The sequence below is a fragment of the Rhinolophus ferrumequinum genome, chromosome 12 (genome assembly GCF_004115265.2).
Source record: "Rhinolophus ferrumequinum isolate MPI-CBG mRhiFer1 chromosome 12, mRhiFer1_v1.p, whole genome shotgun sequence".
Taxonomy (NCBI): domain Eukaryota; kingdom Metazoa; phylum Chordata; class Mammalia; order Chiroptera; family Rhinolophidae; genus Rhinolophus; species Rhinolophus ferrumequinum.
Window position 1 is genome coordinate 6,035,739 of NC_046295.1, and position 127,291 is coordinate 6,163,029.

Sequence of the window (127,291 nt, forward strand, 5' to 3'; positions counted from 1 at the left end):
ACCATACTGGTAGTAAGCAATATAGCAATTTACATACCAAGGCTAATGAAATGCTCCTCAATTTTGGGGGGAAATGTATATAATCCAAAAGTTGGTGTGGATGGGTAAGCAGTAGAAACAGGTATCTACTATGTAGCATCACTATTCATTAGCGCAGTGGTTTCCACATTTCCACAATCCACAGCAAGAAAAATAGTTTGTATTTCTAAATAGTACTTGTGGGGACAGAGTCCCAGAGAGTAGTTTCCAGGCTCTCGGCCTCATGTGGAAAGGTGCTGGCTCAGGTACTAGATGGCCATCAGCTGTAACCAGTTAGCCATTGGCCACTGATACAACTGCCGTGGCTAAGCTAGCAAGCACGGATTGCAGTTAGCAAGGGGTTGGTTAATTGGCAGAGAAGCGGATGGCAGATTGCGGATCGTGTGGATCCTACTTCCTGTGTCTCGCCCAGACGCCACTATTACTGGGGTGCAAGAAGACCCCTTGTTGGGGTACTGGCGGGTGTTTGCTTTTGTCTCGACCAGCCGCCATCGAGAACATAATGGTATGAATGACCTATCTATGGCTCCATTATTGTTCCTTTCTGGCCTCACCATATCCTATGTTCTTGTGCGGGGGCGGGACCAGAGACTCCACATGACACCCCTGCATTACAGTACTCATACATGTCTATACATAATACAATAAATATTGTTCACAAATAACCACTAACCCTTACTCTTATTTTCTTTTATTATACACAATAAATTGATTTTATGATCCACAGATCGTTCTCAGCCTGCAGTTTAGAAAACACCTGATTATAGCAAACTTTGGAAACTAGTATCTAACAGCTGAGAAGAGGCAATGTTAGTTAAGCAAGCTTTCAGAAACACAGAACACAATCCATATATTAGAATTTACAGATTATGAGGATCCACAGAAATGTCCATTAAGAAATAAGGTTAAGTAAAAACACTAACACTCAACCCTTTCACTGTGTTAACTGATTTCAAGTTTTTTTCTCCAAAATGTGCCCCAAATCCACAAATAATTACAGTATTTATATTTTTAATACTTAAGTTACATTTTATTAAAATAAATGATTACTTTAAAGTATAAAAATTCCCTATTGTTACTCATTTTTGAAAAACACAGAAATATAGAAAAATGTACATCTGATTTCCTAAACTTCCTTTCTGGAACACTGACAACATTTTTTAGTCTGAGCTTGTGGGGTAAAGTTGAATGCCACACTCAGCGACATGGAAATATCATTCGACTACAGTCAAACGTTGCAGCGAAAAGTGTTAAAAACCCTGTAACTCATACAGACCACGACTATATAATGCTTGGCGACTGAGAGGGGGGAAAAAAAAAAAAAAAGAGTGGGATAATTAGCTACTGTATTTTCCGTTCTTGAGATTTCCCTCTATAGTTAAAGTGTACTGCAGAATCAGAGATCTGGTTTGAATCCGGGCTTATGTATAGGAAGTCAGTCTTTAGACACATCATGTAATTTCTGGGCCTTTATTATTTTAACTTATAAAAATCAGTCAAATTTTACAGGACCGTTAAGAGGAAATAAAAATGAAATACAAAAAGCACCAAGTACAACGCCAAGTGCAGAGTAGATGTTCATTATCTTGTAACTACAACCATCAATATTAGATTTTTAATGAAAACATTCTTAGACAAGATACTAGCCAAACCTACCTGAATTTGATCTTTCAGACAATTCTTTATTCACATACTACCTCAATATGTAGTTTAATCCGCCTATTAAAAATCACAATTGAATTTGGACAAAATGTGTTAAGAAACCGATTTCAGCTCAAGAGAGCAGTACAGGAAAGGAGGTAAGGGTAATGGCTTTGGGGTCAAGCAGTTCTTAGTGGATGCATTCTTTGGGCAAGTGACATTACCTCCTTGAGGTCTAGTTCTCTCATCTCCAATTGGGGAAACTGTAACAGGCATACCTCATGGGGTTGTTTTGGAGATTGGGAACACACTTTAATGATCCAGAAGTACCCTAAAATGGTAATTATCTTTCTTAATTAAATCAACTTGAGAAACTAATATAGTAATTCTACCTTCCCAGATATACTTGTGACAGTCACAAATAATTATCTTTAATTTAAAATGTGCTGTGTCGACTTAGAATGTGCTGTGAAGAGACAAATCAACTCACTAATCGTGAATAAACTTGTCTGTCAATACCTGTATTTATACCAAGGTTCCATAACTAACACATTCACTCCGTAACATTCACATTTTAAAATCCACCTATATTTTAATAAATGTTTAACATACTTGTATAACCAGCACCTTAAAGTCACGGTTCTTAACCTGCAGCCATTGTGGGCTCCAGTAATCCCCAGAAATTGTATACCCAGTACAATTTTTCTGCAGGAGTCCCAGCTTTTATTACATTTGCGAAGAAGTCTGATCAAAAGAAAGTTAAGTGTCATGGTCCTATAAACACATTTGAATATACATTCTGAAGACTACATATAATGAAAATATGTCAATTTCACCTTTGCATTTGTCCATTTTATTAAAGTGGTGCTTTAGCTTCTAAATTCTTAAAATATGCTAAACCAACAGTCCAGAAGCAGGTACACATTACTTTCCAACTGCTTAATACTTATTAAGAGTTTGAGCTTCTGAGCTAAAATGTTATTCCAGAAGTCTGAACTGCCTACCTTTTACATGAATTTACATACTTCTATAAACAAAGTAGCTCAGAAAGATTTTTAAAAACCTTTATTCACAGGCCATCTTATGGTTGTGTAAATTTCATTTTTTTGCCAAACTTCCATACAAATAACATGAACTATTTCTTTTAGTCTCATCATTTAGTTTCACTTGCTGATAATCAAATACAAATCAAAATTAGAATATTGGCTATTTTATAATAGATTTCCTTCCATTGCAAATATTCAGCTGAATATTAATGAAAATTACTTATCTGATGATGCTGGCTGAATATTAAAACATTATTGATCAAACTCTCCAATAGTATTTTGATTCCTTTGACAGAGCGTAACACCGTATTTTTAACAATGGATCAGTCCATCAGTGTAAGTTGACTTGTGAAATTGACATGAAGTTTTTAGATACAATTTTCACTAATAAAAGTAAACATAATTCTGATCTAAGATCTCCATTTCACATTCAACCAAATATTGCACTAAACCTGAGATTCATGTTAAGTTTTAAATAACTAAGTAGGCCATATTTTCCAAAAGGACCATTTCTTTTTATTTGCTCTTAGACTTACAGCAGGTACATTAGACTCTCTTGATTACATGAAATTATCTAAATTCTGAAACCTTTAATAAAACAGGTAAGTAATGTCAAGTCAACTCCCAGTATTCCTTTGTAAATTTTCAAATGAGTGCTAATTTGGGGCCAACTTCCCTGCTAGGACATGCATTCTATACTATCTGTGTATACCTAAGAAAAGTAAAGTCTGCTACAAACCATACAAAGCACACAAGTAATTAGGGTTAAGGTAAAGTATTCCACTTGGCTGGTTTGTTCTGCATCAATGGTCCTCATTTACATGTCATCATTTCTTAATCCTTTAAAATCTGCCTTCCTATCCTTCATTATACCAATTATGTTCCCAGGTTGGTGTTGGGGGGGGGTGAAATCACTGCATAATCTAAACCACCCCCCAAAGCCAAGAAACGGTAAGTTCTAGTTATTAAATCTAGATTACAGTTTGCTGTAATTAACTATATATCCATAGTAGACAATTCAGACTACACTGTACAAGAGTGAATTCACTAAGAAAAATGTTCCCTCCTATGCATTAATCATGTAACTGATCAAATAAAAACTGAGGGGGTGGGGAGCTCAGAAGTAAACAGTGATATAACTTCATGACAATGAATACTAACACAAAGCAGAAAAGGATGACCAATTAACAGAAAATGCTCCCAAATCAGACTCATCATGAATAGCTGACATTATAAAACAAATCCTCTAATATCTCTTAAAATACTCCGAGAGAAGCAAAAACACCTCAAAGTGTAGTTGTCAGCTACTGCAGAATATTTAAATCTTAGACATAGAAAGAGCCTAAGAAATCACTTGATGCAATTTCCTCGTTTGTGATCAGGCTGTGGAGAGGGAACATTTTTGACTAATACGAAACTGCAAAGGCTCATCTACAAAAAGTTAATTTCTGAAAAGAAGCTACACAATCCACTAGAATTGCGTTTCTGTTGGGTAGCCATTAGCTACACGTAACTATTGAGCATGGAAAATTCGACTAACCCAAAGTGAGATGTGCTGCACCTGTAAATACACTCTAGCTTTCAAAGACTTAGTATCAAAAAAAAAAAAAAAAAAAGTAATGGCTCTCATTTTACCTGGCTATTTAATGAAGTCCCCTCTCAATTGTACAATACTTAGAACACATACACAGGCAAAGAGCATGCAGTGACCAGGCCTCCTTTACTTCAGCTGAGGTCACATGAGGCAATGTTGACAACTCACTACTGGGGATCCGGATTCTTCTATTCTTATCTAGACATGGAAAAATTATTGACAATTAATATTCTGGGGTGAAGAAGATCCTTTACTGCCTAAACAAAAGCTTCTCAGACTATTAAAATATTAAGTGATTAAAATGCATGCTGGTCATTGATGGCAAATGAATTTTCCCCAATTCCTGAAAGCTAAGGAACATGTTCCACTGAATATAAACCCAACAGATGTGCTTTTTAAAGACTCCTGGAGAAGACCAATGCTATCAATGAAAAATATATCCTTTAGGAAGACTGTTTTTCAAACTTTTGACAGCCTCAGAGAAAGCTATTTTGCAGGAATATACATGCCTCTAGCTAAATCAACTAATATTTTCTATTCTATTTTTTAATTCTGATCACCACTCAACTAAACTGATGTAACGACCCAGTAAGTCAGGACCCACAATTTGAAATACTGGTTTAGGTCTCTTAATATTGAGCAATTCCCACTACTAGTAACACCATTACTATATTCTCTTTTGAAAGAAAAGGTACACAAATACTACTGTGCTGACTCTAAACCAAGAAACTCTAGTTAATGCTAACAGGAATAAAATGCCCATAAAGAGTAAACATTAGAGATCAACTTATATAATATTGTTCTCTTCATTCTATTAAGTCTGAATTCAGTAATTTGCAAACTTTTTAAATGAGACTTGCAAAATTCTTGCATCTCTCAAATTTAAGTGAAGAAGGGGAGGACCCACAGCCTGTTTCAAAATAAAGAAAAATATTTTCTAGCCGTCACTGCAAAATATGCAAAAAATTAAATATTTTTTTACATTAACTGCAATTGTCTGTACTTTAGTGATACATTTTAATATGCTATTTAATAACATAGAAGAGGTCAAGACATTTGTCTACTCTCAAAAAGTTCCAAAGCTTCACAACAATTACTTTTAGCAACTATATATAATAAATTAAACACTCTTACAAAACCCAAAGTAACTTACAAGTTTACACTTCCTTAACTACACATACTCCCTGGATATACTGTAAATGAACATGACTGCCATACAGCAGAAAAACCTGGATATAAAAAATTTTCTAAAACACATACAAACTTAGACTTTAACAGATTTTTTTAATACTATTGCATGACTTTCAGGCCAATAAAATAAATGTAGGGGACTGCTAAATGAGGTTTGTACTTAGGAAATGAGTGCCAAGAAGGCAACATTTATCAGTAAAGTCTAAAAAAGTAAACTCATCCAGTCTCCTGATTTTCTTCAAGAATTTAACACTCACTGTGCCCAATGCCTTCGTCCCATTTGCCAACTCTCGTAAATGAGCAATCTATTAAAATACATACCCTCACCTCGGACACACAAGGCAGGGGACCAGGCCCTACTGTAAAAGTTGGATAGACTGAAGGCCATTACTGGCCAAGGACATAAAGGTTACACATTCCTCACACCGGAGGCCACCGAGGACGTGTATCCGCCAGCCAGTTTCCAGAGTGTGCAGCCCCAAGTCAGGGCTGGGGCCGCTGGCGGTGGCCCAGGTAGCCAGGCACGAGCCCGTCCCCCGGGATCCCACTTCCTCCCTCCCGTCCGCCTGCCTTCCCTGCCAAGGACGGCGGCCGGTTGGCCGAGGCTGACCCGGCCGCACAGTTGCTCAGGGACCCAGGCTGGGATCCACCGATCGGATTAACAGCAGGGAGCCAACCCAGGGCCGCCCTCCCCGCCCCCGCACTTCCCACCTTTCCTCCCGCACCCCAGCCCCCAAAGCCAAGGTCTCCCCGGCCCACAAACTTGATGGCGGAACTGACGTCAGGGGAACCTGGCATGGCCCGCAGCCAGTCACGCCACAGCGGGAGGTGGCATCGGCCAATTGGCAACGCCCGGGGGCGGGACTTCCCCCGCCCAAGTTTGATTGAAGCGGGGGGAGGGGCGGGGTGAAGAATGTGAAGAATGACCCCTCCCCCAGGTCCGAGGCGCTGGGCGGGAAGCAGAGGGGGTTGGGACCGACCGCGCCACGCGGCGCCCATCCCCCACCCGCGACGCCGCCACCCACGGCATCCTCGAGGCCCGCCCGCGCCGGCCTCCAGGCCTCCGCCGGCAGGTTCGCAGAACTCCCCCTCGCTCATAGACCCCGGAGGTCCAAGGGAAGGAAAATGGCGACAGGCCCGCGTGCGCCGTCCCTCTACCGTACCCACCTCGGGTTCGCAAAGAAGGCCGCCGCCCGCCGCCGCCGTCCGCGGAGACGACCCGGCCCTCCCGCCCTCCGCCGCCCGCCGTCGCCCGGGAGCCGCGCGCGAGGACCCGGATAGAAGCGCGGGCGGGCGGGCCACGGCGGCCTGAGGGAAAGCAGCGCGGGCGCCGGGAGGCCGAGGCAGGGGCGGGCAGCGCGTGAACCCATTGGCCAGGCCGTCTGACTGACGTGCGCCTTGCCCTTTCGCCTCAGCCTAGTCGGGCTTGCCCAGACCTCACTGGACGGTGGTACTGGTCCCGCCCTGCGCTGGGCGGTCCCCGCAGGCGGGGCTCGGGGGTCCGCCCACCCTGCCCGCTTTCGGTTTTCTATTGGACGGCCGGGAGAGTGGCGGGGCGCCCTTCCACCCCCACACGTGATAGAGGGACGTTGTCACGTGGCTGCCGAGAGCGCGCTAGGCGGCTGTGCGCTGGTTCCTATCTTGGGCTTTGGGCTTGTCCCCTGTGGGTCCTCCCCACCCCCGCGCGGGTGTGAGGGTAGGTCTGCGGAGTACCCATCTGTAGGTGAGGCAGTCGTGTCAGCCGCCTGTCTCAAGTTTTGGATATTCTTCAAACGCTTTTCAAAGCAATGTTTAATTTTCCTATTTTAAAATTAACCTAAAGCATAGTTCCAGCCATGGCCGTTACGACTTTCCCAAACTAGGACCCCGGAGAGTCTTGATTAGGTTACTTTTCAGGTCTGTGTCTCCTTGGGGCTCGGTGTTTTTACTAACTCACTGTAACTTTGTGCACAAGATTTTTAAAAGAGTAAGATCATTTGCATCCTCATGGGTAATGTTTATAACAGCATTTACAGTGTAGCCGGTGCGTTTACATTTATGATCTCGCTGGTATTAGTACCTAAGTACAATAAATGCCAGAGGAGCTAGGAAGGTGCAGAGCAGAGCTTATCTTGTGGGCTGAAATGAACAAGAAACTAAAGGCGAGAAAAACTTGTGCTTGGGCCTGAAAGGTGGGCAGGATTTAGGGAGGACTTTAAAGTTAAAAGACACATGACAAACGGGAAAAAAATTTTTTGTAAAAGTATGTAAATGACAAAACATTAAAATGTCTAGTGGTTAAGAGCAAAGATCTGAAACCAGACTGCTAAGTTTGAATCCCAGTTCTTCCTCTTCCTGACTACACAACTATACAACACTGGGCAAATTGCTTATTCTTTCTGTGCCTCTGGCTCTTCATCTGTAAAATGGGTATTATAGAACTGTTGTAAAGATTAAACATTGCAAGTATGTACTTAGAACAGTGCTTGGGGCACATAAGCACTACATAAGTTTGTTAATATACTATCCTTAATATATGAAGGGTTTTTTTTCAAATAAGTAGGAAAAAAGTGAACGTAGACAAAGGATATGACCTGGCAATTCACAAAAGAAACAAAAATGGCCAATAAATGTGAAACTATATTAGTCCTCATAAGTAGTAATCAAACAAATGCAGATCACAGCCATCTCACGGTTCTGTGATAAGTCATCACTTAAACATGCCATGAAGAACTATGATGGTGATGTAGACCTATATTTATCAATATGGGCAGATTGTCTGGGTTATATTGGTAGGTGTGAAATAAAGTTGCTTACAAAGTAATGCGTATGACATGACTCCATAAATCTTAACAACAGGTAGCTCTGCAATTACTCATGGTCTTTGCCTTTAAACATTTCTGGGTTCTTAGTGTTACAATATATCCCTTTAGTTTAGAAGTATGTGTAAATCTGGAATCCTGCATTGGTGCCCTAAAAGAGGGCAGCTGCAAGGGCTCTTGACCCAAGAGCCGCAGCAAGGGGCTTTCTAACTGGGTCTAACTGGCCTCTCCTTCTCCTGCTCATTTCTATCCATCTACCTACCCTATCATTAGCAGTGAGTATTGTTTTCTTAATCAGGAAAATTATAAAGTAAAAGCTATGCCAGAAACAGTTAATTGCTCTCCAATAAGCATTTTCTCCTTTAGTAAACAGAAACTTGGTTTTTAGGAGACAGCAGAACTAGAGTGCCCTTGGATGTAGCCATTTGACTAAGTTCTGGCTGCAGAAATGTAAGCAGGAGGATGGGTAGGGTTTCTGGCTTCTGCCCTACAAGAGGAGGGCTTGCTCTTTCTCTGCCCCTTCCTTATTTCCAGTTGCCTGGGTGGGATAGGGTATAGTGTAGAGACATAGGGAACGAACCACAGTCCCCTGATGGCATCATAGGGCATCCTCCAACTGAGGCTTGAACTTTAAGTGAGAGAGATATGACTGATCTAATTTAAGCCCCTGAAATTTGGGGATACTTCCACAGGAAGCTAGCCTGATAAGGCGGGCATGCCCACACAGTGTGCTCTCCTGCATGTAGTCTCTTAGAGGATAGAGAGGGCATTGTGTGGAAAGAGCACACAGCTTTTGGAATAGAGCGAACATGGGTGAAAGTCCCAGCTCCTGTTTCCCAGGAGGCACCCTGGGGCAGAGACCTCATGTTCAGTTAGATCATAGTAGAGAAGTGATTTGGAATGCTGAGTGAGGAACAGAACCTGGTTGTCATTAATGAGCATTATTTATAGTGATGGCAAAAGGCAGGAAGAGCATATATTTGAATCCTTAGTTGGGACCAAGTGGAACCAATAATCCTTAGGTTCAAGTCCAAGCTTATCCAGTGGTCTGGCCTCAGCCTCCCTCTCTACTCCCCATGTCTGCGGTGGTACAGCTCCAACCACTCACTACGCAGACCTCCTGGAGTGCTTGTCCCCATCTTCGCCTGACCCGTCCTGATCATTCAGATGGCACTTAAACCTGGCTTACTCAAAAAGACCTTTCCTGACCACCCTGCCTAACCACCCCCATCACAATTTCACCACTCTATTTTTATACCTTCAGCATTTTAGCACTCTCTGAACCCATCTTGCTTCATTGTTTTCTCCCCAAGGGAGCAAGAACCTTGTCTGTGTTTTCACAGCTGTATCTCCATCTCCTAGAATGGGGCCTGCTACAGACAGTAGGTACTCAATAAACACCTCTTGAAGTGTGAAATTAAAAGCCAAGAGGCTCTGGCAGTTTTCAGTGGGGGCTGAGCTCAAAGGACACTAATGTGTGGAGAGGCTACAAGCAGGAGTCCAGGTCGTGAGGGTCATGACCAGCAGATGGTATGAAAAAGCAGAGGGAGCAGCAGCTGGCTGGGCCAGGCAATGGAGATGCTGAGCTCTGAGAAGAACTACAAACTCCCTGGGTGAAGTTCCCAGGGTAGCCAAGCCCCAAAGGATCCCAGGGGTCTAGTGTCCCTGAGGCCAGACCATCTCAGACCCCACTTCTTGTCCACACCTTTCTACAGGCAGCCTCAGGACAGAACCCTACCTCCACCTTCATTTTCCTGCAGCCTAAACAACCTAAGTAAAGCAAACACACTCCTGGCAACTCCATCCCCAGGTGACACGGGTTCTTTGTGAGGAACGCTCAGCACGAGGTGCTGGCCCGAGATGAACAGTTTGTCTCTCAGTCTCTCTGCTCTTCACAGCTCAGACTCCCCGCCTGAATCCTGGGTCCCCAATACAGTGGGCCTGAGTCTCAGCTCAAAGCACGGGGGACATGTAGACCAGGAATGCCGCCCACATCTCGCCCTCTCTGCCTGCCTACAACTCCAGGGGCCTCCTGCTTTCCTGTGTACCTGCTGGCAAGTGCTGCCCCTGAGGAGTCACCGGGAAGGAGGGAGGCCCAGGCATTGCAAACACCCTCCAGCACGGCTGGGATGGAGCAGGCAGTTATATTGTCCTCTACCCGAGGTGGCAAACTGGAAATGGCCTGGACTTTCCATCTGGTTCACAGAAGTGCTTTGTTATGCCCATGCAATGTTTTAAATCTATTTTTAATTAGTTGACAGCTTTCAAAAGAATCAAAACATTTAACATTTAAAACTGTGGATTTCTTGCTTTTCTCAAAAAAAGTAGAATCTCTGGCTACACTCAGCCTACGTTCCAACAGGACAATATTTTCTTTATGCACAGCATGGCCTCTGCTATTTGTCACAGCCCTCCTCTTCCCCAGCCTCTTCATGCTTATGAAGAGCTTGGCTTCTGTGCTCATCTGAGTTTGTGTCCTCACTGCCTCCTCTTTGGGGCCCTCCCTGCTCCTTGGGCCGGTGGTTTTGATGTAGGCCAAGCCGAGACCTTTCCTGGGAATGTATTAAACAGGAACTGGGAGAAGAGAACCCCTTAGCTTCAGACCCCAAGCTGTAATGACAGGGGAGAAGAGGTCATTCTTCAGGAAAGAAGCCAAACAATCATTGAGATACAGATAAAAGAGAGAAGGGAGCTTCTGACAGCAACTGAGTCTGGATACTGCCACGCTTGAGACCACACTACCCTTTTCCTGGTGCTTTTCAGAAGTCCCTCTCCTTCTTTTCCAGCAGAGCAGGGTAGAGTTTTTGTCACCTGCAACCTGTCACGACTGAAAATGAGGTAGCTGGAGGGAGGAGGGACTTGAAAATGACATTTGTAATCTATGTTGCTAACTGTGTAATTTTGGACAAACCATTGATCTCCTCAGTTTCTTCATCTGTATAACGGGGACTCTATTGTTTACCTCCTAAGAGGGAATGGGGTCCCCATAATGTCATTTATGTTAAACATTCCATGCAATGCTACTAATTGCTTACCAATAGGTGTTACTAAGGATTCCATAACCCTTATTGAATTTTATGGTAGATATTTACTAAAAACTGGTGAGCTGGAATTAAGAAAAGTGAACTCCTTCCTGAAGAATGGCAGGATTTTTTAAAGAGATATTTCCAGGCCTGTACTCTGGGGTAAGCAGGAAGAAGCCTGGCCTCCAGTCAGATGGACTTGGATTTGCATTAGGTCTATCCTTTCAAAGACTGTGTAATCTTGGTCTAGTGATTTAAATTCTCAGACCCCGAGTTTGCTCCTATCAAGTGGAAATAATAATTCTCTCACCTCCTTCAGTTATTTTGAGAATGGAATTAAATCATTAATATAAAGAATGCTTAGTAGTGTATACTAAGCATTCAACAAATTGTAGTTATTATTGCGATGGGAAAAAAAAAAGCCTTGAGGAGAGCTAGCCACAGGCTTCATTTCTGGGGAGTCATTGCTATTGTGATTTCTAGTATCTGAGGCTCAATTGAGCTAAAAGTGCACCATAGGTCATCAGAGCACAAAGCTGTTCTGTTCAGTTGTGCCAAGAACTCACCTTCTGCACCACCCACTCCACCAGCCAAGCCAGCAGCCCCCCAACATTCAAAGTCTCATATGTGAGCTTCAAGCAACAAGCTTTTTAAGCACATTCCTGTTTACAAAAAGAAAAGAAAAAGGAAGAAAAAAGCTTTGGACAATTAATTAATCCTCAACATGAGACTCTGAAGAGAGAAACCACAATATGGAAAGAAATTTTTTCTTTTAAAAGGTGAAATCTAGCAACTTTGTAGTTGCTAAGTTGTGTACTGCATTATACAGTTGATTCCCTAGGACCAACCTCACTTCTTTGTGCAGAAGACTCATGGGTAGAGGAAGGAGAGGAGGGCTAAGACAGATTCCGGGGAAGCTTTGCCTCTGCATTTGGTTTTGTCACCGAACCTGACACTACCTTGCACAAAATATCCTCCAGCGCTTGTTGGGACAGATGGCCTCCCATGGCAGAGCCCACCTGGCAGTCCTCATGGAGCCTGACCGAGCCGGCCAGCACTTGGTTAGTGTCAGGGAGGACGGAGGCAGTGATGTCCATTCCTTTAATGAATTCTTGAAAATAGTGCCTGATGGAAACAGTGTCCTTGGAGGGGACCTGGGGGGCCACACTACCCTCCATGAGTCTTCCCATCTCTGCCTTGAGCCTCTTGTGCTCATGGAGGAACTGTACTGTGTTGCTGTGATGCTGCAGGAGCACCTTCATCTGCTGGTGAAGCTGTCAGGGGCCTTCCAACCGGAATTTCTCCAGTTAGGAGGCATGCTCAAGCTCCAGCTGCCTTTTCAGGGTGGCAGTCTGGCATTTGATGCTGCTAAGCAGACTGCCTCCAATGGCGTTGATCATGGCCTACACGTCAGTAGCACTGGTGGAGAGGTTCCCTAGGAGCTTCTCCATGTCCTGTGGAGGCAGCCTGAACATTTCCTTAGCAAGGCCCTGTGGAGGGCAGGCCCAGACCCCTGGTTCATGGTGTTGCCTCAGCCTCCCTTTCTCTGCTTAACCAGGGATGCCTAAGGGTGGCGGGCACTGCTTATTGCCTGCCCAGTACCCATTTTTCACCTCTTTCCTACCTAAGGAACCCTGACTTTTCAGGCCACTAATATGGACAGCTAAAAATACTACGTTTGTTTCCTGCTTCCTTAGCAGTTAGGGGTGCCAGGCGTGCCACAGAAGCAGAAGTGGGAGTTGTTGGGTGGGGCTTATGGGAAAGCGGCTTGAAAGTGGGCAGATGCCTCTGGGACAAGCCTTGCTCTTTGTCTTTCCCTTTCCTTCCCCCAGGACCTGAGGTCGATGCCCACATGGAGCAGCCACCTCATGACTGTGACGAGCACACCAAACATTGCTGAGAGAAGAGGAGCTTGTGGGGCTGCCGAGCTGGCCAGCCTTGCCTCCCTACCTCTGGACATTTCATTAAGTAAAAAACAGAACTCCTAACTTTTTTAAGCCACTGCTCATGGGTTTCTATCACAATCAAATGCAGATCCTTACTGAAAGAATAGCCAAACATGGAAAGAATTACCCAAATAATTTTGAGGGGAATGAAATCTCAGATCCACCCGTTGTGATAGTTCTAGAAAGTCTAGATCTTGCACTCTGGACTGTCCACAGCCTACGGCTTCCCTGTCTGGTCGTCTTGTGAGTCTCCAGGTCATCCTGTAAATCTCAGCTCCAGCATCACCTCTATGATCAGCTCTTCCCTCCTGGGAGGCACCCAATGTAGGGGAAATCTTGGTTGACGAGGTCAGGCAGATGCCGGGATGATCGTGGCTGTTATAGCTGAATAGTCCTGCGTCTCAGATTCCTGCCTTGTGAAAGGGGCCTGTGGGTTCTGAGGAGGACTGATGACATGGTGACTGGGCAGTGGCCGTGCCCAGCACCAGCCCAGGCACACAGCAGGCACTGAGCAAATTGGTCTTGTCTTCGCGGACACCTCCTCCCCTGCAGGCAACAAAAGGATCTTCCATTTTACATGCTTTCACAGGTCTTGGATATGTCACCATCATTTACAACATACAGAAACTTTCTAGCATTTATCACCATGAGTTGCCTGCCCAGTATGTGCCTCGGTGTCTTGTTTGACCCACTAGACTAATCTTCTTGAGGATAACAACAATAAACCAAACAGACATAATCAATATACAACAGAATCTCAGGGGACTGACAAGTGTTCTAAAGAAAGACAAAGGAAGACAGAGCAGAGTCTGGGTAGTGGGTGAGGGCTGGGGAGGGAGGCGGCTCTTTGTTCCGGGTGGTCTTGGAAGGTATCTAAGAGAAGCATGTCTGAGAAGCAGTTGGGAGGCGATGAGGCTGACAGACTGAGTCCAGCTCAGAGTGTGAGGCAAGGAGAGCAGAGAGATGGACAGGGCCAGGCAGTAGGTTTATTCACAGCACAATAGACTCCCCTTCACCCCCCACTGCAATTGGCGATTTTGAACAAGGGAATGGCATGATCTAAAACATCAAACCATCACTCTGGCTATTAGTGGGGTAGAGTGAGCAGGAGAGCCCGTGTGGGAGCCACTAGAGTGTCCAGGCCAGAGGTGATGAAAGTGACCAGGAGAGATGGCGGTGGGGGGGTTCTGGAGGTGCATGGAGAGGACGTATCTGATGAGGAAAGAGGTGACACCATGACGCCTGAGCAATCATGGGGTGTGGTCCTGAGGAGAAGATTGAGAAGAACAGGTGTGGGGGGAAGCGGGAATTCCATTCTGCCTAGGTTAGGCTGGACGCAGGTTTATCGTTTTCATCAAGTCTGGAAATTTTGGCCATTATTTCTTAAAATACTTTTTCTGCCCACACCCCACCCCCAACCCTATCCCTTCCTTCAGAGACTGCAGTTAACCATATACTGGAACACTTGAAGTTGTTCCACATTTGCTAATGCTGTTTTTTAATAAAATTCTTATTCCTCTGTTTCATTTTGTATAGTTTCTATTGCTATGCCTTCAAGATCACAAAGCTTTTCTTCTCCACGTCTAACCTGCTGTGCATCCCATCCAGGGTATTTTTCATGACATTGTAGTTTTCATCTCTAGAATCTTTTTTATATCTTCCATGCCTCTAACTTTTTGAAATATGGAATACAATTATAATATTTTTTAATATCTTTGTCTGCTAATTCAAACATCTATCTCAATTCTGATTTGATTTTATTGATTGATTATTGCTTTCATTATGGGCCACATTTTTCTGCCTCTTTGCCTGCCTGCTAATCTTTGGATATCAGACAAGGTGAATTTTACCTTGTTGGATGTTGATATTTTTGTATTTCTATAAATCTTATTCTGGGATACAGTTAAGTTACTTGGAAAGAGTTTGATCCTTTCAGTTTTTGTTTTCATTATTTGTTACATGGGTCTGCTGGGGCTAAGACTTCCCGAGTACTCAACCCAGTGTCCCGTGATTTATGAGTTTTTCCAGTCTTGTTAGTGGGAATAGACATGTTTCCCAGTCCTGTATGAGCTCAAGCATGGTTCCTTCAGTCCTTGACAAAATGAATCCAGAAATTAATTCCTAAAACCTTTACTGCAGGAGGGAAAAGTCATGAAATGAAGAAAACAGGCCATAGAAACTAAGACACACCTCACTTATTCATCTTTTAGGAGGGTAAATGATATGGCTATTAACCTACTATGTTTGGAAGCCCTTAAAGTGTTAAGAATTCTTCCATTTCTCAAGGTGCACATGTCAAAATTTGACATGTTTCAGGAGACACTCAAGGACAGTCAGTCTCTAAAGCGTGCAACACAATTTCTTCCTTAAGCACTGCCTTGTCGGCCTAGTGGCCTGAAGAGAAAACCATCTGAACTCCGAACATTGCCCTTCCGTGGAAAGCCCATGGCCATGTGAGCAATACCTATCTGTCCCGCACCACACTTTCAGATTTCTGCAGCACCAGCTGAATGTCCTCAGCAGAGCTCGCTTTCCTCTGCATAGGCATCAGAAATCCTGGCCACCTGGTGAGACTTGTGGTCTTCAAAGAGCTTGCACATTCCACATATTGGTTCTTCGTCACTTATGTGTATCTGATTGACAACAGGAAAGTCAGTGACACTTGTTCTCTCCTTGTTCCAGCCTTGTGCACCCAGGACCTGCCATACCCCACACCAGTGACATTCCAAGTATATTTTTAAGCAGGTATCAAAAGTCACTTTCACAGGAGGCTCTGGCATGGAGAGGACAGAGTGGGAGTAGCACTAGGATGCTCGAATGGTGATCTAGCAAAAGCATACATAGCACACTTGGTATTTCATGGAATCCTCACAACCACACTTTTGATATTGTGCGGACAGAGCCCCAAAAAGCAGTTTCCAGGCTCTCGGCCTCACATAGAAAGGTGCTGGCTCAGGTAGTAAATGGCCATCGACTGTGATCAAATGGCCATCAGCTGTGGTTAGTTGGCCGTCAGCTGTAACCAGTGAGCCATTGGGTACTAATATAACTGCCATGGCTAGGCTAGTAGAAAATGGGGGCTAGCAAGAAGATGGTGGCTGAGCCTGCAAGTGGAGCAGTGAGGGTTGCAAACAGTGTGGCTCCTGCTTCCTGTGTCTCCAACCCAGCCGCCAGCAAGAGTATAGTAGTATGACTCCCCTACCTATGGCTCCGTGGGTGTTCTTTTTTGGCCTCACCATGTCCTGCGTTCTTGTGCAGGGAGCGGGACCAGAGACCCCGCAGGCCGCCCCGCACGACACCCTGCATGACACATGGCGTAGACGGCAGGGTCCTCCACACGACAGATATAGACAATTTTGTCCAAGAAAGCTGAGAAGGCTCCAAGATGTAACTTGCCCAAGGACACACTGCCAGGAAGGGGCAGCACTGGGATTGGAAGATGGGGGTTTTCTGACTACGAAATCAGACTCTTTCACTTTGCCAAGCTGCCAGCTCATAGGACGGAATACTGCGATGGATGTAACATGTCTGGTGAAGTGCCTGGTGCTCAGCAGACATTTCAACATGGTAGCTATTGATAATATCATAAGAACCTCGACAAAGTGGAGCCCATTACAGACTCAAGATAAGCTGCGCTCATTTTAGGTGGAAGGGATACAAGAGAAGCCCTCACTGCCCTGACAGCCCCTCTCTTTTCCCACTCAGCTAATGGGGAATAAACTCTCACATCTCAGAAAGGGAGGTACTGCTGAGGATGAGACAGAACCACTGAGAATTTGTGGCAAATGAAACCAATTTTTAAAGGCAGAGTCCAAACAGGAATGCTAAATCATATCCTGTTCCTTTGAATCCTCTTACTAGCTTGAGCTGGCATGTCCCCAGCAGGCCACTATGTCCTGGCAGGCAGAGGCAATCATACAGCCTCGATAAAGGGTTTGTAGGACATATTACATGAAAAACTCATGCTAAAGATTGAACATTGAATCATGCTCAGCTCTCCAAACTCTTCATTCCTAATATGCATGCAAGAACCAACAGAAGAAATGGAGGATTTGCTGTTCTGTTTTACCCTTCCCTACCTCTTTGGGATGTTCAAGGGTAACGAAATTCTCAGAAATCAGAATATGATGCTACTTCACTGTAACTATGTGAGCCCCTCTATCTGGTCCCTTAAATCCTGCTATGGGCTGCATGGCTGAATACCACACACACATGCACACACATGCCTATGCACATAGACACCTATCCCTGAGCTCCATCACAGAGAAGGACATCTACATGGGTATGTGCATTGATTTGGAAAGCAATCCTCTACTTATTTCTTAGCAAATATCTGGTTTCAGTTCTAAGGTTGCTGAGTAATTGGGCAGATTGGAAGGCTAAGCAACAATAAAATACGTAAAATAAAACATAACTGAATACCAGAATCATGATTTCTCCATGCTTTTCATACATTTCAGCAAGCTGGTTTCGCTCCTTGGTATGAAGTGTCTCAAGTTCTTTAAACTTTTCCAGTATGTTTTCAGTCAGGATGTTCCTCTGCAGCCCATTTTTTCCCCCTTTTCCTCAAATAAATGACCTAAAACACAGAGATGGCATGAGCTGGTGGCAAATTCCCATCACCGTTATGACATGGTCAAGGAGAAAGGATGAGACCCCTTCCTTCCTGTACACATAAATGCCATCGAGGGGTGGGGGAAGAAAGCATATCACCCACTGAATGAGTGCTGACAGTACTTTCAAAAGAAGTGACTGTGAAAGTCTCCTCACCCTTGCAAAATAACTCCCCTCATTCCGCAGCACTCCCACCTGGGCTAGTATGTGCAGGTTACCACCGTCTGCAAAGACAACCATCACACACTCCAACATAAGAAACTGCCTCCTTCCCCCATGAGTCTGGGTTAGCTTGCTGCTCTCCCGTGGAAGCTCAGTCCAGTGGAAAGACACACACTCAAAAATGACTGTGCAGTTGGATGTGCAGAGGAACACAGAGAAGGAAGAAATAAGTCTCCTTGGGATGACGAGGACATCAAGGCTGGCCTCTCAAGAAAAGACACCTGATCTAGGCACTGAAGACCGAAGTGTATTAACCACATTTTTTATTTACTGGGTTCTGATGCTGTGGCATCTGGGGCTTTGCAGACGAGGAGGGATGGCCACTTCCATGCTAGCCAATTCCTAGACAGAGAAAAGGACCCACCTGGAAGGGCATCTTTTATATGTAAACTGACTCATCAAAGCCCAGGTCCCTACCATCTTCTTTTTATATGCTATTCACTTATTCACCTGCCCTAGTCACCCTAGGGCCAGGTACCATACAGCTAGGGACAGCACTGCCCCTCCCCCGTGCCCCAGAGCCAGCTGAGCAAATTATTCCAACTGGCCAATCCTAAGCCTGCTTGTCCTGCCTTGCCTATTCCTTCTTGCAGAAACCACAGTAAAGGCTCTTGCCCACATTTCCCCTCCTCTTCTGCCTCCTGAACCACACTGTTGCTTCTCCATGTCACTGCCTCCCCATGATATGACATGTCCCCTCCTCTTGGGAACTGTAACCTGCAATCTATCTTTCAATGGCCATCGTCTCTTGATCTGTTGGCCCTACCATACCTGAATAATAATAAAATGTACATTTCAAAACACAAGTAAAAACACAAGACCAGATGCCACCTGAGTTACCATCACAGTCCACCCATTTGGCAACAGCCTTAAAATTCATTTGTTTAACAAACTTTTATTAAGCACCTACTATGTTGGAAATAGGATAGTGAACAGGACAAACATACTTGGCCTTGCTCTCAGGGGCTTATGCCCTATTGAGGGAAATAGATGCCGAACAACTGATATACTCATTCCACCCGGGGATCTCCAACCAGACAATGAATCTAAACCCTCTTGGACCCAGTCGTCTTTTCCTGTTATGACACTTTGGGGTCAGGATGAGTAAGTAAGTTCGTTACTTGCTGTGTGGAGAGGTCATATGGTAATTGTTCAAGCCCAGGAGCCTGAATGAAAAGATTCAAGTTCCAGCTTTGTGAACTGGAAACTATCCAAGTATCTATTAAGAGGAGAATGGATAAGTAAGTAGGTGTGTGTGTGTACACGTGTGCACGCACGTATGTGTGTGTGTGTGTACTTATATGCGTATGTGTGCATGTGTATGTATGAGGTCTGACAATTAAGTTCCCGAACTCATCCTGGAAAAAGTGCTACAGACCTCATTGCTGAATATCACTATGGTCACCTTCAAAGTACTCCCCTTAAGAAGCTATGCACCCATGCCAGCTGGAGTGGCCATCAGAGCTGTCATCGTATTACCCTTGATGTCCTGAATGTCATCAAAATGTCTTCCTTTCAATATTTTCTTTATCTTTGGGTAAAGAAAGAAGTAATTGGGGGCTAGATCAGGTGAGTAGGATGTTCCAATACAGTTATTTGTTTACTGGCTAAAAACTCCCTCACACACAGTGGCCTGTGAGCTGGTATATTGTCGTGATGCAAGAGCCATGAATTGTTGGTGAACAATTCAGGTCGTTTTTGCCTAACTTTTTCATGTAGGGCCTTTTCAGCACTTCCAAATAGTAAACCTGCTGAACTGTTTGTCCAGTTGGTACAAATTCATAATGAATAATCCCTCTATATCAAAAGAGGTTAGCAAAATCATTTTGCCTCTTGATTTGGACTGACGAAAATTTTGGTTATGGAGAATTGGCTAACTTTCATTGTGCACTTTGACACTTTGTTTCAGGGTCACATTGGTACACCCATGTTTCATCACCAGTGATAACAGGGCCCAAAACATTGTCTTGTCTCTCCAAAAGGTCTTGGCAAACGTTGACTCTTCTTTGCTTTTGTTTATCCGTGAGCTCCTTCAAGACCATTTTTGCACACACCTTTCTCATGCCAAAATTTTCAGTTAAGATTTTCCTGTTTCCCTGTCAATGTTTACTTGGTCTGCTATGCTTCTCACAGTCAGCCAATGATTTTGACACATAATTCGATGAATTTTTGCAATGTTTTCATCAGTTTTGCTCACTACTGGTCACCCTGATCTCTCTTCATCGGTGACGCGTTGTCTCCCCTCAGGAAAACATTTAATCCATTTGTACACTGCCGTTTTCTTCATGGCATTATTCCCACAAACTTGGACTAACATGTCCCTGATTTCACTTCCATTCTTGCCAAGTTTAACAAGAAATTTAATGTTTGTTTGTTGCTCTATTCAAGATCAGACATTCTTGTCACAGCACACAAAAATATGCAACAACAATAATGAACGCCACTCAGCAAGACACTGCCACATGTCGACATGAACACAGCCGTGAGACACTGATACACCAAGGTTATGAAACCTTACTGAGCTGTTTGTACAGTGCTGCCAGTGTAAACGCATGGTGGCAAGTTCGCGAACTTAATCGTCATACCTCATATGTGTGCATGTTTTTGTGTGTGCGTGTACAGTGGAATACCACAGCACTGTAAAGATGAACTATCAGTGCACACAACAGCATGAATGAATCTCAGAGAAATTATGTCAGGGGAAGAAGCTAAAGAAACTAGTCATAAACAATATATATGTCATGTGGGGGACTCTGCTCGCTGCACCATGTGTCGTGTGGGGCGGCCTGCGGGGTCTCTGGTCCCGCTCCTCACATAAGAACGCAGGACATGGTGAGGCCAAAAAGGAGCACCCACGGAGCCATAGGTAGGGGAGTCATACCACTATACTCTTGCTGGCGGCTGGGTTGGAGAAACAGGAAACAGGAGCCACACAATTCTCAACCCTCACTGCGCCGCTTGCAGGCTCAGCCACCATCTTCTTGCTAGCTCCCCCTTTTTTTCTGCTAGCCTAGCCACAGCAGTTATATTCATGGCTAATGGCTCACTGGTTACAGCTGACGGCCAACTAGCCACAGCTGATGGCCATTTGATCACAGTCGATGGCCATTTACTACCTGAGCCAGCACCTTTCTATGTGAGGCCGAGAGCCTAGAAACTGCTTTTTGGGGCTCTGTCCCCACAATGGACCTAGAGAATGTTATGCTAAGTGAAATAAGTCAGACTGAGAAAGACAAATACCATATGATCTCACTTATATGTGGAATATAAAAAGCAGAATAAACAAGCAAACAAAACAGAAATAGACTCAGAGATATACAGGAAAAAAACTGAGTGTCGATAGACAGTAGGGAGGTGGGGATGGGAGAGAAGATAAAGGGATTAGAAAGTACAAATTAGTAATCACAATATGGCCACGGGGATGTGAAATATTCTGTATGCAGAATATAATCAATAATGTTGTAAAGATTGTGTAGGATGCCAGACGGGTACTGGACTTATTAGGGGGATCACTTCATAGACTGTGTACATGCCTGATGTGGAGACAGAGTCCCAGAGAACAGTTTCCAGGCTCTCAGCCTCACGTGGAAAGGTGCTGGCTCGGCCAGCTGTAATCAGATGGCCATCCGCTGTGGCTGGGCGGCCATCAGCTGTTACCGGTTAGCCATTAGCCACTAATATAACTGCCGTGGCTACTCTGGGGGGTTGGTTGGCAGAGAAGTGGACTGAGGATTGCAGCTAGCAAGTAGGGGTTTGTTGGTTGGCAGGGTGTGGGGACAGAGCCAGGAGAGTAGTTTCTAGGCTCTCAGCCTCACGTGGAAAGGTACTGGCTCGGGTAGTAGATGGTCATCAGCTGTGACTAGTTGGCCATCAGCTGTTACCGGTTAGCCATTAGCCACCGATATAACTACTGTGGCTAAGCTAGCAAGCACAGATTATGGATTACGGATTTCAGAAAGGCGAATTGATGTTAGCAAGTGAGGTTGGTTGGCAGAGAAGCGGACATCGGGTTGCTGATAGTGTGGCTCCTGCTTCCTGTGTCTCCAACCCAGACGCCGGCGAGACTATAGTGGTATGACTCCCCTATCTATGGCTCCGTGGGTATCCTTTTTGGCCTCACCATATCCTGCGTTCTTGTATGGGGATCGGGAGCTAAAACCCTGCATTTCACCTGACCACTGCACTGTGCACTTGAAACTGATGTATAATAATATTGAATGTCAACTATATATGTATATATGTGTATATATATGTATATTAGATTTTTTACCCCCATGGAATGTGGAGTACAGCATAGGGAATTTGTCAATGGTATTGTAACAGCTATACACGATGTCAGAAGGGTAGTAGATTGGGGAAGGTATCACTTTGTGAAGGGTGTAAATGTCTAACTATTACAGTGTTTTGTACACCCGAAACTAATTTTAAAAAAAGTGCCTACTTAAGCTTTCAGGGAGGTCCCCTAATGCAAGCAGGTTTAGATTTAGAGATATTTTACTAGTAATCCACGTAATAAATGTTAGCATATCTTTTTCTAGATTGCCTCTCTCTGTGGACCAAGGGGCTGCCCCAGGCAGCATGCTATTTCAAGTAGGGACTGCACCTGGAGCGGAATTTCCCTGTCTGTCCAGGATGAGAAAGAATACTGTTCCAGAGGGGAAGGACCTAGGTTTGAACCCCAGCTTAGCATTCACTACAAAATGCCACACATGTTCCAGAATTCAGAGGCATGAATGCTCCATGGAAAGGAAATTGGCCAGACCCCCAATACCAGCACCTATGATCTGGTGTTTTTCTTTCTTTCCAAACAAAATTGAGGAGCGATGAAATGTCCCAGGTAGTCAGTCCTCTCCGCTCCTGCCTCTCCTCCATCAGTCTGAAGCTCTTTCTCTTCCCTCTCCTTAGGCTCTGTGTCCTGTCCCATCAGGCGCTAGCTACACCTGTTCAACAGCAGCCTGATCTGGGGACCATGCCTGCACACACACCCCACCCAGATCCAAGGTCAGCAAAGCCTCCAGCTCACCACTCACTGTGTCCTCTGCACCTTCCTGAGGATTCTCACAGTCTGTGTCTGGGAGGAGGAACCCCAGAGGAGGGAGGAACACAGGCAGCCTCATTGTACAGAGTGAGTAGTTAGAGGGTTCCGTTGTCTCCAGCTGCTGGAACAAGAATCAGAAGTTTAGTTGTGTTACTTAAAATTAGGCTAGAGAGACTAAAGGTAGTGACATAGCCACCTGGGCGGGGGATGGGGCAAGCACTGTGAGAGAAACACTCAGCTGTCAGAGGAAGTGAACGCCAGGAATGTGCACAAAGAACAGGTGGAAGGAGCACATTATTTTGAGCTGTGGACGTAACCACAGGAAGAACTCTCTAGAAAAAGTTAAAGAGTTTGCCTCTGGGGAGTGGGACTGGAAGGCAATGGAGCAGAGAGCATGGCTTTTCACTATGAATTCTTTTCTAGGGTTTACACATTTAACCTGTGTGTGTGTTACTTGGATGTAATTTAAAAATAAATACACAAATAAGTGAAAATTCCAAGTTGAAAAATGAAAAACATAAATAAATCTAAGCATCTTGTGCTTTTGCACCGCTCAGCCCCCTCCCAACCCCTCTTTGGCACCTTCCCCCATATTCAGTTGATTACTGTTTTGGAGAGAACACCTGTTTTTCTAATCGGCCCACCCTCTGTTTCTGCTGACACAGATCCCTATATGAATCCCTCTTCCTGCTATCCATTTATTATATACTTCCTTCTATCCTCCATCCTTCCACAAATACCCAAAGGACCTGGAGAAACAGCAGTCACGTTATGTATATCCCAGCTGTGGGAAGAGATGCTGCACAAGTAACTGCACAAAAATGTTCCATGAGAGTACGATATAATGTAGACAATGCTGCGCTTTCGTAGACAACATTATCATGATCCTTCCCAGGTTAAACATTCTTCTGGCTCCCCATTGCTTACAGCACAGAATGCTAAGCCCTTGCATGACATGTAACACCTCTTTCACTGTGTCTTAACCTGCCTCCTGGTGGGTCCCTAAGTGCTCTGGCATCTCCCATAGCCCTACACTGACTGAAGCCTCCTTATCTGCTGACCAGACCTAACCATCTCCAGCTGTAGGCTGCTTTCTTGGGCCTTGACATCTGTTGTCCACTCTTCCTGAAATGCTCTCTTCATCTACGACTGCCCTGCTCTGTAGACTCTCTCAGCTGTCACCGGCTCTGGGGCCTTCCGTGTTTGCACTGTGGGACCTCTCACTGTATGCAGAGCCATTCACTCCTGCAAGGATGAGCTCTCATTCATCTCCGCATCTCTGGGCCCCTGGCACAGGGATCAGGCCCCTGGCAGGGGCTAATAAATGCTCTATTCCCGGACACCCAATGAGTGAAAGCTATTGGAACCTTCTCTCTCACGTTAAGCCACAAGCATGTCCTCTGGCAGCTCCTACCATGAGTCCCACCATGTCTTCTAAGCCTGTTTTCCACCCACCCCAACAGCCCTTCAGAGATGTGTGTTCTGGCTGGCCAGTCTTCATTTTGCAGGCCAACCATCCCTGTTCTCTCCTGGGACAGATTCCGAGGAGCGCTGACCAGAAAGATCTGCAGCCTCAGCAGTAGAAGGACCCTAGAGTCCTCTTACTTTCCTACATACTGGACAGCAGAACTGCCCATCGACGTGGTGCAATGCTGGCACACCAAGATCAGCTCCGGGCACTGCTTGCAGCAGTTGTGGGAGCAGGAGAGGAGCAGCACAGGGGGCGTGAACAGCTCCATGCACACAGGGCAGGACAGTGCAGAGCCCAGCGCCTCCATGGCGGCCGTGGCTTTTCCCAGTTGCCCACCCCACCAGGCTTCTAGAACAGGCACTGAACATGGCTGTGTGAGACAGGTCACAATGCACACGGCCAGGCTTTTTGGAGGACGAAAGAAACAAGGAAGCTCCACTGATGCCCAGGGCACTAGGACAGTTGTGGGAGGTGGCAAATATGGCCAGCTGGCTGCAATCAGCCCGCAGCTGCTTTTTGTACAGTTCACAAGCCACTGATGGTTTTTTATACATTTTAAGGGTTTGTAAAAAACAAAACCAAAGAAAAACAAACAATAAAAAAAAACAAGAATATGTAACAGAGACCATACATGGCCTGCAAAGCGTAAAATACTGACTTTCCAGCTATTTAAATAGTTTGCTGTTCCTTTCTGATTTAGAAGATAAACGTATCTGGAATCCAGCCCACTTCATATGCACATTCTCTCATTTCGAGTGTAGGAATTGGGGGGACTGAGTGAGGCGCAGAGGCCTCGCCTCCAGCCTCCAGCCCACGGTGCACCAGCTGGGCCATTGCAGGTCAGAGACCCCCAGCCTCTCTCCTATTTCTCTAAACACAACACATTGAACTGGGTGGTCTCCAAATCCCTTCCAGCTCGGTGTTTGGTGATTCTGTACACTTTCAGTCTCTGGTGTGTTACTTAGCCTTCCCTAACCTCTACCCCTCTCATAAGGGGACGATTGCAAAGGCTGGCCTAGCCAGGGGGTTCCTCAGCAAATCAACTAGTGTCAACAAGTCGCACTAATTGAGCACCTAGGCCAGGCCAAGCATTTGTCACATTATCTCTCATTTAACCTCCACAACCTTTTGAGGCTCGAATAATTAGCTTTCACCTGGGTCACGGAAACTGAGGCATGGAGAGGCGGAATGACTTGTTCAGGGATGAAGTTCATGAAAACAGGTTAATGTCCCACCTGACTCTTCCTTTGCTTCTAACAGGCTGTGTTGTCCCTGTCGATGTGAAAATGTACAGTGTCCTTGCACTCCCAGATGTGCTAATGAGACCATGGATAGGCGGGAAAAAGGAGTGAAAACCCACTAACTCGCAGCCTCTATTCGACAAGCATGGCATTCAGCATGTTCGAGATCCATGTGTGGAGGCTTAAATGTGCTGATTATTCATGACGTGGCAGCTGCTCTGCAGACTCCTAACATACCGGTGCTCAGCGCACACCTCCCCATTTACTCACCACATCACTTCTGAGTGATTGGTTCTAATTTGTGGGTACAGAAAAGTCAAGTACCTGCTCACAGAGAGCTGTCAGTCCAAAGAAGAATACAATACAGAAAGAGGTGCGGATGTCACCTGGCCCACCAGCCATTGCTTCCCTGGCCGTCTTCCAGGATGGAGCCAGAAACGCCAGCTTGCCCTCATCAGACTGACAATGGGGAGTAGTCCTGTCATGTGATTTTAGCCAATGAGTTCTGTTGAAGTGTACTGAGAGGTTTCAGGAAACTTTCTTGCTATCCTGATGAAAGAGGCAATGTGGACTTCACCACACTTCCCTTCATCTTTCTGCCTTGTATGGAGACTCAAACCTTGGGCTTTGCAGCAGCCACTTGGCAACCGTGGGATCACAGACACAGAGCCCAACATCAGTGACCGCTGCCCGGATGTCAGTACTTACCTCCCTCCAGCTCACTGTACGTGAAAAACAAAGCCATCAGGGGACTGGTTTTGCAATTCTCATTGATGAAGCAAGTCAAGAAGCATAAACCATGAGAGATAAGCTGGAAACATTTAGAGATTATGAGGCTAGTTGCAACTGGGAACAGAAAGGATTGTGGAAAGTGTGGCAGCTTCTATTGTCGCTTACTCTGTAGAGGTTGCTAATAGCACCTCAGCTATGCTCAGGGCTCCTAAGTGTCCCGTCTCAAATGAAACCTGACTGGGACAAGACCATAACAGCAATGTCATCCCCCAACCAGATGCTATCCCAGATATTTAGCACTAGTTTGGTTACCTGGCCCAGTTCTCTCCAACGAGACATCAGGGGAATTTTCCTAGAAGATTCTGGGAAAAGTTTCACTCCGTAATAAAAGGGAAATCTCGTTCTCCTTTTCTTCCTGCCACAAGTGCCGTTGTGTGAAGACATGATCTTGGAGCTACAGCAGTCGTCTTATGATCAAGAAGTACAGCACTGAAGACCAGCAAAGATGCCGATCCAGACCGCTGACACTGACATCTGCGAGCTGTGAAAGAATCCTGGAACCGCCTTGCTCCAGATTTCTTGTTAGTAGGGTAGCCGCCTTCACTGCTTACACCCTGGCAGTTGGACAAGCTGTAGCTCATTCTTGGCTGGTGGGCAGGCTTTCTGGAGGACAGGGCGTTCGGGTCACGTTTGGACATGCAGACACAAAGGAGAGGAGAATACTCCAGAAAAGGACCCATTGGGAGCCAAGGCATGGAGCCAGGAAATGTGGAATATATGACACAGTGAGTAGTTTGGTTTAACAGTAGTGTTAGTGTTCAACTAGATTCTTTTTATTACATGTGCCCTTGAATCTGTGGTGAACAATGGAGGGGGGGGGCAGCGAGGCGATGAGAGGAGAGTCAGGGCCCAGGCTGTTCTGTGGGGGAAACACAAAACAGCAGCTGCTTCTTATGAAGTTGCTCATGGCCCAGCCCATTCAGCCCTCTCCTAGGCTTGTGACCAAGAGAATCAACACCAAGTTCACAGGAAAACCTGCCGTGTATGTGGATTGTGTCTTTTTTCACGATTGCCAAAAACTAAAACGGCCCGAGTGTCCTTGGGTGAATGCTGTGGTCTGTCCACACATGGAAATGTCCTCAGCCACAGAAATGAGTGAACAACTGACACACATAACAGCCTGGACGAATCGCAAAGTGAGAGAAGCCAGACCCCAAAGTGTGTGACATTCTGGAAAAGGCTAAACCACAGGAACAGACCAGTGAGTGCAGGGCTGGGGTGGAGGCTGCCAAGGGACACCGGGGGCTTTCTGTGAAGATAGAATGGTTACGTATCTCAACTGTGGTGGTGGTCACATGACTGTGTATTAAAACCCAGAACATGAAAAGTGGAGAATTTGACTACAGATTAAGTATATCTCAACCTACCTGACTAAAATAAGTGGCCGCTGGGGTGACAGCCTTCCTGAGGGAGGAGGCTAAGCCCTGGAGGCTGATGCTTCTGTGATGGCTGAGGAAGGGCTGGGATGTGGGGCCGGATTCTGGGGGAGGATGTGGGGAGGGGCTTCTCTAGACAAACCTGGTCTTTGGAGCTAGAGGAGGGACAGATCCTGGAGGCCCACATGTCTTCCTGGTCACCCCATCAGTGTCCCGTGCCTGAGACAGCGTCAGCCATGATGCTCCCTCTGTCACATAGCCCCATGTGAGTGCACTAGAGCTGATTTAGTTCTGTCAGCACCTCTCCAAGACCTTCGCAATCTCCTGCACAAGACCTCTCCTTAGCCAGCCCAGGAATAAGGGACAGAGAAGAGTGATTTCCCCAGGGTCAAGACAGGACCCCAAATTAGAAGACGGGTCTCTGAGTTATTGCAACCCCATTCACCAGGATGTGTATGGTTGCAAACAGCACACACAGCACCCACCACTTGTCATGGAATGAGGCCTCTCTCCAGCTATCTGGAGAGGCCAGTCTCCAGCACACAATTCTGCATTTTCAGGAGAAAATATGCACATGTGCCAGCCTTGCTGAAGGTCCGTGGACCCTCAGCCCAGTGTGGCAGCTGGGAAGGGGAGCAGAGGACCCAGGCCTGAGGGGCCTATCCAACACTTCAGGGCCACAAATGAACCTTGGCATAATCGTGGGACCCAGAACGACGGAGATCGGATATTTCACCAGCCTGGGGAGGAATGGGGAATTGAAGTCAACATTCAGTTGATTTGGAGAAAGAAATATGATATTTCTTGCCCATCTAGGTTTGTGGATTTAAAAAATGGGGAGAGGGGGGCTTCTTTGAAATTTGGCACTGGAATGATCCCTGGTTTTATTTCTACCCCAATTCTCCTCTCTCCTACAATCAGGGACCAAGAATGATTTGGTCTCCTCAGAACAAAAGGGCAGAAGCATCTCCACGCATTGTTCCTTTGTCCAGAATTCCCATCCCTCTGTTTTCTACCTATGAACCCACAGGCTGAGCCCAAGTGTCCCTCCTACCATGCAGCCTTACCCATCTTCCCAAAGGAATGTGGCTCCAAGGGCCTGCTCCATGGGACAGCCTGTCCTGCCTGAGGCTGCTGAGACAGCTGAAAGTCCTGTGTCCCTAAGGCCGAGGGACTCTGAATGTGTCTGAATGAGAACTGAATAAATGACGCCAGAGGAAAAGGATTTAGATGGCCCATATTTAATTCGAGTACTCCATGTCTCGGACACAGTACTTTCTGAAGTACCATTTCTGGTTTGTTTTAGGTTTATTTGACACATGGGATTTCTTCATGACTCACAGTCCTGGGCAGTAGCCAGGAAGATCTGTCTGTCAGAATTCCCTGGGTGATGATTTCGGTGCACACCAACAGTGCCATGTCGGGAGGCGACAGGCAGAAACCTTTCTGAAGCTCTTCAATTAAACTGAGATTTCTGTGACTTCAAATTTGTTTGTGAATGCCAGTTGTCAGAATTTTTAATTGTTACAAAAAATAATTACTGTATATGGCTATAATGACTAAATCTACTTTGAAACCTTTAAGTCTAGAAAGCAGAAAACAAACATCTGGTAATAGAGGCTGTGCTCTGAATGGGAGGCAACACACACAAAAAACGAACCCATGCATTAGTCAGAGTCTTGAAAAATCATGTTTTACTTTTACCAAGTAATATTTATGGACAGAACTGAGGAAGAAATGTAAGACATCTGTTAAAAAGCAGATTTTCCCTAACCCAGTCCTTCAGAAATTCTCAGGAAAAAAAGCATTTTAAGTAAGAAATAAATTTCAATTCATTGAAAGATATTTTAGATTGTAAAAACAAAGCTCCTGCTGTAAAAACATTATAACTTATAGAGATTCTCTGAAGATTCAGAGTCAACATCAGAGCCCAGTTGTGAGCTAGCCATTTCTTTTTAATTTAAAAAAATAACACAGTTAATATGTGGGCACACTTGTGTTATAAAAATTCAAATAAGTTAGAGCTCCAGTCCCCCTTGAACATAATGGTCCATTTCATGAAAACCACTGTGATCATTTTAACATTTCTCCTTCAAAAATGTTTTTTTTTCATTTGCAAATATGGTTTATTTAACAGTTTTATTAAGGTAAAATTAACATAGAGTATTTTAATTGTACAATTGGATAAGTTCTGATGTGTATACACCCTTTAAACCAATACCACAATCAATACACTGAACGTGTCCATCTCCCCAAAGTTTCCTTGAGTCCTTTTGTGATTCCCACACCCGCAGATCTACTTTCTATCACTGCAGATTACGTTGCATTTTCTAGAATTTTATATAAATGAAATCATACAGTCTGTACTTATTTTTTGGTATGGCTTCTTCCTCCCAGCACAATTAGGGTGAGATTCATTCCTGTTCTTGTTTGCATAAATAGTTAATCTTTTTGTTGCCGCATATCATTCTATATTTGCACATACCGCCATTTAGTTATCTGTTTACTTGTTCTTGGACATTTGTGTTTCCAGTTTTGGGCTATTCCAAATGGAGTTGCTATGAACACTTGTATACAAATCTCTGTAGGGACATATACCTTTTTTCTCTTGGGTAAATGTCTAGGGGTGGAATGGTGTATGTTTAACTTTTTAAAGTATTGCCAAACTGTTTTCCAGTTGTACTATTTTACATCCCCACTACTGAGGAGTATGAGAATTCCTGTTTCTTTACATCCTCACCAACTCTTCATACAGTCTTTTTCATTTTACCATTTTAAAAGGTGCAGTGATATCTCATTATGGTTTTCATTGCATTTCTCTAATGATTATTAATGCTTAGCATTCTTTAATGTGCTTATTGGCCAACTCTGTATCTTTGGTGGTGTATTCAAATGTTTTGAATTTTTTTAAGTCTGCGCTATTTTTTCTTTTTTTCTTATTGTTACGTGTGTATTTGAGAGGTTTTATGAGGTGTGATCAACCAATATGGTGAATGTTTAAATAAAAAAAAAATTTACCACAGTAAAAGACACATTGCCATCAATCCTTAAAACACTCCCTCTCGCTTCCAAAACACTTATCCCATTGTTCTTGCCACTTTCTGAAACAGTTCTGGAAGTCCTCTTTCGTGAGAGTCTTTAGGTGCTCTGTCATAGCTGCCTCAATGTCCTGAATCATTTTGATTTTGGGGAAGAGCCAGAAGTCTCACGGTGCCAGATCCAATGAATAAGGTGGATGAGGACACACCGTAATGTTTTTATTTGACAGAAATTGCCATATACCAGAAGTGATCTGTGACACAGAGCATTGTCATGATGGAGGATGATTTACAGCACACTTTAAAACACACCTTCTCTTAACCTTAGCTCACACCCGACTGACTTCACCAAACAAGTTGAAACTTGTCACACACTGTTACTAAGATTTGATTCGCCATTTCCCATATTGAAGATTCTTGCCTTTCCGTTGGATGGCACCCAGCAGCAGCATTCATCGTATTTTGTGATCCCAACGGAAAGGCTCCATGTCACACATCGCTTCCGGTATATGGCAATTTCTGTCAAATAAAAACATCATAGTGTGTCCTCATCTACCTTATTCACTGGATCTGGCACCGTACAACTTCTGGCTCTTCCCCCAAATCAAAATGACCATGAAAGGTAAATGTTTTGAATTGATTCAGGACATTGAGACAGCCATGACAACACAACTGAAAACACTCACAAAAGAGGACTTCCAGAACTGCTTCAGAAAGTGGCAAGAACAATGGGATAAGTGTTTTGGGAGCGGGGGGTGGGGAGGTGGGGGTATATTTTGAGGAGGATTAATGGCAATGTGTCTTTTACTGTGATAAACTTGTTTTTTATTTAAACATTCACAGTATTGTTTAATCATACCTCGTATACAGTCTGGATAAAAGTCCTTTATCAGATATATACTTTGCAAAGATTTTCTCCTATTCTGTGTCTGTCTTTCATTTTCTTAACGATGTCTTTTGAAGAGCTGAAATTTTTACTTTTGGATGTCATCCAATTTATCAGCTTGATCTTTTATGGAGAGTACTTTTGGTGTCTCGTCTAACAAATCTCTGGCTCACTTAAGGCCACACATATTTTCTCATATATTTTCTTCTGGAAATTTTATAGTTTTAGATTTTACATTTAGATCTATGATTCGTATTGAGTTTGTTTTTTAGGTGATGCAAGATATAGATCCAAGTTCATTTTTTTCATATAAATATCCAACTGTTCCAGCATATTTGTTAAAAGACTATCCTTTCTCCACTGCATTGCATTTGCTCCTTTGTCAAAAATCAGGTGTCCATGTATGTGGGGGTCTATTTCTAGACTCTTTATTCTGTTCCATTGGTCTAATTGTCTCTCTTTACACCAGTATCACATAGTTTTTATTATTGTAGTTTTATAATAATTTTTGAAATCAGGCAGCAGTGGCCATTCAACTTTGTTCTTTTTTGAAGCTGTTTTGCATGTTCTAGATCCTTTGCCTTTCTATATGAATTTTAGAATTAGTTTGTCAATTTCTATAAGAAAATTCTGTTGGATTTTGATCAGTATTGTATGGAAACTATAGATCAATCTAGAAGGAAATGACATTTAACAATCTTAAATCTGATTCACAAAGCGTATTTCTCCATTTGTTTAGGTCTATTTAAGTTTAATATTTTGTAGTTTTCATTGTACAGGTGTAATGAGTTAAATTGTGCCCCTCCCAAAGATGGCTATATCTTATGCCCCAGAGCCTGAGAACATGACTTTATTTGTAAACAGGTCTTTGCAGATGTAAATAAGGTTCTCAAGATGGGAAGATCATTCTAGATTATCCAAATATGCCCTAAATCCAATGACTTATAAGAGACACACAGAGGTCAAACAAAGATAGGATAATGTGAAGATAGAGGCAGAGATTGGAGTAATGTGGCTACAAGCTAAGAAACACCAAGGAACTTCTGGAACCACCAGAGTTGGAAGAGGTAGTAGGGAGCTTCCCCAAGAGCAAAATAAACAGTACTCAGCTGAGCATGGAGACCTCTGCAGACCTCTGGGCTCCTGTCCCTGTAGCTCCATCTTCAGTAGTACCCTGTCTGGCAGCTCTAGCCACCTGGTATCCCCTGACTCTCAGCTCCATCTCCTCAAGCAGGAACTGCCAGGCTGTCTCAGTTGCCTCTCCTGTGCTACAGCCTGGAAACCCTCTCGAGGTAGTAAGCTGGGGCAATTTTGAAGCTCACAGCTTTTATTTCCTATCTGTCAAGAACCATTGTCTTTTCAGAGACATGGAACGAGTTGGTACCACACATGCCTGTGAAAAATCAGTAGGGATATTGTGGGGACAGAGCCCCAGAGAGCAGTTTCCAGGCTCTCGGCCTCACATAGAAAGGTGCTGGCTCAGGTAGTAGATGGTCATCAGCTGTGACTAGTTGGCCATCAGCTGTAACCGGTTAGCCATTAGCCACTAATATAACTGCCGTGGCTAAGCAAGCAAGGTGTGGTGTGGCGAGGCGTGGCGTGGCAAGGTGTGGCGGAGTGTGGATTGTGGATTGCAGAGAGGCGGATTGCAGTTACCAAGTGAGGTTGGTTGGCAGAGACAAGTGGACAGCGGGTTGTGGATCGTGTGGCTCCTGCTTCCTGTGTCTCCAACCCAGCCACCAGCGAGAATATAGCAGTATGACTCCCCTATCCATGGCTCTGTGGGTGTTCCTTTTTGGCCTCACCAAAAATGTTCTTATGTGGGGAGCAGGAGCTGAGACACCGCGTGCCACCCTGCATGACACATGGTGCAACGAGCAGGGTATGGTTCCAGCCAGAATGCCCAGAGGGGTAATGGAGCAGTTATACATGTGAAAGCTCAGTTTGGAGAGCCCCGTGAGGAGCGGTGCCGGGAACGGGAGGCGTGGTCTGCCTGGGAGACTCAAGCCTCCAGATGGCACACCACCCTCTTGGCCATAGAAGGTGTTACCTTCCTTTGGGTAATCTGCTGCTGCTGTAGGCTTTGAGGATTGTGGACATCTGGTACCATAGCCACAACCCATTCAGACACCTGGAGCAGTGAGCAAGATTCTGGCCAGGTAGAAATGGCGTCTGACTCTGGGCAGGAGAACAGATGGCCCCCACACAGTGTGTGGAGCTCGGTGGCCACTGTTCTCAGGAGTTGGACCCCATAGGAGGGGTGGGAGGACATGGATAGCTCTCCAGCCAGTGTGGAGAGGGCCCTGCAGGTTCTGGCTGAGCGGTTGCTGGAGGAGGCGAAGGCTACAGCCGGCCACGTGGGCTGGATGTTCCTCATGGCCTTGAGACATAACACAGAAGATGTGCTTAATGAAATAGCTCAGGTGCTGGACCAAGTGTCCCCGCTGGAGGTGCTGGAAGCTCGGGTCTGCCTGTTAGAAGAGGGGCGCCACAGTGGAGACTCTGAGGCAGAGGCGGAGGAAGCTAATGGAGACAATGTAGCTCCCAACCCCCAAGCCCGGCCAATCTTGAAGCAAAAGGTAAAACGTGAGCAACCTTTAGGCCCCAGGGGCATTGCTGCCGGTAACCCAGCTGTGACTGAGTTCACAACCTACACCCCTTACACTCCCACTGAGTTGCAGGAGCTGGGGAGGTGGTGCCGACAGCGCCCTAAAGAGCCAGTCTCGGCTTGGCTACTACGTTTATGGGATGAAGGGGCAGATAGTATTCTCTGCTCCCCAGGCAAAATGGAAAAGCTAGCCTTCACGACAGTGCAACCGTGCCTGCGACAAAGGTTACAGAATTGCCATAGATGGCCCACAACCAGGGCAACCACACTCTAATGCTCTAATGGAGTGGCTCACTGCTGCAGTACACACAGTAGGGGAGATGTTGGTGAGCTGCCAGACACTGTTAGTAAATGGCAATCATATACGGAACTTACTCAAATCATCCGTGAAATGGGTATGAGACATACTATTTTCAACCCTAATATGTGGGGGCTGGATGACGAGCTTTTTACAACCAGCATGAGAGATCTGGTTTTGGATACTGTACATGCGAGTGCTTTTGGATCCTTTGTTGCCATTCTTACGCCCTATGTGGGGCAGTGGATCCATGAAGTTACCATTGCCATGGCCACCCTGGGGGATGTTGAAAGCTGGCGGCAAAGGAAGTTAAGACAGGAGGTCCGAGCAGTTGAGACCTGGAAGCCCAAATCAAAAGTAAGGGGATGAGGTTGCAGGCCTCAGAGAGTAACAGGCGCACAGATGTGGCATGATCTCGTGGCAGCAGGGGTCGATCAGGAGAAAATAGACCGACAACCCAATGCACTCCTGCTGGAACTTTGGAAACAGTTGCATCCAGAACAGCAATTCCGGAGAAGCCTAAAGGAGAAGTCTGGGAAAGCGTGACCCATGTCCCTCCAAGACTTCATGAGGCCACTTGAGGCCAACTCCTTTCAGCTTGATTGGGGTGGGGCCAAGGTACCCCGTCAGAGGAGACAAGCAGGGACCTGAGGCCCCACGTGGAACTGTCCATACATTGGTCCCCTTCTAATGTGCAGAGTGTTTTGGCTTTAGTTGACACTGGCGCAGACTGCAGTCTTGTTTATGGGAACCCAGAACTGTTGCCCAGACCAGCAATCTGCATTGACGGCTCCGGGGGAAAGACTGTGACTGTGAAAGCTGTTTCCTTACCACTGGGTATAGGAAGGCTTCCCCCTCATACCTACAAGGTTTATGTCTCCCCCGTTCCAGAGTATATTCTAGGGGTGGACGTGCTACATGGCCTCAGCTTACGGACATCGATTGGAGAGTTCCGTCTCCGGATCCGGGTGGTGAAAGCGGTGACACGCGGGCATGCTCACCACCCTCCTCAAGTGTTGCCACAGCCCCGGCGCGTGGTTACAGTGCGACAGTACTGCCTGCCAGGAGGGCAGGAGGAGACTGGTCATACAATATTGGAATTGGAGAAGGCACTTATTGTGAGGCCAACGCACAGTCCCTTTAACTCCCCAGTATGGCCTGTCAAGAAGCCAGATGGGACCTGGCGAATGACTGTGGACTCCAGGGAGTTAAATAAGGTGACGCCAATTTCATCTTATTTGTCTAATTTCTAATGTAAAACTATCAGTAGATATAATACATATAAGCAGAAGCTCTTTGAGGAACTTAATGATTTTTAGGAGAGCAAAGCGATGCTGACACTCCAGTCAGAACCACTGCATAGGAGACAGTGTCATGTGTGTGCGTGTGCATGTGTTTCAGTCCTTCCACAACCTTGCTTTCTGTCTCACTGTCCTATCCGTTGCTGAGAGTTGGTGTTGAAGTCCCAGCCCTGTGTCCATTTCTCCTTTCAGCTCTGTTTTGCTTCATGTACTGTGAAGCTCTGATGTTTTGTGTATACATATTCAGGATTATCTGTCCCTGGTGGATTGATCCCTTTACCATTGTGTAATGTTTCTAGTAATTTTCTTTGCCCTAAAGTCTACTTTATGTGATACTAATAAAACCAGTCCTTTAAAACAAATTGATGTTTGCATCTTTCTCTGTCCTTTTACTTTTAACCTATCTATAGCATTACATTTTAGTGAGTTTCTTGTAGACAGCATTTATCCACTCTGCCAATCTAATTTGTGCATTTAAACCATCTGAATTTAAGGCAATTATTGATGTTAGCACTTAATCAATTATTTTATTATTATTTGAGTTCTGCTTGCTTTCTGTGTTTCTCATTCCTGTTTCTTTTACTTTCCTGTGGTTTACTCGAACATTTTTTTTAAAAATTCCATCCTGATTTATCATGGTTTTTGAGTATGTCACTTTCATAGTTTTCTTAGTGCTTACTTATGTATTACATGTGTAACTTGGCACAATCTTTTGACAATGATACTTTACCACTTTGAATGAAGTGCAGAAACATTCCTTCCATTAGTAATGTAAGTCTTTATACACTGCACTTCCTCATTTTTAAATATAATTGCCCTAGGTACTTCCTCTATATACACAGAACACTACATCTGATAGTGTGATCATTTCTGTTTCAACCATTAAGTATGATTTAATAAACTTATGAAGATAGTCCATTATACTGACTCAGTCCAATGTTCTCTTTTCCTTTCTGAAGTTCCGAGTCCTCTTCTTGCCATGGCATTTGTGATAGAAGTTCAGAGAACTTCCTTTGGCCATCTTTAATTGGGCAGTCCCACTGGGTGTAGCCTTTGGACTGGGTGGATGTGTCTGCTCATTTTCATGGGCCCTGCCCCCACTGCAGCAGTGCTGACTCACACTGCCTCCTTGCTGATGGGTGGGGGGCAGTGCAGCTCCCCTGCAGCCCCTCACACCTCCTGCAGCACCTGTTGTCTCCGGGGTGGTGTACGCTCAGCTGCTCAGTCAGCCCACTAACGCCAGGGGAAAGGTGGGGAGGCAGCATGCCAAGCCAGCCTCATCCACCATGCTCTGCTCCCTTGGTGCCAGTGGGAGTGGAAAGGACCTAAGTGCTGACCAGCTTGCTTTGTGGAACTTTATTTATTCTCCTTGGTGCTGAGTGAGAGCTCAGCTCCCCTGGGCTTGCTGACACGAGGGTGGGAAAGTGTGCTACAAGAGTGTGACCAGCCGCCTCCACTGCCTAAGTCCCCACTGTTCAACTCACTGAGAGTCCCTGGCCCCCCACCATTACGGTGGGAACTGGAGCTCCACAGCCTGCTTCTGCTGGGTAGGGATGAAGGATCAGCTCCTTCTTACCTAGTAACACCATTTGGTGGGGAACAGGTCACCACGTGCTTCCTCTGGGGGGGACAGTAGGGTGCTGTAGGAGGTGGTGGTCCCTGCCAGTGTTTCACTGGAACAGGTGTTCTCAGAAGGGTCTTCTGTTGGTAGGCAGCCCTTTCCCTGGTCCTTTGTCCCAGGGAATAGCCATCCTTTGGAGCTTTCTTGACCACAGTGATGTCTGGAACCATGGGAAACAATAAGGGACCTCTGGGACCCCGCAGTGGTGTTCCTCAAGTCCCCAGGCCCTTTGGCTACTACCACTTCTTTACACCTGTCTTCCACGTTTGTGTTTTGGGGTTATGTACAGGGCTGTTTAGTTGTAAAATAAAATCCTGCAGGAAGGGGGCTCCCCCGTCTCAGCCAGAACTGAAGTCTGCACTAGGGTTAACCTGGGAGTATGACTCAGCTTTCTCCCCCTTCCCTCTAAGCCTCTTCTCTTTCTTTTACCCACATTTGTTGAGTCCCTTTTACGTGTCAGGTGTTACACTAGGTGTGGCAGGTCCAGGGATGAAAAGAAAGAAAACCAACAAATACAGCACCAAGCGTTTAAGTCCTATGAGAAATAGACATGTGCATAAACAAGCAGTTGAGAAGATACACAAAGGGTCCCAAACATGTAGTAGGATAACACATTGGGACACTATCTTACACCAACCAGATCTGGCAAAAATAAAAAAGTCAGACAGTTCTACATGTTGGCAAGGACACACAGCAAATGGGAACTCTCATTCACCACTGCTGGGGGAATATACAGGTACAATCATTTTTAGAAACACTTTGTCATTGGATAGGATACTTGACATGCGCATATGCTAAAAGCCCATAAATTCCACTCTGAGCAACAATGGCTACAGAAACTTCAACAGTGCACCCACGCGTTTTATATATATATATATATACACACACACACACACACACACACACACACACACACACATATATTTTTTTTAATTTATTGGGGTGACAATTGTTAGTAAAATTACATAGATTTCAGGTGTACAATTCTGTATCACATCATCTATAAATCCCATTGTGTGTTCACCACCCAGAGTCAGTTCTCCTTCCATCACCATATATTTGATCCCCCTTACCCTCATCTCCCACCCCCCTTCCCCCTTACCCTCTGGTAACTATTAAACTATTGTCTGTGTCCATGAGTTTTTGTTTCTCATTTGTTTGTCTTGTTCTTTTCTTGTTTTTGGTTTATATACCACATATCAGTGAAATCATATGGTACTCTGCTTTTTCTGTCTGACTTATTTCGCTTAGTATTATAGTCTCAAGATCCATCCATGTTGTCACAAATGTTCCTATATCATCTTACCGCCGAATAGTATTCCATTGTGTATATATACCACAACTTCTTTATCCATTCATCTAGCGAAGGACATTTTAATTGTTTCCATGTCTTGGCCACCGTAAACAAAGCTGCAATGAACATTGGAGCACACGTGTCTTTATGTATATATGTCTTCAGATTTTTTGGGTAGACACCCAGGAGAGGGATTGCTGGGTCATATGGTAATTCTATTCGTAATTTTTGAGGAGCCTCCACACTGCCTTCCATAACGGCTGCGCCTGTCTGCATTCCCATCAACAGTGTACGAGGGTTCCTTTTTCTCCACAGCCTCTCCAACACTTGTTACTATTTGTCTTGTTAATGATAGCCATTCTGACTGTGGTGAGGTGATATCTCATTGTGGTTTTTATTTGCATTTCTCTGATGATTAGTGATGTTGAGCATTTTTTCCTATGTCTATTTGTCATTTGTATGTCTTCTTTGGAGAAATGTCTCTTCAGGTCCTCTGCCCATTTTTCAATTGGGTTGTTTTTTTGTTGTTGAGTTGCATGAGTTCCTTGTATATTTTGGATATTAGCCCCTTATTGGAGGCACTGTTTGCAAAAATCTCCCATTCACTTGGTTTCCTCTTTACTTTGTCGATGGTTTCTTTTGCTGTGCAGAAGTTTTTAAGTTTCATATAATCCCATTCGTTTATTTTAGCTTTTACTTCCCTTGCCTTTGGAGTCAAATTCATAAAGTGCTCTTTGAACCCAAGGTCCATAAGTTTAGTACCTATGTTTTCTTCTATGTAGTTTATTGTGTCAGGTCTTATGCTTAAGTCTTTGATCCATTTTGAATTAATTTTGGTACATGGTGATAGACAGCAGTCCAGTTTCATTCTTTTGCATGTGGCTATCCAATTCTCCCAGCACCATTTATTGAAGAGGCTGTCTTTTCTCCATTGTATGTTTTTTGCTTCTTTGTCAAAAATTATCTGTCCATATTTATGTGGTTTTATTTCTGGGTTCTCAATTCTATTCCATTGGTCTATGTGTCTGTTTTTCTGCCAATACTATACTATTTTGATTATTGTAGCCCTGTAGTACAAGCTAAAGTCAGGGAGTGTGATACCTCCAGTATTGTTCTTTGTTCTTAAGACTGCTTTGGCTATTCAGGGTCTTTTGTGTTTCCAAACAAATCTGATGATTTTTTTGTTCTACTTCTTTAAAAAATGCTATTGGGATTTTGATGGGGATTGCATTAAATCTGCATATGGCTTTGGGTAATATGGCCATTTTAACTATGTGGATTGTTCCAATCCATGAGCACGGAATGTCTTTCCATTTCTTTGTGTCTTCTTCAGTTTCTTTTAAAAATGTCTTATAGTTTTCAGCATATAGGTCTTTCACATCCTTGATTAAGTTTATTTCCTAGGTATTTTATTCTTTTTGCTGCAATTGCAAAAGGAATTGTTTTTTGTATGCCTTTTTCTGAGATTTCATTGTTAGTATATAGGAATGCAATGGACGTTTGTACATTGATTTTGTAGCCAGCAACTTTACTGTATTCGTTGATTGTTTCTAATAGCTTTTTGGTGGAGTCTTTAGGGTTTTCTATATATAGCATCATGTCATGTGCAAAGAGTGACAATTTAACTTCTTCATTCCCAATTTGGATTCCTTTTATTTCTTTCTCTTGCCTGGTTGCTCTGGCAAGCACTTCCAACACTATGTTGAAAAGCAGAGGTGATAGGGGCCAGCCCTGTCGTGTTCCTGAACGTAGAGCAAAGGGCGTCAGTTTTTCACCATTAATTATGAGATTAGCTGAGGGTTTGTCATCTATGGCCTTTATTATGTTAAGGTATTTTCCTTCTATACCTATTTTATTAAGTGTTTTAATCATAAATGGATGTTGTATCTTGTCAAATGCTTTTTGTGCATCAATTGATATAATCATATGATTTTTGTCCTTTATTTTGTTTATGTGATGTATCACATTGATGGATTTGCGGATGTTGAACCATCCTTGTGCCCCGGGGATGAACCCCACTTGGTCGTGATGCATAATCTTTTTAATGCATTGTTGCATTCGATTTGCTAGAATTTTGTTTAGGATTTTTGCATCTGTATTCATCAGAGATATTGGTCTGTAGTTTTCTTTTTTTGTGTTGTCCTTACCAGGTTTTGGTATCAGGGTAATGTTGGCCTCATAAAATGAGTTAGGGAGTACTGTCTTTTCTTCAATTTTTTGGAAGAGTTTGAGCAGCATTTGTATTAGATCCTCTTTGAAGGTTTGGTAGAATTCACTAGTGAAGCCATCTGGTCCCGGAGTTTTGCTTTTGGGAAGGTTTTGGATGACTGATTCAATTTCGTTACTGGTGATCGGTCTGTTTAGATTTTCCAGTTCTTCATGGTTTAGCCTAGGAAGGCTATATGTTTCTAAGAACTTGTCCATTTCTTCTAGGTTATTGAATTTGGTGGCATATAGTCCTTCATAGTATTCTTGGATGATCCTTTGTATTTCTGTGGTGTCCGTGATAACTTCCCCTTTTTCATTTCTGATTTTGTTAATTAGTGTCTTCTCTCTTTTTATCTTAGTGAGCCTAGCCAAGAGTTTGTCAATTTTGTTAATCTTTTCAAAGAACCAGCTCTTTGTCACATTAATTTTTTCTATTATCTTTTTGTTCTCTATTTCATTTAGTTCTGCTCTGATTTTTCTTATTTCCTTTCTTCTGCTGACCTTGGGTTTCATTAGTTCTTCTTTTTCTAGTTCCTTAAGGTGTAACATGAGGTTATCTATTTGGGACTTTTCTTGTTTCTTGAGATAGGCTTGTAATGATATATATTTCCTTCTTAAAACTTCTTTTGCTGCATGGCAAAATTTTGGTAGGATATATTTTCATTGGCATTTGTTTCTATGTATCTTTTTTTTTTGCCTCTTGTTTTTTTTGTTTTTTCTTTAATTTTATTTTTTAATTTATTGGGGTGACAACTGTTAGTAAAATTACATAGATTTCAGGTGTGCAATTCTGTATCACATCATCCATAAATCACACTGTGTGTTCACCACCCAGAGTCAGCTCCCCTTCCATCACCATACATTTGATCCCCCTCACCCTCATCCCCCACCCCCCAACCCCCTTACCCTCTGGTAACCACCAAATTACGTTCCCCAGATTAATTTTCAAACCCGTGGCCATCCTGTGTCTATGTATCTTTTGATCTCTCCTCTAATTTCTTCTTTGACCCGGTCGTTCTTGAAAAGTATGTTGTTTAATCTCCATGTATTTGTATTTTTTCCTGTTTTCTTTTTGCAGTTGATATCCAATTTCAAAGCCTTGTGATCAGAGAATATGCTTGGTATGATTTCAATCTTCTTAAATTTGCTGAGGCTGATTTTATGTCCCAATATATGGTCTATCCTTGAGAACGTTCTATGTACACTAGAAAAAAAGTATAGTCTGATGTTTTAGGATGAAGTGCTCTATCTATGTGAATCATGTCTATTTCATCTAATGTGTCATTTAGGACTGCTATTTCATTATTTATTTTCTGTTTGGATGATCTATCCACAGCTGTCAATGATGTATTTAAGTCTCCTTGCATAATTGTGTTTTGTTCAATTTCTCCCTTTAGTTCTATTAGTAGTTGCTTGGTATATTTCGGTGCTCCCTGTTTGGGGGCATAAATACTGATGACTGTTATGTCTTCTTGTTGTATAGTCCCCTTTACCATTATGAAATGTCCATCTTTGTCTCTTGTTACCTTTTTCACCCTGAAGTCTGTTTCATCTGATATCATTATGGCTACACCTGATTTTCTCTGGATACCATTTGCTTGAAGCGTCAGTTTCCACCCTTTCACTTTGAGTCTATGCTTGTCCTTGTAGCTGAGATGTGTCTCTTGGAGACAGGATATGGTTGGGTTTAGTTTTTTGATCCAATCTGCTATTCTGTGCCTTTTTATTGGTGAGCTCAGTCCATTTACATTTAGGGTGATTATTGATATGTGAGGATTTCCTGTTATTCTATCTTTAGTTTTCTGGTAAGGCTGTCTCCATTGTTTCTTTGCTTTTGTTGTTGTCTATTATTTCTGTGTGGTGGTTTTCTATGATGTTTCCCTCTGTTTCTGCTTTTATTATAGTATATATTTCAGTTCTGAATTTTTTTTCAGTGGTTACCCTTAAGTTTATGCAAAAGAAAGTTTGATATTTAGAGTATTCCATTTTCTTCAGCACGCTTACTTTCTCCATTCCCATATTCTGGTTCAGGCCTTTACTCTCCCCCTTTTCATGTTTTGGTTGCCACAAATTGTCCCTGTTGATGGTGGTCGAATAGCGTCCTTTAGTATTTCTTGTAGTGCAGGTCGTGTATTAGAAAATTCCCTCAGCTTATGTATGTCTGGAAAGGTCTTTATCCTTTATTTCTATATAAAGGATATCTTTTCTGGATATATTACTCTTGGCTCATAATTTCTCTCAATAGTTTGAATATTTGGTTACACTCCCTCCTGGCTTGTAGAGTTTCTGCTGAAAAATCTGATGATAATCTAATGGGCTTTCCTTTGTAGGTTACCGTCTTGTTTTCCCTGGTTGCCTTGAGGATTCTTTCTTTGTCATTGATTTTAGACAGCTTCAATACAAAGTGCCTTGGAGAAGGCCTGTTGGGATTGAGGTAATTAGGGGTTCTATTTGCTTCTTGGATTCGAGGATCCAGTTCTGTCCACAAGTTTGGGAAGTTCTCATCGACAATTTCTTTGAGTATATTCTCTGTTTGCTTCTGTCTTTCTTCTCCTTCTGGTATGCACATTATTCTTATATTGCTCTTTCTGATGGAGTCAGAAAGTTCTTGTAGAGTTCTTTCATTTCTTTTAAGTCTCAAGTCTCTTTCTTCTTCCACCCGTGTCATTTCCAGGTTTCTATGTTTGATGTCACTGAATCTTTCCTCCATCTGGTCAACTCTACTACCTAAGCTGGCTATTTCATTCTTAATTTCTTCTATTGAGTTCTTAATCTCCAGCAATTCTATTTGGTTCTGTTTTAAAATTTCAATCTCTTTCGTAAAATGCTCATGTTGTTCTTTGTGTTTTTGAGTTCATTAAACTGCCTTTCTGAGTTTTCTTGCATCTCGTTTTTTCAGAACTGCAATCTTGAATTCTCTGTCACTTAAGTCACATATTTCCATATCTTTAAGTTCCTTTTTTGGAGATGTTTCACTTTCTTTCTGAGCTGTCTTGTTGCCTTGGTTATTCATGGCAATTACTGATTATTTCTCTTCCTAGACATCTACAGGAGTGGCTTCTGCAACAGGTTGATAGGAAGAGGTCTTTTGTTTTCCAATACTTGTTGGTAGAATGTTTTATTTTCTCTCCTACTGTAGCCTTTTTTCTCTCTCACACTGTAGTGCTATGTTTTCTCTGCACTATTCCAGCTTCTCACACAATGGGGGGATTCCCTGGGAGACAGGCTTCTCCTCTGTTAACAGTTCGCCTGGGTCACAGGGCCCAGTGTCTGTGGAGAACTTTTGAAGTTCCAAAGCTCTTCCTGCACCAGATTCAGAGCCCGTGTGTTTCAGCAGTTCTGTTTACTCCTGCAGGGATGTGCCCAGATAGGTGGAGACAGGGGCGGGGTGAGTTGTGAGAGGTGGCCCAGAGCAATAGCGGTGACCACCACCACGGCCAGTCCTGCTTCCACAGCTCCCTCCCCTTTGCCGGAACTAGTTGGGCTGTGAATCTGTGTCTGAGGACCATAGTTCTCAGAACAGCAAATATTCTGTTTTTTGATCTGTCACCACTACTGTTCCGCTTCTAGCACTGGGCAGGTGGGGGTGGGGAAGATCTGGGAGGGTAGGGAGGGGGCCGCTAGTCTCAGTGCCTAAGGCTTCCTTTCTCTGTGGCAGTGAGGGCTTAAACCACCGTTTTCAGCCTTCTTCTCTCAGTCTTTGCTCTGAGGTCTCTGCCATGAGCGTTGGGTTCAGCCGTGTTATATGCTGTCCCCTCAGCCCTGTGGGCCATAAATGGAGCACTAACAGTCCGAGTTCTTCCCTCTCCCACAGGTGCAGTAGTTCTGGGATGCAGCGAGCTCGGAGCACTGAGCTAGTTCTGCGTCCTACACCCACGCAGCTCCGTCTCCGCACTTCTCCCTTCCCTCCTCCCCTGCTCACGTGATTTGCCCACCTTTAGGTGAATTCAGTAGTGGGTCTCTTCGTCTTGCCTGTCTGCTGTGCAGGGAGTCCTTTGTGGAGTTATAGTTGTTCGATTAGTTGTAAATTCCAGGGGAGATTTACAGAGGCTCCCCTCACGCCGCCATTTTGATGACCAGACTTCTCCCACGTGTTATATTCATGTACAATATAAACCACCCAGTGTCTATCACAAGTCAAAGGGATAAATTATGGTGTATCCACACACAGATTGCCACAGAGTAGTGAGCACACAAATTGCACATCACACATCAACACAAATATGAGAAGCGTGCTGAACAGTAAAAGCAAGTTACAGGAGGATACGCACTGAATTCTTTAATTTATGTCAAATTTATAAACAGGCAAAACAAGCAATGTGTTTTTTTAGGTAAAACTTATAAACTGACACAAGGTAAAATGGGAGCACTGAGGGAAGAGCAGGGAATTTTGTCTCCTGTCTGTCAGCTTGGGATGTGTAACAAATACCACAGACTGGGAGGCTGAAACAACAGGTATTTACTTCCTCACAGTCCTGGAGGCTGGAAGTCAGAGGTCACGGTGTTGGCAGGGCTGGTTTCTCCTGAGGCCTTTCTCCTTGACTTGCAGATGGCCATCCTCTCCCTGTGTCCTCATGTAATCTTTCCTCTGTGCCTGTCTGCATCCTAATTTCTCTTCTTATAAGGATACCAGTCATGTTGGATTAAAGCCCATTCTAATGACCTCATTTTAATGTAATTTCCCCTTTGAAGACCCTGTTTCCAAATTCAGTCACATTCTCAGGTACTAGGGGTTGGGCTTTGACATAGCAATTTTAGAAAAACATAATTCAGCCCATAGCACCTTTCCACCTCTCTGGGCTATGGGGTAATCAGGTAGTTGAATGTAATTATATTTAACAAAGAGTCAGTTAGCACATATTCCATTTGAAGAAAGCAGAGCCAAGTTTTGAAGGGCATTCTGAATTAACGGAATGATAAAGTGTTGAGAAATCATCTGCCAACACTGTGTAGAAAGAACGGACGCGTGGATTGAAGGAGGCAGCTGGGTGGTAGACAATGCAGAAGTCAGTGAGGGTGCTGACAGAGGGAGATGGCATGAACGAGTGATGCAGTGGGTGTGGACATGTAGTAGACTCGGCTCCAGGATGCAAGGTATTCACTGAATAAATGACCCGTGTGCCCCAGCATTAGCAGAGGACCAAGCAGAGTAGGCACAAACCTGTTGCTGCAAGAATATGAGTTTCATATTGGTCTCTTCTACTTGGATTGCAATTCTGTGAGCATACAGGATATTCTTAGAAAATAACTGATCATCTAATCTAAACTTTGCCAAAATTATTCAGGAACTGTCACCTACTGGTCCCAGAAACATTGAATTTAATATTCAGTTGAACCATATAAAATAACCAGTATTTGGTTATTTGGACCTGCAGAAATGACTGTTCTATGTGGTTCAACCTAATTCAATGTCTGAGTCATTTCGTTTGCATTTTTAAGAGGAGACAGAAAATGACAAAGGAATCCACTAAATGAAAACCAAGGAGTATTTGCAGACTCTAATAAAATGGTCATGTAAATAGAAACCTATTCCAAAAACTAATTTCTCCAAATACACAATCTTAAACCATCTTTTCAATTTAATCAAGAAAGCCAGGCGGCAAGGGCATAACAGCCTTCTGTTGTGATACAAATTGCAGTGCAGGTATGAAACCTTTATTTTCAGTGCAAAAGGGTTTATGATATTAGCCTTATTGTGACATTATTTTTAGTGACTGCATGTTTCATTGGCTGGCGTGGAACGAAGGTTCACCACAGCTCCACTAGTGAATGGCTCCATTGTGATGACTTGATAAATCAGTTTTATTGTCACTGTAGGGCTAATCAGAGAGCAGCTCATGCCTAAAAGCATAACTAAAAAATAATACACCACTGCCTAACAGGACTTGCTGATTTTTTTCTCCTGCTAGTTTATCTGTACACAATGTTCAAACATCTACCTACCATTGAAAAGAGCTCCTTGAGGTAAGGGCTAATCCCGGGCCACATTCACAAAAATAAAAAGCACCAAAGGGAATGTTGTTCATAACTTACTTGCACTGAAAATATATTAGTGCTTGTTAATTTGGAACAACAACAACAAAGATCCTATGAGTAAACTGTCACTTTTAATCAATCCCCAAAATTATTTGGGGATCTTCAAATATCGAGAACTTGGGTCATGCAGTGTGTCTTATAATACACTCTCCTTGGAATTTTTCCAGACATCTAGAGAATAGACTGAAACAGCACCCAAGTGTATGAGTAAGCAGTCTCCATTTAAGAGAAAATAGAGAAACTTTCTCTCTACTGAAGTATGACATAGAGCTATTTTCATGGAATCCAGAGTGCTGAAAGCGCGTACTTTCTCAGACAAACTGGGAAGCTGGCTGAAGATATGACTGTTGATCGCTACAGTACTTCTGAGTTACGCACATAGATGAAGCAATCTCTAAATCAGCAGCACTTTATCTCAAAGAGCATCAGCAAATGCTCTCAAATAGAAAAAATCCAGAAGTGGCAAGAAATCATGCACTTCCTAAGTGTGATGTGCTAGAGATCCTATGATAGTAACAGCCAGCTCAGCCTTCGGTAGAGGACCAAAAACGTGGGATTTTCCCTGTACTTATGGATACTAGGACGCTCTATAATGCCATCGTGGAGTCTAGCGCTAACAGGGCCTCAGGTCTCTGACGGGGTGCTCCATGCTGGGAAGTTCCACCTGGTGAGAAGCTCCACAGGCAGGCGGCTTCAGCGGGGGTGGGTGTGGGGAGAAACGTGGTTTAGTCAGTCAGACCAGGATGCCTTCTTTAGGCAAGTATGAATACTTCTCTCTCAGTCTGGTAAAAGAAGTAAGCAAGACAACACATGTGCTTGGCTGCGGCAGTAGGTTCTGCATGTGTGTGCTTTGGGCCCTTCCCCACTTCTGCTGAGCTGAAGTTTGCAACACTGTAACTTCTTCCAATAGGTAGATTTCTATCCTCTGGGCAACAAAGAACTCCTCATCCATTCAAATTTAGGAAGGCAGGAATCCTGTGGGCCTTGAGATTCTCTTTACCCATTCCTCTCAGAACTCTCCAACCCCGGTCCCCTGCACCTCAAACACCCATGGTCACTGTGAACCAACAGAGTATGGACTTTCTAGAGCTTGGCTAGCTGACTATTCAGCCTACAATTCAGTCTGCCCATCAGGATAATCTAATGACAAAACTGCATGTTTATCATCAGGACACGTATGACTCTCAAGCAAAAGAAGTACAAGATGAGGGTTATGGGTTGTTCTTTTCCCTTTTATTCAGATAAATACAACAATTGTATACAGCCTCATGAATTCTCCCACCATCTCTCCTTCTCAGGCTGACACACTCAGATTTTAGATATGCACTGTCACGGTCACATCATAGCTGTACAGAGTCTATCCTTTAATTTGAAATGGTCGTTTCAGATGCACAGGCCAATAACCACTCATCAAATGAACCATGGTGCCACTTGCCCATGTGAGACTGACTGAGATGAGGACAGATCTTTTTGGGTAAAAAACATTTTTACAACGTACCTTTGGATAAAATGTAATTGTTTTCTCCCCTACTTTCCCAGATCAGGCACTTGAAAATGAGAAATTTCAGGAATGGACAACTGAGTTCATTAAAATTCACTGAATTTGATTTCCTAAGAAAATTCAAACAGTGTAGGAGACAATGGCATTTAGTGTTTGCCATCAGAGTTAGTAAGACTAATAATGACTAAAATATTTTTCATGCGCTAGAGCTCGATTTGTAAATGCAAGAGTTGGAGAAATTTTATTTGTTGTATATTAGTCTTGCTTTCCCTGAAGTTCTGTCTTTAAGATTAAGTAGTAGCTTCTTTAGTTTGAAACTGGTTTGACTAATATTATCTTTATTGGGAAAACTCCAATCCTCTCTGTGGCTTGGCCTCAGGTACCCCACCTGTTTATTTAAATAATAGTTACAGTTTCAATTGCTGACTGCTAGTTTGGTTCTACAAGGAACTAGTTTAAGCGGCTACTTCTTATCTAAAGCCAGTAGGGTGAATGCAACGTAAGTGGGACCAAGACAGTTTAAAAATTTCACTTCTCGTAGTTAAAAAGCAGCCAAAGGTAGGGCGCTGAGGCACCTGGGTGTGTGGAATGGCAGGTGTGGGGTTTAGTCCAGTGCGCACTCTACCACACAGGCAGCATGGACGTGACTCCGGGAGCAGGGACTGCACCCAGACAGAGCAGCCTGCAGAGCCGACCCTCGAGACTGGCCTTTCTGTGGAGTTCCGCTTCAGAGCAGCTTCCCGCAGTGCCCGCCACTGATCCAATTTCCTCTGTAAAGATGCTACTTGGCACAGCAGCAGCCCAGGGGAGTGGGAATAAGGCTTGATACGTGAGAAGCGCTCCTGAGCAGAGGTTGCTGAGGTTGTCTAAAACCTGACAAAGGGCAAGTCTACCTTCTACAAGTTAAGAATCCTCACCACGTCACAGCCATTCCTTTAGTATAAAACTAAATCACTCTGAAAAATAACACACTTTGAAAAGCTTTGCCACATTTGTAAAAAAAGAAGAAAAATTTCAAACAATATTTTCAAAAATCCTTTAAAAATGTATCAATAGCCTTCTTAAGAAATATAAAAATGTTTAAGACATTTGGTGACTTCCTTGGGTCAGGTATCAGGGGAGGGATACACAGTGAGGTTTTACTATTAATATTATCTATTTGGTAAAAATTTTAGAAAGAGTTCCGTCAACAAGATAATTGTTTTCGAAAGAAGAGTTACAATGTTTTCCAAAATGCAAAAAGAATAGGATGTAAACACCACATACTTAAAATATTAGTATAACAATATTAATTCACTTAAATAAATAAAAGAAAGTGGCACCAACTTCATGGCAATTTCAACAGAAAAATGTAGCTCAATGATATTTTAAAATAAATAATTGCTCCAAATAGGAACAGTCATTCTTAGCACAAACCAAGAGCATCTGAAATAAAGTGCTACGAGACAAAGCAGCTCCACACTTTAACTTGTTCACCTCGGAACAGGAATGCTGCCTGGATCTTCAGGTCTGAAATATTCACCGTGAGGGGAAAGTCAGCTTCACTCAACACTAGGCTTAGGGCTGTCTTTTGTCATTTTTCTTTTTTCTTCCAGCGTGTGTTTAAATATTTTCTTCAGGGTGTTGTAAACTACTGGTCCATTTTCAGAATCAAAATTAACCTGATGACAAAGAAAATTTATATTCAGGACACTGTGAGAAGAATTTTAACCAGTCTATTCTGGGAGGAAAAAAATGGGGTAGAGAAAAAAATTAACATTGTAAACAAAATTATATACCATTTAAAAAGTAAACACAACACACTTCGTACATTAATTTTAACTTGGAAGAATTGCCAATATATTAGAATTGCCAATCACATCAATATCAAATTTATCAATGAAAACCCAAAGAATTAAATCCAGTGCCTGCATACGTCGTATACTCATATACTATCAGGAACAAATCAACAGTTAGTGTGAAGTGAGTTTTGAATCCAGAGATGGATCACTGATGATAGAAGGGAAAGGTTTTCTTATGAAAACAATACGCACCGTTGTCAGTGTTGCATTGGGCGACCTGAATGGGCGCCTGGCTCTTTACCTGCCGGCCATGCAGCTCAGGTCATACCTGATTTCTCTGTAAAAAGGAAGTCATAATGCCCATATCCTTAGGGCTTCTGTGGGCATTAAATATGAGCGTCTGACACGTATGGCACATATACTCATAAAAACCTACGCAGCAGCTTCCTTTGCACTTGGTAGGAAGGCACCATGTACATGTGTGGACTGTTTGCCCAACTCCACCGTACTGCAGGGTTAGGAGTGATGCAGGATGGAAAACCTGAGAAATAACCAGGCTTCCACCACCCCACCACAGAAATGTGTGGCTCCTTAGAACAGGATCAGATCACTTGGCCAGTGACCCCCTCCTCCTGAAGGGGAGAGAGGGAAGGCTGTACCCTCGTGAAGGACTGGGAAGGGTCTGGAATTTCACCCTGCTCGCACACTACCAAGTCCGTTCTCCAGGGTGGGGACATCAGCAGGACACACAAGACTGCTGGGTCAGAGACAAACAACTTTGTAACTCAAACAATATATCACACAGGGTCCCTTGCCCTCCACATCACACGGAGGTGACTTGGAGGGCACAGGTGGAGGCTGCACAGGCAGAGCGTTTGCATCATAGCTGAGGAGCCCCATGGATGATGCGGTGGCTGCAGCAAGCCTGCTAAGCTCTGGCCTGAAGGGGAGACATGATTTTCACAACACGGCACCAGACACCACACATACTTCCTTGAAGAACCTGGGAAAAGAGCTGTCACAGCCTCTGCTTATAAGATTGTGCACAAGGGGAGAGAGCCAAGATGTGTCTCCTAACATTTTTATAGTTAGGTTTGGAACAACAGGTATGTTTAACTATTCATTAGCATCCCCCTAAAAGGCCAAAAGAAGTTGTAAAGAATTCCTATTGTTTTCAGAGGGACCAATATTAAGGATTTTTTTCCCATTAAATCAGAAATTAATTTTTATCTTAACCATTATATTGTCTATCGTATTTTCAAAAACATATTACTAACATTAATAACATTTTCAGTTGTTTACTTTGTTAAACACCAAATCACAACCCTCCCCACACAGCAGGTAGCTTTCCAGGTCTATGAAAATGTAATAAAATATAGATGTAAAGGATCACGTGACTGGGATTTGACCTACTGACTCTGGAAACTTAGTGCCATAAAGCCCCGGATGAGGAACAAGCCTGCCAGGAGGACCTCACTTTGGAAAGAGTGGAAGGGGGAGGAGACTGGCGGCTGAGTGCAAATAACTGCTATCATCATGAGTGCTTACCACAGACACAGACATGGAAAGCTGGGTGCTTTGGTTAGTGACATTTTTGTATCGTAAGTGAGAGGTACCAACAAATTAGCTGAATGGGTGAGGGGAACCTTTTCTTTTGGTAGGAATCTGGCTTCTTTCCTCCACCACGAAATATTGCTGCAAGCCAAAAAGATGTACAGAAAAAGGACACTTTTTTATTCTCTTTGCTTAGGATTTGCCAACCAGGACACACTACCGAATCGTCAGTGCTGGATATTGAATTCTCAGCAGATGATTTCTTGCTTAGCCCCAAGGTAGAACTGGCTCAACAAGAAGATTCTCCGATTCCTACCAGGCACATCATTTAAAACTACTTTCTCAACACCTAATTGTTTCTCTCTATACAAAGCTCTTTGTTCCAATGTTTTCCTTCAAAAAACCCACAGTTCAGCTTTTTTCTAACATCCCTGTTAGGAAACTGATATTTTTTTGGCCCAAAGTCTGCAACTACTTTTTAAGAAATGTCAAACACATTTCCATTAAGAGGAAGCATAGCTAAAAGTTCTATTTTAGAGGACGCTGATGACCTCTGGGTTCTGGTTTACAAGGATGACGCTGCTCAGGGTCTGTGGGGAAGGAGGTACGCCACCCACCTTAGTGAACGCTTTAATGGCGTGGGCAAGGGCGGCGTCCTCCACATGCACGGGAATCGTCCACAGGCTTGCTATGCAGTGCAACACGCAAAGAACAGTCTGGTGCTGGCCCTGTTTTCGCAGAAGTCAAAATAACACAAGTTGTCTGAAAAATGCCTCAAGAAATAAACTCAAAGCAGCTGCACAGCCAGGAACTGACTGGTTGCAACCAAGTACTCATACTACACTGTCCAATACTACACTGTCTGCCAAGGGCTCTACCAATGTTTACTGTTACATGTTTGAAAAGCTTTCAGGAGATAAAATCAAAGCTGGTCAGGTATTACATGAAGAGCAATTTCAAATGAATTGTTTTCCTGGCAGTGAACTGAAGGGCTGATCCACTCTATGGTTTCTGGACACATCGTTTCAGTTTAGCTGGTGTGTGCTGACATGCCACAACGACATGGACCTGCCTGCCTGCCCACGGCAGAGGCTACGGAGCCGGAGGCGGAAGAAGACACAGCGCAGCCCTCCAGGAGCATGCGGCATTTAAGGGAGAAGGTCCCTGACCAACGTGTCCCGACTTGGTTCCTGGGGGCTGCCGGCCTTAGAGACACAAAGGAGTGTCTCTAAGTGTCCAGTTCCCACCACTGGACAGTGTGCACCAGTACACATCACCCTGAGGGCCGCCGACTTCTGCCCGGATACCTTCTCTGAGGGCAAAGCCTGAAATACAGAAACACCTGCAAACACAAATGATCATAACAGTGATGCCTACACAAGTAAAAACCCTGAAATAATGTCAGTGCCCTACACATGGGGTTGGTGTGAATGATATGGAACAGCACGATGTGACAGAATGTGCACCAGCTTTGTGCCAGAGCCATCGGAGTCTGAACCCTGCTCTGACACAGGCTGCATATCTTGGGCAAGTTACTTCACCTCCCCTTTTCAGGAAAGCAGGGCCTCTACCTCTCCAGCGATGGAGATGGAACAAAGGTGAAACCAAATACGTCCTAGCAAGGGGCTGGCCCGCCACTACCCACCAAGGGTAACTGCCTCCCCTATGCCCTCCCCAGATTCATCTCTAATTTAACCGCTGAGAACACAGCCTAAGAGAAAGACTCCCGATACAGGAAAAATCTTGTCTTTAAAGATGTGTCTCACACAATTATGCGTGTCTGCGTATCTGTGTGTGCACTAGTAATAGTAGAAGATGAGGAAATGAGGAGATATTTACACTGCAGCATAGTAGGTAACAAGGCTGATTATGAGATAACTGTTTCCTAAAACAAAAGCAAAGCCTATTTTTAAATGAAAATTTAGTATCTTTATATGGTCAAAAATATTAAATTGTATAAAAGGAACTGCAATGAGAAGTAAATCTCCCTCCCTCTCTTCCTAGATCTGTTGTCTCCTTCATTGCTAAGGCAACAACCATTATTATCAGTTTCTTGTTTATTTATTATTATTTTATTATTCTTGTCTATATTCTTCTGTATTTTATACATATACAAATTATATACATAAATATGTGACACAAACCCTTTCAAAGAAATACAAATGAGTGCGTATTCCAACCTACCTCACCGTGCTTCACATTATATGCTCATGGTAAGTAGAAACAAATACTTGAAAGTGAAAAAGTGGTTATGATACCCACCACCCCAAATTAGAGCATTACCTACCCATTAAGTTAATATTTATGAAAAACTTATACTAAACATGAAATAATACCTATGTTATAATATAATTTTGAACGAAAATGAAGCACAAACTTGTACATGAATTGAATTTTACCAAATTAACATATGCAGTGATAAGACTGAAAGACTTGAAAATATTCAAAGTGGCTTTCCTGGGATTATGGGTAGATCTCCCTTTTTATTTTTGTATCTTTTAAATGTTTATACTGGGTATGAATTTCTTACTTTATCTTGGAAAAACTTAAATTAGACCCAGAAATGGGATTCTACATAAATGCCCTTTTTTATGATGGATTTTTTTTTAGTATGTGCAACTTATACAGTTAACTTCACCAACTGGTCCGACCGCTACTTTACCTTCTCTAATAAAAACAGCGCTTCTGCAGCATCCGCGCGTCTGTCAACCAACATGGCCACATCCTCTTGGGTGATCACAGGCTCCTTCAGCTGTTCCACCCAAGACCACATCAAACTGCACAGGATGAAAGGATCCTTTTCACCACATATTCTTTCCCAAGCTCCATCTTGGGAATTTAGTTCTTTCTAAAAAGACAGGAAGAAAGAGAGAGAGGAGGAAGAAATGGGGAGAGGGAGGCAGGTACCATTTGACATTTGATGACTGTTAGGCTGCCCAGGAGGGTGAATGTCTCCGGCTCTGGTATGGGCCAGGCCCCTCCCAACACACCACTTCCTGGAGGCGCACTGGGCTGAGATATTGAACTTCTCCAAGCCTCAGTTTCCCTCTATGAAGTGCATCTCTGCCCCATAAGTGTTGGGCTGACTAACTGAGGTCTGTTAAAGTTTTCAGTGCAAAGAACTGCTTAGTTAATCTAAGTTTTCCACTTCACTCAGAAACCACAGAAACATTTCAGGAAGGAGCCTTCCTTTTCAGGGTCATGGTGAACATAACAGAAATATTTGCTGCGATGAAGTAGAATGGCAGATGAAAAGGTATAAATAAGAGAATATTTGCAAATTAATCTGGGATAGGGAAAAGCTTCCAACTGAAATTTCAAAGTGCCTCCCTCCACACACACCCCCCAAATGCTTAATAGTTACAAATGGGGTATAAGGTCTTCAAATTCCTTTTTAAGAATACTATGTAGAATTTAACAAATAATGAGCCTGCATCCATCTAATAGGATGAAAATCAAGTCTTGCCAAAAATCCGAATGCCTGGAGATAATTTAGGCAGCAGATTTAACAATTTTACCTCACAGAGAACAGGGGAAAAGTGAAATAAGAATTTTAATTTCTGAAAGGAAATTTCAGATTTATGTTTTGGTAAATAAAATGTTTGCAATAGTAATAAGCATAATAATAATTACTACCATTCATTCATTCACCCATTTAGTATTTGTAGAACACTTACAATATGACAGGAACTATAATACATGACTTATCTCTGATTGCACAGTAACCCATCAGGGAGGCCCCGCTAAGGACAGATGTACTAGGGCTCAGGGAAGATGAAATAACTTGTCCAGGAGCCCAAAGCGAAAAAGGGGCAAAACAGGCACTCCCATCCAGGTCTGCTCCAGCCCGGGCCATGACGTTTCTGCCATGCCACCAGGGTCCTCCAGCACTGGCTTTCTCTTTATTAGCTCATAAATAAGCCAATACTTTGAGAAGACAAGATGGTCAGAAACAACACAACTCAAAAGCCCTCTCAGTAAATGACCATTATGTCATGATATTTTCTGAAATCTTCAGTGGAGTTAGAAAGACGTAAGGATGATGGAAAGTATTAAACACGCGATATGTATCCTGGCTCTGCTGCATTTGGATCTCATGCAAGTCACCCTTAGAGCATGAAACCCTTAGTTTCCCCATCTGTGATAATTAATGAGGACTGTACAGATTAACAAAGAACCTATAAGTAGTATCATCTGCCTCCCAGAATTGCTGTGAAAATCACATGAGATAAAAGATGCGAAAGGACCTACTATATGCATAGGCGGCATTATGCTATTTAAATCGTGTTCATTTTACTATTTCTAGGATTCAGCAGATTGGTTTTATTACTGAAAGGCTCATAATAAAATCAAGAAAGGAAAAAGAGGCAAACCTATCCAAAGGAAAGGGTTCACCTCTAGAAAATGCTTTCGTGTATGATACATGTTGAAACAATCTGGCCCATGCCATTTATTGCACTGAGCAGTGCAGGTACAAGTGGGGCTGACCCGTGAGGGGCCACGAACTGTTCCCCATGACACCAAAGGCCTGCTGCTAGTCACCAAGGCACACAGTGATGCAGACGAAAGGCCTGCCGATGAGTGGAAGGCTTTTCCGTTACGAGTAGGAAATAAAGAACACCTTCATGTTGAAAAACACAAAACATCTAATGGTTCATTAAGCAAAACAATTCTGATGGACAAAGTGTGTGTGGAAGTGCTCTCTTCTCGTCACACAGTGGTCAGCTGGTGCAAGGCTCCATGTCTATTCTCCCGCCTCTGCATCTGGAAGATTCAGGCCCTCCTGAAAAGTGTGCACGCCCTACCTAATTAATGGCAGGATACAGAGAGCAGCTACACGAATAACTTGTGGTAGTTTATGGGCTAACAAGTCAGGATTTCACTAAGCCAGGCCCCCCTGGGTCAGTCCCACATTTGGGCAGTTTACCTGTTTCTGATAACTAAGTTTGTAAGGCCTGCCTTTTCGCTACATCAGCTGCCCATTCAGGGCAGAGTGTGACCAATTTAAGACTGTCCTTCTAGTAAAAATACAACACAAAAAGGGGTTAAAATTTAAAATTTCACATTGTAATTTAAGTAAAAACCAAGAAATGGACCCCAAAGACCTAATCTCAGGAACCAACAGTCCACAGGTAGTGTGGCCATTCCCAGTTGCTCTCTGGATCTCACAGTTGCCTCACCGGGGCAGGACTGGGCAGTCCACGTGAGGGAATGCTGAGCAGACAGCACCTGTCATGCTTCCTCCAGACCTCACTCAACACTAGTGCGGATGAGCTTAGCAAAAGAATTTGCTCTGATTTCATTTATGTCTCTCAGTCAGTGGTTCCCAAAATGTGGCTCCCTGCCAGGCCTCAGGTTGGCTTAGAGATCCTTCATGTTTGTTCACAGCTGTCTGCCATGGCCTGTCCATCTGTCCATCAGTCTGTCTCACAAACCCAGCACGAAAGAAGGAAGCTACAGACATCAACCATATCCACGCCTTGCTCTCACTCACGTACCCTGCCAAGTGCTAAGTGCTTTCTTTCACAGGAGGCTGAAACAAGCCCACCCAAAAGCCCCACGTCTGTCGATTCTATGACACTGGGCTCTTGCTACAGTTGAGAAACCTGAAGTTCAAAAGTTAAGTATTATACCAACATGTCTCCAGATTCCTGTGACAATGAATCTGGGAAAAGGTATGATGCTTTTGCTCTGACATACGTATTACCCAAGCATATATAATTAAGTGAAATGCAAATACCTGCCACATTTCTACCTTCCTTTTCACTTCCTCCTTTTCTGCAAACTCATTTAGGTTTGCCAGGGCTTTGGCTGCCAGTATTCTCCTTTCTTCAACACTCAGTTCAGACTGCACAGTGGTGTGTGGAGTGACGGCAGGCTCATCTTTGCTGGCCTGGGTTTCTGGTCCAACAGAGGACTGTGCTTTGGGGCTGGAGGCACAGCCCACAGGGCTGCAGCACATCTCAGTGTCCTCCACATCACAACGCGGGCTGCAACCACCAGGAGCTTCACACTGACACTGGGTCCCTTGCTGGGGAGAACGGTGTGGCTCCTTAGGGAGATTTGCAAAGTTGGGTGTAACTGGTTCCCCAGGTTTGTATGAACCTGAAACACCAGAAGAGAAGGTTCTACTCCGCTGTACTTCCTTTGAAACAGTCTTCCTATGGAAAATTGGTGACCTATCATCTTTGAGTCCTTCTAGGCCTCCAAATTTAGCCTGATTCCAGAAAGAAAATGTATTGCAGACCAGCGTTGCCTTATTGAAATCTAGCTGTGGAGTCTGCGGGGCATCACAGCGGCTTACAGGCGTCTGCAGCCTGGGGCACGAGGGGACCTGAGCAGGCACCGTCCACGGAGTCCCTGACTGTTCCAGAAGCGACTCGGCCCTCTGTAAATCTGAGTCGCTGTAGCTGAGCTGCCTTTTCAGGCGAGTCAGGGGATGAAGGCACTCGACATTCCGCCTCTTCCAAAGAGGGTCAAACTCCTGCTCATTGGAAACAATCACATCCTGATTCTCAAAGTCTGCCACCACTGCAGTGGGGGTGACAGAGTCCAATGCATCACTGTCGTGCCTCAGGAACTCTCTATCTAGCTGCATCGTGACCACCTCAGAAACGGTCTTTTCAATTTCGGCAGAGAGGCCAGGCACTTTTGCCACTTCTTGCATCGCCACAGGCCTGTTCTCAGCTAAGTCCAGCAGCAATTTGCACACGAGGTGGATAATTTTTGGCACGTGTTTCAGAAGTCGCGCCTCGTAACCATGAAGCAGATGCCGCTGGCGAATCAGATACTGCGCTAACGTGACCGCATGTGCTTTGGGGTCACAGCAAGAGAATATGTTTCGAAGAGGAATCAGAAACTGAGTAAATTCCCTCACACACAATAGCTGTCCTCGAGTTTGAATGGAATTGGGTCTCTTTGCCCGAACAAAGATAATGGCTTGGTCAGCAGTCATTCTTGTTGCAAAAACTAAGTAACAAGCTATTAAAACACCTAACAGTGAAGAAGAGAAAAATGGATGAGAAAAGCTTATATATATATATATATATATATATATATATATATATATATATATATATATATTTTTTTTTTTTATCACTCTTTGATGATTTAAATTTGGTATGTCTTAGGAACCATATAAATACAGAAACATTTTAAGGACAATTATAACTTTGTAACATTTTACAAAGCTGTTTATCTAGTTACTTGTCTATATAGCGCCCCTCACCTTGACAGAGAACACTAGGTCCCCTGTACGCAGGGGCGAGCACAGGAACTGTCTGAGTGTAAGTGTAGACTAAGCAGAGATGACTGAGTAAGTGTGGAGTGAGGAGGAATGAGCTGAGTAAATGTGGAGTGAGAAGGCGATAACGGTAATAACAGCATAAAGAGGGATGTCCTGACCTGTTTATCCTCCTTATGCCCCACTCCAACATGGAAGAAATAAAATCCTGTTTGTATTTCCCAAACAGTTTTTGAAAATTTTCATCCAATGGATCCATACACTGCACTTGGAACTTCTCACTTCTGCCATTGCCATCAACTGTTGGCACATTCCTGCCTGGTACTCTACCAATCTGGGCATTTTTCAATTTGGGAATTATTTACATTCACAGTTTATTATTTTTTTCCTGACAATTCTTCTTGCACAGTTGCCTCTATACTAATATGTTTTTCTCCATACCATGATATAATTCTATATTGCTATGAGCACTTAATATTAAGGAAAAGATCCTTAACAGTGTAAAAATAATTTTTTCTTGTTAATTAATTTCAAATTAAAATGAATCACAAAAAGGCAATAATTACTCAATTAGTTCAATTTACTATCAAAAAGCAAAAGGCAATCAAAAGACATCTGTGTGATTCACCAAAGTTGTGAATCTCGTTACACATGAATATCAGAATCTCTAAAAACTGCATGTTCTCCGAGTATGTGGTAGATAGGGTCCAACGAATCTCTTTCACTAGGACAGGGCAGGTCTTTAGTGAAAGCATGAAATATCTGCAGACCTACTGCATGGAATCCTCAGGAACAGTGGAATTTTGGCTGTACCATATGAGCTGATGATACTGAATAGAACTGAGTCCCCACCTTGATGAAGCTCCTGAGCAGGTGGGAGACCCCGTGGCAGCTACACTGTGGACACAGTCAAGCTCAGATGTTAGGTTTGACCAGATGACAATGAAGATTCCAACCTAATGGTTTTATTTCTGCCCCAATATAAGCACTGCACTAAAATTCTGCTGGCTTTTTAAGTAAAATCAGTGATTTTTATATAGAATTCTAGGTACAAATAGACTCTTCTTCACAAACAAAATCCTGACAACCATGGATTTAAATCATGGCCCTGCTGCTTACTAGATGAGCAAATTACTTAACTTCCTTCAAAACTCACATTGTTGCTAAAGACTTTAGAAGACAGCAAGCATAAAACGCTTAGGACATAGTAGGGGAAACAATGCTTTCTATTTTCGTTATTATTTTGGTTAAGGAAAATTACATAAGACATTGCATATTAAGAAATATTATTCCTTATATGTTTAAATATGCTACGAGACAATAAAACTACCTCCTAGAATTTACCTGTTCGACCAAGCCCTGCGTGACAATGGATAGCTACTTTTCCTTCTTGTAAGGCAAATGTCATCACCTTAACCATATCTAAGATGGTGGTAAGGGACGCTACACCATAATCCTTCCATCCGAAATTGTAGAAATAAACTGGGCAATGAAAAAGAGAACAAGAAAAAAACATCAACACACAGGAAAAATACTTGCAAAGTTATTTGAAGACAGTGAGTGAATTAATGAAGAACAGAAAGCTGTAAGGCACGCAGATCTCACTGGATGTGTAGGCCTAGAATAATGGGCTTTTTAACATTTCCAGTAAGTTTATTGTTAACAATTCTCACAAAGCACATTCCGCATTACTTAAGAAACTCAACCAGAAAGAATTATGGAAAAGCAGGATTACAAATTAATAGTCAATAATCTATGCCCCAAAACCTCTGCTATGCAAGGAAATCATACAGTCTTGCTTAAGCATAAAAATGTGTCTAAATGACTGGTAAGTGGCATAAAATGGTACATACAGATTTTTCCACCTAGTGGGAAAAAAAAGAGCTAGACACAATGTGATCTTGGGCAAATCAAAACTCGTTAAGCCTGTGTGGCCTCATGTATGGAGCAGAAACAACAACTACATTACTTGAGTGCTTTAAGGATGAAATGAGATGATAGGTCTGGTATACTGTCAATGTTAATTACTGCAGGCACAAATCAAATGTTATCATTATTTCCACAGGGTCTCATCCCAAGATCCCTCTCACAGGTAAAGAAAGCCTACACTTTCAACAGCAATACCACAGAAGAATGGTAGCATTCTTTAAAGCCAAAGTTAGCTCATCTTCATGTTTTAGGAGGCCTCCTACTACACAGCAAGTGTTTACTTCCATCACCTTTTTAACCTAAGGGCTAAGCAAACAAAAGTCTCTGAGTGCTGTCCTCAGTAACTCATGGAGAGGAGGGTGGAAGGACTTACTGCCAGCCTCCATGAAAGCTTCAGGAAGGTATGTGAAACCACTTTCTTGTTCCAGAGGGTTCCCACAGCTGGCATGCTCACCGGGCCGCTGCAGGTTGATGACTGTTTTTAAGCCATGGCTTAAAGGGGGGAAAAAAATTAGTCATATTGGGAGCTAGCATTAAAAAAAAAACAAACAAAAAAAAAAACGGTAACCACTTTTGGTATGAATAAACATTATTAATTATTCTCAAAACCTTAATTTCTTATTTGAAATAAGCTCTACGCCTATTGTTAAAATGAAAACATTTTTCCATTGAAGTCAAAAGCAATGGAAGGGAAAACATGAGCTGGTTTATTAAAGCATGTGAACGACGTGGCATTTACCTCTGGAACTGCTCGATGATGCTGTACTTCTCGAGGAGCTCAGTGGATGGGCGAGCCATGGCCAGGATGTTATCTGTGACCCTGCAGATGGAAGGGTCTGATTAGATGCACAAAACCTAGGACATTCCAGCTCTAAGGACTGAGAGAGCACGATATCAAGCCCCTACTTTTTCTATGATTTCAACAACTCTGTAACATAAGAATCTCCTTATACAAATCAGGCTTTGATTTTGCATTATGATTAGGGCTCTAAGAAATCCTAGCTGATTAAATCCCTGGAAAAAATTCCAGGGCAAATTCCAGTATTTATGAACCGCTACAAAGCATTTTCAAGGACTCCCATGAGATTGTAGTGGACACAATGGAGAAACCTCAGTTGGCAGCAAAGGTGACAGTCTGTGATAGAGATCCAAAGGTTATTAACCAAATGAGGAGGGCCGATTGGTAGCCATCTGCAGCTCAGCTACCTATGCATTAAATAGGGAGAATAACACCTGCCTCACAGGGTTAGTGTGAGAATTCAATACGACATGAATATAAAGTGTGTAGCAAAAATCCTCACACATGGTTATGAATAAATGCTCAGTTACTGCAATTTAGCAAAAATAAGAGCTTTGGAGTCAGTTGAGCCTGGATTCAAATGCTGCCTTTTCTACTTTCTAGCTGTGTGGCATATTACTTCGTTTGTCTGGACCTCAATTCCTTCATCAATAAAATAACATTACCAATGCCCACTTCACAAGAGTTTATGAAGATGAGATAATAACTGAAAAGGTCTAGCACAGTGCCTGGCCTGTGGACAAATGAATGTTTACTGAGTTTGTGAATGGACAGAGGCCCAACAAATGGCTGTCCCACATTAGGACTCTGGCTTCACTCCATTCTGGTCGAATTTCTCATCAGTATTCTGGTAAAAGACACATCAGGCAGTCTATCGGACGTTGTGGGTCACACGAACCTGAGAGGAGTAACAGTGACATTAAATGAACAGAGCAGGATCCAAAAAGATACTCCTCCCCCTGGAGTAATGCCTGAAATTCAACAAGGTCCCCTAAAGGTTTGGGACAATCCCCAATTTAATAGTACTTAGTATGAGATGAGGAGAGATGTAACATGAAAGCAGCAGAGATGAAAAAGACTCAGATGGTTTAGTTAGCTATAAATCAAAAATATTACTGTGGCCTTAAGCTACATACATTATTAGCAATGTACTTGTCTGACCACACCTTAGGAATCATATTTGCTTTTTTACAACATTCTTTAAGAAAGACAGTGATGGATTAGAATATGATCTGTGGAGAACAGTGACAGTGGACCCCTGATTATATCACTACTCATGTGCCCAGCATATCCAATATGAAAAAGTACAGGTTGCAAGTTAGAAAAGCTGATTGACAAATATCTAATTTGTAAATGGATTCTTGCTGTATAAAATGATTCACCATTAGAATTCTTTAAACAGTGAATTCTTCTAAGTATGTTTCAAATGGGATTTGGTTTGATTAGCAGAACTTTTCAGATATCACTACATTAAAAAAGATATATTTGACAGTTTACTATTAATGAAAAGCAGTATGATTCAATAATGAATGCACTTACACACCATAAATAATGCAAGCATCTTATATTGTCCACTGAACCGACAATTGTACCACTCCTACTGAGGCAGACTGGAAGTATATTTGTGTGAAAATGGGTCCTTTCATACAGAATATGGGAACAAAATAAAAAATAGGCAACACTTACATGTATGAAACTGAAAACTACATATATACCTCAGAATTTCCTCAAATTTATAGCTCCACATTTTTATTATTTCTAGCAATTTCTGAAATTTAAGAGCACAAGTTACCATTTCTTTAAGATATTTACATACATCATTTCATTTAATTAAGAAAAGACGCGATGGGGTTGGTTTTATTATTTCCATTTCCCACATGAGAAAATGGAGGTTCAGAGCACCTGTGTGAGTGGGCCACGGCTCGTCAGGTGGCCAGGCCAGACACGGAAGGTGAGGTCGTGACTTCAAACCCCATTGTCCCTCTCCTGTAGCCCGCTGTGTCCCGGCACCACGTACATCTTCACTCCCTTGTCCTATCTAGCTGCAGGGGAGAGCTACCAAAGCCCGGCAGAGTTACTCACCAGGACGAGTAGACCCCCTTAATGGCCTGCTCCTGCTCACTCCAGCGGGCTGGATTTTCATACTTGCACGCTCTGCCCCCACACGCCATGGAGCAGGCCATATGTCCAGGAATGACATGCCGCAAACGCTCTCCAACTTTTGTATATTTTGCTGTTGGACGTCCTGTATTTCCTAGAACATATAATAAAGGGAAGATTCAAAATTCCATTCTGCATATGGAACAGTGACCTGAGAAACAGCTTGCATTTTATCTCAGGATTGCAGATGAGGAGCCAGTGCTAACTCCTCTTCATTTTGCCATGATTAAAACCATTTTCCCTGCATGTAAGTGCATTATCTCTTAACATGGAAAAGACTTTCATACACAACCTCCACATGTCATACTGGTCACAAAGAGGAAGAACAGCAAAAGCAGATCTTTTATAAGGAAATGAGGTTTGTTCAAAAACTATATTTTCAATGAACAAGCACAAAACATTCAATCATTTTATCTCCTATTACATATCTACCAAAACTCTTAGTGTAACAGACAGTAAAAAGTATAATGAAGAATTGTCAAAATTTAAAAAGGTATAAACACAGCACAGCCTCTTCACATCCCTTAAATTTAAACTCAAAGGTATGGCAATCTTTAAGAAGAAAAGGAGCTTTACTTTTTCTCTCGGGGCAAGGTGGGTTTCTCTTGGCACAGCTGACAGAGGACACCGCCACCATCACCTGGAAAGAGGATGAGGAGAGCATCTTGGTGGCAGAGCCACACTGCCCAGGCGGCAGCCGCAGGATGGGGTCTGAGGCCGAGTGCCGACGGCCCTGGAAGAAGTTGCTGAGGAAGGGCACGGCCAAAAGCCTCCGGGGTGGGTCCTGCATGGTGCTGGGCTCCCAGGAGGAGAGCTGGGCGAGGAGATGGCAGCGCCAGCTTGCTCTGTGATGAAGTTGCACTGCGATGTGAGCATCACTCTACATGATCTAACAGCATTCAGGATAGGCTGATTTGTTTCCAAAGCAACGCACAAAGACACTACTGATTCCCACTCAGAACTGTACAAGCAAAGTCCCACATGGACTGCATTGGACAGATTGTTCAAATGTGCGGAGGAATAACATGTATTTTAAATAAATTATTCCTAAATTGCAACTACTCTATTTTGTTTCTCAAACACATTTAAAAGTTCTGACTACTCGAAGAATTACATCTAAAATACAATAATGGATTTAGAAAAATGTCTTTATGATGCAAACACTGCCTTTTACATGCATGTTAAAAGGTTTAAATTCTTTTATTCTTTTCTTATCTATTCTCTAAACGTGTTGAAAAAAATTCTCTTTCTACTCCTCTGTGGAACAGGGTGGACAGAAAGTTAATCGTAATGAAGTGGGACCTGCTGGATACCTTACAACGCTATTGAAACATCATTCCATTTTTCAAAAACATAATCTTTGTTTTCTTGATAGAACTATTAAATTCTTGGACAGAACAAATAAAGCTATCTGTAGAGCTGATATGTTAATCAAAAGATATTTGCTTTTACATTTTTATTTTCAGAATGTGAAAACCCAATTCTTGGTTATGCCTTTACTGGATCGTTACAGTAGCCAGGCCTCTCAAAAACACAATTGAGTGCCTTTTGTTGGTGACTCAGGGAAAAGAAGCTAGATAATGTCTTGCCAGAGGCATATAAAAAACCCCTAAGTATCACTTTTTTCTTTTTCTTAAGGAATTTTATGAGGGGGAGGTTGTAACTTGAGGATAAAGGATATAAAGAAAACAGAAATTCTAACAACCACCGATTGTCCGCCTCCTCCCTGGTTCATGTCAGGCTGCACCACCCCCACCCCCGTCTCTCTGTCTGTCTCTGTCTCTATGTCTCTATCTCCAAATGGTATTTCAGCCTGTGCAGACGGAAACAATCTACTGCGATAGATACTTAATATAGACACTTAATGCTTTAAGCAAACACCTTTTAAAATGCACCCCCTACCTCCCAATAGGATGAACTTTGTCAAGTAAGGCAATTTGGTGTCAGAATCCCGACTCAGTGTAGGACCATGCCCCTGTTATTTTGTATGTAACAATAGACAATAATTTAAAAAATGTATCTAATCCAGAAAGCACAGCTTTCAGAGCTTTAAGGGAGAAGAAATAGTAGGTGCAGCGTGGAAAGCAAGTTGGAAACTTGGCAGAAGGCCCTAAGAGCTCAATAAGCATCTGCATCTGGGGAACAGGAGTCAGAGCCAGCTTCTGAGCAAATCTCCATGCTGAGGTTAACACTGCCCTGCAGAGACAGGGCTGAAAGCCCAGGACTAGGACTAGGGACCCACTGGGACAGTGACTGAGTGAGGGAGCAAAGCATGGGTGCGAGACAGTACAGGGGCGGACAGATGGCACCTGGAGGATGGGCTGGAGACAGTCCCAGTACCTCCCACCTAAATGAGCAGTAGAGACACAATGAAGCTGGTTAACATGGGAGCCCATGAGGAGAAGGTGCGTGAGAAAATGAGCAGGCAAGTCCATCTAAGACACAAGCCATGTGAGATGGCAGCTAGGAGGTGTCGGCCAGTACGTGCGAGATGCCTGTGGTCTGCCACTCTAAGGACATTTACAGAGGAGAGTCCAAGTGACTACGCTCTCAACCAACGTTCTGAGAAGGAAAACAAATGTGATTAGGGTGAGACTTGCTAATGATAAATTGTTCAGACTCTTAGAAATAACATTTTAATTATTTAAATTACCAATAGGAAAAAATAAAAGCCTTATCTTTAAACAGGCAGCATGACTATTTTGGTTTCTATTTCATATTTTACACAGAATGGAAATTTTTAAGAGTACTTTTATGAAGGACCATGCTTTCAATAGACACTTGAAAGTAGGGTTTCCAGGCGGAATTCCCGCCCGTTCTCAGGAATTTTTTTCGCTTTCCCGTTCCCGAACCCTGAGAAAAGTTGGTCGGGAAAAGCGGCAGGTGGTTGGTAGTATCGGCTGTCACTGTGTGGAAACAACTCATTGTGGGGAACAGACGACAGTTTATATCTCGGGATTCGGGAAAGGGAAAGTAAAAAAAATTCCTGAGAACGGGCGGGAAGTCCCGCCTGGAAATCCTACTTGAAAAGTACAGAGCCGTTTTCCCTGGTGGCCAAGAGAGCTTCTGTAGAAGCTCATTGTCCTAAGCTGCGTTTACCTCTCTGCTCTCCTTTCCTCCTTCCTGCACCATTATTTATTTGTAAGCCACCAGAACTAACACTACTGTGGTTTTCCCACTTACCTGCTAACAACCGATCAATTTTTTTTCCTCCTCTGACAACATATTTTTTATTTTTCTAAGTACATAAGAAAAAAATGTCAGTTTCCTATATTCCATGAATATAAAATCATAGGGGACCCTGACAATACTGTTCTTACCCAGTTCACTTCCAAGTATACTGTTTTAAAAAAAAGTCCGGCTCTAAGAACCAGTAGGAAAACAATACAAAGGATAATCCCCGGAAGCAGTCCTATACTCCCCCAGGCTGCTGCAATCTGCAGTACACAAACGGCCCCTCTCCCAGCATGACGAACACTTCCCACTCCATTCTCCACTCAATGCCTTTGCGGTCACTGGCCTGTTTGCAGGTGGGCAATCACACTCACCCACGTTTTTACTCAGACCCATCTAGAGTGATATTTAAGGAACCAAAAGACATACTGGTCACTGCAAATATGAAATTATCTACACTTGTGATAAGCACAAGAAACAACAAAGAAACCCACTTAAAGGTTCCCGTGGGCCCTTGGCCTTTCCTCTTTAATGTCTACACATCGGTGGTTAAAGCACTACAGAGCCCAAGCAGATGTGGAACCCAAGAATTGGTAATTTCCTGTTATACTCAAGCTCTCACAAAGGGCTAAGAACTCCTACTTAAACATTCAGGCAACAATAGGCCTAAGGATGCAGTGGGAGCACAGATCCATCCAGTCTCAGTCCTAAATCAATACAGGCGTCACATCCAGGAACCAGGCTGTAACACCGACTTCCCAGCCTCTCACTGTCCACTTTTTGTGACAGGAGGCTCACTGCTCACAAGGCAACTATTCAACTGCTGGACAGATCAAGAGATTTTTCTAATGTTGAGCCAAAATCCATTTCTCTGTAAACACTGGTTTTAGTTCATCCCTCCAAAAAAAAAAAAATAATAATAAGCAGCACCTATTTGACTTGCGAGGTTTTCAAATATCTGAAGACAGAACTTCTCCAAGACTTCCCAAACCCTGTTTAGGCTAACTCTTAATTTTTCAAACATCACTAGTATACATCATTGTTTCCAGACCCTTAACTATGATTCCCCTTCTTTTAAGGGCCCTTCCTCCGCCTTCACAGCTAAACTCCTAAAAAAGCTGACTGCATCTGTCATTTCCATTTACCATCTGTCTCATCCTCAACCTCTATTTAACTCTGGTGTCTGCCTTCACTGTCCACTGGAAAGTGCTCTTGCTAAGGTTTCCGATGGTCTGTTTCAAGGTGAACTGTCTTATTTGGCTGCATAGCAGTATGCAACACAATTGAATAACTTAGCTTTAATTTTAAAAACTTTTTGGAGAGGATTTTATTTTATTTTTTATTTTGAAGCAATCTCAAACTTACAGAAAAGTTGTAACACAAAGAATATTTTCCCTTGAACCATTTGAGAATACATGGCAAGCAGCTGCCCCATAACTCCTGTGCACGAAAAAGGGGCCACATACAAACCCTGACAATCTCAGAGGAGGCCAGCACAGCAGGCCCTACAAACTCAGACACCGAAGTTAACCACACAGGATGGTCTGAACATATAAATTCCTAACTGAAAGCAGGACATGGCCGGTAGTCATGTCCTTGGCCTGTAGTGTCCTTGACAAAGGTCAATCTTTACCTTAAGTGAGGCTGTCTATCGTCTTTTTGCATCTAAGATAACATATCCTTGGAATGTCAGAGTAATCCCTTTTTCTGGATCCCCCAGGGGGCACAACCCACCGCACCAGAGCACTAGACTACAGAACCCCTCATTGTTATCCTGTTTCCGAATACCATCTCTATGTGCTATAAATGTTCATTGTTAACTATTCTGTACCCACCAATATAAAAGAAGTATGTGTCTCTCCATTTTATTTTTTATTCAATCCCAGAGATTTCCCTGCTTTGCTTTCTACCACCCACTAATGTACCGCAAATGGATTTCATGTAACCCTCCTCATGTCTCCTCCTTTGATTGTAATGTATAAAATAAGCTGTGAAACTGCCATTTTCTGGAGCATTTTCTTAACACATTGAGTTTTTGCTGCCCGGCAATTGTCGTCAGATTGGCTCAAATAAACTTCTCTACAGGTTTGGGCGCTTCTTACATCAACACTCCAAATAACTTACTTGGTGTGTATTTCCCATAAACAAAGATGTTCTCTACAATTCTGCCAAATCAGAAAATTATGATTGATACATTACTATTGCCCTTTATCCCACAGACCTCACTCAAGCTTCACCAGTTATCTCAATGTTCCTATGACTGCTAGGTGCCCGTCCCATGGATCTACCTCACCCTGTCAGGCCTACAGCACTTCAGCCCGACCCACTCTCTGGTGCAGACGCCTACTTTTCATTACCTTGCCCAGTGGCTTCTGGACTGAATTGTTCAAGAAGGGAAGGGAAAAGAAGAGGAAGAGAAAGCATACTTCTTTTTTTGTTAACTATAGTTAAATACACATAACACAAAATTTACCATTTAACCATTTTTAAGTGTACAGTTCTGTTGCATTAAGTATATTTACACTGTTGTGCAACCATCACCACCATCCATCTCCAGAATATCTTCTCAAACTAAAACTCTGTCCCCATTAAACACTAACTCCCCATTTCTCCATCGCCCAGCCGCTGGCAACCACCATTTTACTTTCTGTCTCTATGAATTTGACTAGTACCTTGTGTAAGTGGAATCATATAATCATTTTTGTCTTTTTGAGACTCACTTAGCATAATACCTTCCAGGTTCATCCATGTGGTAGCAAGTGTCAAAATTTCTTTCCTTTCTCAGGCTAATACCTCATTACATGTACGTGCTACATTTTGTTTATCCACTCATCTAGTCATGGGCAGTCAGGTTGTTTCTAACTTTTGGTACTGTGAATGCTGTAATAACTATGGGTATACAAATATCTACTTGAGTTACTGTTTTCAATTCTTTTGGTATATACCCAGAAGTGGAATTGCTGTCATATGGTAATTCTAGTTTTAATTTTTTGAGGAACTGCCACGCTGTTTTCCATAGTGGTTGTACCATTTACACACCAGCAATATGCTAGGGTTCAAATTTCTCCATATCATCACTGACACGTTTTTGTTTTCATGATAGCTGCCATCCTAAGGGATATACCATCCTAATGGTATCTCACTGTGGTTTTGGTTTGCATTTCCTTAGTCATTAATGTCGAGCATCTTTTCATCTGCTTATGGATATTTGCATATTTTTTTAGGGAAATGTCTATTAAAGTCATTTTTTCCATTTTTGCATAGGGCTATCTGGTTTTAATTGTTGAGTTTTAGGAGTTCTATATGTATTCTGGATATTAGTCCCTTATTAGATACACGATTTGCAGATAGTTTATTCCACTGTGCAGGGGGACCTTTCATTTTTTTGATAGTATCTTTCAGTGTACAAAAGTTTGAAATTTTGATGAACTCCAACTTATCTATTTTTTCTTTTGTTACTTGTGCTTTTGGTGTCATATCCAAGAAATCACTGCCATATCCAATGTCATGAAGCTTTCCCCCTATGTTTTCTTCTTAGAGTTTTATACTTTTAGCTCTTATGTTTAGGTTTTTGTCCTATTTTAAGTTAATTTTTATGTATGGCAGAAGTTAAGGGTCAGACATCATTCTACTGCACGTGCATACCCAGTTTTCCCACCACCAATTGACGAAAAGATTGTCTTTTCCCCTATTGAATAGTTTTGGCACCACTGATGAAAATCATTTGACCACATAGGTAAGGGTTTTTTCCTGGGATCTCTATTCTATCCCATTGGTTTATACATCTGTCTTTATACCAGTACCACAATGTTTTGATTATTGCAACTTTGTAGTAACTTTTAAAATAAAGAAGCAAATCCTCCAACTTTGTTCTTCTTTTTTAAGACTATTTTGGCTACCTGGGGGTCCTTCTAGATTCTATGTGCACTTGGGGGTGGATTATTCTTATTTCTGCAAAAAACGTTACCGGGATTTTGAATGGGATTACACTGAATCTGTAGATCCTGTTGGGTTTTACTGACATCTTAACAATATGAAGACTTCCAGTCCATAAGCAGAAGATAGCTTTCCATTTATTTAGATCTTCTTTAATTTCTTTCAGCAATGCTTTATAGTTTTCAGTAAGGCAAGCTGAGAATATGGGGGCCCTGATTGCCCTCACCCCCACCTCATTTGTAGGTCAGAGGTTCCATGCTGAGAAAGGAAAGCCAAGAAAACCAGAACCTACCACCCTTACTCAGCCTGTGAAGCAGAGGATTCGCATACAAGGGGGTCACTGTCCTGGCCCCATGCTCCAGAGCCATGCCTAGGAGATTTTGTCCAGAGGAAAAGGCAGGCCTTAAAAACAAAGAACACTGAAACTATTTCCAAAGACACTGTCTTTATTTGAAACACAGTGTGGGGAAGTTCAAGCCCAACAATGTTCTCAAAAACAATGGCGGCTTTGGTGCTAAGCAAGTAAGAGGAGGCTGGTAGATTCATGAAAGCAACAAGCTAAACCGTAAATCAGCTAGCTTGCTAGAAAGAACCAGAGAAAGAGACAACGTAAAAGAGGACTCACAGGGTAAGAACAAACCTCAAAGACTGGCCTCAAAAATCACCATTGCCTGAACTTAGTTGGATCAAACTGTAGAGTAATAAATGTTCCCAAGGCTTTGTGAAAAACAATAGTGACCAGCAGGTAATTAATGAAACCTACCAGTTGGGTGTGATAACAACTGAGGGAGACAGCTTAACAGAAAGATGAGAGAGAGAGAGAAGAGGAGAGAAGAGAGAGAGCACGTGTGAGTGAGTGCCCTGTCACAACACTGTCGTCCTTGGGTGACTGTGTTTGCATGCCTACGTGCTTAAAGCTGTGCCCTCACTCCAAGGAGTCACATAAAAGGCATTGGAAAGTGGAGAAAATAGACTTCATTAAAATTGTCTACCGGTATACTCTCTAAACAGACAAGCAAAAACAACAAAACAAGCCTGGTGGCGGGGGGAAGATCTAGTACTATCATTAGAAACTATCTGTAAGAGGGCCCAGTTATCAGATTTACAGAGAGTTCAGAGCGACCACTATAAATATGTTCAAACAACTAAACCATGCTTAAAGAAGTAAAGGAAGCTATGATGACAAAGTATCATCAAATGAAGAGAAATTATAAAGAAGAAACAAATGGAAATTCAGAAATTGAAAAGTACAATAGTAATGAAAAATGCACTAGAGGGATTCATAAGCAGATTTGATACAGCAAAAGGAAGAGTTAGGTAACTGGATGATAGAGATTATGCACTCTGAAGAACAGAGAATAAAGAATGAAGAAAAATTAACAGAGATTCAGAAAAATGTTGGACACCACTAAGTTTACCAACATACACGTAAGGAATATACCAGAAGGGGAGGTGAGAAAGGAGCAGAAAAAAATATTAAAATAACGGCTTTAAAAACTTCCTATATTTGATGAAAAACATTAACCTACACATCCAAGAAGGTCAACAAACTCCAACTAGGATAAACAGAAAGATCCATACCAAGACACATCATAGTAAAAAATGCTAAAAGCCAAACACAAAGAGAAAAATGATTCCCCATGTACAAGGGAACCTCAATAAGATTTAAGCTGATTTCCCATCAGAAACAAATGGAGACTAAAAAGCAAAGGGATGACATATTCAAAGTACTGAAAATTAAACCATGTCAACCAAAACTCTTATATCCAGGAACACAGGGGAAATACATTCTCAGATAAACAAAAAACAGGGAATTTCTTGCTAGCAGACCCAGCTTATAAGCAATATTAGTGTTCTTCAGATTGAAAGCAAGTGATCCAAGATATTAATGTGAATCCAAGTAAAGAAAAAAGAAAAGATATTGATAAATTACAAGACAGTATAAGACTGTAATTACTTAAAAATATAAGGCAGTAAAAAAGTGTTTTTCTTATCCTTTCTTCTAGTAAGTGATTTAAAATGGACTGTACAAAGCAATATCTATATAATTATATTGTTGGGCCTATACATATGGAAATGTAATATATGTGACAATAATAGCACAAAGGTGTAGGTGGGAGTAGAGCTGTATTAAAGTAAGGAAATAACACAAGATGATAATTCAAATCCACAAGAACAAATGAAGGAAACCAGAAAGGGCAAAAACAGGGTTAATATAACAAACTAGTATCCAGAGTACATAAAGAACTCTCACAACTCAACAATAAAAAAACAACCCAATTTAAAAATGGGCAAAGCATTTGAATAGACAATTCTCCCAAGAAGATATACAAATGGCCAATAAGCATGAAAAGATGTTCAATAGCATTAGTCAGTGGAAATGCAAACCAAAATCAGTTTGGCAGTTCCTCAAAAGGTTAAACAGGGAGTCACCATGTGACCCAGCAATTCCACTCCTGGATATAGTCCCAAGAGCAATTAAAAATACATCCACATAAAATCATGTACACAAAAATTTGTAAGAGTGTTACTTATAGAAGCCCAAAGCAGAAACAACCCAAATGTCCATCAATCCAAATGGATAAACAAAATATGATCTATCCATACAATGTAATATTATTCAGCAATAAAAAGGATCAAGTATTGATACATGCCATAACATGAAGGAACCCCCAAAACATAATATGCTAAGTGAAAGAAGGCAGACACAAAACATCTCCTGTATTATTCATTTACATGAAATGTTCTGAATAGTCAAATCTACAGGGACAGAAAGTAGATTAGTGATTGCCAGGGACTAGGGAGAAGGTAGAATGGGCACTGATTCTGCTAATTGGTATAGAATTTGTTATGATCTGATGCAAATGTTCTGGATTTAGATGGTGGTGATAATTTCACAGCTTTGTATACACACTAAAAACCTCTGAATATTTTAAAAGGGTGAATTTTATGGTATGTGAATTTTATCTCAATAATAAAAAACATAGGCAAGAGATTTGAATGGACATTTCTCCAAAAAAAGATGTAAATATGGCCAATAAGCACATGAAAAGATGCTCACCACCAAGAGTCATTAGGGAAACGCAAATTAAACCCACAACCAGATACCACTGCATGCCCACTAGGAGGATTATGATCAAAAAGTCAGATAAGTAGGGGCAGCCAGTCATCTCAGTTGGTTAGAGCGTGGTGCTTTTAACAAGGTTGCCGGTTCAATCCCCACATGGGCCACTGTGAGCTGCACCCTCCACAACTAGATTGAAACAACTACTTGACTTGGAGCTGATGGGTCCTGGAAAAACACACTTAAAAAAAGAAAAGAATAAATAAAAGTCAGATAAGTGTTGGTGAGGGTGTGACAAAATGCTAGCTCTCACAAACTGCTGGTGGTAATGCAAATAGTAAACTACGTTGGAAAACAATCTGACAGTTCCTCAAATGAATAAGCAAAGTTAGCATACAACCCCAGAATTCTACTCTCAGGTATGTACCCCCTCCCAAATGAAAACACATGCCCACACAAAAACTTGTACACAAATTTCAAAACACTATTACACATAATGGCCCCAAAGTGGAAACAATGCAAATATCCATCAATTGATGAATGCATAAAACAATATGGTTGGAAGCAGGCTACCTGGCACTACTGTCTTCCCCACACCATCCCCAGTGCCAGGGGACCCAATGGGCAACTGCGCCTCCAACACCACCTGGTATCCATGAGGAGAAAAGCAGCGGTGGGTGGTAGGATAGTTGGCACCATGCTTCCTGCCTCCTCTCCCCCTGAAGTCCACAGGGCCCAGCAGGAAAATGAGCTACGATCAAGCAACAGAGTGGGATGAATCACCCTTTCACTTCCCCTTTTCCAGATGGCCGTGGGGCCCAGTGGGGAGTATTATAAATGTATTATATATGTTAGATTGAGGTTTGCAAAACAAGTTGTTTACTAGTAGGAACAGGATTATGACTGCACACGTGTGAGACTGGTAAGAGTGAAGTGAAGGTAAACATGTTTATGTTTTTGTGTGAAACTGAGCATAACAAAATTGAGTGATAAACACGTTTACCTAAGAAGTAAACAACTCCTGGCAAACAACTTCTGGTTATCACCTAAGAAGTAAAAAGGTCCAAGGAAAAGAGGATAAAAGCAGACCTCCAGAGCAATGCCATGAGTAAGTAGTCCGACAGGGTGCCCCGGCTAATACCCTCTGCGAGGAGCAAGTTGCGCGATTCCGGGACTCTCCGAGGTTCTTCCCTGCAAGACCAGCTCGCCTCAGACCGTGGGCCCAGTCGCCTCTCCCAGACCAGGGACCTTCTCCATCCCGGCTGACTCTGGGACTTGGTTCGTCATTAAATTCTATTCTATTCTGTATAACCTTCTGTGCTGACCAGAGCATTGGCCTCTGGAGGGACACTGGCTCCCAAATAAAGCTGTGTTACTCACTCTATCTACACCTATGTGTCGGGACTTGGTTCCCCACTCTCGTCATGAGTAACACGCAGGGACATAGGGCCCTGCTGAGGGGTTACTGTCCCCTTGACTTTCAGAAAGAGACTGAAGTGTGGCGACTGCCTTACAGGTGCTCGCAATATCCCCCCAGGGGGCTGGTCTTATACCCCCACTCAAAAGCAATCAGACAGAGCAGGGCAGTGCCCCACTTTCCCCACAAAGGTATCAACAGAGCCGATGGGGGAGCTGAAATTCCACCTTATTCCTGTGCACGGAGGCAGTAGAAGTGCTCTACTTTTGTTGCGGTGGTGTCAACAAGGCTGAACGGGAAGCTGAGAGTACACACTCACCTGGTTCTTGAGCTACACTTCAACAGGGGGAATACTCATGAAAATAAGAAGAAATAGGATCCAAAATATCTACAATATGATAAAAAATCACTTGTCATACCAAGAACCAAGAATATCACAACTCGAATGGAAAGAGACAATCAACAGACATCAAAACAGAGATAAATGATATGTTGACAATATCTAATAAGGATTTTTAAAGAAGCTATCCTAAAAATGATTCAACAATTACAAATTCTCTTAAAATAAATGAATAGAAATTCCCAGCAAAAAGTAGGTTTTATATAAAAAAGAACCAAATAGAGATAACAGAACTGAAAAAGATATATATATATATATATATATATATATATATATATAACCTATATAACTTATATATCACATATATATACACACATATATAAATAAAATTTAAAAACTCTCTAGATGGACTCAATAGTATAGTGGAGATGGCAGAGAATATAATTAGTGACCTTGAGCACAGATCAACAAAAATTACACAATTTGAACAACAGAGAGAAAAATAAACTAATAAAAATGAACAGATTCTCAGAGGCCTGTAGGACATTAACTGAAGAGCTAACAGTCGTATGATTGAGTCCCAGAGGGAAAGTAGAGAGTGGTATTGAAAAAGTATTCGAAGAAATAATTAGCGGCTGAAAATCTCCCAAATCTGGGGGAAAACTTAAGTCTACTTGTTCAAGAAGCTAAATGAACCTTAAATTGGACACAACTAAAGAAATGCATGCCAAGATGCATTATAATACAACTTCTGAAAACTGAAGACAAAAAAAGCTTGAAAGCAACGAAAGAGAAAAGACACATTTCTAAGGACCAATCTGAATGACAGCAATTTCTCATCGAAAAGAATGAAGGCCAGAAGGAAGTGGTACAACCTTTTTCAAGTTTCTTGAGAGAAAATTACTGTCACATGCAAATTTTATATCTGGCAAAAATATTCTTCAAGAATAAGAGAGGAGTGACATCAACAGGACAGAGGAGTAGACAGCTCCAAACACCCATCCCACCACACAAACATCAAAACAATCAGAAGCTGTAAGAAACAACTCTGTCAGAACTCTGGAAAATACTAGAAGATGTACAGCAACCAGACAAATGCTGAATCAAGAAAAAGGCAACTTTAAAATGGTAAGAAAGTTTTGCAACATTTTCACTTGTCCTTCCCCCAGCCTTTCCCCACCATGAAATATTGTTGTCAATAAAAAACAATGTGACTAGACTCTATATCCCTCTACCAATTCAGTTTAGAGGAAATACCATGTGGATACAAATCAGTAATATACAGAATGTGGCAAACTCTATTGAAAAAACCTGGTTTCTTCAACAAATAAACTATAAGAAAAAAGAGACGGGAAAATCTCAAGTTTCAAAGAGATGTAAAATCAATTACAACATTACCTTTGTTGGATTCCAATTCAAACAAATACATCTATTATACAATTAGAAATTTGAGTGATGTTTAGATATTTGATAATATAAAGAAATTATTTTTTTTAATTATGGTAATGATGACGTAGTTAATAAATGAAATGAAGCAAAGGGAGGCAGAGGAAAAGAGTGGAGGAAGTGAGTGAGCTGAAATTGTTAAGGCTGGGTGATGAGACTCCCATGGGTAGGTGATACCTGTATGGGGAGAGGTGGTACATTCATAGGGATCTTTACTGTATTCTGTATACTTTTGTAAATGTTTGAAATTTCCCAAAACAGGAGGGTTTTTTTGTTTTGTTTTTTCTCAAAAAGTAGTAAAACTAAGATTTATATCCAGATCTGTCTCATTCTAAAGCTAGTTCTTGATGAGTTTTCTATTTTCCTTTAAAACTAATTTAAATACTTTATTTATGTATCCCTAATTAAATTTTCCCAAGACTCATTAGCCAACATTTAAAAAAATACTTCCCATCCCAACGTTAACCCAATAAAGAATAACTACCTTTATAGATGAAATGCACGTTAAAGAAGTTAGACATAAAATAATTTTTTTATTCTTCCAGATTTTTTTCCAAATTAAAAATTAGCTACATTTATACAATGAGGGCAATTTTAATTAAAAAGATGGTTTTTGTAAAGGTAAAAACAGCTTACCTCATGGATCATGGATCACAGTAAGAGATGTTACAACCTTCCTGGGGGCATTTGGAGATGTGTAGGGACTTTTGTTCTGTAATTTGGGGACATTACTGGGTTCAGTGAGGGATGGGCAGGGATATTAAATGTCTTCAGTGCTGGGGCTCTCCTGTGCAATGAAGAGTTTTCTCACCTCTAAAGCCAATAGAATTCCTGGTGAGAAACACCAACTAAGAGGTAACATTCCAGCAGAAGAAAGGACAAAGAAAAAGATTCATCTGAGTCTTGTGCTTGTTAGCTGGAGAGTTACTTAGGGACAAAACCCCATTATTCTACAAGAGGCAACAAGTAGACACCATCATTGCATTTGTTTTAGATAGCACTTCTTTCTCAAGCAGGTAAACTAGCCTGTTTCCCCGAAAATAAGATTTAGCCAGACAATCAGCTCTAATGCGTCTTTTGGAGCAAAAATTAGTATAAGACCCAGTCTTATATTGTGTTAGAGAAGACCTGGTCTTATATTATACTAAAATAAGACCAGGTCTTGTATTAATTTTTGCTCCAAAAGACGCATTAGAGCTGATTGTCCGGCTAGGTCTTATTTTTGGGGAAACACGGTAACATACAGTAAATCTGAAACACAGAGGCTGTCCACAAATGGTAGCTACCAGTAGTATTGGTCCCTCTGGAGTCATACACAGCACAGACAGATCAACGAGGACCTAACAAGGTCCCAAGTGGGAAACCCTGGATTTCTTGTTGAAGGAGAGCTCCCCCTGGTGGAATGGTTAGATTCCAACAAGAGCACAATCAACAGAACTATTCCCAGCAAGTGTTGAATTCCAATACCTTTAGACCCGTATTCCTTTACTTTTCCTTATATTATCTAATCCATACTTAAGAGAAAAAAATCCTGCAAAGTTCCCTATACAGGAGAACTAAAGTGAACTTGGGCAAAACCCAGAGTGGGCAGTAAGAAAATCATGCAAGGGATACTGCCAAGAAAAATTGCTCAACACCTCTCTTGGCTGACTGCTGGTAGTAGCAGCAAGAGCAGCAGTGTCAAAGTGGTGGGAAATCAGGGCACACTCCCAGCGTAGAACTTTTAACAGTAAGAAAGTGTGAGGGGCAAGTGGCAGTCAGAGTTTAAGTCACAGCACCCTTTCTCCTGGAGTACCACATGAAAAATCAAAACTGTGGGAAGATGGGGAGATCTGAGATGACGGAGTAGATAAACAATGTGTCTGCTTCCTTCTGTGAACACATTAAAATTACCACTATGTTACAGAACAATCAACCTGGAGAACATGTGAAATCTTAAACAAAAGTTGTATAACTAAGGATATAAAGAAGCCATCTGGAGACTGCTAGGAGGGGCAGAGACACGAAAGGGGTTGGTCCCAAACCTCCATGTGGTGGTTGAGAAGCAGGAGAGATATCTCGGCCACAGAGGTTCCCCGCAGAGCAGCGAGGAACCCAAGCCCCACATAAGGCTCCCCAGTCCAGCGTACCGCTGCCAGGAAGAGGAGCCTCCACAACATCTGGCTGTGAAAAACAGTGGGCTGACCATCCAGGTGGGATGGAAAGCTATGGGAAACCCAGACATCCTCCTAAAGGGTGTGTGCACAGACTCTCTCACTCCCAGGCACTCACCCTGGGCTCTGGCAGAGGACAGTGCCTTTGGAGTGTCGGAGGCACCTGGGGGGCAGATTGAGGTGTGCAGCTTTAGGGTGAGGGTTGGAGAACAGTAGCCATTTTCCCTGGGGTCTTCCTTCTGGGCAGCCAGCAGGCAGGCGTGCCATCTGTCCTGTGTTGAGCTTTCCCCCCCACACTCACGGCCAAATTCGAATCCGAATTGGTGTGGTGAGCTCTGCTGCTACCCCATGCCACCAAACTCCCCCAACACCAGAGGCACTTTCTCCTGAGCAGCCAGCACCACCCACATTGCACTCTTTCCTGGAAAACTATGAGAGCCCATGGGCTCCAGGCGGGTGGTGACTAGTCAGCTCTGGTGCATTCTGAGACTTTTGTTGAGTGGCTGCACGCTCAGCACTGGTACCAAATCAGAATCTACATTAACCTGGTGACCACAATTCTTCCCACTCTAGTGACTTCCTAAGACCCTGCCTCACCCAACCACAAGAGGTTTTATCCGTGTCTGAACCTTAAGGGAGACAGCTGGTGGCACCAGGCCTTGGGGAATCCTGGCTTTTTGTGGAGCTACCCCAGGCCCAGAACTGATGGCAGCTGTCCTCAATTCACAGCATGGCCTCTCCCACGTGCCTCCAACTTTAGCACAGGCAGCGAACAACTGCGGATCGCTCTCTAGCTCCTACCAGATAGTTCTCAGTGGGTCATAGGCACTGGGTGACCCGCGCCTGTACTGGAGCCCCTCCCAAGAGGCCCCATAACCAAAATGCTTGGAGGTTGCCTTCAAACCACAGCAGAACACTGCCCAATCAGCCCCACAAGCGGCACATACAATGAGCAGTGTCATCAGACACTGGAGCCTGCTGGGACAAATCCCATTCAGTGGAATAAGTCCCCCGCACAGCAACCCGTAAGCTGTGGATGTGGCCAAACCCCACAGCCAATCAGCCTGAAAGTCAATGCCACCTACTGATGTGCCAAGAGCAACTAAGGCTCAACTATAACAAGAAGGCACACACAACCCACACAAGGGACACTCCTGGAACACGTGGAACAGGTGACCAGGGAGACTGCCGCTGGGCCCCACAGGGTGTCTACTACATAAGGCCAAGACTGGTAGACATAGCAGATCTACCTAATACATAGAAACAAAGAGAGAGGCAGCCGAAAGGAGGAAACAAAGAAATACATCCTAAATGAAAGAACAGGAAAAAACTCCAGGAAAAGAACCAAATGAAATGCAGACAAGCTACCTACCAGAGACAAAGTTCAAAACAATGGTTATAAGGATATTCAAGGAACTTAGTGAGAACTTCAACAAAGAGATAGCAAGCATAAAAAAAAAAACACATAGAAATCACACACACACACACACACACACAATACACACACACTACACACACACACACACAATAACTGAACGGAAGAATGCTCCAGAAGGAATCACCAGCAGAATAGATGAAGCAGAGGACTGAATCAACAATTTGGAAGACAAGGCAGCAGAAAACACCCAGTCAAACAGCAAAAAAAAAAAAAAGAATCCAAAAAAATGAAGATAGTTTAAATAAGAGACCTCTGGGACAACATCAAGCATAACAACATTCACATCGAAGGTGTACCAGAAGGAGACGAGAGAAAGCAAGAGATTGAGAATCTATTTGAAGAAATAATGATGGAAAACTTCCCTAACCTGTCAGGTGTACAGCATAGTGGTTAGACATTTATATAAGATTGTCAGCTGATTCCTCAACAGACACTTTGCAGGCTGGAATGGATCAGCACAAAATATTTAACGTGATGAAAACCAAGGACCTACAAGGAAGATTACTCTACCTAGCAAAGCTATCACTTAGAATCGAAGGACAGATAAAGAGCTTCCCAGACAAGAAAAAACTAAAGGAGTTCATCACCACCAGACCAGTATTATAAGGAATGTTAGAAGGACTTCTTTAAGATGGGGGGGAGAAAAAGGGACCAAAATTATGAATAATAAAATGGCAATAACTACATATCTATCAACAATTACTTTCAATGTAAATGGATTAAATGCTCCACTCAAAAGAAAGAGGAGGGCTGAATGGATAAGAAAACAAAATCCTTACATATGCTGCCTACAAGAGAATCACTTCAGATTGAGTCACACACAGACAGAAAGCGAAAGGATGGAAAAAGATGTATCATGAAAATGGAAATAAAAAAACAAAAAAAGCTGGGGTAGCAATACTTACACAAGACAAAATAGACTTTATAACAAGAGACAAAGAAGGACCCAGTAATCCTGCTTCAGGGTATTTATCTGAAGAAACCCAAATGCTACTTCTAAGGGATGTGTGCATCTATGTTCATTGCAGCATTGTTTACAATGGCCAAGACGTGGAGACAGCCTGGGTGTCTGTAGACAGATAAATGGATACAGAGGAGGTGGTACATATATACAATGGAATATTGCTCAGCCAAGGAAGGGAATGGGTTCTTGCCATCTGCAGCATCATGGATGGACCTGGAAGGTACTGTGCTGAATGGAGTGTCAGACAGAGCCAGACAGATGCGATGTGATTTTGCTTATATAAGGAATCTAAACAACAAAATAAACAACAACAAAAAAACAGAAACAAACTCACAGATACAGAAAATATTTTGATGGTTGCCAGATTGTGGGGGTGGGGCTGGGGGAGTTGGGATGTGGGTTAAAAAAGTGGAAGGAATTAAGAAGTACAAATTGGTTGTTACAAAGTAGTCATGGGGATGTCGGGTACAGCATAAGAAATATAGTCAATAATATAATAACTATGTATGGTGTCAAATGGATACTAGATTTGTTGGGGTGATATATGGGACGGGGTTGAAGGGCAGGGTGAAAAAGGTGAAGGTATTAAGAAGTAAAATTGGTAGTTACAAAATAGTCATGGGGATGTAAAGTACAGCATAGGGAATATAGTCAATACTATGGTAATATAACCATGTATAGTGCCAGGTGGGTACTACACTTGTCAGGGGGATCTCTTCTTAAATTATATAAATGTCTAACCACTATGCTGTACACCTGAAATTAATATAAAGTAATACTGAAGGTCAACTGTAATTGAAAAATTAAAAAGGAGGGAAAGGTGAAGGGGAATAAGAGGTTCAAATTTCCAGGTATAAAACAAATAAGTCATGGGGATGTAATGTACAGAATAGGGAATAGTGTCAAAAATATTGTGATTAACGTTTTATGGTATCAGAAGTTGCTGGACTTGTCATAGTGATCACTTCTTTAGGTGTATAAATGTTGAATAACTATGGTGTACACCTGAAACTCATATAATGTTGTATGTTAGCTATATTTTAAGAAAAATCTTTACAAAATTTAAAAAATGTGGGAAGCCAATGGAAGAGAGACAAAAACTGGGATTAGCAGGGCTACTAGAATGCTTTGAATGTGATTTTTTAGTGACACTGCAAGTAACCAAAGAAAAAAGAAATGAGAACTTGATTCACAAGTTGGCATTTGATGAAAGGAATAAACAGATAATTTCAGTCTAAGAACAATGCAGGAGACAAACTCTATTTTCAGCATTCCTTCTTAAAAGGCAAAGGCCATGGGGTTTTGAAAATTAATCTGGGTAACGTAATTTAGTGGTTGCCAGAGGGGGGGTGGGGGTGGGAGATGAGGGTAAGGGGGATCAAATATATGGTGATGGAAGGAGAACTGACTCTGGGTGGTGAACACACAATGTAATTTATAGATGATGTGATACAGAATTGTACACCTGAAATCTATGTAATTTTACTAACAATTGTCACCCCAATAAATTTAAAAAAAAAAAAAGAAAAAAGAAAAAAGAAAAAGAAAAACAACAAAAAAAAACCCACGCACTTCCTTGAACCATCTCCAAAGTCACCTAACAGAAGCCTAAATCTTATTACTAGGCCCTCCTAACACCCTCTCATTGAGACATCCCAGAATGTCCCATGGTTTGCAGTTTCCCTTGCTGCAATGAGCTAATAAATCTAACTTTATTTGACTATTAAAAAAAAAAAAGGCATAGGTCATTATTCAGGATTTTGAAAAGGAATTTTTAATAGGTCAAAATGATAAGGCATAAATAAATAAAAGGCCAAAGTAGCACCTGCAACTTAGGATTCCAATACAAAGAACCAAGCCTTTTCTTTCATGTCCATTCACCTAGTTTTATTAAACTCTAGTTTGCACAGACAAAAAGTGTAATAAACAACTATTACCTTTCATGTTTGCAGCATGCCCAGTGTTATTCACCAAAGCGGAATATGGCTGTTCATTCTGAGGCAAGACTCCTGCAGCCATGGCAGTCTGTTGGGAAAATATATAATTTTTTAAAGTTTTCCTATGGGATATTCATTTACTAATCATCTATAATGTGCGAGACCTCTGCTGTCTAAAACAGTGGTTGTTAGCTAAGTGGCTACCGAGCACTTGAAATGAAGCTAGTACAGATTTGAGATGTGCTGTCGGTGTAAAAATGTAAGATTTTGAAGAAAGTACAAAAAGAAAGATTGAATAATATCTCACAAACAATTCTTTATATTGCTTCTACACTGAAATATTTTTGACATATTGGGTCAAATACATTATTAAAGCTAATTTTCACTGATCGTTTTAATTTTTAATGTTGCTACTAGAAAATCTAAAATTGAATACATGGATCACATGATGTTCTACTAGATGGTGGTATGCTAGGTAGTAAAGACATTACAGGGAAAATAAGACATACTTTCCCTTATGCATTTATATAGTCTGTCAGGAAGATAAGATGCAGACACATATAATGCTAATATGTGCATAGTGTGTCACAAGACAGGCTGGGACAAGCAGGAGGGCTGTCCAACTTCAGGGTGGGCGCAAGTCTTCAAGGAGGAATTCACATTTGAACTGTGCTCAAGGAGTCACATTTATTGTGGACTTGACAGTACACAGGGTATCTGAACAGAACCCCTCATTCTTTACTAATTCAATTAAATGAGGGTTTACTAAATTTATATGACTTTATAGTTAACAGTTCTCATGTGGCTCATGCTAAATTATATGACTAAGTGATTAGTATGTCACTATGATTTCCATTGAGGAAAGTTAAGTAAATTTGTTTTAGATGTCAAAAAAGCAAAAATCGTCATCTTCCTTAAAAGCTCTTACCATGTGTCTAGCTGTGAAATAACGTGTGTGTGTTTGTGTGTGTGTGTGTGTAACATTATATATATAATATGCAATATATAACATATAGTACATAATATATAATGTGTGTGTGTGTGTATGTCTGCTTCTGGTTCCTGACACAGAGCAATTAAACCCTTATAAACTCCTAAGTGATAAGAGCACTAGGAGCATCTTTTGTTCTAATGAGGCGATCCTGGATGGGCTCCTGGATGGTTCCTGGACCAGAGCAGGACACCAGAAAGACTAAGCCATGATTAGAAGTCCCCTAGTGGAAGCCTACCCGACATGAGCATGCCGTCTGCAATGTCTTTGAACAGTAACACTAATGTCATCACACAGCTCTTCATAATGTGGCCACTCTATGATTTCTGCCCATTGGTTCTATTTCTGCCCTTAGAGCCCACACACAACAATAAACCCTTTTTTGCATGTATCTAATGCTGGTGATCATGTTCCCCTCACTCCCAAATTGTATCTTCCCAGACATACACCAGCAGTTCCTGGCACCACTCTTCCTGTGTAATGGTTCTAGACCTCATGGCCCTGGGTACCCTTTTTTACTTACACTGTATAATTACTCATAGCCTAGTGCCCAGTCTATCCCCCAGATGTGGTGTGATCATCAAAAGCCAGAACAACACGGCTCCTTTGTCTGGACAGTATATGTGGCTTATCATCACATCAGTATTTTCATCTGTTTCAAGACATCAGGATATACCAACTGTCAAAGAAAAAAACTAGATAAAAATGATTTGTAATACATTTTTGTGATTAAAAAATAGGTATTCAGTGTGACTAGTTTAACATATATCAAACTCTGAAGTGAAAGAAATGGTACAGAATGAAAAGGTCCCCACTCCTATCTCCCAGCCCAGGTTTTATTCCCCAGAGATAACAATGTAAATAAATATTGGTTTTAGTTCTTCTGGGGGGGTAGTTATTATACTTATACCACTGGTTATTATCTTATCACCTTTAAACCATATTATTGAATTCCTGGCATGAAAGGAAATTGGCTCAATATAATATCTATTATACACACAATCATATATACACGTACCTTTTTAGAAAAAAAATTACCAAACACAGTGCTTGGACCCATTATAAAAGAATTATAATATTGTTATCGCCACACCTGTGCTGCTCAGAGTTAAACATTCCAAGCACGAGTGTCCAATGGACTATCTTTTCCTTCATTTCATCAGCTGCTTAAAACAAGGGCATATGTGGTTTTGCTGAAAATCTGGACCATGCGTTTCTTATAGCACTCCCCCTGGTTATTAAACGCCTTTCTTACTGACCAAAGAAACATGAATCTTCATCATATCCCTAAGATCTCTCAACTTCTTAATCATACTATGGTCATCTACCAGGTTTATGAAGATATTTTTCCTGAATTCCTGTTCTAAGGTGGACAGATAGCTTCCCGGGCCCACCACCTAGTTGTCAACCTGGATGGCTTTTATTGCAACCAAGTCGAGGCCACTGGTCCTTAGATTCTACCTGGCGTTGATTTGTCTTTAAGTAATGTTTTTCATAAAGGGTGAACAGAAGGTAAACTTCCTAAGTCCTTTCATTCTAAAAGTATCTGTATTTTACCCTTGTAGTCAGCTGATAATCTGGCTACTTACAGAATTCTAGGTTAAAAGCCATGCCTTGTCAGAATTTTGTAGGTATTTTCTACAGTATTCTAGCAAACAGTATTGCTGATGAGAAGTGTGACACCGACCTGACACTTGTAACAGGTAAACTGTGGTATCTGTATCTTTGGTGTTTTGAAATTTCTCAAGGATATAGATTGGGAGCAGGCCCTTTCCATTCACCTTGACTCATTCCTGATGGGCCTTTTTATATGCAAATTGCACCTCCTTCCACAGCTAGAAGAGACTGTACTCCACATACTATGACAGAAGTGTGTAATATCATTATCTTCTTTTTCTCAGGTGGGAAACCTTGTCTGAGGTCACACATTTCTAGTGGTAGAGCTGGGATGCAATCCAGCCTGCATGCACGTGACACCAATCTGCTGTGCCCCACAGAAAGATTAACCCAATTAACACAATTTATTAAAAGGCACGTCTTTTCTCTCTTCCTCATTAATGGTGGGCATTTTAAACCTTTTTAACAGAATCATCTGATTATTGTTTTACTTTGCATATCTTTATTTAGTGAGGCAAAGTAGTTTTTCAGAGGCTTTAAAACATGAATTTATTGGGGCCAGCCCGGAGGCTCAGGTGGTTGGAGCTCAGTGCTCCCAACGCCGAAGGCTGCCGATTTGATTCCCATATGGGCCAGTGGGCTCTCAACCACAAGGTTGCCAGTTCAACTCCTCGACTCCCGCAAGGGATGGTGGGTTCCACTCCCTGAAACTAATATTGAACATGGCACCTTGAGCTGAGCTGACGCTGAGCTCCCGGATGGCTCAGCTGGTTGGAGCGCGTCCTCTCAACCACAAGGTTGCCGGTTCAACTCCCACAAGGGATGGTGGGCTGTGTCCCCTGCAACTAGCAACGGCAACTGGACCTGGAGCTGAGCTGCGCCCTCCACAACTAAGATTGAAAGGACAACTACTTCACTTGGAAAAAGCCCTGGAAATACACACTGTTTCCCAATAAAGTCCTGTTCCCCTTCCCCAATAAAATCTAAAAAAAAAAAAATTTAAAAAAAAATGAATTTATTAACAAACTGTCTGCTTCAGAGCTTAGCCCTGTCTTCTACTGGATAGTTCCCTTTTCTTACTGACTTACAAGATGTTTCTGTATATTAAGAATATCAATTCATATATGTCAATCATATATGTCAAGCACCTTTTTTTAACAGTTTATCATGCCTTCATTATATTAATGGCGGGTTTTGCCTAGCATTCTTACTTTGTGTGTAGTCTAATCTGTAAGATTCTTCCTTTGATTTTTCAAGCTCCAGTGCCACAATGTGAAAGGCTTTCTCCAATACAAGGCGTAAATCTCAACTTAATGTCTCCCATTTTAGGTTGTTACGTGTTGTGCCTGTGTTGCAGGTGGATCATACTATTGCTAAAGCATAATAACACAATTCAAGATGACTCATCTTCAAAGAATATCCCATTTCCTAATAAAAAGCAAAGTAAAAAATTATCTTTATTTGTAAATTACCTGCATTTGTAAAGCTTAAATACCATGTTTTTTTAATCAAACAACACAAATACATACTTTTTAGGAGAAAGTAATTCTTCTAACCTAGGAAAAACAGTGGAAGAATGGAAAGTTTTAAGTCTAATTACCCGAGAGTTACTATATATGCTTAAATTCCCAATTTGCAAAGATCTGAGTTACAGCGAGCATTAGCTTGAGCAGCAGAATATTTAAAGGCCTGTCAAAGTCTGAGAGGTCAGACAGACAACCGGCCCCACCTGTGGGAAGCCCTCAGAAGCACACAGAGCACAGCCCGCCTATTCTGCAGGTGCTTCCCACTCATCTTCCTCTAAGTCTAGTAGCCTCAGTTCCACTGCTCTACAAATTAAACAGCTTTCCTCTTTGCCCAAAGCACCTGTCACACTTTCATCCTGTTTTACCCCACTCAATCCTTCTATCTTTCTCAAGGAAATCCCCATTACTTGTTCAACAGGTCTCATTACTGATTTATTTTCCCTGTTATTTGAAATCAATATGGCAGCTCCAGACCAGCCTTTATTTCAAGGCAAATTTAGCCCCCACTGCTAAGGCGACATCTGAGGCTTGCACATGCTGTTCTGGGTATCATGAGACCTTTCCTCTCTGGCTAGTGGGCATATGAACTTTTTCCAGCCCTCTGAGAACCCTGGAAATTGTTCTGTCTGCTCCTTCCTGTGTCTTTCTCTGGCTCTGGGTAGTTTGTAACACCAGTACTCAGGCAAACAACTCCGGCTAGCAAAGACTTGGGGGCCCTCTGCATGTCCCCAGGGCACACTCTGCACTGCTTCCTTCTCTCCAGTACCCTACACTGCAGATTGCAGCCACCTTGGCTCCCTGTGCATCTTTGAGCAGGCTCTGTTTAGGGCTTCCTCTCTGCACTGCAGCCTAGACACTGCTTCCGGGGAGGCAGCTGGCGCAACCTTAGGCTCACCATGTTTGTTTCTCTTCTCTCAGAAGTCTCAAAACCCATTTTTTATATATTTTGTCAGGTTTTCCAGTTGTTTAAGGCAGGAGGGTAATTCTCGTCTCTGTTGTTTTATCTTGGTTGAAAGCAGAAATTCCCCTTGGCCCTCTTCAAATTACTCGAATCCAGGAGAACTCTGCAAGAATGCTCATTATGCATCGACTTTACATAAAAACATAAATTTATAGTTCAACTATATATAATTGCTGATCAATTATATACAGCTCAATTACATTAATACAGTCAGAAGTTCTGTGTTTAAATCTTGACTCTGTTCATTGTCAGCTATATGAACCGTTTTGAGCTTCAATCTTCTCTTCTGAGAAACAAGGATTATTATGTCTACTTTCTTAGGCTGCTGTGAGGATGAAAAGACATATTGTATGTGTATGTGTTTCTAGTACAATGTCGGGCATATAGGTGTTCAATAATCGCTTGTTATTTTAATTTACAAACCAATATCTGTAGCATCTTTTTGTTTCTTTCCCTTCTTAGTCTGTGTTCACTTCATTTCCCTCTTATTTTTATAAGATTTGTAAAGTATTCACTTCATTACCAGTCCTTCCAGTAGTTAGTAATGGTTGAGCTTTTCAAGAAGATTTATGAGAACATTACGTCTATTCACAGCTGAACTTATTTCATGTGCCTGGTTGTAGAGTCTGGAGAAAAAGGGTTTGACTAGTATTCCTGTCATTTCAATGCACAATCATGTATTATTTAACTGTTGCTAATGACAGACACTCTATCCTACAGTTTGCTTTTATTTCAAAAAGTCCCTCAAAATGACTCAACTGTTTAGGATTAATCACATGCTCACTAATTATTAAAACTTAAAACTTAGAATAGCAATAGACTATTACTCATGCTGTTAAGAAGAGTTGTGACAAAGCAAGAGTTTGACGTAAAAAATGTTCTACTTCACAAGAAAGTCATCACCCAAGAGACTGGGCTCTGAGATGGGCTAAGGAGTTTTTAGGTCACTACTTTCCCTTCCATCTTCCAGACACACGATATTCTGCCAAAATCTACACGTGTACTTTTTGGAGACACTCTGTGGGGACTGCATGAAGAGATGCCTGGGAGGTCAGAAGCGTCATGTAATCCTTCCCAGACTCTCACAGCACTACCATTCCAACCTACATCAGAATCACTTTGGGTGCTTGTGGAAAATGCAAATTCCTTGGCCTCACCCTCAAAATGTCTGACTGGGTAAGTCTGGTGAGGAGTGTAATGATCTGTGTTATCAAAAAACTCCAGCACATTCTGAGGTAGGAGGCCCCTGCCCACTCAAAGAAATGTTGTCAATATGATTAGATTCTACATAGCAATCATGGTGGAAGAATTTGAAGTTGAAAAACTTAAGTATGCATGGAGAAAACAGAGACGGAAGCCCAAGTATATGAGTGAACCTATGAAAGCTATATAAATATTTTTATGTTCATGAATAATATAATAATAACAAAAACACATAAGCTTATTCCATGCCAGGCACTGTTCCAAGTGCATTACGTATCTTAAGTCATACAATTCTCACCATAATGCTATTAAGTGATTACTACTATTCCCATTTTTGAAAAATAGTTTATTTTTTAGAGCAGTTTTAGGTTCATGGCAAAACTGAGTGGAAAGTACAGAGATTTCCTATATACCCCCGACCCACCCCTGACACGTACAGTCTCTCCCACTGTCAACATCCCCTATAAGATGATGGTACATTTGTTACAATCAATGAACTCACACTGACACATCATTCTCACCCAAAGTCCATAGTTTACACTAGGGTTCACTTTTGGTGTTGGACATTCTGTGGATGTTGGCAACCGTACAATGACATGTCTCCACCATTATATCATACAGAGTACTTTCACTGCCCTAAAAAGCCTGTGTGCTTCGCTTAGTCATCCCCATTCCCTGACACCCCTCTTTGCGGCAACCACTGATCTTTTTACTGTTTCCAGTTTTGCCTTTTCCAGAATGTCATTGAGTTGGAATCATACAGGATGCAGCCCTTTCAGATTGGCCTATCACTTATTAATACACATTTAAGAGTCCTCCATGTCTTTTCACAGCTTGATAGCACATTTCTTCTTAGTTCTGAATAATACTCCATTGTCTGGATGTGACACAGTTTATTAATTCACCCACTGAAAGACATCTTTGTTGCTTCCAAGTTTTGGCAATTACAGGTAATACTGTATAAACAACTGTGTGCAGGTTTTGTGTGGACTTACGTTTTTCAGCTTCTTTGGGTAGTCATCCAAGGAGCATGACTGTTGGATCATACAGTAAGAACATGTTTTTTATATTATTACATTTTACAGATTGGGAAACTAAGGCAAAGAGAAGTCAAACAATTTGCCTGAAATTATGCAGCTGTTAAGTAGTGGAGCTGGGATTTGAAAATCCACACAGTTCAGCTCCAGAGTTTGTGCTCTGAATCACTACACAAATAAGTTCTCAACAATAAAGACCTCATACTAAACAAAAGGAACTTCATGCTACTCTATGCATTTTAACTCAGCTACACTGGATTCTGCACCATTTAGAATTCCTTCACTTGCAAGAAACTTTTCAGGTCTCCCTATCCATAGTAAGATTTTGAAATTTGTTTTGCTTTGTGCAGATAATTTGCTGATCCTTCATTCTCTGTCCCAAAGACAAATATCAAGAACACAGCCCCTTACACATTTTAGCCTCTTCCTTTCTAAGCACGAATGCAGCTGGTCTGAACTAAGGTTATAAAATCCAAAGGCATTTTCAGTAGAGTCGTTGGCTCTTACTAGATGTATGATCTTCGGCACATTTATTAACATCTCTGACACTCATATCTGTCCAGTGGTCACTGTAAAGATTACCTGAGAGTCTGTATACAGACCTAATTTATGCCAGATTCATAATTCAGTCTGTTCTCAACATAGCAGTGTGATCTTGTTAACTTCAGCCAGATCATGTCATTCCTCTTTTGAAAACCCTTTAGCCACCTATTTACAATTTAAACCAACTCCCCTTCCCTGTTTCACTTCTCTCCTCAAGACTTATGAAGAAAACACAACTAACACATTATACAATTTACTTATCCTGTTTATTGTCTGCCTTCCCCTACTAGAATGTAAGTTCCATGAAAGCACAGATTTCTGTCTACTTTGTCAACTGTTGTGTCTCCAAGCGTACAACCGGGCCCGGCACATATTAGGCGCTCCATTAAGATTTGTTGAATGAATACATGAATAAAAACAAACGTTCAATAACAGGTAGCTGCCACCACCACCATTATCATTTAATCTCTCTGAACCTTCCTTTTTCATCTGTAAAGGAGAAATGGTAATCATGCCTTATCTATCTCGAGTTTATTGCTAAGAGCATATTAATGACATGACAGCCCCACTACGTGAATGCAAGGCTGGCATTTTCCTTATTTTTCCTGATTACATTTAAATCTCCAACTCGTTGCCGATCTTCAACCTGAGAAATGTGTGTTCCTTCTGGATTTGTATTCCTTTCAGACAAATATGCATGGTGACAACAACTCCAACCCTCAACCCAAATGTTCTCTCCTTTAGGATGCCTTCCCTAATATCAATCACACATTTTATTCACATCCCTTCCTCATGAAGGGCTGACTGAAGATTTATCAGTGGCTCAGATGCTATAAAACACAGTTCCCTAATATCATGGTAGTATTTTGTCCTTAAAGAATTGAAGCACTCCTTATGATTCTTTATGTAGTAAAACAAAACAGATTTCTTTTAAACTGAAATGTCCTCACCTCTGAATCTAGAATCCCTTTGCTCCTCAAATCACACCTGGGGCAGGCAGACAACATTTTGAAAAAAAAAAAAAAATCTTTCCTTTTTTTGGCCCTCTCCAACCCTTCTAACAAGGTAAGTCCTCAGGGAAAGTATAATATTAAGGGCTGCCTTGAATATACATGTCTGGCAGTTCACTACGGACTTCACTGGCTTCTGTGATCTCACATCTTAAATACACCTTTGGGAGGATCCCTCACTCTGGAGACTTGTCACATATCAAAGAAAAACAACACTCCAGCAAGATCCTCGAAATTTCATCATTTAAAGAAATATACCATTTGGTTGAGATTCTTCAGAAAACACATTACGACAAAGCAGATGAGTAAAACGTTAACAAGAGGTGAAGATGGTTTTCACAAGCAAGATTTCCATATTCTTTCACCTTTTCCCACAAACAGCCATACCTGACTAGTTATTCCTACAGGTTCAAATCAATGTCACTAATACAAATACTTCTAAACTCATCAAGAGGTCAACAATTCCTAATTCAACACCCAACAAAACAACCTGGGGGGCTTTCTTAAAAACCCAGACTACTGGGCTCCACCCCAGAATTTGCACTCGGTAGGTCTGGGTGGGGCTGAGAATCTGCATTTCTAATTGGTTTCCAGTGATGCTGATCCTCTGAGAACCACTGTATTAAGTAAGCAGTTTGCATTCACCTAACAGCAGGTATTCATACAGGTGATTGTGAAGGTGTGTCTCCTTGGTTCTGTTGAGCTGTCAAAAAACAAAGCCTTTTTTACAGTTCCTGAGTCAATCTTCACAAAATCTAAAATCCATTAAGAAGCTCCACATCATCAATCAGATCTAGAAAGAGCCTCACATTCCTGAGTGAGGCCTGGGTACCAATGTTCCTACCAAAATTCTATTTTAAGTCAAACACATGACCTGGAATCAGGGCATTGCTATGCACGTGATATCAGCAAGAAGAAAGACTCTCCACGTCTGCCACTTTTTGGTCAAGCACCAGATACCACACCATTTTGGAAATCATAATTTGGATACCTAATCAATAGGTGTTCATTATCTGAATATTCCTTCTCATAAATATATACTGTGGATATATAATTATGTTCACCTTTTAATAGATATTTTGTGACATACTGTTTAGAATTAGTTCAACATGAAAAACTTAAAATACTGGCTACAGTGGAATTTGTTATTCGCTCAACTATTCCCACTTATTTATAGACTAGGAAGGATAACAAGATTTTCTACCTCTTCAATTCCGGAACTATTTCTCTAAGAAAAAACAATTTTGTGAAACAGAATTTAAGTACTTGGGTGATAAGCCTGGGTGACTTAAAACATAGCCAGTTGTGTGGCTTGTGGGACTTCACAGGCTTAGATCAGAACTTCCATAAGAGATACACAGAACATTTGGTTTCAGTAGTAGATTAAGGTCACACACTAGTTTCCCCTTCCTCCTAAGACCCTAGTGAAAAGAAATTTAAAAAAGAATAAACCCACAGAGCAAGGAGCAGGTGGAGGTTATCAATACATTAGTTACCCCACTAAGCTTTTGGAAGAAAGAAAGCAGATGAAACTTAAAAGGCAACTATAACTGAGTTGAGGAAGTTGTAGCCCAGAATATGACCACAAACAGGGTACTGCAGGGAAGGAACTTCATCAGAAAATATAGAAGACAATGACCATCTTCTGAGTGTTGGAAGAAAAGATGCTCAACCAAGAATTCTACATCCAGTTAAATTCTCCTTGAAAAATAAAGGAGAAATAAGAAATCTCCATATTTAAAACAAACAAACCTGAGAGCATCTGCTGCTAGCAGATCTGCCCTACAAGATATACTAAAGGGAGTCTTTCAGGCTGAAATACAGGACACTAAAAGGTAACTCAAATCCACACAAAGAGAATGAAAACCTAACTAAACAGATATTATGAAAATACTAACTCTTTTGTTGACCTGTTTTAAAAGACAATTGCATAAAGTAATAATTATACAAATGAGTTGATGAGCTTTTAATGTATAAGGATGTAATTTAAATTGTATGGCAATAACAGTACAGAAGCAGGGGAAGGGAATGGAAGCATTTTGGAGGAAAATTTTTGTATAGTACTGAAATTAAACTAGTATGCTAATCGGAACTAGACTGTTTAAATTAAGGTGCTAATTGTAATCCCAGGGAAAGCACTAAGAAAATGACTCAAAATATATAGAAAAACACCCAAGAATAAAATTGAAAAGGCATAATTAAAACTATCTAACAAAAGAGAAGGCAAGACTCAAGGAATAAATAAATACAGAAGACATAGACATTTTTTAAAAAAGCCAAATAGGAAAATGGCAGGTGTAAATCCTAATTTATCTGTAATTACATTAAATGTAAATGGATTACATACCCAAAGTCAGATAGAATGAATTTAAAAAATGATCCATCTAACAAAATATATGTAAGATCTACATGAGGAAAACTCCAAATTTCTGATGAACAAAACAAAGAAGAACTAAATAAATGGAGAGGTATTTCATGTTCGTGGATAGGAAGATTCAACATTGTCAAGATGTCAGTGCTTCCCAACTTGATCTATAGATTCAATGCAATCGCAGCCAAAATCTGAGCAAGTCATTTCATGGACATCAATAAACTTATTCCATGGTTTATATGTAGAGGCAAAAGACCCAGAATAGGCAGCACAATATTGAAGGAGAAGAACAAAGCTGGATGACTGACACTAACTTTAAGACTTACCATAAAGCTAGACAATGTGGTATTGGCAAAAGAACAGATATTCTATTACATGGAACCAAATAGAGTGCACAAAAATAAACCCACATAAATAGTCAACTGATATCTGACAAAGGTGCAAAAACAATACAATGGAGCAAAGATTTTCTTCTTAACAAATGGTGCTGGAACAACTGTACGTACACATACAAAAAAAATGAATCTAGATGCAGACCTTACACTCTTCACAAAAAATAACTCAAAAGGATAATAGACTTAAACGTAAAATGCAAAACTACAAAACTCCTAGAAGACAACATATGAGAACACCTAGATGACATTGGGATGGTGATACCTTTTTAGATACAACACCAAAGATACAATCCATGAAAGAAATAATAAGCTGGACTCAATTAAAATTAAAATCTGCTCTGCTAAAGACAATGTCAAGGGAATGAGAAGACAAGCCACAGATTAGAAGAAAAACATTTGCAAAAAACACATCTGATAATGGACTGTTATCTAAAATTTATAAAAACTCTTAAAATTCAACAATTAAAGAACAAATAACCTGATTAAGAAATGGGCCAAACAGGTAACAGATATCTCACCAAAGAAGACATACAGATGGCAAATGAGCATATGAAAAGATATTCCACATCATATGTCATCAGGGAAATGCAAATTAAAACAACAGCAAGATACTACCATACAGCTATTAACGGCAAAAATGCGTAACACTGACACCACCAAAAGCTGGTGAAGCTGTGGAGCAATAGGAACTTACATACATTACGGGTAGAAATGCAAAATGGCACAGCCATTGTGGAAGGCAGTTTGGTGGTTTCTTAAAAAAGCTAAACATACTCTTACCATAGGATCCAGCAATTGCACTCCTTGGTATTTTCCCAAAGGAACTGAAAACCATGACCATGCAAAAACCTGCACAAAGATATTTACAGCAGCTTTATTCATAAGACTTGGAAGCAACTAAGATGCCCTTCAATAGGTAAATGGATAAATAAGCTGGGATACATTCAGATAATGGAATATTGTTCGGCATTAAAAAGAAATGAGCTATCAAGCCATGAAAAGACATGGAGGAATCTTAAATGCATATCACTAAGTAAAAGAAAACAATATGAAATAGCTACACACCGCACAACTCCAACTATGTGACATTCTGGAAAGGCAAAACTACAGAAAATAAAAAAGTCAGTGGTTTCTGGGGTGGGAAAGGGAGGAAAGGATGAAAAGGCAGAGCACAGAGGATTTTTAGGGCAGTGAAAATAGTCTATGATATTAGAATGATAAATATAGGTCATTATACATTTGTCTAAATCCATAGAATGTACAACACCAAGAGTGAACCCTAAGGTAAACTACACAATTTGGGTGATTATGATGTGTCAATGTGGGTTCATCCTTGGTAACAAAGGTACCATTCTGGTGGATGATATTAATACTGGGGGAGGCTGTGCATGTGTGGGAGCAGAGGATATATGGGAAATCTCTGTACCTGCTTCTCAATTTTGTTGTGAACTTAAAAATTCTCTAAAAAAATCAGTCTTTAAACAAAATGTACCTAGAAAGCATAAAATACAAAAGCATAAACTGGATTCCATCAGAATAAAAAGGATGTATGCAGTCTACAAATAATACACTTTGGATTTATAAACTAGTTGAAAGAAAAAGGATGAGAAAATATATACTATGCAAGCAGTAACCAAAATAGAGCTGATACAGTCATACTAATAACACACAAAAATACTGTTAGATAAAAAAATGTTACTAGAAACAAAAGAAGGACATCTTACAATGATAAGAGGATCAATTCATCAGAAAGATATGCTATAAAATACATGCATCTAAGAACAGTCCCAAAATACATGAAAACTGAAAACCTGAAGAGAGAAAGACAATTCAACAAAAATAGATGGAGACTTCAATATTCCATTTTAAATAATAAGTAGAAAATGAGGCAGAAGATCAACAATGGAAGAGGAATCTTGAAGAATACCGTAAACTACCTAGAGGTAGTATACATTTACAGACGACTCCAGATCCAACAAGAACAAAATACATATTCTTCTCAAGTGCACACAAAACATTCTCCATAGTAGACCATATGCTAGGTCATAAAATAAACCTCTATAAATTAAAATAGAATTAAATTATACAAAGTAGGGCAGGTCCTCAAATAATGTTTTGTTCAATGCTGCTTCATTGTAACGTTGATTACATACTGTCAGAACTTAACTCTTATAGATCAATTAGCCTATGTTAAAACTAGTTTCGTTGTATGTCATTTTGCTTAAAGTTGCAGGATCTATTGATAATGTAAAGTGAGGATTACTGTATGGTCTTTGACCACAATTTAATTAGAAATCAACAAAAGAAGAAAATGTGGGGAAAATCACCAATATATAAAAGTCAAACATATGCTTAAATTACCAATGGGTCAAAGAAGAAAATACAATGGAAAATATAAAATACTTTAAGATGAATGAAAACAAATATACAAAATTTCAAAAATATACAAAATGGAACATAGCTATAGCAGCATTAAAGGGAAATTTATAGCTGTAAATGCATATATTTAAAAAAGACAAAGAAAACAAAGCAACAACCTACCCTTTCACCTTAATAACTGGATAAAGAACAACAAAATGAACCCAAAGCAAGCAGAAAGTAGGAAATAAATAAAATAAAGAAAAAAATTAAGAGAAAAATCAATGAACTCAAAAGTTGGTTCTTTAAAAAGATGAACAAAATTGAAAATCTTTTAACTAAATTGAACAAGAAAAAGAGAAGACTCAAATTACCAAATCAAGTTTAAAAAGGGGACATTATAACCAAAATTACAGAAATAAAAATGAATATGAGAATATTATGAAGAACAGTACACCAATAAATAGCTAAGAGAGATTAAATAAATTTCTAGAAAGACATACATTACCAAGAATACCTTCAAGAAGAAATAGAAAATCTGAATAGACCTCTAATAAGTAAAGATATTATTTCAAAAACTTCCCACAAAGAAAAGCCAGGCCCAGATGGTTCCACTGGTGAATTCTACCAAACATTTAAAGTATTAACACCAATCTTTCTCAAACTCTTTCAAAAAATAGAAGACAAGGGAACATGTCACAATTCATTCTATGAGCACAGTGTTACCATGATACTAAAATGAGAAAGACATCACAATAAAAGAAACCACAGACTAACATCTCTTATGAATATGGAGGCAAAAATCCTCAAAAAAAAAGTCAACGAACCAAATCCAACAATATATAGTAAAGTATGTACACGATGACCAAGTGGAATTTATCTCAGGAATGCAAAGTTGGTTTAACATTAAAAATCAAGTAATGTAATATATCAATAAAAGACAAAAACCACATGATCATCTCAATAGACACAGAAAAAGCATTTGACAAAATCTAACAACTCTTTCAAGATGAAAACACTCAAACTAATATTAGAAGGAAATTTTCTCAACTTGATAAAAGACATCTATGAAAAACCCATAACTAACAGCATACATAACAGTGAAAGATGGAGGGCTTTCACCTCCATCCCCTAAGATCCGAACAAGACAAGCATATGTATTCTCACCACTTCCACTCAGCATTGTAATGGAGGTTCCAGCCCATTCAAGAAAAAGAAATAAAAGACTTCCATATAGCAAAGGAAAACTTGTAGCACTATTCTATTTGAAGATGATGTGATGTTGAATTTAGAAAACTGTAAAGACTCCACTAAGAAAAACTATTAGAATTAAGAAATGAGTTCAGCGAGTTGGCAGGATACAAGACTAATATACAAAAACAATTGTATTAATTGTTTAAAGTTTAAATTAAATTTTAATTTTTTTTCTATAAATTCCCTAAGAAAAAGATGCTTTTTCAAGTTGAGGGATTTCCTTTCTATTCTTAATTTTCTGAGAGTGATTTTTATAGTGAGTCATTAATGAACTGTGTTAAGTGCTTTTTCTTCATCAGTTGATACAACTGTTTTTGTTTCTTTAACCTATTAATGTGGTGGATTACGCTGACTGATTTTCAAATATTGAATCAGTCTTGCACTCTCTCTAAGCACTGCTTTAACATGTGGCCCAGAAATTTTTGATGTTATAATTTCATTCAATTCAATGTATTTCCCCCAAGACAAACATGTCCACTCTCACCACTTTTATTCAACATCGTATGGAGGCCTAGCCAGAGCAATAATTTAAGAAAAAGTACAAGGTTTCCATATTGGAAATGAAGAGGTAATAAATTACCAATTATTCAGAGATGACTGAAAAAAATCTGATAAAATCCACACAAAAAATCTACTAGAATAAACCAATTTAGCAAGGTTGTGCTATATATGATCGATATACAACATATCTCTCCATTTATTTAGATTTTCTTTGATTTCTAGTTTTCTATGCAGAGATCCTCTACATATTTTGTTATATTTATATCTCAGGATTTCATTTTGGAGGATGCATTGGAAGATTCAACATTCTCCCCAAATTGAGCCATGGGGCTCACTATAATTCCTATCAAAATCCCAGCCAGGATTTTTGTAGACAAACATAAGTGTATTCTAAAATTTATATGAAAAGACAAAGGTACTAGAATAGCTAATTCAATTCTGGAAAAGAAGAACACAGTTGGAGGACTTATATTACCTGATTTCAACACTTAATATAAAGCTACAGTAATGAACACAAGGGGGCGAAAGAACAGACACATCAATCAATGGAACAGAATAGAGCTTGGAACCAGACCCATAAAAATACAGTCAGTTTTTGATAAAGGTACAAAGACAATTCAATGGAGACAGAATAGTCTTCAACAAATGATGGTAGACATTGTAAGTCCATATACAACCAACTGACCTTACACAAAATCAACTCAAAATGGATCACAGACTAAATGTAAAATATAGAAACTATAAAATTTCTAGAAGAAACATAGAGGAAAATCTGCATGACTCTGGGTTTGGTGATGAGTTTTCAAGTACAATACTAAAGCAAAATTCATGAAAGAAAAAATTTTAAGTTGAACTTAATTAAAATTAAAAACCTTTGTTCTGTGGAAGATTAAGAGACTGAAAAGACAGACTGGGAAAAAATATCTGCAAATCACATATCTGATAAAAGACATGTATCCAGCATATACAAACAACTTTTAGGGCTGAATAATAAGAAAACAAACAACCTATTTTTTTTAAATGGGCAAAATAAGAGGGAGAGAACAAGGGGCGAGAACTAGATGTGAAAGCAAGAGCAAAACTGACAGAAAGGATAAATTTCAGAATAGAGAGTAAATGATTTAACATTCCCAAGAAGCCTAAAACTCCTTTTTCTGTTTATATATTGGTAAATTATAGATATTAGATATCCATATATTGTATTTTTATTTTTAAAAAAAGGGCCATCAGTACGTGTAAAAGTGTGGTAGCTGTAGTTTTCTTTTTCTTGTAGAAAAGAAATTGGCATTAATTTGAATACTTTTGAACAAGAAATGGTTGAGCAAATGACAGCATATATTTCTCATGGAATATAAACCAGTTATGTTTTTAACATAGACAATTTCTAGAGCCATGAAGCTATTTTATCTAGTACTACAAGTGATGGATATGTGAGCTACACATTTCTCAAACACCATGGAACTTTACAGCACAAAGAATGAAGCTTAATGTAATATTTTTAAAAGAAAATTTTAAAATATCAACTAGGAGGGTGGAGGTGGATTCCAGCATGGAAAGAATTTAATTGTATTACAGATGTATGACATAAACTCACTGGAGAGGATGGGGAGAAAGGGATCAAGCAATTTTGGAAATGAATGGAAATTGTAAGACAAAACAAAAGGACCTATACATAAGCACTGTAGTTGGTAATGCTATTTCTTATGGAGGTACTGGTTAACAAATATGATACTGCTGTACACGTACACTGGGAATGAAAAAATAAGTAAAAAGATGGTGAATGGTAGAAGTCAGGTTTTTCACTGTGGGAATGGGAGGTTACAGATAAGTAAGGCTAGAATGAACCATGTAGTCCTGAATTAGAGTCTGAGATATCAGTGGGAATTCCTGTTTAGCTTAATATAGAAACTGATGAATAATAGCAGAAATAACACAGATATACAGATATATACAGATATATATGCATACACAGGTTAACATACATACATATACATACATATTTCCTAGATCTGGCCACTGACAGGGCCTAAAAGCAATAACACCCCACTAGTGATGGGCACATCAGAGCAAATCTTGGTTTCCAATACCATTCTCCAATAAAATGATCCAGGGATCCTCATTGAAACGGCTGATTTTAGGGCTGGAGCAGGGAATACGTAAGATGAACCTGGAGCATCCATTCTGTAGTGCCAGAAATTAGAGAGGTGCTCAAAACACAAACTGCTGAGAATATGTTAAACGAATACAGAAGCCAATTGAAAGAGCTCCCAATGGCAAAAGCTGGAACAATTTGAGCATAAAATAAATGATGCGGTTTTCAGTTATAACTGTCTGGTAACCGAAAACTATGACATGCTCAATGATAATAAAATTAGGTAATCTTTTATATTCTTCCACCTTTCAATCATATAAAATTGCGTCACTGTGCAGGTATATTTTTTCCAAAGTAGGAAGACAAAACATACTAGGAACATAACTTAAAAGGGACAGACACACTGGAGAATGATTAGAGGGGAACAGGTCAGGATAGTTAAGGACTCACAGAAACCACAGTCTAATTCAATATAATAAATACCTGAACCCCTACAAGGTACCAAGAACTCTGAGAGATATGGGGGGATACAAGGATAAATAAAATAGTCCCTGACCTGTAAAAGGTAACTGTCTGGTAGAAAGGATGAAAGCATACGCCCAGGGAGTAATGAATCCAAATATTTAAAGCACTGTTGTTTGAAAAAGAGTCAGAGGTATTCAGTATGACCTGAGGAACAGGCTTAGGAAAGAAGGGTAGATAGAGTAACAGGCTGACTTGGGCTCAACATCTGGCACAAAGTTAGTGATTAATATATGTTAAGATCTCTTCCCTAAATGCTCAAATGTGACAGGATTCACTCCGTTGAAACTAATAAATTTCAGCAACGAATTTATGTGACAAAAGGATATTACTTCCATACTATGTTGTTATAATCACCTAGAAAAGTTAATTTTTAAAAAGTACAAAATGTGAAAGTCTAAAATTTAATGAAGAAAAATATTTCAATTTTACTTCCATCTTCACAAAATGTGAAGAATTTTCAAGTTTGATTTGTCTATGAAGGAGGTCTACCACTGATCCAAGTAATAAGCAACTATAAAACAAGACTCTGGAATGCACAAGCTAAAAGCATAATTATTCTAGTCTCTTTAGAGCAATTTAGATCGTTAAGGGCATTCACACTTTAAAAACCCACCAATAATTAGAACTCGGTTTTCCCTGTTTTGAAATATCTATTCATTTGCATCAGATGGAAGAGAAAATTATCTTAATGAGAATACTTTTCCCATGTGCACCAGGAAACACACAACTAATCACAGAGAAGAAAACCTCCCCTGTGGTCCTGCTTATCATCCCTGTTTTCAATGAGCTTTTGCTAAAGGAAAGAAAACACTGAACTAGCGTCAGTTGATTTTGTACAAAAGTAGGCAGGCTAAGTTAGATGCATGCTAGGACCTCTGCAAAACAGGGTTATAGAACGGAGGAAATGTGGAGATTAGTCAGCACAGGGGCTGAGAAAATAAACTCAGCTATGAGGAAGAAAGGGAGAGACAGCAGTCCATTAATAGTGCTCACTAGGACATGGTGAAGGTAAGATTGTTCAGGTGGGCCGCTGATACAAAGTATAGAAATGTAAGAAGTGTTCAAGAAATGACAGCAGTGATGACAGTGGATATTATAAAGTATCCAGATCAGGATGGTCAGCATCTAGGAAGAAGCTGACCTACAAGAGACTTCGGGTAGAGGATCTGGGAAAGACACACCCTGGCATTAACTGCAATACATTCTTTCAGCAACATATTAAAATATTAAAAATTAACTTAAAATGATAAAACATTTTTACTAAAGAAAGTCAAATACGAAAACTGTACACATAGTATGCACAAATAAATAGGCAGAGAAAAATCTCTTTGATAGTCCTAAGTTCATATATAGGGCCAGACAGACAACTTTACTTCTGAGGGGTAGAATACCACAATTACTAGATCGATGTGCAGAACAAATGGTGCTGCTTGAGCTGTAGTGAACAGAAATGATGCAGAGACCAAAAAGGCATGCCTTTATTTCCCTAGAGTAAACTATTTGTGGGCCTCTAACCATTCTCCACCTACAATGGACAGCTCCTTGTGTTATAAACACTGCAGCATCCAGACAAAAAAAATCTGATCCAGAGACTGATACTTATTCATGCCCACACAGAAAGAACAAAGAGAGGAAGTGTTCTTTCACAGCAGCTAGAATGAGGCCAGGTGATCACTGTGTGGTAGAACCTGCCACTCAAAAGGTTATGAAGTAAAATTATAAGGTTTACTACCAAAGAGGATAAATGTTAGGGTTTAAACCATGACAGAAAAGTAATGTCCAAATACTTAACTAGATAGCCCAGAAAACATGATTAATAACAAACTGAGAAAATGTAAAAGCAGAATCCCTATTAATATTTTTAAGTTATTTTTTTCATGCTAGTGTAAGTAGTTAAGAGTTCTGAATCTTCATCATTGCAACTAGTCATTTGCAAAATTCAGTTTCTTTAAAACCCAATCTGTTCAATTTGCTGTGATCAGACTGATCATTGTTTGATCAACGAGAAAATAAAGATATGTAACTTCTAAATTATGTCTAAAGTTACTGGGCTAGTTGTTCTCTCAGAAATCTGTTTTAATGGTCAGTCCATACTCATTGTTTCATTAAAATTTCCACGGGCTTAAGGATCAATAAATTGTACAGAAATCACAGAGAAAGATTTTTTTTGGACACAATTTTCTGCCAAATTAGGTGCTCATGCTAATTGCTGAAAGGAATGATTTCCAAGAAAAATAGGATTATAACTTCCTAGAAGTTAAGCCAAAGTATACATTCCTAGAAGTTAAGCCGAAAGTTTATCAATGCACTAACATTTTTATGGGACACACATAAATTACAACTCTTGGATTAACTGTAAAAAGTATTTCAGACATGAGAAATCTTTAACTATGCTAATTTATTTTCCTTAAGTCCCCATTTTCTGACAAACAACCTATTTTCACAATCTTAATTGAGACTTGAGTTTAAGAGAATTTTCTAACCAATATTTTGTAACAAATGACACTCAGTGAGGAACACATGCCTCACCATATTAACATTCAGAGACATTATAGTTTTATTGTTCAAGCATTTATCATAATCAACAATTACCTTGTTGCATTTGCTTATGGTCTTTTACCTATATAATTTCTGTAAGACTGGATACACCAGTCTTCTTCACTGGTATATCCCCTACATTGTGGTATATCCCCTACATTTAACAGTACATGGCACTAACAAGTGTTCATAAATATTTACTGAATTAACAAATGCAGTATTTTGGTCATAGAGCAAAACATGATAAAGAGCTAGATACAAGTATAACTTTTTCAGTAACAACACATTAAGTGCATTAAATGATAGTTACTATTTGCAAAGAAATATTTTGATTACTCAGTTTATATAATTTTTAGAACAGGAAATATATAATTAAATAATCAAATGTATCTTTTGATGAGGTTGAAGTGATATGGGAAAGAACAGATAGTCACTAGAAAAGAAAATATTTCAATGTATACATTTGCACACCCACAATACCACTTATTTTAGAACTTAAGAAAAATCTTCAGATTTTGAGGTACTTTTAGTTCAGAAAAACGATGTGATATGCCTTTAAGGGAACAGTGATTTAAGATTTATCTTCAGGATAATTTTCAGATTTCCAATTGGAATTTGAAGTTCAAGCCCATCTCTTAGAAGAATTTTCTAAATTTTGAACCAGAACAATCCACATGATTAACAACAGGGAGATCATTAATTAATAGAACAATATAACAGAACAAGAAAATTAATTGTTAGACTGGTGGCATTATGGATGAATTGTGGTTTTTAAACTTTTTTCTTGCTTTTTTTTTTAAGATTTTATTGAGGAAGGGAAACAGGACTTTATTGGGGAACAGTGTGTACCTCCAGGACAGGGTGTACCTCCAGGACCCCAAGTCAAGTTGTTGTCCTTTCAATCTTAGTTGTGGAGGGTGCTGTTCAGCTTCAAGTTGTTGTCCTTTGTCTTAGCCGTGGAGGGCGCAGCTCAGCTCCAGGTCCAGGTGCCGTTGCTAGTTGAAGGGGGCACAGCCCACCATCCCTTGCGGGAGTTGAACTGACAACCTTGCAGTTGAGAGGACCCACTCCAACCAACTGAGCCATGCGGGAGCTCCGCGGCAGCTCAGCGGTAGCGCAGCTGGCAGCTCAGCTCAAGGTGCCATGTTCCATCTTAGTTGCAGGGGGCGCTGCCCACCATCCCTTGCGGGACTGGAGGTTTTGAAGGAGCAACCTTGTGGTTGAGAGCCCACTGGCCTACGTGGGAATCCAACTGGCAGCCTTTGGAGTTAGGAGCATGGAGCTCTAACCACCTGAGCCACCGGGCAGGCCCCTTTCTTTGCTGTTTTGAAGTTTGTTTAATATTAACTTTAAAATAAATGCCTTGAGCCTGGTTTTTTAGGAAGATCAGAATAGCACTGAAGAAAGCTCTCCAAAAAAAAAAAAAAAAAAAGAAGAAGAAAGCAGAGCAAATTCTCAGTGCTTTTCTCAAACCAATGGTTGTTCAACAGTTTAACGTACTATTTCATAAACCTTGGCTTCTCCCAACAAATGATTTCTTCCTGATGCTTGGTCAGTCATCTGTCTGGAAGAGGAGGTGGACTCTCTGCTCAGGAAGGGAAATTTTGAGTCCCTTGGGTACAACCCCATGGGGACTGGGTGGAAAATTAGAGTGGAGTAGTTGTTCTCAAAATTCTCCCTGGATCACCACAAAGGGATCACCTAGGAAAGCGGTTAAAATGCAGGTTCCCAGGACCAGTTCCAGATACTGAAACCACATTTCTGAAAAGGGTACTGGGAATCTGCATTTTAAAAAAAAAATCACAAGGTGCAATTCTTGTGCACAAGGAGGTTTGGACACAACTGGACTGGAGGCTGACAGACAACATGATGAGAAGAAGGCGGGTTTGGAGCCATGCAGACGTGGGTTTAAATTTCAGTTCTTCCATTTAATAGCTCTGACTGCAGCATGTCACCCAAACCCTCCGCGCCTCAATTTTTTCATATAGAAAGTGGGTAACACTTACCTTGCTGTGGAAAACAAGTAAAATTACGTGTGTGTGTATCTACATGTGTGAATGCTAGTTTGTTTTAATCCCTTTATACAACCATCACAGGACACTCTGCTTCTTTTCCCCTAAAGCAGTGTTTTGCACCTTCTTCTTCCTCCCCCCCCCCACTCCCCAGGAGCATTTCTAGCATTTTCTCTCCTAATCCGTCAGCCCCCATGACATTTCAAGTCACAGAGGCTGTACATCTGCTTGTTTTGTGGCCCTTTGGATGGGCATGAGCCACAGTCTTGTCTAAGTCCTTTCTGCCTTCAAGAACGTGAGCACGTAATGCACGTCCTGGAGAGAGGTGACTTGGTCAGGTCACACCACAAATGAGGGCAGGATCGGGTCTACATCAGTCACAAAGGTCTCCTTTGACTCCCCTAGTGTTTAAAGATTTACTTTTAACCAGCTGCCAACATTAGAAAATCAGGAGCTTAAACAAAAAAATTCAGGAGCTTCCACGAGAGAATGCCGGCATTTAGTTTCTTGAGATCAGTTCGGTCCCCGGGAGCCACAGCCCCGTAGTATCCGAACTTGCGACCCGAGACCTACGCTCCTCCACACCCCCAATGAAGGGCTCCCAGGGCTCACCGCGTAGGAGCCGGACGTCAGGACGCCCAGGAGCCGCTGGCGCAGCTGCCTCAGAGGCAGGCAGCTCGGCGCCTCTTTCCCAGCTCAGCATCCCCGCCACCCCGGCCCCGACCGACCCGTCGCCCACAGGCCGTGCTTTGAGCCCAGGGGCAGCGGGGTCCCGGCCCGCCCCCGCAGGACAGGCGACACTACCTCCCCTCATCGCCTCTACCACCGACCCGACAACTGCTCGGGGCGCGGACTACTAACCGCCACTCGGTGTTCTCTGCTGAGGCGCAGCTCCTTCGCTGTCCTTGTCTGCCCCCGCCCACCCCAATCGCCGCCGCGCGCCTGCGCACGTGACGTGCCCCAGGCCAATGGCAGCCCGAGGTGGCCCTGACGCAGCCGGAGTCTCTGGGCGCTTTCAAAGCCCGCGACAGGCTCAGTTTGAGTTGCTGCTGTAGCTTGAGGGGTAGGCGGCCTGAGGGCGGCGTGTGGTGAGGGGGCGCTGGCACTGTGGGGTTGGTAGGCCGAGTGGCGGAGGAGACGAGGGCGTGAGGAAATGGCTGGCCCAGGGCGGCGGGCGGTCGCGGACCTGCATCTGTCTGGGTGCGAAGAGCCCAAGTCCGGCTCTGGCTCCTGTTGCGTTCCCGTACCGGACTCAAATGTTGGTGGGAGAAGGAAGGGAAAGAAGAGTCCAGGATTTGGCGTGCCTTCCCCCAGGATGGGGAGCTCCCGCCTTGGTCCTGCTAATGCCATCCTGGCCTGACACTGGCCACCTGGCCCCTAGCTGGTCCCAGGATGTTCCCACGGAGTCCACTAGGGATGGGCATACTAGGATTAGGCCCAGTACGTACCCCATACCTGCTACGTTAACAGGTGGGCAGATGGGGTTCACCGGTAAGTAACAGAAAGCCCCAAATTCCGGTATTCTAAATCCACAAGGCTTTTTAACACTCATAAAAGCAAGTGTTGGGTAGGTCTACTCCAGGGATCCAAACTCTTTTTTTTTGCTTTATCATCTTTACATGTTGGCTTCTACGCACAAATTTGCCTCATGAGCCAAAATGGTTATTAGAGTTGCAGACATCATGCCCTTTCCAGAAGCCCCACCCAAAACTTCTACCCACATCTTATAGATGTGAACTTAGCCACATGGCCTCACTTGGCTGGAAGAGGTAGTCTAAGCACATTTCTGCCCTCAATAAAGCCTCATTCCAAAAATGAAGGGAGGAATGCATTTGGATAGATGACTAGCAGTCTCTGCTACATCCTGTTGTTGTTTTTTAACCTTTGCAAGGGGCCCTGTATCACACAACTCAGTAGAAGTAAGTCCTTGCCCTGGGTGCGCTCAATAATGTATGAGGAGTAATATACTCTATGGCTTACACTGCTAGATGCTTTACCTATATGTTCCTATTTACTTAACCCACCATTCCTAGCCCCATGGTGCAAATGAACACTGGAATGTAAAAATGGTGACAAACTAGAATGCAGAGGAGCTTTTAGATATACCAAGTGGTCTGATATGGTGGCTATACAGTATCACAAGCTCATGGGCCTAAGTTATATAATTTTGTGAACTAAACAAAGGCCACTCTACTCTGTCTAAAGCTGACAAGAATCAACAAACAAGATGAGGTTAAGGCTGCTCCCTTATAGCTTAAGCAATCCTCATCTATACTAATATAAAAATATTGTCATGTCAAAATACCAATATGGTGATATAAAAACAAATGCTTTGGTAAACCAAGTCTAAAAGAATTGCAGTGGTTGAACTTGATATTTCTCAGTCTAGAGGAAATGAGTGCACAGACTGTGGTGAGGGTGGGGGTTTAATAAGTAACAGGACTGGTTATGCATTCAGGAAGCTTTAATGCCTATTATATACTTGCTACTCCATTAAGCATCAAGGATTAGTGAGGTGAGTTAGACATTGCCTAGCCTTTAAGGAGCCCCCCACAGTCTATGGGAAGAAAGAAAGTGCACAGTTTGAACACATCATGATAACTATGGATGGTAGGGGAACGTGTGAGAAGGGCATCCCACCTGGAGGGGAGGCAAAGGAGGAGGAATTGTCAGAGAAGGTTTTCTAAAGAGATGATAACTGAATGGTGTCTTGAAAATTGAACTGGAGAGGACCAAGTTAAGTATAGGGAATAATAGTACAAAGGTATGTAGGTGGCAAAAAGAGTAGCTGGGTGGGTATGAAGAGAGAGGGTGTAGAAGAGCGTACTTAAGTGTTATGCAATGCCTTGTTATGATGGGTCATACATGCCATGCCGAGGAGTTTGTATCCTTTGGCCACTAGCACCCATTCCCTCCTTGCTTTGGGAGGAGTTTCTTTACCTTGTGTACAGTCTTGGTGGCATTCTTAATTTAGACACCCTCTGCTCCCCCAGCCAATGGATTGGCAGTGAACTCAAACTGAGCCACTCAGACCATCATCAAGAGTGAGAAGGAAAGTAGTGGGATGGGGAGTTGAGGAGAATGTTGAAACATCCCCACTAGAGAGGAAGTGATGGGTGTTTCTTTGGGTCATGAAAAGATTACAAGATTGAATGGAGGGCTCAACAGAGGGTAGAGGTTATGTGTGTGATGTTTTCTTATAGCCTGGATTCTTGTTAGTTTATTTTTACATCTCATAACTGGATATAAATATTTTATTCACTGTAAAGATATACTCTGCAGTTATATAATCATGTTTTCTAACCCAAAATTAAATACTTAGTGTTTTAAATCAGCACTGTTATGAAAAGTTCAGACTATGCAGACATCATTTCTCTATGACATTTGGATGGGGTAGTCTAAACATTTTTGAGTAATATGTGCAAAAACCTCTATCCAATTGTAATCTTATTGCATGCACACTTAACAACCTTCTTGGAGTTTCAACCCAATAACAACAAAATTCCCCAATGGAAAAATAATTACTGTGTTATTTATGTTATACATGAATTCTTTAGTTTTCTAAATTTCTAAGGGCTTAAAACTATTGCATCCTCCCACTCAGAACAAAACAGAAGTGACTGTCTAGGAGAGCTTCTGATTTCAAGACACTCCCAGAAGCTGTGAACCGGGGATAGGAAGCCAGAATTGATAGGAGATGCTGCTGAAGCTGCTGAAATAACTCTAACCCCCTAGGGTGGAGAAGGGGTACTGGAGAACTGGAAAGGAAAACCTAATATTTCCAAGACTTTGCTTCCAAGACTTTGCTTCCTGGTAGAAAATGCTGAATGGATAAGGCAGAAGACCTTGTCTCACTCCCACTTTCCCAATCTCATAGTTCTTATTTATACTTAGAACATAGCTTCAACTGTAGTTTCCACATCTCCAGCCAGAGGAAAATGGAAAGGCAACGGTCAATACTAATTCACATCATCTACCACACAGATGTCACTAAATGGCCTGGTGAGGGGGGGATGGTTAGATCTCACTTTTATCCTCCATTCTCCCCAAAGAATACTCTGAGGTGTGTGCAGAAGCTAGGCTGGAGTTGGTGCACTTCATGTTTGATCCCTTGCAATTAAACGTGTATATTTTTTTTAATGAAAGAATATTACATATAAACCCTGATTTTAAGCACTTTTCCATCTCTTACCAAGTAATGGCCTTCTCATCAAAATACTGATAAAGTAAAAAATGATTGGAGAATTAGATATCAATTAAATTTATTACTCTAAGTCTGAGTCATCCTTTCTTAGTGAATAAAGTTGTGAATTTTAGAGGAGACATATTTTCTGATGGTGAAAATCAAATAGAACTCATATGCTTACATATGACTTCTTGCCTTTCACTGCCACCCTAGGGTAAAAGTATCACTGTGGAAAGATTATCACATAAGGAATACTTTTCAAACAATTTAATGTAGATGAAATGTAATTTTTCATCTCTCTAGAAACTTCATAGTTTATCTGAGAATGACTTCTTTGATTGACCTGTGAAGGTACTTAATTATTCCTGCTATAGGAAGCCCTGTTTAGAAGAATTGTTATTAAATTTGAAACAAGGGAGGCTTAATGTGCTTGTGATAAAAAACAGCAATGTTGAGAAAAGAGAACATTGTGGGTGGTATGTGATAAAAACTGAGCTGTATCCTCAGTTCCATGAGGCCTACTAATTAGAGCCACTTGCAAGAAAACCCTTTTTAACTTATTTTTGATGATTGATACTGTATTTCTGGTGACACCCAAAATAATTTTTTCTCAAGGCATAGGCATAGAAATATTACGTTAGGTTATAATAAAATGATAGTTTTTCTGCATTTCTGTGTATTTTTAATTCCTACTCTTTTTTTTTGTTCCCAGATTTGAGTATCTGAAAATTCATGTTTGATGAGACCTAACTCAGTAGACTGCATCATAAATTAGAGCATTAAAAAGAAAATCCTGATATAAATATGAATCTTTAAGTCATATTTCTAACTTTCTACCAAATATTTTCATTAGTTAATATTAAAACAGTTTATTCCACGGCATTATCTCCAATTAGGTTCTCAATAATATACCTTAGCCACTGCTTTCCATCTTTCTGCATTCATCTACAATAATGAAGGTAAATGGACAATTACAACAGTCAGTGATAATTGTTGCACTGGCCCTTATTGAAGCACTGGCCCTGTTGTTAGTCTACCTCCAATGTTCTATTACAGGCGTACCTTGGAAACATTGCAGGTTCAGTTCTGGACTACTCCAATAAAATAAATAGCACAATAAAGAAAGTCATATGACTTTTTTGGCTTCCCAGTGCATATAAAAATTATGTTTACACTATATAGTAGTCTATTAAATATGCAATTACATTGTCTTAAAAATGTACATGCCTTAATTAAAAAATACCGTATTGCTAAAAAAATGCTAACTATCCTCTGAGCCTATTGGAAAATGTCACAGACAGACTTGCTCAATGCAGAGTTACCACAAACCTTCAGTTTGTTTAGGAAAAAACAACAACAACAAAAAAAAAAACAGTATCTGCAGAGTGCAGTGAAGCAAAGTGCAAGAAAACAAGGTATGCCTGTATTGTGTAGAATAAATGTTCTTGCATAGCGGTTACCCAAGTTTTGATTTTGTTTCCTTATATTCATTTGTAAATGGGATTGAAATAAGCCATAATGCCATTTTCTCAATATGAGCAAAAGTTCTGATTACAGTTTTGAAATTTTTATCAAGGCCTTATATAACATGAGCATCCATGTTTAATCATATATGAAGATTACCTAAATGAATAGGTATGTTACATTATCTTTAAATAATATGTTACAATATCTTTAAATAAATATGTTACAATATCTTTAAATAAATGAATGCCAATATGTTCCAAGACAAAAAGAAAAAGCTGCACCATTATGACACAAAAATGACACCATCACACAAAGCTCTCCTCCCAAGGTTTGAATATATATTCTTTTTTTCCTTAAAAACAGGAATGTATGCAACCAACATAAGAGCACCTAAATATATAAAGCAAATATTAATGGATATAAAGTGCGAGATCAACAGTAATACAGTCGTAGTAGGGGAGTTTAACACCCCATTGACATCAATGGATAGATAATTCAGACGGAAAATCAACAAGGAAACAGTGGCCTGAAATAAAATATTACAACAGATATATTTAATTGACAGTTTTAGAACTTTTCACCCCAAAGCAGCAGAATATACATTGTTTTCATGTGCATTTGGAACATTTTCCAGGATAGACCACATGTTAGACCACAAAACAAGTATCAGTAAATTCAAGAAGTTTGAAATGTGAAGCATTTCCTCTGATCACAATAGTATGAAACTAGAAATCAATTACAAGAAGAAAACTGAAAAACATATAAACACACAGAGGCTAACTAACATGCTACTAACTAATGAATTGGGTTAACAAAGAGATTAAAGAAGAAATCAAAAGGTACCTTGAAAAAATGAAAATGAAAACATGATCCAAAATCTATGCAACACAGTGAAAATCATTCTAAGGATGTAATTCATAGCAATACAGGCCTACTTCAAGAAGCAAGATGAATCTCAAATAACCTAACTTTAAACCTAAAGTGACTGAAAAAGAAGAACAAACAAAGCCCAAAGTGAGTAGAAGGAAGGATATAATTAAGATCTGGGCAGAAATAAATGATACAGAGTCTAAAAAACAATACAAAAAATTAATGAAACCAAGAGCTGGTTCTTTGAAAAGATAAACAAAATTGATAAACCTTTAACCAGACTTAATAAGAAAAAATGAGAGAGGACCCAGATAAGTAAAATCAGAAGTGAAAGAGAAGTGACAGCTGATATCACAGAAATGCAAAGGATTATAAGAAAACACTATAAACAGTTATATGCCAACGAATTGGACAACCTGGAAGAAATGAATAAATTCCTGGAAACATACTATCTTTCAAGACTAAATGAAGAAGAAACAGAAAATCTGAAAATTACTACTAACATAATTGAAACAGTATTCAAAAAACTCCCAACAAACAAAAGTCCTGGACTGGATGCCTTCGCAGGTGAATTTTACCAAACATTCAAAGAAGAATTAACACCTGTGCTTCTCAAACTATTCCAAAAAATTGAAGAGGAGGGAAAGCTCCCAACCTCATTTTATGAGGCCACCATTACCCTGATTCCAAAATCAGACAAAGACGTTACAAAAAAAGAAAATTATAGGCCGATATCCCTGATGAACATAGATGCAAAAATCCTCAACAAAATATTAGCAAACCAAATTCAGCAGTACATTAAAAAGATTATACAGCATGATCAAGTGGGATTTATTCATGGATGCAAGGTTGGTTCCATATCTGCAAATCAATTAACGTGATACACCACATAAACAAAATGAAGGATAAAAATCATGTGTTCATCTTAATCAATGCAGAAAAAGCATTTGACAAAATCCAGCATCCATTTATGATTAAAAAAAAACCAAAAACCTCTCAGCAAAGTGGGAATAGAGGGAACATACTTCAACATAATAAAGGTCATACATGAAAAACCCACAGCTAACATCATACTCAGTGGTGAAAAGCTAAAAGTGTTTTCCTTAAGATAAGAAACAAGACAAGGATGTCCATTTCAGCACTTTTATTCATGTAGTATTGGAAGTACTAGCCACAAAAATAAGACAAGAAAAAGAAATAAAAGTCATTCAAATTAGAAAGGCAGAAATAAAACTGTCACTATTTGCAAGTAACATGATACTACATATAGAAAACCCTGAAGAGTTCACACAAAAAACTACTAGAATTGATAAATGAATTCAGTGAAGTAGCAGCATACAAAATTAATATTTAGAAATCAGTTGCATTTTTATACACCAATAACTATCAGAAAGAGAAATTACAAAACAATCCCATCAAAAAAAAAAAAGCTAGAAATAAATTTAACCAAGGAGGTAAAAGACTTGTACTTGGAAAATTATAAGACATTGAAGAAGATACAAGTAAATGGAAGCTGGTACCATGTTTATGGATAGATAGGACCCAATGCAATCTATAGATTCACTTTAATCCCTATCAAAATATCAATGAAATTTTTCACTGAACTAGAACAAACAATCCTAATATTTATATTTAACAACAAAAGACCCCGACTATCCAAAGCAATCTTGAGAAAGAAGAACAAAGTTGGAGGTATCATGCTACCTGATATCAAACTATACTACAAGGCTATAGTAATCAAATGGCATGGTACTGGCATAAAAACAGTTGCATAGATCAATGAGACAGAATAGAGAGCCCAGAAATAAACACATTGCTATATGGTCAATCTATGACAGAGGAGGCAAAAATATGCAATGAGGTAAAGACAGTCTCTTCGATAAATGGTGTTGTGAAAACTGGACAGATAATATGCCAAATAATGAAACTTGACCCACTTCTTATACCATATACAAGAATAAACTTGAAATGGATATGCACTATTAAAACTTTTTTACATATTGCAAAACAGCCAGAAAACTAATACCATGATACTTCCAGGAAGAATGTATGAGAGTGCTGGTTGGTGCACATCCTGTAAACACTGGCATTACCCATAAATCTAAGCTTTGCCAAATCTCATTATTTTAATTTGTATATCTTTGAATGGCAAGGTCAAACATTTTTATATGGTTATTGGACATTGTGTTTTGTGAATTGTCTTTTCATGACTTTTGCCCATTTTGTAATTGTGAAAGCACTTCATCTGCTAAGCACGATTTGTGGATTGTAAATATCTTTCCTAATTTGTTTGTTAATATTTTGGAGAATTGTTGGCCATATAAATGTTTTAAAGATTTTCAGAAGTCAATTCTATTGGTCTTAATGTTTTTTGCCTTTGATATCATGCTTAGAAATACCTTTCCCAACTCAGAAGTGTAAAAATTTTCATGCATGTGTGCTTCTAAAATTCTTATAGTTTCGTCTTACATTTAAGTTTTAAGTATTCAGAAATTATTGTGCTGTGAGATTCATTGATTAGTTTGGTGAAGTTTTTGAGTTATTCTAGATGTACAACTCTAGAACTATTTTAAAAATGAGTCACTTGTTGCTGCTGATTTGTGGGAAATAAAGAACAAATCAGCACTATGGAATGTTTTCTTCATCATGTAGTTCTCTGAGTACGTTTATTTCTAGCAATATCTACTTTTTCCTGAAATTTTATGGAAATGTGTCACTGGTGCTATAATAACATTATATAAGAGGACATACTTAGTGATGAAATTGACACAACGAATAAATAAACATGATTGAACAGGAGGACCTGGGACAAGGACCAAACCATTCAAGCCCTTAAGAGGGCAGGATGGCTGTGGGGACAGAGCCAGGAGTGCAGTTTCCACGCTCTCAGCCTCATGTGGAAAGGTGCTGGCTTGGGTGGTAAATGACCATCAACTGTGATTGGATGGCCATCGGCTATGACTGGTTGGCCAATTGGCCACTGATATAACTGCCGTGGCTGTGTTGGTTGGTTGGCAGGCAGAGAAGTGGACGGTGGGTTGCAGATGATGTGGCTTTTTCTTCCTGTGGCTCCAACCCCGCCGCCAGCGAGAATATAGTGGTATGACTCCCCTATCTATGGCTCCATTGGTGTTCCTTTTTGGCCTCACCATATCCTGCGTTCTTGTGCAGGGAGCGGGACCAGAAACCCCGCATGCCACCCTGCATGAAAATGACCTTGCCACAACACAATTACTTTGTTTTTAAAAAAATTAAATTTATTTTGGTGACATTGGTTAGTAAAATTATATACAGACAAGTTTGTGGCTACCAGAGGGTAAGGGGGGACAGGGGATGATAGAAGAGGGAAAAGGGGGTCAAATATATGGTGATGGAAGGAGAGCTGACTCTGAGGGTTGAACACACAGTGCAATACATAGATGATGTATTATAGAATTGTACACTTAACACAATTACTTTCAAAAGCAATCATGTTGAGGCCAAGGGCACCAAGGCTTCTTTTGAGAAAGTGGAGATATTCATGGCTGCAAGTGGGAAACCGAAGATGGTCAGGGTGCAGTGGAGGCCAAGACTGAGCTCAGGCCTGGCTGGAGTGTAAGGAGAGCCTCTCAGGTACATACTTCTGATTAAAAAAGAAAAATTCTTGTCACCAGACAGCCATAAGGGCTTTCATGAGCTTTGATGTCTCTTAAATGAATGAAAGTGTGAAATGAAGAGGTAGAAGCAGGTATTAAATTCAAATGCCATGTATGACTTGTTTTTCTGAGATTCCCAGCACGTAGCACTGAGCCCAGCTCAATGTGGGTTCTTGGTAAATGTTCATTTTTTCCCCCTTCCCCTGACCCATCCCCTTACTTGTCTCAACCTCATCACTTAGCTAAGTGACTGGCATGTTAGGCACTTAGTGAATGTTTATGGAATAAATGGATGGTTTGAAGAAATAAATGTATGAGCATTCAAGAGGGAGGTTAGTCACATGCCAGCAATCACAGTAACCCCTTTATGAAGTGTCCATTTCTACACTAAGTGCTGTGCACACTTAGTTCATTTAATCTTCATGATAGCCACACAAGATATAAATATTCTTAGAATTGCCATTTTGCACGTGAAGAAACAGAAGCTCAGAGAGGAACCAAAGTTATCCAATTAAGTGGAGGAATCAAGGTTTAAAATCCTGGGCTATCTGATTACAAAGCCCAGATAGTTTTCCAGTATTCCTCTAAAAAGTTCACAGATGACTATGGCAAGAAAACTCTAATCATTGTATAAGCATGTGCACAACCAAGACATATCATGTGTATGATTATCTTCCCAAATGGGCAAGACCCACTCCCACAGATTGTACAAGACCACATGAGCCAGAAAGAACCCATTAACCTTCCAAATTCCTTCAACTCAGCTCCCAGGGGGAAACAGACAACAGGTGGTCAATGTGCTACTCACTTCCTCAGCTGCATGGCTGAGTGAACTTGTCAGGCTGGCTTGGAATTTCTAGGGGCTGTGGTAGCTAGCATGGTCAAGTTCAGCCAGAGTCTCTATATCTGCTTATTAAATTTGTTCAAAAGGCAGTCGTCAGGCTAATATAGTGGGAAACAGAATGTACTAGAAAGACTAGTGGATGGGGGATAGGAGAACTGGATTCCAGCTCACCGTTTTATTATTATTAATTTGTTCATTCAGCAAGTGCTTTTTGAAATATCTGATATGTGTCAGACATATGTGCTCTAGTCTATGTATTTAGCAAGAAAGGGTTGAGGAGACATAATGATTTCTTCGCTGACAGGGAAAACAGGGTTAATACAGTAGTACCTCAGTTTTTGAACGTCTCCATTGATGAACATTTCGGTTTATGGACGCCGTAAACCTGGAAGTAAATGCTTCGGTTTTCGAACATGCCTCAGAAGTCGAACATGTCATGCAGCTTTTTCTGAGTGCAAGATCCTGAGGTCTAGCTGTGGACTGTTTTCGAATGTTTCAGAATTGAACAGTCTTCCAGAATGGATTACGTTAAAAAATCGAGGTACAACTGTATCTGTAACTCTCATTCTTAAACAGGTTGCATCAACATCTATGTGCTCCTGTCTCAGAAAATAAGACACACTGAAAGAAAAGAGAATGGGGCTCCTACAGACATGTGTGCTGGCTTGCTTTCAGTGTTTCTTTCAAACAATAGAAAACTTGCCCCTTGATATTCTAAATTAAGAGAGTTATGATTAGATGTTATCATAACTCACAATTTCTGCCCTAAGGCACGTTCCAGAGCATGGTGGGGTAGTCAGGCTGTCTTCCCTGCCTAAACACTTGCCTGGTAATCTATGCTGTGCCTCGCTCCAGTCTGTGGAAATCATTTGAGGTTAAGCCCCAACTCTACCAGGTGAGCCATGTCTACCTGGGGGACCAGGACTCTCTAGTCACTTGAAGAAATCCCCGCTTCAGCTGAGGACTGGAGCAGTCCAGATATATCCAAATGTAGTTCTTCAGAGGGGGAAGAACGGGCTGTCTGAAACCCTGTAGCTGCTCGTCATTTCTTGGTGCCCTAAATTCCATCTCATTGTGACTAACAGTATGGCTCACACTGCAGGGGAGGAAGCCCCTGGTTTGACAGGTCAGACGAGACAAACTTTCCTCTAACTTGAAGGAACTCTGCATCTAGTAGTGCCACACACTTGTGCATACGACTTCAACTAGCCCCTGCCAGGTATGCCTTATACCATAAAACCACTTTCACGTCCATCTCATCACTTACAAAACCCCTGTGGGGTATCTATTATTCTCCTCCTACAGACGAAGAAAGAGATCAGTCAAATGTAATGATATGTGCAATTGCAGAGATGGTGAGTGTGCAGCTGGTATCAGGCCTGTGTGATCCCCAGACTCTTGTGCATAGGCCGGATTCTAACTTGTCTTCCAAGACCCTGCATCCACCCCAAACCCCCCTCCATGTACACATCCTGTATAACGTTTGGGACTGAATCTGATGGGTTTTATTGCCATAATTAGGTTGTGGTACCCAGCACAGTTGATGTTGAGAAAAAGAGAGGATGCTGGCAGGCCTAACCTAATCACACCAGACCTTTGAAAGCTGAGAATTTCCTCTAGCTGTTAGCAACAGCAAAAGTCAGAGATTTGATGCACTGTTTTTGGCTTGAAGATGGAGGCAGCCACATGGAAAGGACCCGAGAGTGACCTCAGAGCCGAGAGCCAGCGGCCAGCAAGGAAAGGGGCCTTCGGTCCAGCAAGTGAGAGGAACTGAGTCCTGCCAACATGGATGAGCTTGGGGGTGGGCCTTCCCCAGAGCTTCCAGGTGGGAATGTAGCCCGACTGGTGCCTGAATTTCAGCCTTGTGAGACCCCGGGCAGGGAGCCAGGCAATCAGGGCTGGGCTTCTGATCCACAGAACAGTGAGCTAATAAGTGAGTGTTATTTTAAGCCACTAAGTTTGTGGTAATTTGCTTGCAGCAGGAGAAAACTAATATACCTTGTTTTTCTTGCTAAATCTTAGGACTTGGAGCAAATCTTTTGTCTGTTCTTCATTTTTGTTTCCAAGAGAGTTGGATGTGATCTTTAAGGTTCCCTCTAGCACAGATGATTCTAAAATTCTTAAAACAGTGTTTTTGTAAGGATTGAAAGAAAACAGTGCATGTGAAAGCACTTTAACCTTGAGAAAATGTACAAAGGAAAGAGAATCATACTTAATCTAATAATGTTTCCGGTCATCTGATGGCCTCTTGGGATCTTGTAGGTCAGTTTCCCATGAAAGTAATCTGTATTTTAGGGCCACATACAGGGACATATGTGGCCACATATAGCCACATATAGTGGACATATAGGGAAGAGAAAGAATCTCTGACCTCGGGGGGCACCCTCTTTTCTGTGGCAGGCAGTATGCCCTCCAGCATCCTGAAGCATTGCAGTGAGGGTGGGGGGTGCTGTAGGAATGAGGCACAATGTGGGGTGGTGGCATCCACCTGAATGAGCTGTGATGACAAAGTGATCTGAAGCTCCTGAGGGTGAGGGAAGCATCTATGAGCCTGGGCTGGGTTTTAGAAGGTGAGTGGTTTCCCAGGCTGGTGGGGCTGGAGCAGCCCAAACAGAGGTATGCGCAGAAGGTGGATCGCACTTGTGATACAAAAACCCAGGTGGGTATTCAGTCTGAGGGAACTGTTAGGAGATTACTGTTGGAGCACTTGGAGTGGGAAGCGGGAGAGGGATTAGTGTAACTCTGTGCTCTGAGTCCGAAATCAACTCTCTAATTTTCTTTTCTTTTTTTTTCAACCATTGCCACACTAAGAGGAGTTTATTCACTTTTTTTTTCTTAGATACTATTTTTTTTTATTAAAATTTCTTGGGGTGACAATTGTTAGTAAAGTTACATAGATTTCAGGTGTATAATTCTGTATTACACCATCTATAAATCCCATTGTGTGTTCACCACTCAGTCAGTTCTCCTTCCATCACCATATATTTGATCCCCTTTATCCTCATCTACCACCTCCCTCCCCCCTTACCCTCTGGTAACCACTAAACTATTGTCTGTGTCTACGAGTTTTTGTTTCTCATTTGTTTGTCTTGTTCTTTTGTTGTTTTTGGTTCATATACCACATATCAGTGAAATCATATGGTTCTCTGCTTTTTCTGTCTGACTTATTTCGCTTAGCATTATATTCTCAAGATCCATCCATGTTGTCACAAATGGTCCTATTTCATCTTTTCTTACCGCCAAATAGTATTCCATTGTGTATATATACCACAACTTCTTTATCCGTTCATCTATCGAAGGACATTTTGGTTGTTTCCATGTCTTGGCCACAGTAAATAAAGCTGCAATGAACATTGGAGCACACGTGTCTTTATGGATAAATGTTTTCAGATTTTTTGGGTAGATACCCAGGAGAGGGATTGCTGGGTCATACGGTAGTTCTATTTTTAATTTTTTGAGGAACCTCCACACTGCTTTCCATAGCGGCTGCACCAGTCAGCATTCCCACCAACAGTGTATGAGGGTTCCTTTTTCTCCACAGCCTCTCCAACACTTGTTACTATTTGTCTTGTTGATGATAGCCATTCTGACTGGGGTGAGGTGATATCTCATTGTGGTTTTCATTTGCATTTCTCTGATGATTAGTGATGTTGAGCATTTTTTCATATGTCTATTTGTCATTTGTATGTCCTCTTTGGAGAAATGTCTCTTCAGGTCCTCTGCCCATTTTTCAATTGGGTTGTTTGTTTTTTTGTTGTTGATTTGCATGAGTTCCTTGTATATTTTGGATATTAGCCCCTTATCGGAGACACTGATTGCAAAAATTCAGTTGGTTGCCTCTTTACTTTGTCGATGGTTTCTTTTGCTGTGCAGAAGCTTTTAAGTTTGATATAGTCCCATTCATTTATTTTAGCTTTTACTTCCTTGCTTTTGGAGTCAAATTCAGAAAACGCTCTTTGAACCCAAGGTCCATACGTTTAGTACCTATGTTTTCTTCTATGCAGTTTATTGTTTCAGGTCTTATGCTTAAGTCTTTGATCCATTTTGAATTAATTTTGGTACATGGTGACAGATAGCAGTCCAGTTTCATTCTTTTGCACGTGGCTTTCCAATTCTCCCAGCACCATTTATTGAAGAGGCTGTCTTTTCTCCATTGTATGGTTTTTGCCTCTTTGTCGAAAATTATCTGTCCATATTTATGTGGTTTTATTTCTGAGTTCTCAATTCTATTCCATTGGTCTTCGTGTGTGTTTTTCTGCCAGTACCATGCTATTTTGATTATTGTTGCCCTGTAGTAGAAGCTAAAGTCAGGGAGTGTGATACCTCCAACATTGTTCTTTTTTCTTAAGATTGCTTTGGCTATTCGGGGTCTTTTGTGGTTCCAAACAAATCTGATGATTTTTTGTTCTATTTCTTTAAAAAATGTCATTGGGATTTTGATGAGGATTGCATTAAATCTGTATATTGCTTTGGGTAATATGGCCATTTTAACTATGTTGATTCTTCCAATCCATGAGCACGAAATGTCTTTCCATTTCTTTGTGTCTTCTTCAATTTCTTTCAAAAATGTCTTTCAGTTTTCAGCATATAGGTCCGTCACATCCTTAGTTAAGTTTATTCCTAGGTATTTTATTCTTTTTGCTGCAATTGCAAAAGGAATTGTTTTTTGTATTTCTTTTTCTGAGATTTCATTGTTAGTATATAGAAATGCAATGGACTTTAGTATGTTGATTTTGTAGCCGGCCACATTACTGTATTCATTGATTGTTTCTAATAGCTTTTTAGTGGAGTCTTTAGGGTTTTCTATATATAGCATCATGTCATCTGCAAAGAGAGACAATTTAACTTCTTCATTCACAATTTGGATGTGTTTTATTTCTTTCTCTTGCCTGATTGCTCTGGTGAGGACTTCCAACTCTAAGTTGAAAAGCAGAGGTGATAGGGGATAGCCCTGTCGTGTTCCTGAACGTAGAGCAAAGGGCTTCAGTTTTTCACCGTTAATTATGAGATTAGCTGAGGGTTTGTCATATATGGCCTTTATTATGTTAAGGTATTTTCCTTCTATACCTGTTTTATTAAGTGTTTTAATCATAAATGATGTTGAATCTTGTCAAATGCTTTTTCTGCATCAATTGATAAAATCAGATGATTTTTGTCCTTTATTTTGTTTATGTGATGTATCACATTGATGGATTTCTGTATGTTGAACCATCCTTCTGCCGCTGGGATGAACCCCACTTGGTCGTAATGCATAATCTTTTTAATGCATTGTTGCATTCGATTTGCTAGAATTTTGTTTAGGATTTTTGCATCTGTATTTATCAGAGATATTGGTCTGTAGTTCTCTTTTTTTGAGTTGTCCTTGCCAGATTTTGGTATCAGGGTAATGTTGGTCTCATAAAATGAGTTAGGGAGTACTGTCCCTTCTTCAATTTTTTGGAAGAGTTTGAGTAGGATTGGAATTAGATCCTCTTTGAAGTTTTGGTAGAATTCACTAGGTCTTTTGCTTTTGGGAAGGTTTTGGATGACTGATTCAATTTCGTTACTGGTGATCGCTCTGTTTAGATTTTCCAGTTCTTCATGGTTCAGCCTAGGAAGGCTATATGTTTCTAAGAACTTGTCCATTTTTTCTAGGTTATTGAATTTGGTGGCATATAGTCCTTCATTATATTCTTAGATCATTCTTTGCATTTCTGTGGCAACTGTGATAACTTCCCCTTTTTCATTTCTGATTTTGTTTATTAGTGTCTTTTCTCTTTTTATCTTAGTGAGCCTAGCCAAGGGTTTGTCAATTTTGTTGATCTTTTCAAAGAACCAGCTCTTTGTCACATTAATGTTTTCTATTGTCTTTTTGTTCTCTATTTCATTTAGTTTTGCTCTGATTTTTAGTATTTCCTTTCTTCTGCTGACCTTAGGTTTCATTTGTTCTTCTTTTTCTAGTTCTTTAAGGTGTAACATGAGGTTATTTATTTGGTATTTTTCTTGTTTCTTAAGATAGGCGTGTAATGATATAAATTTCCCTCTTAAAACTGCTTTCGCTGCATCACAAAAATTTTGGTAGGATGTATTTTCATTGTCATTTGTTTCTATGTATCTTTTGATCTCTCCTCTAATTTCTTCTTTGACCTGGTCGTTATTTAAAAGTATGTTTAATCTCCATGTATTTGTGTTTTTTCCTGCTTTCTTTTTGCAGTTGATATCCAATTTCAAAGCCTTGTGATCAGAGAATATGCTTGGTATGATTTCAATCTTCTTAAATTTGCTGAGGCTGATTTTATGTCCCAATATATGGTGTATTCTTGAGAATGTTCTATATACACTAGAAAAGAATGTATAGTCTGATGTTTTAGGATGAAGTGCTCTATAAATGTCAATTATGTCCATTTCATCTAAAGTGTCATTTAGAGCTGCTATTTCATTATTTATTTTCTGTTTGGATGATCTATCCATAGCTGTCAATGATGTATTTAGGTCCCCTAGTATAATTGTGTTTTGGTCAATTTCTCCCTTTAGTTCTGTTAGTAGTTTCTTGGTACATTTTGGTGCTCCCTGATTGGGGGCATAAATATTGATGACTGTTATGTCTTCTTGTTGTATAATCCCTTTTACCGTTATGAAATGTCCATCTTTTTCTCTTGTTATCTTTTTCACCCTGAAGTCTCTTTCATCTGATATCATTATGGCTATACCTGATTTTCTCTAAATACCATTTGCTTGGAGTGTCAATTTCCACGCTTTTTACTTTGAATCTATGCTTGTCCTTGTAGGTGAGATGTGTCTCTTGCAGACAGCATATGGTTGGGTTTAGTTTTTTGATTCAATTTGCTACTCTGTGCCTTTTTATTGGTGAGTTCAGTCCATTTTCATTTAGGTGATTATTGATATGTGAGGATTTCCTATCATTATATCTTTAGTTTTCTGGTAAGATTGTATCTCCATGGTTTCTTTGTCTTTTTTTTTGTTGTCTATTATTTCTGTTTGGTGGTATTCTATGATGTTTTCCGCTGCTTCTTCTTTTATTACAGTATATATTTCAGTTCTAGATTTTTTTTGAATGGTTACCATTAAGTTTATGTAAAAGAAAGGTTGATATTTAGAGTATTCCATTTTCTTCAGCATGCTTACTTTCTCCATTCCCATATTCCAGTTCAGGCCTTTACTCTCCCCCTTTTTATGTTTTGGTTGCCACAAATTGTCCCTTTGATGGTGGTTGAATAGCCTCCTTTAGTATTTCTTGTAGTGCAGGTCATGTATTAGAAAATTCCCTTAGCTTCTGTATGTCTGGAAAGGTCTTTATTCCTCCTTCATATCTAAAGGATATCTTTGCTGGGTATTCTTTGCTCATAATTTCTCTCTTTCAATAGTTTGAATATTGGGTTCCACTCCCTCCTGGCTTGTAGAGTTTCTGCTGAGAAATATGATGATAATCTAATGGGCTTTCCTTTGTAGGTTACCGTCTTGTTTTCCCTGGCTGCCTTGAGGATTTTTTCTTTGTCATTGATTTAAGACAGCTTCAATACAATGTACCTTGGAGAAGGCCTGCTGGGGTTGAGGTAATTAGGTGTTCTATTTGCTTCTTGGATTCGAGGATCCAGTTATTTCCACAAGTTTGGGAAGTTCTCATCGACTATTTGTTTGAATATACTCTCTGTTCCTTTCTCTCTTTCTTCTCCTTCTGGTATGCCCATTATTCTTATATTGCTCTTTCTGATGGAGTCAGAAAGTTCTTGTATAGTTCTTTCATTTCTTTTAACTCTCAAGTCTCTTTCTTCTTCCATCCATGTCATTTCCAGGTTTCTATCTTCGATGTCACTGATTCTTTCCTCCTTCTGGTCAACTCTACTTCCTAAGCTGGCTATTTCTTTCTTAATTTTTTCTTCTATTGAGTTCTTAATCTCCAGAAATTCTACTTGGTTCCTTTTTAACATTTCAATCTCTTTGGTAAAATGCTCATATTGTTCTTTGATTGTGTTTCTGAGTTCATTAAACTGCCTTTCTGTATTTTCTTGCATCTCGTTGAGTTTTTTCAGAACTGCAATCTTGAATTCTCTGTCATTTAAGTCACATATTTCCATATCTTTAAGTTCCTTTTCTGGAGACTTTTCACTTTCTTTCTGAGCTGTCTTGTTGCCTTGGTTATTCATGGCAATTACTGATTTATTATTTCTCTTCCTAGACATCTACAGGAGTGGGTTTTGCAACAGGTTGATAGGAAGAGGTCTTTCTTTTGTTTTCCAGTACGTGTTGGTAGAATGTTTTGTTTTCTGTCTGACTGCAGCCCTTGTTTTCTCTCTCGCTCTGTAGTGTTATGTTTTCTCTGCACTATTCCAGCTTCTCACACAATGGGGGATTCCCTGGAAGGCAGTCTTCTCCTCTGTTAACAGTTCACCTGGGTCATAGGGCACTGTGTCCCTGTGGGGATGCGGGGAGCTTTTGAAGTTCCAAAGCTCTTCCTGCACCAGATTCAGAGCCCTTGTGCTTCAGCAGTTCTGTTTACTCCTGCAGGGATCCACCCAGATAGATGGGGACAGGGGCACGGTGAGTTGTGAGAGGTGGCCCAGAGCAATGGCAGTGACCACCACCACAGCCGGTCCTGCTTCCACAGCTCCTTCCCCTTTGCTGGAATTAATTGGGCTGCGAATCTGTGTCTGCGGACCACAGTTCTCAGATTTACTAGAAATACTCTGTTCTTTTGATCTGACACTGCTACTGTTCCGCTTCTAGCACTGGGCAGGTGGGGGCGGGGCAAGCTCTGGGAAGGTAGTGAGGGGGCGGCTAGGTTCAGTGCCTCCAGCTTCCATTCTCTGCTTGGCAGTGAGGGCTTAAACCACCATTTTCAGCCTTCTTCCCTCAGTCTTTGCTCTGACATCTCTGCCTTGAGCGTTGGTTTCAGCCATGTTATATGCTGTCCCCTCAGCCCTGTGGGCCATAAAAGGAGCCCTAGTAGTCCGAGTTCTTCCGTCTTCCACATCTGTGATAGTTCCGGGATGCAGGGAACTCGGAGCACTGACCTAGGTCTGTGTCCTGTGCCCACGCGGCTCCGTCTCCGCACTTCTCCCTTCCATCCTCCCCTGCTCCTCCCTCTGCAATTTGCCCACCTTTAAGTGAATTCAGTAGTGAGCCTCTTCGTCTTGCCTGTCTGCTGTGCAGGGAGTCCTTTGTGGAGTTATAGCTGTTTAAATTGTTGTAAATTC

The 127,291-nt window shown here is 41.1% G+C and overlaps 1 protein-coding gene across 6 annotated transcripts; it reads right to left on the reverse strand.

The window, feature by feature from the left end:
• Positions 1 to 48,548: 48,548 nt before the first annotated feature.
• PTPDC1 (protein tyrosine phosphatase domain containing 1) lies at positions 48,549 to 108,011 on the reverse strand. 6 transcript variants are annotated; one of them, XM_033123789.1, is made up of 11 exons: positions 107,957 to 107,986; positions 85,676 to 85,831; positions 84,162 to 84,249; positions 64,215 to 64,386; positions 62,073 to 62,153; positions 61,707 to 61,825; positions 60,749 to 60,886; positions 57,902 to 59,154; positions 54,824 to 55,009; positions 52,779 to 52,889; positions 48,549 to 50,487 (listed from the first exon to the last, which is right to left on the reverse strand). In XM_033123789.1, exons 3-11 carry the CDS (start codon positions 84,241 to 84,243, stop codon positions 50,368 to 50,370), a joined length of 2,262 nt encoding a protein of 753 aa, XP_032979680.1. In that variant the 5' UTR covers positions 84,244 to 84,249; positions 85,676 to 85,831; positions 107,957 to 107,986; the 3' UTR covers positions 48,549 to 50,367. The 6 variants fall into 6 exon arrangements, with proteins under 6 accessions (XP_032979680.1, XP_032979679.1, XP_032979682.1 ...); XM_033123788.1 differs by lacking the exon at positions 85,676 to 85,831 and having other exon boundaries at positions 107,957 to 108,011; XM_033123791.1 differs by lacking the exons at positions 84,162 to 84,249; positions 85,676 to 85,831; positions 107,957 to 107,986 and adding an exon at positions 64,869 to 65,146 and having other exon boundaries at positions 57,902 to 58,266.
• Between the last annotated feature and the right edge of the window lie 19,280 nt (positions 108,012 to 127,291).

Bases quoted from the DNA above. Each gene is read 5' to 3' on its own strand.
- PTPDC1 (XM_033123786.1), bottom strand. From the start codon at position 65,082: ATGCAGGACCCACCCCGGAGGCTTTTGGCCGTGCCCTTCCTCAGCAAC. The intron at 55,010-57,901 runs GTATTTGCATTT...CTGTCTTTTTAG, and splicing joins GGAAGGTAGAAATGTGGCAG to AAAGAACTAAATTCCCAAGA. The intron at 50,488-52,778 runs GTGGGTGGCGTA...CTTTGTCATCAG, and splicing joins CCATTAAAGCGTTCACTAAG to GTTAATTTTGATTCTGAAAA.